Source organism: Chironomus tepperi, unplaced genomic scaffold, assembly GCF_022539635.2.
Source record: "Chironomus tepperi strain 1889 unplaced genomic scaffold, CSIRO-AGI_Ctep_v1 contig_7, whole genome shotgun sequence".
In the NCBI taxonomy this organism is placed as follows: Eukaryota; Metazoa; Arthropoda; class Insecta; order Diptera; family Chironomidae; genus Chironomus; species Chironomus tepperi.
This window is the reverse complement of record NW_027226129.1, coordinates 1,108,366-1,236,736: the sequence shown is the minus strand read 5'-3', so window position 1 is coordinate 1,236,736 and position 128,371 is coordinate 1,108,366. Positions and strand designations below refer to the sequence as shown.

The window sequence follows — 128,371 nt, the reverse complement described above, 5'->3', positions numbered from 1 at the left end:
CACATCGTAAGACACGTCGCAAGACACGTCACAAGACACGTCGTAAGACACATCGTAAGACACGTCACTTAGATATGTGATTAGATATTCAGCTATTTCTACGTCGTGTACCTACCCGAAATCCATAAAATTCATCCATAATCTCTTAAATACTTTAAAACGTAAACAAACAACTTGAAATTAGCTTTAATCATCGTATTAAGCAATTAATCTTATCAAAAATACTCAAAATTGTCACACAATGTCATTCATTATTGCCTTAAATTCAGCAACTGTTGGACGTGCTTTACATCATCAGCATGAAAATAATTTGTGAATTAAGTGACTTTACATTCAATCACGGTGAAAAGTCATACGGATGTTGGATAAAAAATCAAAAAATACCAGAAAATCAACAGCTTCAAATAGCAACAAGTCATGAGACTGTAATGTCCAATAATGATGTACATCATGTAAAGTTTGACAAATGTTTTGTGACAAAAGTGCCAAAAGGATTGACAAAAATTTTTCCAAATCTTAAAATTTTAGACATTTATGACTCGGGATTGAAGACAATCAGCAGGTCTGACATGATTGAGTACGAAAATTTAGAGAAGTTCCTTTGCGAGAGGAACGACCTTGAATTCCTGCCGGGTGACTTGTTTGAAAATTTTAAACAATTAAATTGGATTGATTTTTATGGAAATCAATTAAAAGTCATTGAATTAAACATTTTGGACAGTCTGGATGGTATTGTGCATGTCATATTCAGCAGTAATCCAAATTATGATAAATGCTACTCAATATACCCAATTTATAATCCAAATTCGACACTTGAGGATGTAAAATGTCAAATTTTTGAGAAATTTTTCACGTCCAATCCGCAAAAAATTCAAAAATTTTTGGACAAATTTGACAATCCGATGGATATGCTTAAGATTTATGACTCGAGGGTCAAAAATGTCGTTGCCAAGTCAAACATTTTGGACATAAAATTCCGACTGTTGGAGGAAAAGTTGGAAAAATTATCGCAAGAATTGGAAAATGAGAAAATTAAGAAAATTGACATGGCGAAAAATTTTCAGGAACAAATTGACTATTTGGCATTAAAAGTGCAGTCGGGACTGTTTGTGGACTTTAAGACTTTCATCCTCAATGAATCCACAAAGGACTTTCGCATCCAAATTGCCGACCGTGACTTTCAAGTCCATAAATTCCTACTTGCAGCTCGAAGTCCAACTCTGGCTGAATTCCTTAAAAACAACCCTGATGCTGAACATTTCAAGCTGTTGGACGTGCCAGTTGAGATTTTTGAGGTTATTTTGAAATTTCTCTACACTGATGAACTTCCAGGTGGTGATGGAATTGACTTTTTGGATCTATTCTCAGCCGCAGCTAAGCTAAAGATCCAAGAACTGACAAACTATGCAGCAACAAAGCTTCTTGACCAAATCACAAACCAAAATGCACTTAATGTCCTCCACGAAGCTGAAAAGTACGGACACAATGAGTTAAGTCAAGCAGCATTTAATAAAATCAGAAGCAACTATCCCAGGATGGAATTTAAGGATAAATGGATGAAACAGCCAGAAAAGCTACAAAAATTCATTGATGTGATTCACAAGAAAGCCGATGCAATGAAGGAAATTGAAACTGTTTTTCATCATTTAAATAAAAAGTGAATTTATTGACTTTTTTGGTACAAAATAAAATTGATTTTTGCAGTAAATGTGCAGCTGTGAGTTTGTATTTAATTGATGAAGGGTAATTAAGATCTGTTGGGGACTTTTGGGAGCTGTTGGGAGCTATTGGGAGGCATGTGGAAGCTGGTGAGAGTTAGTAGGAGCTGGTAGGAGCTGGTAGGAGCTGGTAGGAGCTGTTAAGAGCTGGCAGGAGCTGTTAAGAGCTGGTAGGAGCTGTTAAGAGCTGGCAGGAGCTGTTAAGAGCTGGCAGGAGCTGTTAAGAGCTGGCAGGAGCTGTTAAGTGCTGGTAGGAGCTGTTAAGAGCTGGTAGGAGCTGTTAAGAGCTGGCAGGAGCTGTTAAGAGCTGGAAGGAGCTGTTAAGAGCTGTTAAGAGCTGGTAGGAGCTGGTAGGAGCTGTTAAGAGCTGGTTGGAGCTGATAGGAGCTGGTAGGAGCTGTTAAGAGCTGATAGGAGCTGGTAGGAGCTGTTAAGAGCTGGTTGGAGCTGATAGGAGCTGGTAGGAGCTGTTAAGAGCTGATAGGAGCTGGTAGGAGCTGGTAGGAGCTTGTGAGAGCCGGCAAAACCTTAAATGGCTATATCTTACTGTTCAAGCTATCAAATCATAAAATAAAAGCATCATTAAATATGATTCATACTTTGTGGTCGCTACTACAAACTCTATGATGATTAAATTCCCCAATATGGTTCATATGCTATCAGAAACTGAACAGCTGTTCTACAATCTCATTTAATTATTCATATTTTTCATGATCTAACTACACACTGAGCTGTCATATTCACTAATTCATTAGCATTTGAAGTTGTTTCTCTAAAATATCCAACAAAAATCCTTAAAATGGCTGTTTTGTGTGAATTTTCTAAGCTGTCCTTGCCACACGGTGATCAGTTCTACTGCTGTGAGGTCAAAAATCAAATAATACCAAACAATAAGGAAGTAAAGCTCATCGAAAGCTTCCAAAATGTCAAAATTAATAATGACGTCATCGGCGTTAAGTTCAGCAACTGCACAATCACTAAAATTCCATCTGGACCGACCAAAACATTTCCAAATTTAAAGATTCTCATCATGACAGGCTCAAAAATCAAAAAAATCACCAAAACTGACTTGGCTGAGTACAAAAATTTGGAAATAATCATCTGTGATGAAAATGACATTGAATCCTTGCCTGGTGACTTGTTTGAAGGTTTTTGGAACTTAAAATTCATTTCCTTTGCCATGAACAAGTTGAATGACATTGAGCCTAACTTACTTGATGGATTATCGGACCTAAAGCATGTCAATTTTAAAAATAATCCAAAATTTAATAAAATTTACTCAATTTATGCTGTATATAATCCTAATGCGACTCTTGATGACGTCAGGAATCAAATTTTTGAAAAATATTACGGAAATATTGAAAATGTCAAGAAAATGATGGAAAATTATGAACAGCATATCCAAAATTTAGGACATAATTCAACAATATCTGATGCTGATTACTACAAACTCATTAATAAGCTACAAACTGGAATATTTGGTGACTTGGAAGCTTACATCCTCAACGAGTCCACAAAAGACTTTAATGTCATCATCAATGACCGTGTATATCCAGTCCATAAGTTTCTGCTTGCTGCCCGAAGTCCAACTCTGGCTGAGGTCCTTAAAGCCAACCCTAAAGTTGAGAATTTAAAGCTTTTGGACATTCCAGCTGTGATTTTTGAGGTTATCCTTAAATTTCTCTACACTGATGAACTTCCAGGTGGCAATGGGATTGACTTTTTGGATCTATTCTCAACTGCTGTCAAGTTGAAGATCCAAGAACTGAAGAATTATGCTGCAGAGAGGATATCCAGCCAACTCAATGAAGACAATGCTTTTGAGATTTTAAATCAAAGTATTAAGCATAAGATGCATGACATAAAAGATAAAGCATATAAGATGATTAAGAAAAAGTATCCAAATTTTGTGGTTAAGGATGACTTGTCATTAGATCCTGAAAAGCTGTATAAATTCATCCAAAATTTTAAAATGAAGGAGGAAGCAAAGCGAAAGTACGAAGACGAAATACGAAAGCTTGATGAACAATTTGGAAGTTCCACCATGACTGACTAGTTGTGTGTCATGTAGTAAGGAATTGACATCTCCTAACAGGCAAAGAGACTGCTTTTAGGTACCGTAGGAGTCTTTCTGTGCCAGGAATGCATGCTCTATGTCTGTTAAGGAATCAAGTCAACCTGTCTATTTCCTATAATTTTTCAAAAATTGCTTGCCTTAATCAGAGTGTGGCTGTGTCAAAAATGACCGTTAATTTTTTTTCAAATTTTAAAAATTCAAATTTTTTTTGACCGTTATTTTTAGTTTTTTTTTTTTTGTAACGTAAATTTTTATTTTAAAATAAATCGAGTTCGAATTTTCGAATGTCGAAAAACTCGAATTTGAGACGGCCACGCTCTGGTATTAATTAATCAATTTTAAATGGCACATGATACTAAAAATGTCAAGGATGAGGCTGGTCTCGAAAAGCATATGGCTTAAAAGTGGTTCGACTTGACAGTGAATTGAGGCTGGATATCATAGAATCTTGAATAGGACCAGATTCATGCTGACTTGAGGATGGATTTTTGGTCATTTTTACGTCATGAGTCTGATTCCACTCATTGACTCCAAAAACGTGGAATTTCCAAAAACCACTCGGATTTTCGACCATGTCACCTTCGTATGCCTTCTTTGGTCACACTCCCTAGCAGGCAACGGACCTGCTGTCAAAATCAGAGCTTATCTAGTATATTTAAGGTAGCCAAGCTCTCGACAGCATGTCATTTGCCTTTTAGGGACTGTCAGACCCAAATCAAGCCTAGTCAACTCATTTGACACATTTTTGATGCCAAGTGCCACATCACTGCTTGCTGTACCCTTCATCCCTTTGGTGTTTTTATCAAGTCATTCAAGCATACTCATTATAAATAATAAAAATTGACTTCACAATGACTAAATTGTTGTTAATCATGCCATAAGTCATCAGTTACAGTTGTTTTTTGAGTAATTCATGTCAAACTGAGACTTAAGTTTGAACAGATTGGATTAAAATTGACAAAATTAAAGATTATTTAGTGTCCAAGTCAAAATATACAGAACAGTAAGTGCCAATTTAGGAATAATATGAGAATTGACCCGAATAGACAAGGAGCTGCTCATAGGGATGTTGATACTCAATTATATTGATTGAGTTAGAGTGTGGCTTTCTCAAAAGCGACCGTTAAATTTTTTCAAAAAAAAAATAATATTTAAATTTTTTTTGACCGTTATTTTAAATTTTCTTCGTAACGTAAATTTATATTTTAAAATATGTTGAGTTCGAATTTTGTCGACAATCTAATGTCGAAAGACTCGAATTTGAGACAGCCACACTCTGGATTGAAATTACTCATAAACACGCTGATCTCGCTGAGCATGCTTATTGCCTGTTGGGGATGAGTAGGATAAGTCGGTTAATTGGTCCGGAATCTGACAATAGGTTGGAATAGAGGTTAGAATCAGGGATGTAGCTCAGACTGTGGAAATGACGAATTTAGTCATTATTTTTTATTTCAAAAAATGACCGTTTATTTTTGAATATAGAATGACCGTTATAAAATTTCCAAAATTTTTTATTGTTAAGGAAATCCAAAAATCAGAGTGTGGCTGTCTCTAAAACGACCGTTAATTTCTTTCAAAATTCAAATTTTTTTTGACCGTTACTTTTATTTTTCAACGTAAATTTTTATTTTAAAGTAAGTTGAGTTTTGAAATGTTCGAATTTTTTGACAATCGAATGTTCGAAAAAGTCGAATTTGAAACGGCCACACTCTGATTGAACCAAATCCAACTCCAAGTCCGAGTCACACCAGCCTGGTTTCAAATTATGGACCGATTAACTTACTGAAGCTGCTTAGTGACGCTACAACCTTAATAATCCCCAGAAATGACAACAACATGTGAATTTACAAATTTTCATCTCCAACACGACGAAGTCCTTTACGGATGTGAGATTAAAAATCAAGTAATAATTGAGAATAAGGAACTGCGACTACGTGCAAAGCTTCTCACCGGTAAAGCAAGTCATGATGTCAATACCGTAAAGATTGACAGCTGCATGATCACCAAAGTTCCACAAGGACTCACAAATTATTTCATTAATTTAAAGGTCCTGAACATTAGTGACTCAAAATTGAAAAAAATCACTAAAAATGACTTAATTGAGTATAAGAACCTGGAAAAGTTCATTTGTATTGACAATGAGGTCGAATATCTGCCATATGACTTATTTGAGGATGTCCAAAATTTAGAATTTATTGATTTTAGTGGAAATAAATTAAAAGTCATTGAACCAAACATTTTTGATGGACATGATAAGATTAATCATGTCAATTTACGTCGTAATCCAAATTATAGCAAGTGCTACTCAATTTATTCCGTCTACGTCCCGAACGCGACTCTTGATGATGTCAAGACTCAACTTTATGATAAATTTTTGTTAAATTCTCAACAATTGAAGGCATTAATCAGTAAATTGCAGAAGAATGTCCAAAGACCAACAGCATCCAAGTCAAGTCAGGATCTTAAATCCATTGTCTTAAGGCTCAAAGTTGAGAATCAGCAACTTAAAGACACAAATGCCAAAATTAAAGCTGATTTTGAGGCTGAAAAGCTTAAAAATGAAAAAATGACTTTGAACCTTGAAAATGGAATTTTTGGTGAACTTGCAATTTTTATTCAAGATGAGACCTTTAAGGACTTCCGCATTAATATCGACGACCAGGAATTTCCAGTCCACAAGTTCCTGCTTGCTGCACGATGTCCAACTCTGGCTGAATTACTGAAAAACAACCCTGAAGTTGAAAACCTTAAATTAATCGACATTCCAGTGGACATTTTTGAGGTTATTTTGAAATTTCTGTACACTGATGAACTTCCAGGTGGAGATGGGATCAACTTTTTGCATCTTTTTGCTGCTGCTGGTAAGCTCAAGATCCACAAATTGAAGGACTATGCAGCAACAAAGATTACTGACCAAATTAACGCGGATACAGCATATGAAGCCTTTAAACATGGATACAAGTACGACCATAAAAGATTAAGGGAGCGTGCATTTATAGAAATTAAGAAAAAATATCCAAAAATTGAGTTTAAGGATGAATGGTCAATTGACTTGGACAAGATGACAAAGATCCTTAATGGATTTAGAAGGAAAGAGGATGAAATTCAGAAATTGGAAGAGGAAATTCAGAGAATTAAGGATGAATTTAGTTATTTGACAATGGATTGAGGTAGGACATGAGGATGTGAAGCTGTATACTCAACATATTATTGGATTTAGTCATTTTATGCAATTTTGTCGCTTGACATTCTGAAAATTGTTAATAAAATTTGAATAAAATCATCGGAAATTATTGTCATTGGCTGGTTGGCAGAGATACATCTAACAGGGATACATCAACATCAACAGCTGTTTCCATGCAACTTTTTAGGGATTTTACAAGCAGATTTAACAGGATTTTGGAGTCCGGACTTCACATTGGAGGACATTGGAGTCTTGCCAACTCTGTGCCATACTCAGCACACTCAGATTCAGGATATTGAGAAAAAAAACAGCTGTTTATTTGTCCCAAGCACCAATTTTTATTAATCTACAATCTTTACACAGATTACTACGTTATTTAACCCCAAATTTGATTAATTATTGAACATTTCTTCCATTATCCTGTCAGCGTCTTCCTTGCGTTTAATTTGGAACATAAAAGCATCAAGCTGATCCATATCGACAGCCAATTCAAGTCGGAAATTTACATTTGGATATTTCTTCTGCAGAGCTTCATATGCTTGATATCTCATCTCATCGTGATTGTATTTGTTGCTTAATTTTAGAATTTTTAATGCATTTTCAGCATTAATCAACTTTATAATTTTTAATGCTGCAAAGTTCTTCAGTTCCTCAATCTTTAACTTCTCAGCAGCAGCAAAAAGATGAAAAAAATTGATCCCATCGACACCTGGAAGTTCATCAGTGTAGAGAAATTTTAAAATAACCTCAAAAATGCCGACTGGAATGTCAATTAATTTAAGGTTTTCAAGTCCAGGGTTGTTTTTCAGCAATTCAGCCAAAGTTGGACTTCGTGCAGCAATCAGGAACTTGTGGACTGGGAAGTTGTGGTCATCAATTTGGATGTGGAAGTCCTTAAAGGTTTCATCAGCTAGGAAGTTTTTGATGTCTGATTTTTTAAGTTTATGAATTTCAGACTGCAACTTTTGATTTTGTGCATTGACGTCATCAACTGCATCCTTAAGGTTCTTAACCTCAGCATTAAGTTCAGCATTTTTGTCCTTCAAATTCTTGTTTTCCTCCTTAACTTTGAGTAAATCTTTAGTAGTTTTGGTTAATTCTTTACAAAATTTAACCATAAGCTCGTCCTTAACTTCTTCTAGTGTCGCATTTGGATTCCAATCACTAAATTGTGAATAAAATTTTGTATAATTTGGATTACCCCTAAAATTCACATGTTTAAGGTTATCAAGTCCATCCAAAATGTTTGGTTCGATGAGTTCTAATTTGTTGTAACTAAACACAATAGCTTCCAGGTTCTTAAATCCATCAAACAGGTCACCTGGCAGGAACTTAATATCGTTATAGGTGATGTTAATCCTTTCAAGATTTTTGTACTCAGCCAAGTCAGACTTGGTTATTGTTGTTAGTCCTGAGTACTGAATGTATAAGACTTTCAAATTTGGAAAAATTCTTGTTAATCCTTGCGGTACTTTTGTAAGCTTGCAATTACTTAAATCGACACTCTCAACATGTTCATTTCGTCTATCAGACTTATGTGTTCCATCGGGTATTATTGTTGTATTTTCAGGAATTGTTTGATCATAAAATCGACATTCATAAACTTTTTTATTACCATAATATGTAAAGCCATAGTAGCTACACTTAACTTTAATTTCTGATCCCATTTTTAATTAGAATTGGTCTAAAAAATATCAAAATTTGTTGAAACTATGCTTTCTCGATATCGGAACCGGGACCGAGATATCCCGGGAAAGTCCCGTCTTGGATACAGTAAGATCCAATAAAATCCAGGTCACTTCCAGGTCACTTCCAGGTCACTTCCAGGCCCAAAAAACAAGATCCAGTAAGATCCAGGTCACTTCCATACCCAAAAAACAAGATCCAGTAAGATCCAGGTCACTTCCAGACCCAAAAAACAAGATCCAGTAAGATCCAGGTCACTTCCAGACCCAAAAAACAAGATCCAGTAAGATCCAGGTCACTTCCAGACCCAAATAACAAGATCCAGTAAGATCCAGGTCACTTCCAGACCCAAATAACAAGATCCAGTAAGATCCAGGTCACTTCCAGACCCAAAAAACAAGATCCAGTAAGATCCAGGTCACTTCCATACCCAAAAACAAGATCCAGTAAGATCCAGGTCACTTCCATACCCAAAAAACAAGATCCAGTAAGATCCAGGTCACTTCCAGACCCAAAAAACAAGATCCAGTAAGATCCAGGTCACTTCCAGACCCAAATAACAAGATCCAGTAAGATCCAGGTCACTTCCATACCCAAAAAACAAGATCCAGTAAGATCCAGGTCACTTCCAGACCCAAAAAACAAGATCCAGTAAGATCCAGGTCACTTCCAGACCCAAAAACAAGATCCAGTAAGATCCAGGTCACTTCCAGACCCAAATAACAAGATCCAGTAAGATCCAGGTCACTTCCAGACCCAAATAACAAGATCCAGTAAGATCCAGGTCACTTCCAGACCCAAAAAACAAGATCCAGTAAGATCCAGGTCACTTCCATACCCAAAAAACAAGATCCAGTAAGATCCAGGTCACTTCCATACCCAAAAAACAAGATCCAGTAAGATCCAGGTCACTTCCAGACCCAAATAACAAGGTCCCGTCTCGATCCCATCCCGGTTCCAATTACAGCATTAATTAAATTAAATTAAATTACTCACAATAATTGCGTATTTACTTCCTTTCCACACCAGATATGAACTTAGAATGAGTCAAAATTTAGCAAGTAACCGATAAGATAAGACTTAAGCCACAATCCACAGATAGTATGGATAACATTAAGTTACTGTACAAAAAAATGTTGAACTGATAAGAGAGGAATTGACAGTAAGTATGACTCAATGCTGTCCTTTTGTATGTGCTGTATATCCATCGGGAGTACAATTCAATAAAACAGACCCTGACAGGCACAGAAGGCAGGACAGGCATCAGCACATGGAGTCACCTCCACATTGAAGTCCTTCCAACTCTGTCCAACAGTCTCGATTTTCGAGATCGACACTTAGACCGGAACCGATAAGTTCCGATTGACTAGACAACGACAGGTCAGCTTTAGGTATCATCAGCAATAAAATAGCATCAGTGCCAAATATCCTGGATTCAATCTCAGGTCATGTCAAGTTATCTAAGGACCCACCTCTCAACTACCCCAATTGCATGCTCATCTGCAGTCATGCTCCATGACTCAGCACTTCTGGTCGGATGAGTGTCTTGGTCATGATTAATTTGGCTGTCTAGTCTCCAATGACTTACTACATCTTCAATGTCACCAGAGTGTGACTTTCTCTAAAGCGACCGTTAAATTTTTTCAAAAAAAAATATTTAAATTTTTTTTTGACCGTTATTTTTAAATTTTTTTGTAACGGAAATTTTTATTTTAAAATAAGTTGAGTTCGAATTTTTTCGAAAATCAAATGTCGAAAAATTTGAATTTGAGACAGCCACACTATGACTTGATGTCCAACTGTAAAAATTCACCACAAGCCACATAGCTGCTCAATTCACACATTTTAACTTCTTTTTCTCTTTGAATTGAGTCATTTTGGACACTCAGCTGATCATCTGCCTGTTATTGGATGTTTGCAGTGTCAATTAACATTTATTAATATTGACTCTTTTTTTTAAAAGCTAAAATTGAGTCTTTTTGTGCTCATTTTCTCAGTTTATAGTTGATGTGTTGATGTGAATGGAAGTAATTGATTTGTTGGACATTTTTTTGATGTGATTTAAGGTAAGGAACTGATTAAGATGATCAAGTGTTGTTAGATTGGGCATATTGGGTCATTAAAATGTGGTTCTGGCACACTTTAAACTGGCAAAATTCATGGTACAGAACGATCACCTTAAAGTGGTCTGTTTGCCTGTTAAGGTACTTGACTGACTGTCAATTCTGGCACGAAATGGTTAATCGATCAAAAATATAAGTGAGATGCGAAGTGACTCTGAGTTGGGAACGAGCGGAACAAGCAGAACCAGGTGATTGATCGGAACCAGGAAATTGAGCGGGACGAGCGGACTCACGTGAACGAGCGGAACCATGGGATTGAGCGGAACCAGCTGATTGAGCGGAACCAGGAGATTGATCGGAACCAGGAGATTGAGCGAAACCAAGAGATTTAGCGGAACCAGAAAATTGAGCGGAACCAGAAAATTGAGCGGAACCTGAAGATTGATCGGAACCAAAGGATTGAGCGGAACCATGGGATTGAGCGGAACCAAAGGATTGAGCGGAACCAGGAGATTGAGCGGAACCAGGAGATTGAGCGGAACCAAGAGATTGAGCGGAACCAGGAAATTGAGCGGAACCAGAAGATTGAGCGGAACCAGAAAATTGAGCGGAACCAGAAAATTGAGCGGAACCTGAAGATTGAGCGGAACCAGGGGATTGAGCGGTGTTAGTTCTGTACCATGAAAGCATGTCCTTTGCCTGTTAGAACCATATATCTTAAATATCCTCAATTTTAATCTATTTTACCCAAATTTGACTACTTCCTTCACTTTTAGTCGTTAAATCCCATCAAAACCTCAATAATGGAACTCCGCTGTCGCTTCATTGACTTCACATTTGCCCACGGTGAGAAATTTTACGGCTGTAAAGTTGAAAATCAGCAAATCATCGACCAACATTGTCTAAAATTCATCGGTAAGCACGAGAAAGGCAAGACAGATGATGATGTGCTGTATGTCATGTTCTATAACTGCAACATAGCCAAAATACCGCAAGGAATCACCAAACATTTTTGGAATATGAAAATATTGGACATAGATCGATCAAAATTGAGGACAATATGTAGACATGACTTAAATGAATATCGGAAGTTGGAGCGACTGATTTGCTATAAAAATGAGCTTGAATATCTGCCGGGTGACTTGTTTATGGACATTAAGTTGCTGGACTTTATTGACTTTTGTGGCAATAAATTGAGAATTATTGAACCAAACATTTTGGACTGCCTGGATAGACTTAAGAATGTCAATTTTGGTATGAATCTTAATTATGATAAATTTTACTCGGTATATCCAATATACAGCACAAAAGACTCACTTAATGACGTCAAGTCACAGCTTGTTGACAAATTCTTCCAATTGGAACCAAAAATTATTGAAAATTTCCTCAAAAAATGTCAAAATCCAGTCAAAATGTTGAAAATGTTCAGCACAAGATCCACAAATTCAGCCATAAAGTCAACAATTTTGGAATTTCGACTTGATTTTTTGGAGAAAAATGTCGAAAAATTGACAGAAAATTTAGAAGCTGAAAAAGTCCAAAAAATGGAAATTTTAACAAATTTTCAGCATCAAATTGACAGCTTGACATCGCAGCTGACGACCGGCATCTTTGGTGACCTTAAAAGATTCCTTCAAAATGACAACATTAAGGACTTTACAGTCAAGGTCAATGACCGGAACTTCCGCGTCCACAAGTTCCTGCTTGAAGCTCGAAGTCCAACTCTGGCTGAGGTCCTTAATGCCAACCCTGATGCTGACAATTTAAAGCTTTTGGACGTGTCCGATGACATTTTTGAGGTTATTTTGAAATTTTTCTACACTGATGAACTTCCAGGTGGTGATGGGATTGACTTTTTGGATCTTTTTATTGCTGCTGGGCGGTTGAAGGTTGAGGAACTGAAGAATTATGCTGGAATGAAGCTTGTTGGTCAAGTTGATGGACATAATGCACTGGAATTATTCAAATTAAGCAGCAAGTTTAAGCATAAAGTGCTGAAAATGAAGTCATTTGAGGAATTGAAGGTAAAATACCCAAAATTGAATCTTAGGGATGAATGGATTGAGGATGCTGAGAAAGTTATGAGAATTATTGACAGATATGAGAGGAAGGAGGAAGCTATGAGGAAAATTGAGATGGAATTTGAGGATTTAAAAGTTAAAATTTAATAAATTATTAATTTTTGTGGTGAATTTTGTGGTGAATTTTTTTGGTGAATTTTGTGGAATTTGTGACTTTTTTTTTGTACTTTTCAGCATGTAGCACATGGAAGTGGACATTCCTTGTCTTATGCCTTGTTAGATTCTTATGTCTGACATCTTAACCACTAATCCATAGCTGAATAATTCTCAATGAAAATTGTACATTTTTTTGCGGTCAAATTTGCATAAATTCTTGAGTATTTCTGTCATTTCCGTCAATTCTGAGAGTCTTCCTAAGATTTCATTCAGTAAATTGATGTGTATATTAGGCTATCAGTAAGATTTACAGCTATAGATTCTACATTAATTTCTCAGAAGCTCAGAATTTCAAGATCGATCATTCTGTGTTAAGCAACAATTTGGAAAAGGTATGAGCATTTTGGATAATGCTTAGGATTGTGTCATCTTGGGTGGAGCTGAAGATTTTGTCTTCTTGGGTCGAACTGAAAATTTAATCATCTAGCTGAAGATTTGGTCATCTTGGGTCGAGCTAAGGATTTGGTCATCTTGGTTTTGAATCAGGATTTGGTTATCTCGGGTCGAGTTATAATTAAGTCATATTTTATTCTAATTTAATGATCACAAATCATCTAAAATTCAATCATATACATAGCTAGTTCTAAAATTGTACCTCTAAATTTGATCATGTGTAGTCAATCATGAATGTCCATATCTCGAGAAATAAAAAAAAATAAAAAAAATTTAATTTTCATTCAAAACCATCACAAAATGAGCGTAAAAAATCAATTCTTCATCATCATCATCTAATGTCTCACTTATTTCTATAAAATTATTTAATTTTCTTCATCTTTTCATTCTCGACATCCAAAAATCATCCAAAAAAGACTAAAAAAATGGAAAGGAATCTCAACAATAAATCAGAATTAAAAGAATAAAGGTCTTCAATTTCTTTGAGATCTTCATCAATTTTTATTACATTTTTTTTACAATAATCGAGCACATTTCATGTCCATTTGAGATTCTTATACCTGGAAATTGGAAATAAAAGGCGTGGATACTCAAAAAATGGATATTTATGACCCAAAAAAATGGTGTGGCTTGATAGACTGTTGGAAATGATGAGCTTAAATGCTTTATTCTTAACTAAGCGTTGATGGCTATTTGATTCCATTTAAAGCTTATGAGATTAATATGAGAATTGGAACTGCTGCGATAAGCTTTGAATTACCAAGTGGGTTTTAATGACTAAATTATTGACGCGATATTCTATTTGCCAATTTTTCAGACATTCTTTCTATTTGTTCATATGTGATGGAATTAATTGAGTTATCGACCCCAGGAGATCAAAATGCAGATCCAGTTCAGATGATCGAATTATTTAGCTCGACTCTAGATGACCAGATTCTAGCTCGACCTGAGATGACCAAACTCTGACTAATGACAAAATGACCAAATCTTCAGCTCGACCCGAGATGACAAAATCCTAGCTCGACCCAAGATGACAAAGTTTTCAGTTCAATCTGAGATGACAAAATCCGAGATGGCAAAATATTAGCTCGACCCAAGATGACAAAATTTTCAGCTCGACCCTAGATGACTAAATTTTAAGCTCGACCCGAGATGACAAAATCTTTAGCTCATCCCGAGATGACAAAATCTTCAGCTAAATTCTAGCTCAATCCGAGATGGCAAAATATTAGCTCGACCCAAGATGACAAATTTTTCAGCTCGACCCAAGATGACTAAATTCTAGCTTGACCCAATATGACAAATTTTTCAGCTCGACCCTAGATGACTAAATTTTAAGCTAGACCCTAGATGACCAAATTTTCAGCTCGACCCGAGATGACAAAATCAATCCTAAACTTCAACTTTCAAAATCAAATCCACAATTAAAGTCTCATTAATTAATGTCAAAATAAACAGCAAATCTTGCTCTGTTCCTACACACAAGAAATGTATTCACCTTTTGCATATCGCAGCTGTCATTGCCGTTAATACATTTCATCTAATCTCATTTTCGTTTTTTTTTTTCGGACGAGTTAAGCAGCCAAAAGACATAATTTTTTAATTTCACTTTTCATATTTTTTTTTTGTTGCCATTTTCATCGCCATCAACAACAACAAAATTTATTCGTCGTCGTCGTTGTCTCATTTCGCATCATCGCGTAAAATGTCATTAAAATTTAGGTGAACCATCTGGCAAGTGTGTCGCACAGAAAGACAGGCTGCTTCTTGTTCTTAACTTCTTAACTTATGTGTCGTAGGAAAAAAAAAGTAAACAATGTGTGAAATTTAATTATAATTTTATTTTTTGTGTCATCCACTCATTTGTGCTGTTCTGTTCTGAATCGCTATCTCCTTCTCTGTCTCTCTGCTTGTCATATGGATGTGCTGTCGATTTTCTTCTTTTTCTTGCTAATTTGATTAATTTGCGCAATTATCTAGATTTTAACAAATTTGTAGAAAAAATTTAATTTTTTTCCGAGATGATCGAATTTTTTGCCGAGATGATCAAACTTTTTGCCGAGATGATCGAACTTTTTACCGAGATGATCGAATTTTGCCAAGATGTTAAAAAATTTACCTAAAAGATTGAATTTTTTGGCGAGATTGTCAAATTTTTACCGAGAAGATCAAATTTTTTACCGAGATGATCAATATTTTACTGAGAAAATCAAAACTTTTTGATATTTTTTACCAAGAAGATCAAACTAATTGTATAAAAAATTACCGAGAGTATCAAACTACCGAGATGATCAAGCTTTTACTGAGAAGATCAAATTTTTCTGAGATGATCAAATTTTTAACCGAGATTATATATTTTTTTGCCAAGAAAATCAAACTAATTGCATAAAAATTACCGAGAATATCAAACTATTTGCCGAGATGATCAAATTTTTTACCGAGATGATCAATTTTTTTACCAATAAGATCCAATTTTTCACCAAAAATTCAATATCAGCCAATCCGTCGATCAATCTCATCACCAATCCTCTTTACCACACAGAACTGCGCCCAAAATATCTCATCATCATCAACTTCCACTTCCACAATTCTTTTTATATTATTCTGATCGAGTTTTTTTTTTACGATTTAATTTAATGTAATATTATTTTTTTCGGGAATCTCTCTCTCTATCTTTGCGCGCACATATGTGTCTCATTGTGGGTGGTCTCGAGAGCTCTACGAGCTCATTTTCTTCTTCTTCATCATTTCTTACTTCTCATTTCATTTCAATTTTTTTTTTTTTATTTTATTTTATCTCAATCTCTCATGCCTTATGTCTCTTATAATATATATTAATGAGTATGGTGAATGGTTTGGGTTGGGTTTGTGAATAAAGCGCATTTTTTGGAATTTTACTTGAACCAGCTTGTGATTCTATACAGCTTGACTCAAAAGAACCAAATTTAGCAAGACCGAAAGGATATAACTCAGCTCGACCCAAGAGGATCTAATTTTAACTCGACCCGAGAGGATCAAATCTTAGCTCGACCCGAAAGGATCAAATCTCACCTCATTCCGAGAGGATCAAATCTCAGCTTGACCCGAGAAGATCAAATCTCAGCTCGACCCAAAAGGATTTAATCCAGTTCGACCCGAGAGGATGTAATCTTAGCTCGACCCGAGAGGATGTAATCTTAGCTCGACCCTAGAGGATCTAATACAGCTCGACCCAAGAGGATTTAACTCAGCTCGACTCGAAAAAATCAAATCTCAGCTCGACCCGAGAGGATCAAATCTCAGCTCGATCCAAGAGGATTAAATCTGATTTCAACCCGAGAGGATAAAATCTCAGCTCGACCCGAGATGACAAAATTCAGCTCGACCCGAGATGACAAAATGCCACTAAATCAGCACTCACAGGGCATTCTGAAATTCCCGCATTAATCCATACGAATCATGTGTCTCTATATATGTACATCTGTGCCTGTTTACGATCCCGGGTCATCATAATTCTCAATTCAATTTTTCTTTTAATTTTTTTTCTCCATGTTCTTCTCCGTACTGAGAAAGACGTTTAAATTAATGAAAAGATTGAGGAACAACAATGAAATTGACTTGATTGACATGATGAACATACAAAATGCAATAAAGGAACGAAGTTCTTTATTGTGACGTCATTTAATTGACTCGTTTCTGGTGAATCCAAAATGAGATTCTTTCCTGTTAATTGTAGCAATTCTTACAAAAATTAATCGATGTACGATGTCAATGCTCAAGAGCTGTTTCACAGATGTTTTGCCTTTTTTTTCTTGCCATTTTTTTTGTGATAAATGTGGACGATTTGTTGAATGATTAATGTGAATTATTTGTTTTATGTAGGTGATGTTGAGTTATTGGATATACTTGATCTTTAACTTATTTGAACAATATTTTGCTTTTTATAAAAAAGGTGGTGAGTTTGGTGAGTTTGGTGGATTTGGTGAATTTGGTGAATATGGTGAATATTGTGAGTTTGATTTAAAAACATAAATTAAACATTTGGTCATCACATGGTGAATTTTTGATTTGGTCATTTCAGATTTTAATTTAAAAACTTGGTGAGTTTGGTGAATTTTAGATTCAGTCATCTTAGATTTCTATCCAACAAAATTTTTATTCGATAATTTCTAATTTTTATTCAATAATTTGATAAATTTAATAGTGTTCATTTTTGAATTTTTTAAATAAGGTGAGTTAGGTAAGTTTGGTAAAATTGGTGAGATTGGTGAATTTGTTTAAAAAAATTGTTCAGTCATTTCTGATTTTTGTTCAATAATTTAGAAATCTTGAACTAATTAGATGATTTGGAGAAATTGGTGGGTATGGTGAATTTGGTGAGAAAGGTGAGTAAGGTGAATTTGGTGAGAAAGGTAAGTTTGGTGAATTTGGTGAATAATAAAATTCGATCACCTCAAATTGTCCTAAACAATTCATCCACACACTCCTACTCCACTCATCATTCTCACCAAAATTCAATCTGAATGAATGGACATTAAAATGCTAAAATATGCAAAAAAAAAAATCTAGTAAATGGAGAGTAAAAGTAGATAAAAGTGACGTATCAATTAACGCCTGCGGTTTCATTCGGATCATTTTTTTAACGACCACTAAAAGCGATTGAAAATTTCCTTAAATTAGCAAAAAATAATTCAAACGGGAATTGAAAGAAAGAGACAAGAGAAATGAGATAAAAAAGCAGATGTTTCTGATGAAATTTGATGTGAAATTTTTTATTATTCAGTCACATATAAAAAAATATAATAATAAGAATTAATGCTATTGGAATGGGAAATGAATTGGAAGATTGATTGAGTCAAATAAATTTCTAAATTGATTGTGAATTTTTGTGTATCGAATGGACAGTTTGGATATTGTTGGTGACTTTTTAGGTTTTGAGATTATTTTCTGAGAGGATCAAATTTTGATTGATCCTAGAGGACCTAATTTGGCTCAATCCAACAAGACTGAATCTTGCTGACCCAAGAAGACTTAATTTGACTCGATCCGAGAAGACCGAATTTTGCTCGACCCAAGAAGACCTAATCTTGGTAAACAAGATCAAGTTTCACTCAACCCGAGATGACAGAGCTTAACTCGATCCAAAATGACAGTTTTTAATCGACCTAAAATGATCAAATTTTGCTTAATCCGAGATGACAGAATTTCGCTCGACCCAATATGATCAAATTTTGCTCGACCCGAGATAACCAAATTTTGCTTGATCCAAAATGACAAAATTTCGGTCGACTCAAGATGACAAAATTTCACTCGACCCTAGATGACAAAATTTTTCTCCACCCGAGGTGAACAATTTTCGCTCGATCCGAGATGACTAAATTTCAATCGACCTGAGAAGATAGAATTTCGCTCGACTCGAGATTAGAGAGCTTCACTCGACCAAAAATCATCAAATTTTGCTTGACAAAAAAAAGATGAATTTCTATCTTGGCCCAAGAAGACCGAATCTTAATCAACCCGAGATGATCAATTTTCCAGCTCGACCCAAGATGACCAAATCTTCAACTCATTCCAAGAAGACAGAGTTTCATTCTATCTAAGATGACCGAGTTAGCTCAACCAGAGATGTCAAAATATTCAGTACGATCTAAGATGAAAAAATCGTCAGTTTGACTCGAGATGATTAAATTTATATCAAACTGAATTTTGCTCGACCCGAGATGATTAGACTTTTTTGAACCCAAGATAACCAAATTTTACTCAAACAAAAATGACAAAATTTCGCTCGACCCAAGATGACAAAATTTTACTCGACCCAAGATGGCAGAATTTCGCTCGACCCGAGATGACCAATTTTTTTTTTACAACCCAAGATGACCAAATTTTACTTTTTTATAAAATTGAATTAAAAAATTACGACAATCTCCCTTATAGATCAGTAGCAACAATAAACCCATTCACATTCACATTAAATAATAAAAAAAAAAAAGTCAGCAATAAAATTAAAACCGACATAAACACAAAAAAAAAGTCACTGGGCAACCACCAAGCCAGCCAGCCATGCCAAGCCAGTAAAGTAAAATAATTTTTACGTAAGTGATCCCATCCAACAACAACAACAACAAGTCAGGCAACAAGCAATAAAGAAGAAATAAAGACATAAGGTAAAATGGCAAGTAAGCGACCCAATATATAGTTGTGGACGGGGATGGAGGACCACACACGTCGTCTATATGAAAAATTTTTTTGTTGAGGCCACACACATACTGAACATTATACAATTCATATCCGAATATCTCCATCTCACTCACACATATATACATGCATGCATGTGCTCGATCTCTGTTCCTCTATATCCATTTGGACTTGACTTCTACTGTGTGCAAAAATATGTGTGTGATTATCGACTGCTGTCTTCATTTGTTTTGTTGTTCCTTTAATTTGTAATTCCTTAACATTTTTTGTTTTGTGCTGCTTGCTGCCATTTGTGCCTGCATTTCGTTTATGAATTATTGCATATGATGACTTTTTCGGTTCTGGTGAATAATTTGGGATGGACGGGCTTGTAAAATGGAAGGAATAAATTAAAGGCACACAAATACAGAGGAGATTATGAGGGACTGAATGTGTTTCAAGGTTGAATTGTGAGATTTGTGGTGGATTTTTATTGAGGAACAGAAATTGAAGGATTGGAACTTTTTTTGGGTGAAATTTGATGAATTTTGGTGAATTTGGTGAATTATTGAGCGTCTGGAGTAGCTCTGGGTGGCATCCTAATCCAGAGGTGGACAACCTGTGTGTCATGGTACTCTAGTGATTAACATGAATACCAAGCGGTCAGACACTCCAGTCAATACAGTCAGTACAGTCAGTACCTGGGACCAGATTAACAATCAACTAACCTAGTCGTAGACAACCTTTGTGCCACGGCACACGTCATTAATAATTCTCAATCCAAAGCCTAACACATCATCCAATTCATAGCATTTACAGAAATATTTGCAAACACACTAGTGTATCGCGACACACAGGTTGTCCATCACTGAGTTAGTCAATCTAAAATGTCAGTCTCAATGATAGAAGTGACTCAGATCTGATGTATTATTTAGTTGAATTCTTTTATTCTGTCCTTATCTAATCTGGACTGTAGTATTTGTGGTAATCAGGTTGTCCACACACATCTCACATTTCGTAAATGGGGTAGATTTAGGGCAGTTGCGGACAACCTGTGTGTCGTGGCACTTTAGTATATTGTCAAAAGGTTTCAAAACTGTCATGAACCATGTCCAGTTTTGATCATTTTTACAACCAAATTGTGTCATGTCACAAAGGTTGTCCACCACTGCCATAAATAAACCAAGCATCCAAGTCTAGAATTGATCATCAAATTTAACTTGCACTTTCCATAAGGCACTACTTGTCTTTGCTGTAAAAAAATCAATCAGTGCCAATAAATTAGCTTATTTGCACTTCAATAATCAGCTACAGTCAGTTGGTCGATGACAAAAAAATCTGTTAAAAAATTTATTTTTCATGTAATTTGAGAAGATTTAAAGTAAAAAAAATTGTGCAGAACGTCTTCATGTGCTGGCCATTTTAACACACAATTAGAGACTTTATCCTTAAATTTACTGGACTGTGTACGTGCGGTCGGTCAAGTGTAAAAAAGGCATTGACTCAAAATCGGGTAAAAATTTGAAGCAACGACTCAAATTTGAGGCATTGAATATTGATTTGGGGATTGTTCGGAAATTACGTAACTTTGCTCTTTAGTGACAGGAACAGGGACGGGTTGTCCAAATTAGGAATTTATCCTCAAGATCTTCAAGTGCTGTACTCAACTTGCTGGTTATGTTCTTTAAATTGCTAACCTCAATTTGGAGTTGCTCATTTTTGTCCTTTAATTTGTTAATTTCATCCTGCATTTCAGCATTTGATTCCTCAAGCTGGCAAACTCGATCGATTAGATTTTCGTCAGAGCAACTTGGGGATTCAGGTGTAGTTGAGTCAGAAGTTGTGGCAGGCATCGTTGTTGTTGTTGCTGATGTTGTAGGCACTGTTGTTGATGCTGATGTTGATGGTGTTGTTGTGGTAGTTGTTGTTGTAGTGGTCGTTGTTGTGTCTGAATTATGAAAAACAATAGAAAATTAAAATTTTAAAAAAATCGTTGCTTTAATTATGAATCATTGCTTTAAATATGAGTCGTTGCTCCAAAAATTCTGCCTCAATTCTGAGTCATTGCTTCAAATTTTTACTTTCATTTTTGAATCGTTGCTTTAAAATGTCTAATTTTAAGTCATTGCTTCAATTTTGAGTCATTGCTTTAAAGTTTTGCCTCAATTTTGAGTCAATGATTTGAAGTTTTGCCTCAATTTTGAGTCATTGCTTCAAAAAAAAAATTTACTCAATTTTGAATCGTTGCCTCAAAGCATTCCCTCAATTTTGAGTCCCCGCTTTGAAGCATTGCCTCAATTATGAGTCCCCGCTTTAAAGCATTGCCTCAATATTAAGTCACCACTTCAAAGCATTGCCTCAACATTAAGTCGCCACTTCAAAGCATTGCCTTAATTTACTTATAACCCATAAAAACCTTAAATTAATCAAAAATCTGACTCACCAGTCACCAAAATTTTATAATTCTCAAAGCACTGCCTTAGTTGATTCCTCATGTACTCTTTAGTCATCGACTCATCAACAATATCAGCATTAACACATTTATTAAACTTGATATCTAATCTCTGTACACCAGTATTATCAATAAATGTCTCATCAATTGCGTCAATTTGATTGTTGTGTACAATCACTTCCTTTAATGCCTGCAATGATCCAAATGAGTCAGCCTGAATGACTTTAAGCTTATTGCCGTGCAGATACAGTTGAGTTAAATTTGTTAATGACTTAAAGACATCCACTGGCAATTCCTCAATTTGATTTGATATCAGGAACAGCGTCTTAAGTGACGTCAGTTCCTCAAACCATTCAACTTTTAAGTCCTTAATTCCGTTAAATTGTAAATTTAAAATATTTAAATTAATTAAATTTTTAAAAATATTTCCCGGTAAATTTGTAATTTTATTATTCATCAGGTTCAGTTCCAGCAGGTTCCTTAATTTTGAAAATATTTTTTCCGGCCATTCCGGCAACGTGTTGGCACCCAATGCCAAGTATTTAAGCTCCAAATTCTCAACAAATGAATTTTCGTCAATTTTTAAAATTTTATTATTATTTAATGTCAAAATTTCAAGCTTTTTGCAGTCTGTGAAGGAACTGACGTCAATTGATGCAATCCGATTCGACCAGCTGTCAATTTTTAAGGTGTTCCTGAATGTCGCACAGACAATTGACGGCATATTTGTGGAATTGGCACCGGTAATAAAGACTCGACGGATATCGTCGTTGCCAAAGCCTTGCATGTGATTCCCACGAATGGAACTGAAGCTGTAAAGTCCATCTGGATTTGTCATATACAGTTGACATCGATAGACTGATTCCGGGTCAGTTCCGTAGCTGCATGACAATTCTTGACCGAAAATTGACGAAAAGGCACAAATTAAAATAAACAGCTTTACTTCCATTTTATATGAAGCTTCACTTAAGACTGTGGACATGCCCGTGCAATTTTATCGGATTTTATTATCAGCATGCAGTCATTACACCACAAATGTTGTTGACTGATTTTTTGAAATTTTGATAATAATTTTATTGCGATAATTGTCATTGTGATGGATTTTATGGAACTAAAGGTTGTGGAACTGATTAAAATGTTATTTATTAGGTCTGTACTGTTAATGGCGATTTTGTAGGTGACATGGCATGTCCTCTAGGTGAAATGGACATATTCCAGAGACTGAGACAGAAACCGAGACTCTCCGGGAAGTATCAGTCTGTGTCTCGACATGGAGCATATTCAGTGGGGGAGGGGTAAGGTTGGAAGGTCGAAGGGTCAAATCCCGACCATTTTGGAACAACTTCTTCAATTCTCCAGGTCCAAACTGCATCAAAATTCAAAAAATGTAAGACCATGCCCCTGAAGCACACCCAGAAGATGCTGATGAATATTTTACCCCGGGGCGCTCGACATCCTCGACTAGAATTTGCCTTCAAGCTCTCCAATCATCTCCAGTCACGTGACATCAAGCAATAATTTTGATTTAAATTTTTAATTAAATTTTTCAACATTTTTTCTTCATCTTTTTTAATTCCATCAAAGCAAGGCACAGCCTGAGCCTCAAAAAGAAACGGTAGCTGCGTCTCTTGTTCCTTCATTCTTCATTTAACATTTTAATATAAAAAAAAAAAGTCAAAAAAGTCAGTTGTGCCTGTTTAAAGCCTTGCCTTATAACATGTTATAATAATTTACGGACCACACACAGCCTGACTGCCTCATTATAAGCACAAAAGAGTAAAGAAGATTATGTTGGAGTTAAAGTCAAATCGAATTAAGTTAAGTCAAGTGATAAACAGCACAGAAATTGAGTGAGTGAGATGGAGATAGAGTCAGTCTTTTTTTGACCTAATCGGGGCTGTTCTGACATATTTATTATTGGAACTGAAAATAAAATGTTTAAAATTTAATATGTGTGTATTTGGAATATTAAGTCACATACTGTGCGCTGTGTGCCTTTCTGTATGCTTGATGGATTCATTATTTTTTTTTTTTTTTTTTTTTTTGGGGTAAAATTAATTTTTTGTGAGAATTTTTTAAGATTTTTTTTTTTTTTTTTTTTTGAGGATTTATTGTTGTTGAATAGAAAATTGATTAATTAAGAATATTTAAATTTTTGGAAATATTTTGAAGCGGTGACTTAAAATTGAGGCAATGCTTTGAATTAATGACTTAAAATTAAGGCCATGCTTTAGATCAATAACTTAATTCAAAAGCAACGATTTGAATTAAAAGCAATTTTTTGAAGCAATGATTTAAAATTAAGACAATGATTTAAAGCAACGGCTTAACAAAAAGTCAATTTTAATTAACAACTCAAAATTAAAGCATTGCTTCAGATCGGCGACTAAAACTTGAAGCAATCAGCGACTCAAAATTCAAACAACAATTTAAAACAATTTTAAACTAAAACAACGTCTGAAAACCATGAATCAATGATTCAAAGTCAGTGCTTTGAAGCAATGACTCGAAATTGAGTTAATGACTTGAAGCATCGACTTAAAATTTAAATAGTATTATAAATAGATAATTCAAATTTGAAGTAATGATTTAAAGAAACGACTCGAAATGAAGGTAATGATTTGGAGCAATGATTTAAAATTGAGGTAAAGCTTTACAGTAGTGACTCAAAATGGAAAAAATGTTCTAAATATTACTCACAATTGAAGCAGTACTTTGAAGCGAAGACTTAAAATTAAAGCAGTGCTTTGAAATTGAAGCAATGCTTTGAAATTTTATTAATTTAAAATATTTAAAATTCTAGTTATTCAAACTAGTCTTAATGTTATTCAAGGAACTGTTTCAGCTAATTAACTCAATTCTAATTAAAATCTCACATCGCAGCCTCAAATCTATTTCCCTAATTAAGCGTAAAAGAAGCCCCACAAAATTCCACGGATTCAAAATTCTCAGAAATTTTCCAACTTCGATCTTCATCACCTTCATCGGTTCCCGCATCACATTCCATCCATTTTTAATAAATTCTTAATATTTTTTTTGGGTCCTCTTATTTTGGGATCCATTTTCAGTCATCCGTAAGAAACTTAAAAATTATAAGCCAACAGCCAGTAGCAGAAATGAATATCAAAAGTGGCAACTAAAAAAAAAAGGCACGCATCGATGGCTGTTTATTGGCGGTAAAACATCAAAGGAAATCCCGCATGAGACTTTTTTGCTGTGCTGTGTTTGTGATTTAAATTGTTGCCGTTTTGATTTACATTTCTTGGTTTTTTGGGTTTTGTTGCTCTGATTTGCTGCTTTTTTGGAGTTGTGATATTTATTGTTAGTTTAACCGAATTTTGGAGGCTTTATTGGACTTGAAATTGACGCAAGATATAAATGAGCAATTTTGTTTAAATTCAGCTGATTCAGCAAGTTCAGCAAGTTCAGCAAGTTCAGCAAATTCTGCAAATTCAGCAAATTCAACAATTCCAGCAAAATCAGCAAATTCATCAAATTCAGCTAATTCAGAAAATTTAGAAAATTCAGCAAATTCAGCAAGTTCAGAAAATTCAGCAAATTCAACAAATTCAGCAAGTTCAGCAAGTTCAGCAAATTCAGAAAATTCAGCAAATTCAGCAAGTTCAGAAAATTCAGCAAATTCAACAAAATCAGCAAGTTCAGCAAATTCAGCTAATTCAGCAAGTTCAGAAAATTCAGCAAATTCAACAAAATCAGCAAGTTCAGCAAATTCAGCTAATTCAGCAAGTTCAGCAAGTTCATCAAATTTATCAAATTCAGCAAATTCAACAAAATCAACAAAATTAGCAAGTTCAGCAAATTCAGCTAATTCAGCAAGTTCAGCAAGTTCATCAAATTTATCAAATTCAGCAAATTCAACAAAATCAACAAAATCAGCAAGTTCAGCAAATTCAGCATGTTCAACTAATTCAGCTAATTCAGCAAGTTCAGCAAGTTCAGCAAGTTCAGCAAGATCAGCAATTCAGCAACACAATAACTCAACAATCCAGCAACAAAGCCAATCACGGAAGTTCCAAATTACGAAACAGGAAAAAAACAAAAAAACAAACAAAAAATTTGAACCCTTAAAAGCAGTTCCGTCCGTCCATAAAGAAACACATCAATAAAAAAAATGACGTGTAAAATGCAAACATCAAAGAAGAATCAGTAGCAAGCACAAGAGTAGCATTTTATCGCCTCACAAAAACATCTCACATTACAGACAGCATCACAAATCTCAATGGTCACGTTCAATTGAGTATAAAGTAGCTATGAAGCTACTGCCGGTCCGCAAAGACAAATACAGAATAAAATATAAAAAAAAAAATGAGTCAAAAGTGCCGCTTCCGATCGTCTTACATCAATTAGCTGGTCATTTAGCGTCGATGAGATAAGTGAATGGGTAAATGTGAAAATTGAGTGGATTTAAGGCTGGAATAAGGAAGGCTGAAACAAAGGAATTGAATTGAGTTAATTTATTTGAGGATGTAGACTGTCTGGGGGTTGATTTGATAAGATATGGCAGGTAATTTAGGCAATTTTAGACGATGAATTTTGAATTTTGAAAGAAAAAAATTTAACGATCAAAAGAAATTTGAATTTTTATGTAAAAATAATTTGAATTTTTAGTACAAATTTTTGAAATTAATTTCGAATTTAAAAAAAAAATCAACAGCCAAATAACATTCGAAATTAATTTTGAATATCGAAATAAAATTAACGATCAAATATAATTTGAATTTTTCGAAATACACGTTCAAATTTTCAAAGTTAATTTCGAATTTTCGAAATTTTAAATTTTAATTTTTAACGGTCAAAAATAATTTGAATTTTTTTTTGAACTTTCGAAATTTATTTCGAATTTTTAAATAAAAAAAATTTAACAGTCAAAAACAAATTTAATTTTTTTGTTTTAATTTTCGAAATTATTTTGAATTTTTAAATAAAAATTTTAACGGTCGAAAAAAATTTGAATGTTTTTATTCGAATTTTCGAAATAAAAAATTAACGGTCAAAATTGTTTTGAATTTTTTTGTTCGAAATTTCGAATTTTTTCAAAAACTAAGAAGAAAATTTTTAACGGTCAAAAGAAATTTGAATTTTCGAAATTAATTTCGAATTTTTAAATAAAAAATTTACGGTCAAAAATAAATTAAATTTTAACGTTCGAATTTTCAAAATTAATTTCGAAATTTCAAAATGTAAATTTAACGATCAAAAAAATTTGAATTTTTATGTTCGAATTTTCGAAATTATTTTCGAATTTTTCGAAATTTAAATTGTACAACATCCAGTCCTTCAAATCCCATCCAACAAGTTCCCATCAACATCCACAAAACTCAATCTGACTTGTCATTTTCCCATGAAATCTTTATTTATTCTACAACTTACTTAAATGAGCAAATTAATGCTTAACTAACTTCATCCATTATTGTACAATAGAAAATCAACACCTAACATTAAGGAACAAAAGATTTTGCCGAACAATTCAACATTTTTTTTTTTTTTTGTAATAATTTTCATCTAATTATGGAACAACTTTTTGTGGATTTACAAGAATGCGGAGAATTTGTTGGCATTTTATAATAGAGATGTTGAGGTTAGGTGTGGACACTCGATTGGAATTGAGAAATTTTGAGGTTATGTTGACAAATTTTTAGGTTAGCTTGTCAAATTTTGAGGTTATGTTGTCAAATTTTGAGGTTAAAATGCCAAATATTGAGGTTATGTTGCCAAATTTTGAGGTTATGTTGCCAAATTTTGAGGTTAAGCTGCCAATTTTGAGGTTAAGTTTACAAATTTTAAGGTTATGTTGCAAAATTTTGAGGTTAGACTGCCAAAATTTGAGGTTAGGTTGCCAAATTTTGATGCTTTGTTGCCAAATTTTGAGGCTATGTTCCGAAATTTGAGGTTAGAATGCCAAATTTTGAGGTTAAGTTGCTCAATTTTGAGGTTAAGTTGCCAAATTTTGAGGTTAAATTGCTCAATTTTGAGGTTAAATTGCTCAATTTTGAGGTTAGATTGCCAAATTTTGAGGCTATGTTGCCAAATTTTGAGGTTAGATTGCCAAATTTTGAGGTTATGTTTCCAAATTTTGAGGCTATGATGCCAAATTTGAGGTTAAGTTGCCAGATTTTGAGGCTAAGTTGCCAAATTTTGAGGTTAAGTTGCCAATTTTGAGGTTATGTTGCCAAATTTTGAGGTTATGTTGCCAAATTTTGAGGCTATGTGGCCAAATTTTTAGGTTAGATTGCCAAATTTTGAGGTTAGATTGCCAAATTTTGAGGTTAGGTTGACAAATTTTGAGGTTAAATTGCTAAATTTAAGGTTATTTTTCTCAAAACCCCTCCAATAGCTTCCCAACCTTGCTCACATTTCTACAAAAAAAAGAAAGAAATTCTTCCATAAAATCGCAATCAACCGGAACGAAATGTTTACATTCTGTGCTTCCAATTTTATTTTTTCTGTTCCTTCTTTCAAAATTACCGACTTTTTTTTTGTTCCTCATCTTATTCCATTCACCTGATGATGATGACGATTGTCGAAATGGATGCTGATGATGATGATTCGTCACACATGTATTAAAATGGTTGCAAAAAAGAAGAAGGAAAGTGAAGGTGCTGATGAAAGGTTCATTAATTGCCATTACCTACCATGAAATGACATAATACAAGGGTAGATGAAAGGTATGGAACGATATTATTGAGACATTATTTATTGCAACTTTATGTACTGGACAAATGCTTTGTAATTAATTCCGGACGAAACATCAAAAGGAACTTTGCCGACTTCTTTTGGTCTCTTTTTTGGAATGTAGATGTTAAGGGAGGTATTGAGTAGTGTGAATTGAAAGAAAGTGAATTGCTAGGAATTTTGAGGTTATGTCTACAGATTTTGAGGTTAGGTTGCTCAATTTTAAGGTTAGATTGCCAAATTTTGAGATTAAATTGCTCAATTTTGAAGTTAAGTTGCTCAAATTTGAGGTTAAGTTGCTCAATTTTGAGGTTAAGTTGCTCAATTTTGAGGTTAAGTTACCTAATTTTGAGGTTAAGTTGCTCAGTTTTGAGGTTAAGTTGCTCAATTTTGAGGTTAAGTTGCTCAGTTTTGAGGTTAAGTTATTTAATTTTGAGGTTAAGTTGCTCCATTTCGGAGTTAAATTGCTCAATTTTGAGGTTAAGTTGCTCAATTTCGAGGTTAATTTGCTCAATTTTGAGGTTAAGTTGCTCAGTTCTAAGGTTAATTTGCTAAATTTTGAAATTAAGTTGCTCAATTTTGAAATTAAGTGGCTCAGTTTCGAGGTTATGTTGCTCAATTTTGAGGTTAAGTTGCTCAGTTTTGAGGATACGTTGCTCAATATTGGGGCTAAGTTGCTCAATTTTAAGGTTATGTTGCCAAATTTTGAGGTTAAATTAAGCAATTTTGAGGTTAGGTTACTCAATTTGAAGGTTAAGTTGCTCAATTTTGAGGTTAAATTGCTCAATTTTTAGGTTATGTTGCTAAATTTTAAAGTTAAGTTGCTCTAATTTGAGGTTAAGTTGATCACTTTTGAGGTTATGTTGCCAAAATTTTGAGGTTAGATTCCCAAATTTTAAGGTTATGTTGTCCAAACTCAGTCTAAAGCTCTGTATGACAAGAATCATTCAAATAAATAATTAAATACAGCCACATTGATAAACAAATATTGATAAAAATAAAAACAATAAATACACTAACGGCTATCTACATCTGTACATGTACAACACATCAACACTACCGGTAACAAAACATTGATTCAGTAAATAAAAATTTCAGACTTTTGTGTTTGAATTAGAAAAATAGTTTGTTTCCATTTGTTCTGCATATTAAGCTAGACTCAATTTTTAAGTAAATTTTTGATGAATTTTATTAATTTTTGTGGATTGAAAGCAATGCGGACGTCAAGATTTGTTACTTTTAGTGTCATTGCAGTTCTTCTGTTACTGTGGATTGTTTTGATTAAGAGTACTCAAAAGTATGTGGACGATGTGGCACTGCTGAACTGCAAATTTATCAAAGAATATTCGTGAGTATTGAGATTGCATGGATTAGGGTGGAATTTAAGGGGAAATATTGAGAAAAATATGGTCGGATTTTTGACAGAAATTTTAAAAATTTCTATTCGAATTAGGAAGAATTCTAGCCAAATTAGGAATGTTTCTAAAAAAGTGCCTTATTTTGGTCAGAATTCGGAAGATTTTTTAACAGAAGTTGGTGGGTTTTGGTCAAAATTTACATGATTTCTGTCCGAATTCGGAAATTATCTGGTCAAACTAGGAAGATTTCTGAAAAAATGCAGGATTTTTGCCAAAAATTGATAGATTTTGTTCAGAATTTCTGTCAAAAATTGGCAGATTTTGGTCAGAATTTGGAAGATTTTTGTCCGAAATTGGAGCATTTTGATCAGAATTTGGATGATTTCTGTCAGAAATTGGAGAAATTCGGTCAAAATTTGGCAGATTTCTGTCTGAAATTGAAAGATTTCGGTCAGTATTTGGAAAATTTCTGCCAGAAATCGGAGGATTTTGGTCAGAATTTGAAAGATTTCTGCCAGAAATTGGAGGAATTGTGGTCAGAATTTAGAAGATTTTTGTCAGAATTTGGAAGATTTATGCCAGAAATTGGAAAGTTTTGCTAGTAATTGGAGGATTTTGGTTAGAAATTGGAAGATTTCTATCAGATTTTGTAGGGTTTTGGTCAGAATTTAAAGATTTCTGCAGAAATTGGTGGATTTTGGTCCGACATTAAAATTTTTTTGTCAGAATTTGTAAGATTTTGGTCAGAATTCGGACAAAATTTCTAAATTTTTTTAACATTTCAGCCAATACACGTGCCTCGTCCGCAACCTCACAATAAGATACAATCCACCCCTAAAAACCACAGTCACCGGTGACCATTACAACTCCTTTCAAAACCAAGACACAACCGAACTTTACATCTACAAATGCACAACAGTCTACCTGCCATACTTCATCTCAAATCATTTCCCAAAACTCACAAATTATGAAGTTATGCATTCACATCTGCAATTTATAGACCGTAAAAATTTCATTGGATTGACTGACTTGACAGATTTGCGACTTGATCACAATGACATTGAAGTTGTGCCTTATAACGTCTTTTATGATCTTAAAAATGTCGTCTTTTTGTCATTGAGTGACAATAAAATTTTGGAACTGCCTGGAAAGTTGTTGGAACCGCTTGACAAGCTCAGCTGGCTCACTGCTGACCGGAACCGACTCAAAAGCCTCAACGAGGATTTATTGACGTCAAATTTAAGGGAACTAGAAGCTATAAACTTTAATAATAATCAATTGACTGAAATTCTTGTGGATTTTTCAAAAATTGAGCAGCTCAAGTATGTGGACTTGCTGGATAATGTCTGCATTAATGTCTTGATCAAGAAAGACTTTCAGAATCGTGACGGATTTGTGGATGAAATTCAGAAAAAATTGACAAATTGTACCCGAAAAAATCAATAAAAAAATGAACAATTTTTGAGAGTTTTTTTAGTCAAGTCAACTTGCAAGCTTTTAAGTCAAGTCAACTTGCAAGCTTTTAAGTCAAGTCAACTTGAAAATTGATCATTCAAGTCAATTAAAGACACAATTGTGTTTCATATTCCATGTTGATTCTAAGTCATGCAGAATGAATGTTACAGGTCAAGAATCCAGTAAAAGAAAGGAGGTATTTCCAAAAGCAACAACAATTCAGTGTCTAAACTTGATTTCCTTAAATATTCATTTTTGTGGTGTTTTGTAGAACAAACAGCTTTTTAGTCTCAGTTTTGCGGATGCTTTTCAATTTGCAAGATTTTAAAGGTATTAAGGCTTAATAAGTTTGAGTCAAATTTTCGGTAGTTTTTTGGACTGTTTTAGTGAATATTGATCAGTTTGGGTCAGAATTTGGATTAAAAATCATAAAATTGACCAAAAAAATTAATTCCTTCACATTTGCTGTTGCGGATTGACATTTAAATTGTAACAGAAGTGATTCGTGTGTAAAAATAGCTAAAATTGAGAAAAATACAGTCTTAAGTCTGTGAATTGATAATTTGGGCAATCATGAGTTATTCATCCTACATCCTTGTATTCATCTTCACAATCTTCATGTCCATCAACCATCAATCTACAGCTGCAACAACTACATGTGGAAAATCATTGTCTGGACACGTAAATGTGTTTGGTGGAGCAATTGCCGAACGTGGTGATCATCCATGGTAAGTATGAGTTCAGTAGATGGAATAATTAATAAAATTCAGCATTTATGCACGACTATCACCGATTGGACATTCAAATCTAGTATACGACCTTACGACGAGCGAATCTTGCTCTTCGTCTGGCCCAATATTAGCTGGGGCATATCCATTAATGAGTGATAAGTTAAAGAATCTTCCTATAACTCACAAGACACATAGCCTAAAGCTCACAGGCTTTCTATTAATCACTCCAAATGGGGTCCACAATAAAATCCGTGCATCTAACCTTCTGCTTTGCGTTGCTTCTCGCAAATGACCTGAAGCTGCTGTCATCACTGACAAAATTTCTTATCTTGTCTCTTGAAATGCTGTACGGTATGCACCGCGAAGAGATGGATGTAGGTACTTGGGTAGGATAGGCTGAAGGGGAATTAACACCTGTATTGCACATCACCATCCTTTACAAACTCTAGCTTGTCCTGAGAATATGTCAAGTTACATATGTATATGGAACGTTCTAAATATGTCATTAGTCGCTCCTATGTCAGGTTCTAGAGACTAGTAAATTTCCAGTATTTAATTAGCTACATGTCCAGTATACCAAATGCACGTGGACTCATTACCACGTGGAGATGACGTCTAGTATTTGAGTATCAACATGCCTGATAAGGAACAGTTCTTATTTAAAAATTCAATGAAAATTTCTATTTTTCCAGGAAAGTTGCCTTAGTTAAATCAGATGGAAATTATTTATGTGGTGCGACGCTTTTTAGTACCCGGAAGGTCATCACATGTAAGACTATAAGGAAGGGTCCGGATCATCTGGCAGAAACTATGGATTCCATTGAATCCATCGATGGATAAATTTACGGAATTAATCCATAATTTCCACGATTTCCATAAATGTATCCATCGATTCCACAAAATGCACGAATTCAATGGAATCCATAGTTTCTGCCTGATGATCCACTTCCTATAAGGAACAATTCTTGCATTTTAATGTCCATTCCTATCCCCAACAGCTGCCAATTGCATGCAGGATAAAGAAGAATCAAAACCAAGACTACCAAGTTCATTTATTGCTGTTCTTGGAATCTATGACTTGAATGATAAATTTGAAATTGGTCGGACATCCAATGCCATCCGAAGTGTTCATGTCCATCCTGAATGGAACATAAAATCAGATGACTATGATGCTGATATTGCAGTTTTGGTACTTGCCGACAGTGCTGTGTTCACAAAATACATTCAGCCAGCATGTATTGTTCATCCAGACACAAATGAAGCAGCTATAGCTAAAGGCGTCATTATTGGATATGGAAAAAGTGAAGACACGACGAAAATCCATGAAAATATTCCGAGACTCCTTGAAATGCCAATTCATACCAATCAGGACTGCTTCATTAAGTTTCCATTACTAGAAGAACTGTCAAGTAAGCGAACATTCTGTGCCGGTTCCGCTAATGGTGCTGGTCCCTGCAATGGTGACAGTGGCGGCGGATTATTTGTGTATGCAAATGGAAAATTTTATCTTCGCGGAATAGTCTCATCGGTATTAATTGGTGGACAATATGGATGTGATATTGATGCTTATGCTGTATTTACGGATGTGACTAAGTATGTCGACTGGATTAATGGAGTGTCATTAAGTCGGTATAATTAAATAGGTGGCCATAAATCTGTGATCTGCTGAATATGCTCTTTTGGATGTTAAGGAATATTATATTAAGGATCAGTTAATAAAATTAAGTTTTAATGCTTAAACTACTCAAATTATGAGTTTTTCTTAAGGTTGTCCAATTGATTGACAGTCTTGACCAACTTGACCAAGTTAAGTAGCCAAGCCAATTAATTCTAAAGCCATACTCACCTAAATCAGCATCCTCATTGGCATATTCAATCAATAAAAATGAACATATTCAGTATGGTGAGCGTCATCAATGTCTGTTGGGGTCACTTGCTCTATTAGGATTTGAGTCATGATAAATGACTGCTTCGGATGAGAACGCGGTGTTTTTCGGAATTTTTAGTGCTATGGCATTAACACAAACTTCAGTTTGAGATGCGCTATTGTCCTCACTTTGTCCGTACTGTTCCACTATCTACTTTTACAGAGAAGACAGGTCCTTTAGGCTTGAAATTTAGCATACTGTGTAGCGAATGGCTGATCAACGTACTGTCTGGATGATCTCTTAAAGATACCGATTGATTGATTAATTATGATTCCAATTGATGTCGATACCGCGTCGACCAAACAATGAGTGCCGAACTAAGAAAAATGTCCACGTTTAAATAACTAATGGAAGTTCCAGTCTTACGACATGCTATTTCGCCATAGCATGAAATGTGGTTGAGCACCCTATTTACATATCGACTGTCTATGCTACACCACTCGACTGTCTATGCTTACCATCGACTGTCTATATTTAGGAGCTGACAGAAGAAATGATTTTAGAATTGGTCAATTCCTATCCGAGCTCTTAATCAAACATGCTGAATTTTGGTGAACAGATTAAAAAGCAACAAGCCGATTCCATGATTTATTTTGGGGGACATGAAACTAAGCCTGAGAATTTGTTGCAAAATTATTAATAATTATAAGATGTTCCTTTGCTAAAAATGACATTTTAGTCCCATCAATCTAAAATGCGCTCCTGTTCATCATTTATGCTGATATTTTTTTACTTATTTGATTTATTCTCGATCTAAAAAAGAAAGGTGGTTTTTCCAAAGCAACAACAATGCAGTGTCCACTCGTGATATTCTCACATTCTGTTGCTCTTTTATCAAAAAATAAACAGGTTTCAAATTTGCTTTTTGTTCTCAGTTATCTGCTCACGTTTGAATTAGCAAGATCATAAAAGGGAACTGCTGAATATTTTGAATTTAAATCTGCTAATTTTTACCAAATTTTGGCAGTTTTTGGAGTATTTTAGTGGATTTAAATCAGAGTTTGGATTAAAAATCATAAAATAGGACATTTAAAGTGTAGTAGACGAGATTCTTGAGTTAAAAATAGAGCAATCATGAGCTATTCAGCCTACATCCTCGTAATAATCTTCACAATCCTCACGCCCATCATTAGCCAATCTACAGCTTCAACTAGTACATGTGGGAAATCAATGCCTGAAAAAGGAACTATGATTAATAGAAAGTTCGCTAGACGTGGTGAATATCCATGGTAAGTATGAGATATAATAGAATGCAGTCAGAGTTGACATCTATCGATTTGCTACCAATTTCACTTTTAGGAATGTTGCATTAGTTGACTCTACCGATGGACATTATGTATGTGGTGGGACGCTTGTTACCAGCCGCAAGATCATCACAAGTAAGACTATAAGGAACAATCCTTGCATTTTAATGTCCATTTATATCTCCAACAGCCGCTGGTTGCATACAGGATAAACATGAATCAAAACCAAAGCTCCCAAGCATGTTTAGTGCCCTTATTGGAGCCCACGACTTGAATAACTCGTTAGAAATTGGACGAACAGCTAATTCCATCCAAAGTGTTCATGTTCATCCTGATTGGAACATTAAATCAGATGACTATGATGCTGATATTGCAGTTTTGGTGCTTGAAACTGAAGTCTTGTTCAATAAATACATTCAGCCTGCCTGCATTGTTCAACCAGACACAAATGAAGCAGCTATAGCTAAAGGCGTCATCATTGGATATGGAAAAAGTGAAGACACGACAAAAATCCATGAAAATATCCCAAAAGTTCTCGAGATGCCAATTCATACTAATCTTAACTGCTTTCTGAAGTTTCTTCCACTTGTACAACTGTCAAGTAGCAGAACATTCTGTGCCGGTTCCGCTAATGGTTCTGGTGCCTGCCATGGTGACAATGGAAATGGATTATTTGTGTATGCAAATGGTCTCTTTTATCTTCGTGGAATTATCTCAGCGGGATTATTTAATAAAGGAAAATGTGATGTTTATGCTTATTCTATATTTACTGATGTGACTAAGTATGTCGACTGGATTAATGGAGTGTCAGTTGAATGATCACCGATCAGTCTTCGATGCTACTGAACATGCTGTTTCCAATTCACTAAGATTTCTAAATTTAAAAGTTCGATCAATAAAAACAATTTTGAAAATGGAACTGCCAATTTTGAGTTTTTTTTTTTTACTTTTTAGTCAAGTCAACTTGCGAACTATTAAGTCAAGTCAACTTGAAAATTGATCAGTCAATTCAATTAAAGACACAATGTCTGACTTGCGTTTCACATTCCATGCTGATTCAATCCTGATCAATGAGATTCCTTATCATTCCAAAGAGCATGTGCTAAAGATCGGAATTGCCGCAATTCTGCGAACGTCAAGGATATAAAAAATGAATTATTTAAGTCATTTAGAAAGTCGCTTACTGTGTGTTATTAAGCATGAATGGACAATCATGATGTCATGGTATAGAAATATCAGAATGGCACATAAAGGTGATGTCATAGCCTGATCAAAGCCTGATTGGGGTTGAATGTTGAAGCTTTAAATTTAGAATCAGTAAATAGCTATACTTTCTCAATACCGGGATCGGGAAGTCCCGTCCCGAGTCCCAGAAAAGTTTCAGAACCGGCATTTTTGGAAAGCATATTAATAGCCATTAAAATTGATTTATAGGATATGAAATAGCCTTAAAATGCTAAAATTCCAGTTTTAAAAATAGAAAATGATGAACAATTTTTAGATTTCTGTAGAATTTGTCAATCTTTGACATTATTACTTGGTTTGATGCTTCAAACCAGAGTTGGAAGGACTTTAGAGTCCGGACACCAGTTAAGGCGCCCCCAGACTACCAAATCTAGTTCAAAACATAATTAACTAACGGAACCAAATGAAATAATCACAGAAAAAGCATGAATTGTTGTTGGAACTTGACAAGCTGTTGTTCAAGGTCAGTAAATTAATTAAATTAGCAAGAATCTTCGTCATATCCAACAATATTGTCTCTTGATGCTCAAAAATCTCATTTTTTTGTGCTCTTTTGTAGCTTTTTCTTCTCAGTTTATCGTGTGCTGTTCAATTTGTCAGACCATAATGGCATAAAGGCTTGGTATTTTGAGTCAAATTTTTGTCAAATTTTGAAGATTTTTTTGGTGAATTTTTGTGTCAAAATTTGATCAGTTTTTGGACCAAAAAAATCATAAAATTCAATAATTTGTTGCTGTAAATTGACAATAAATTAGAATCAGAAGTGACATTTGAGTGACGTGAGCTGAAAATTCTTAAATGTGTCTTAAATGTGTTAATTAATAATTTGAAGGAATTCTGCCAAAAATTTAGTTCCAAAAGAAATTTGAGTGACTAAAATAATTATATTAATTAATTGGGGTCCATTTACTCATTACGTAGCCTTAAAAAAATTGACTTTTTTTTGCAATCATGAGCTATTCAGCCTACATCCTCGTATTCGTCTTGACAATCCTCATGTCCATCAACGAACAATCTACAGCTGCAACTCCTACATGTGGAAAATCAATGTCTGGACGTGGAAATGTGGTTGGTGGAAAATTTGCCAGTCGTGGTGAACATCCATGGTAAGTATGAGGTCAATAGATAGTTCCCTGGCCGGACAGGTCAATTATGATCAATGACCTAACTCCGATAGTGCCTAAAGCAGGCTCCACCTCTAGCCTCTATTGTAGATGTCCTCTATTGTAGATGTTCCTCCTATTGTAGATGTCCATGACTTAATAATCCATAATTTAAATTTTTCAGGAACGTTGCCTTAGTTAGCCCATCCGGAGAATATTTTTGTGGTGCGACGCTTGTTAGTACCCGCAAGGTCATCACAAGTAAGACTATATGGAACAATCCTTGCATTTTAATGTCCATTTCTATCTCCAACAGCTGCTCATTGCATACAGGATAAATTTGAATCAAAACCAAGGCTACCAAGCTCGTTTATTGCCCTTCTTGGAGTCTACAACTTGAATAATTCGTTAGAAATCGGAAGAACAGCTAATGCCATCCAAAGTGTTACTGTTCATCCTGATTGGGACACTATATCCTCAAGTTTTGATGCTGACATAGCAGTTTTGGTGCTTGAAACTGAAGTTGTGTTCAACGAATTCATTCAGCCAGCCTGTATTATTATTCCAGGCACAGATGTTGTAGCAGTAACCACAGGCATTATCATTGGATATGGACATAGTGAAGACACGACAAAAATCCAGGAAAATATCCCAAAAGTCCTCGAGATGCCCATTCATACCAACGAGGACTGCTTCATGAAGTTTCCTTCACTAGAACGACAGTCAAGTGAGAGAACATTCTGTGCCGGTTTTGATAATGGTGTTGGTGCTTGCAGAGGTGACAATGGAAATGGATTATTTGTGACTGATGGTAATGCTTACTATCTTCGTGGTATTCTCTCAGTGGTAATAATTAATGGATATAATGGATGTGATGTTATTGATTTTTCTATACTTACTGATGTGACTAAGTATATTGACTGGATAGTACGAGTATCAGTTGAGTGATCAGCCTTACGTCTTCGATGCTACTGAACATGCTGTTTCCAATTCAATAAGATTCCTAAAATTATTCGATAAATAAAAACAATTTTGAAAGTGGAACTGCCAGTTTTGAGTTTTTTTTTACTTTTTAGTCAAGTCAACTTGCAAACTATTAAGTCAAGTCAACTTGAAAGTTGATCAGTCAAGTCAATTAAAGACACAATTGTGTTTCATATTCCATGTTGATTCAGTGCGAAGGAACAATGAGATTTGTTCCTGAAAATTGACTAAAGCTATATAAATTGATTTATTGGACATGAATTGTGCCTGTAAATGCTGAAAACTTTAATGCTAAAATGAGTAAAAATTCAGAAATATTTTTTAAATTTTTTTATTCAAATTTTAACCTTAAATTCTAGTCTAATTAACAATTAATTGTCGTCAGTTCCTTAACCCTAAGCTTGTTCCTGCTTATTTCGTCAATTCCTTAATCCTAAGCTTCATGCTGCTTATTTCGTCACTTCCTCATACCCAGATGTCCATCCTCAAACTCCAATTCCATTCACAACATTCTCAACATTTGCTGTAAAATTGTCCATCAATTTCCTCAAGTTGCTGCCATGTCCATCACTTCCGTTATCAAATGTTATCTTCCTGAACTTCATTTTTAGACTCGATCTTTGTAAATTGTCCTTTTTTGGCGGTGTCATCAAGAAACTGTTCTCAATTGTGTACCAAGTGTTGCTGATTTCTGACTTTGTTGTCATTAAGTCCATTGGATGTTCATCAATTGGTGCCACAAGTTCCGGTATTCTGTAGAATTTATCAAGTTTAGCCATTACTGCTGCATCCTCAATGTCTTTTAATTCTGATACTGTTGGTGATGGAACTTTGACTTGATTACATTTTTTGATGGTTGACTTGATTGCGTTCCTGCTCATCATTCGTCTTTCAAATGCATTTGGTTCCTTTTTTGGAATGGATGGTGCTTTGAATGATTCTTTGGGTTCAATGGCCTTGGCTGGTTGATGTCTGTATGGATTTATTCTTGGTCCAAATGATTTTGGATTGTGTCTGTTGAATTGGAAGTTGTCTGGCTTTGTGACTGAATTGTTAGGTTGTACACTCTGTCTTTCTGGTGCTGGATATTTTAGTTGTGCGCTGAGTCGTTCTGGTAAGGGATACTTTGAATGTATACTGTGTCTCTCAGGTACTGAACCTGATTGTTGGGAGTAGTGTCCTCGTACTGGATATTCTGACTGTGTATTGTGTCTTCGTGGCTCTGAACGCTGAGTGCTGTGGCTTTGGGACATGACATTTGAGTATCTCTCCTGATGTCTGTACTGATTAGATGATCTATGAACTGGCTGCGGATGTTCTGGCTTTAGATTCATGTCCTGCGAGTGGTCGGGCCTTTGATTTGGGCTTTGTGGATGTTCGGGCCTTGAAGCGATGCTAGGCTGATGTCCAGTCTTTGGCTTGATGTTTGTCGGATTTTCTGGTCGTGGATTGATGACATACTGCTGATTTTCTTGTTTAATAACTTCGACTGGTCTTGTTGTAATAACCTGCTGTACCCTCGGTTGACTAACTTCAAGGAACTCTGGTGAAGTTTGTAAATATCCAAAGATATTCTTAAGCCTTTCGTCCAATTCTCTGTCCTCATCACTGCCCTTGACTCTCTTAGGAACACTGAATGTTGGCTGTGGCTTCTTAACGATGTCCTTATTGACCTCAGCATGTCTAATCCTCTTTGAACTTTCCTTCAAATCTTCATCTGATCTTCTCTTGTTGTTAAGTCTAGGCTGGAATTCAGACATGTTGTTACCACCTATTTGGATTGTGGCTGTTGATCTCCTGGTGAGTTCTGAGTAAATTTTGTCCATAATCATTTTTGAATGTTTTTGGTGCTTTTAATGTTTTCGTCTTCAGGTTTTGAATTAGAATGTTGAATTGTTCGAATTTTTATGTCCTTTTATACTAAAACTGAGATTTTTGTTTTGAATCTCAGAGTCAAAATTGTGAAACTTTTAGGTATGAGATTATTTGTAAACAAACCGAATCTGTTATTGAGATTTGAGATTTTATGGACGGAATTTTGGTAAATGTCACTAAAATTAGGTTCATGTCTTACTAGGTATAATCATGAATTCAGCTTTAGAATGAAGTAAAAGGCTTTAATTTTAGTTCAGTCATTCAGTTCATACAAGCCTAAAAACGACCGTTAATTTTTTCAAAAAAATATTTTTTGTCGTTAATTTTCAAATTTTTTTTGACCGTTACTTTAACTTTTCTTCGTAACGAAAATTTGTATTTTAAAACAAGTTGAGTACGAAATATTCGAATTTTTCGACAATCTGATGTCGAAAAACTCGAATTTGAGACGGCCACACTCTGACTCGAACCATGATCCGGCTTGGAGCCTATGTTGCCTAGGTTGCTTACTTTGCAGATTAATTGTGATCCAAGACCTTCCTTCAGATGTCCTCTAAAACTAGCTGTACTGCTTGCCAATTTCCAGATGTTAGTTCATCCACCCTAACAGACAGTGAGCATACCCATCTAAATGACCGTCCTCATTGGCATACACAAACATGCACAAACATGTACAAGCATGTACATACATGTCAGCATGCTCATTATCCGGTGGGATTGCTCTGTACGGATCTAAGTCGTAAAAAATGACTGTTAAGGATGTGAATGCAATTGAATTAATGTCTCAAACCGATAAATAGATCAACGAATGATTTGATGAACTAAAGGGGGGTTTGGAGGGTTACTCAGGTGGTCACAAAATTGACAGAAATGACCACAATTGCCAAAATGATGAAAATGACCATTATTGACGAAAATAACCCAAAAATGAACAAATTTGACCAAAAAATGATCAAGAATTGTCCAATAAATCATCAAAATCTCATCAAATTTGACTAAAAGGCACTGCGATCTGTTGTACCATCCCTTACTTCTTGGGCTGTATTATCTCTACTCTCCCTTCGGGCTTGATCGGTCTGAGGCCCATTGCCTCATTTAGAGAATGTCTGTAGACAGCTCTATCTTTCAGTAACCTCTACTGACTTCTGTTAATATTGAGGCTTCAAACATTCTTATCAGCACATCCAATTCAGGAACTTTTCAGCCTTACTATCGATATTTTGCCGTCCACAAAGTCTGTAAATATTACTAGAGTATCAAGAGCTCCCGTGGCGCCCATATTCATCACATTACATCCCCCATTCCCCCTGATACCCTTCAGTTTTCAGCTTCACACGGCTTCCGTTCTTCACACGGCTTAATGGTTCATAATTCATGGTTCGAAACAGAGTTCGAAGGGCTTTGTAGTCCGGACACCAGTGGAGGCCCCTCCACACTACCATGATCTAGTTCAAAACATAATTAACTAACGGACCCAAAAGAAATAATCACAGAAAAAGCATGAATTGTTGTTGGAACTTGACAAGCTGTTGTTCAAGGTCAGTAAATTAATTAAATTAGCAAGAATCTTCGTCATATCCAACAATATTGTCTCTTGATGCTCAAAAATCTCATTTTTTTTGTGCTCTTTTTGCAGCTTTTTCTTCTCAGTTTATCGTGTGCTGTTCAATTTGTCAGACCATAAAGGCATAAAGGCTTGGTGTTTTGAGTCAAATTTGTCAAATTTTGAAGATTTTTTTGGTGAATTTTTTGTGCATTTTTTGTAAATTTAGTGAATTTTTGGTGAATTTCTGGTGAATTTTAGTGAATTTTGATCAGTTTTTGGACCAAAAAAATCATAAAATTGGACAATTAATTCGTTCCACATTTGTTGCTGTAAATTAGCATCAAAATAGAAACAGAAGTGACTCTTGATTTTTACAGTTGCCTTCCTAAGTGTACTAATTTATATTTCGCGGAAATTCTGCGCCAGATTTGTACTGAATTTGCTATGCCTCCATATAAAATCGTGTCAGCACCTGGACATAACGAAGCATAATTTCAACAACAATGAACAGTTCAGCCTACATCCTCATAATCATCATCACAAGCCTCCTGTCCATCAACCAATCACATTCCCAAGCTGCTCAATGTGACTTTTACTTCCAAATCTACAGCACATATAGCTCTAAAATTACATATTATTCCTGTGTCTTGCTCATTGAATCCAGTTCAAACTCCAACTCAAAATTGACAGCAATCAATGGACATCATGCATCAGGCTTCAACGACAATGACGTCAAGTACATCGTCAGCCACGCCAACATTAAATTCCAAAAATTTTCATCGATTTTTAGCCAAAAATTTCCAAATTTGGAAGCAATTTTGATGCTTAATGCTGGAATTGAGTCAGTTGATGCCGATGCAGTCACAAATTGCAAGAACTTGATGTACCTGCAGCTAATTGGCAATAAAATTCAGTCACTTCCGGATAATGTCTTCCAATCCATGCTGAACCTTCGAGAACTGATTCTACAGAACAACAGCATCAAGTCAGTCAATCCAAAAACTTTTGAGAACATGCCAAGCTTGACACTTTTGAGCTTGAGTGGAAATGACATCGCTGAGGTTCCTCCAAAGGCTTTTGTGTCGCTCAGTAGTTTGGAGTCTTTACAGCTGAACAGCAACAGCATCAATAAGTTACATCCTGACAGCTTTGAAGGACTTGGGAACATAAAGACATTAATGCTGCATGCAAATCAAATTACGGACCTTCCAGCTGCCGTTTTTGTGCCATTAAGAAGCCTGACAGAACTTGTGTTATGGAACAATAGGCTAACCACACTTAATTCCGATTCATTTGGTAATCATCCACAGCTAAAGAACCTTTATATCGCAGGCAATCCAATAATGTCAATTGATGAAAGAATTTTGGACAAAACAAGCCTTTTGTTCCTGGACATGACTAATGTCATCTGCTACAATGGAATAATCAAGTCTAGGGATGAATTAAGGGTGAATGCTAGGAAGTGCTTTGATGATTATATGCCAAGGAATCAAGTGCCCAATGAAAGGAACCAAAAATTCCATCAAAAATTGGACCCAAGGAACCAACAATCCACAGAAAAGCCTCAATCAAGTACAGCTGCAACTCCTACCTGTGGAAAATCAATGGCTGGACAAGGAAATGTAATTGGTGGAGCATTTGCCAGTCGTGGTGAACATCCATGGTAAGTATGAGGTCAATATATACTTCCCTGACCATACAGGTCAATGATCTCACTCCGATAGTGCCTAAAGCAGGCTCCACCGCTATCTTCCTCCTATTGTAGATGTCCATGACTTAATAATACATAATTTGAATTTTTCAGGAACGTTGCCTTAATTGATTCTAATTCAGGATACTTCTGTGGTGGAACGATTGTTACTAGCCGCAAGATCATCACCGGTAAGACTTTAAGGAACAATCCTTGCATTTTAATGTCCATTTCTATTCCCTACAGCTGCTCATTGTATGCAGGATAAAGGAATTATAAAGCCAAAACTACCAAGCATGTTTATTGCCCTTGTTGGAGTCTACAACTTGAATAATCCTTTTGAAATTGGACGAACTCCTTATGCTGTCCAAAATGTTCATGTACATCCTGAATGGAACTATAATGCAGAAAATTATGATGCTGATATTGCAGTTTTGGTGCTTGAAGCTGAAGTCTGGCTCAGCAAGTACATTCAGCCAGCCTGCATTGCTCATCCAGACACAAATGTTGTAGCTATAGCCACAGGTGTTGTCGTTGGATATGGAAAAAGTGAAGACACGACGAAAATCCATGAAAATATCCCAAAAGTCCTTGAGATGCCAATTCATACCAACGAGGACTGCTTCCTTAATTTTACATCACTTATACGACTGTCAAGCAAGAGAACATTCTGTGCTGGTTCCGGTCATGGTGTTGGTGTCTGCAGAGGTGACAGCGGAAGTGGATTATTTGTGGTTAAGGACAGCACTTACTACCTTCGTGGTATTGTCTCATCATCAATACTTAATGGACCATATGGATGTGATGTTAATGTTTATGCGCGGCGGTGAAATGGCATCAGTGGCCTAAATGGTAGAGCGTTGGCCTTACGTGCCAAAGGTCCTGGGTTCAATCCCAGCCCATGTCTAATTTTCGAAGCTCTTTTTCCATTTTCACCGTTCTAGTTATGAAGCTCGGTTCGTGTGTTGGGTGGAGTTTTGAGGTCTTTGGCACACAATGTGTCTCCACTGCTAGGTATACAAGGATATACTAGTATTTGGATGACTTTCATTACGAAATCTTGCGCACACGAATTGTAACTAGGTACATTGCAGGGTACATCAGGTCTTATGACGTACTCGTGTCTTTGCAATGTGCAGAGCTTGCAAGTGGTTCGGATCCCACTATAAACTGTAGGTCTAAAGGGTGTGGTACAACAGATTTAAAATCGCAGTGCCTCCAGCTCATAAGGCTGGGCCCTTCAGTCATTATATATATAATGTTTATGCTGTATTTACTGATGTCACTAAGTATGTAGACTGGATTAATGGAGTGACAGTTAGTCGATTTGATTAGAATCAACAATTTCTTTAATTAAACATGTTATTTTTTATTATTGTATACTTTTTAAAGGTTCAATAAATAGGAAGTGACTTAATGTCCATTAATTCTTAAATGAAACAGCTTTCTTTACAGGTTCTCGCTTATAAATGACAGTTTCCTGATTTTCTGAAACATTTATGTACAAAGCGTATGCACAAATGTAAAAATATAGCAAAAATCCAACAATGATGTACAGCAAAGGCACTAGGATGCCGACAGCAGCTATGAAAATTATTTCAAATATTCCAAATATTAAGTACGGTGTCATGATTTTTGCGTTGTTCTAAAAGGATATGGATACAAATTGTAATGTTATAAATTGGAAGTGATCCTCTCTCTTCTCTCTCTTCTCTCTCTTCTCTCTCTTCTCTCTCTTCTCTCTCTCTTCTCTCTCTCTCTCTCTCTCTCTCTCTCTCTCTCTCTCTCTCTCTCTCTCTTCTCTCTCTTCTCTCTCTCTCTCTCTCTCTCTCTCTCTCTCTCTCTCTCTCTCTCTCTCTCTCTCTTTCTTTTCTCTCTCTCTCTCTCTCTCTCTCTCTTCTCTCTCTCTCTCTCTTCTCTCTCTTCTCTCTCTCTCTCTCTCTTCTCTCTCTCTCTCTCTCTCTCTCTCTTCTCTCTCTTGTCTCTCTTCTCTCTCTTCTCTCTCTCTCTTCTCTCTCTCTTCTCTCTCTTCTCCCTCTTCTCTCTTCTCTCTCTTCTCTCTCTTCTCTCTCTTCTCTCTCTCTCTCTCTCTTCTCTCTCTTCTCTCTCTTCTCTCTCTTCTCTCTCTTCTCTCTCTTCTCTCTCTTCTCTCTCTCTCTCTCCTCTCTCTCTCTCTCTCTCTCTCTCTCTCTCTCTTCTCTCTCTTCTCTCTTCTCTCTCTTCTCTCTCTCTCTCTCTCTCTCTCTCTCTCTCTCTCTCTCTCTCTCTCTCTCTCTCTCTCTCTCTCTCTCTCTCTCTCTCTCTCTCTCTCTCTCTCTCTCTCTCTCTCTCTCTCTCTCTCTCTCTCTCTCTCTCTCTCTCTCTCTCACCTCTTCCTCTAGTCGACTACCATACCAAAAGAGATGTATACTCACCGTCAATGTGCCATGAATGAAGTGAAAGCAGATATTGCCAATAATCATGCACATTCCAAGGAATAGGAAGCAAATTACTGAAATTTATTGAATATTATTTATATGAATATACATTGTGGATCTCAAGGATGACTAATATAAAGGCTATAACATCCCAAATACCACAAGTCGGCTAGTTGATCCAAAATTTGGTGGTAAGACAGCTTGACTGTGATTTGAACCGTCAGCAAGTCAGAGTCCCAACAACCTGTGGCGTACAATTTGGTCAATTTACCGACTTGTGATATTCAAGCATCCTTAAAAAGTCAGCCTTAACATCACCAAATACAACAAAATTCATCAACTTACTCTTAAATGTTATCAAGTCCATTTCCAAAAATATAGTTTTATGTCCTAAAAGAAGTACAATCATCAAAATTGCAAATGATATGCAAGATAGAAGTTGAATCCAGGCAAAGATGAGATTTCCTTTGGTCAAGTCATAACAGAAACAAAATTTTCCAAATAGTTCTTTTAACATTTTGTGGTCGGGGTGCTTTATGTCTGCAAATATTGAGGAATTATTGGATGTAAATTCAGTTTTTTAAGGATTAATTTGATTTTGGATAGAATTAGGCACTCGGATGTGGCACTCGGATGTGGCACTCGGATGTGGCACTCGGATATGGCACTCGGATATGGCCGTCGGATGTGGCACTCGGATATGGCCGTCGGACGTGGCCGTCGTATGTGGCACTCGGATGTGACTTCTTAATAGTTTATAAAAGTGGAATATATCCAGCCAGAATGACAAGCCTCCATGTACCCCGAAAGCCACAATAAAGAATGGAAGTCTGGCAACTCTGTATACTTACCAATGACTTGTATTGTCTTTAATGTCCCTTCCTTCAACTCAAATATCCTTAAATGCTTGAAGCAAAATGAATCAACACGCGCTGTTTACAACGAATAGAACAAGAATGACAGAATAGATTCAGTCAATTTACTAACTTTGGTGCCGGCATGTCTGAAAAACATTTAGAATATTGCCATGCGCATGTATATTATTTCCGAGACTGTTTCAGACATGAGAGGAGACAAAGTCATTGTCAAGGACATTTATGATGGTCAGTACAGTCCAGTACAGTCCAGTACAGTCCAGTACAGTCCAGTACAGTCCAGTACAGTCCAGTACAGTCCAGTACAGTCCAGTACAGTCCAGTACAGTCCAGTACAGTCCAGTACAGTCCAGTACAGTCCAGTACAGTCCAGTACAGTCCAGTACAGTCCAGTACAGTCCAGTACAGTCCAGTACAGTCCAGTACAGTCCAGTACAGTCCAGTACAGTCCAGTACAGTCCAGTACAGTCCAGTACAGTCCAGTACAGTCCAGTACAGTCCAGTACAGTCCAGTACAGTCCAGTACAGTCCAGTACAGTCCAGTACAGTCCAGTACAGTCCAGTACAGTCCAGTACAGTCCAGTACAGTCCAGTACAGTCCAGTCAGTGCAGGAACAGCTTTAATTCTCTTAAATACTTAACTTTATTTACGTATTTTGGTTTACAATTAATACAATCATGTTTAGGTATATCCAGAGCACCAAGTCGACTCGGATGTTGTATGGATAGGTCGACTCAAGTCCACATGATGTCCGAGTCGACATGGAGCTCTGGTTGGATCTGGCTGACCACAAATTATGCCAATTATCAAGATATTCATGGATTTGCTTAATGCTGCATCATTATGGCATTGCCAACAGCATCAACAAGTCCAAAAATTAGTAACAGATAGGATATGTAGCAAATTCAGTGATTCCACAATGATTATCACGGTTCCTTGCCAACTTCATATATCCATTAATGCCCCAAGTCTGTCCATAAGTATTCTTAATTATCCAATAGTCCTCATTAGTTCTCCTGTCGGTTCCATAACCTAAAATATATCCATAAAGTTAACATCCTCAAGCATGTGGAACTAATCATCTTACCAACAAGCAGCACAGCATGATTAACCTGATCCGTACATCTTTCATCATAATAAATACCCGACTTGTATGTCTGAAATGTCTTTAAACTGGCATCAATAGCAACAGCAATTGGTCCATGCTGAATAAGCATGTCAAGCAACAAGTCCTCATCACCCGGATCCAACAGCACATGATCAACAACTTCTATATCCGGTGATACATATTTACAGCTATATGTGTCATTTCCTTTATATGGATATCGGGAACTTAGCGAAATTCCGCCATTTTGTTGGACATACTCAAAGGCATTTGCCATATTTCCACCATCACATCCATCATTATCCTCATTACGATTACAGTCAATTAATTGCTGTTCGGATAATTTAACAATTTCACCTGTACGAATGAACCATGCAGCTTCAATTGCTGCTGCTGCTGAAAAACTCCAACATGATCCACAAAGACCTTGATTTAATACTTTTGTGTCAAATCCATTGGTTACGTAGTTGAGATGATCATGATTGGAATGAATTGATAAATATTTTAGGTCTGATTCTAGTTCATTAAAGAAGTCATTGACTGGAAGTTCTGGGTATTGGTACTCGTCGGGATAGTCGGGGTAGTTGGGGTCTGGGTATTCAGGTAGTGCTGTATCGTCAGGGTATTCTGGGTATGTGTAGTCATATGAGATTGGTTTGTTGTTGACTTGAATTCTTGGGTTGGTGTCTTGGCTATTTGGGTTGGTGTCTTGGCTATTTGGGTTGGTGTCTTGGCTATTTTGATTAATTGCTTGATTTCTTGTGTTAATGACTTGACTTCTTGGGTTGGTGTCTTGGCTATTTGGGTTTATGTCTTGACTCCTTGGGTTGATGACTTGACTTCTTGGATTGAGTTTGGCATTCGACTGTTTTGGACCTAAAAGCTCATTTGACTTTAAAATTGGAACTGTTGTCTTTGACTTAGATTGGGCAACATTAAGGTTTGTGTCCTTGCTATTGGCTTTGGCTCCAAATAGGATATTAGTCAATGGTTGTAGAGCATCATTAATAATGTTAGGCTGTTCCTCAATTTCCGCATTTTGAGGCTCATTTCCCGCCATTTCCTCAATTTTCAATTCAGTTCCCGCCAAATTGTCATTATTGACCCGATTTCCCGCCAAATTGAGCTGATTTCCAGCCAAATTGTCATTTTTAACCTCAGTTCCCTCCAAATTGAGCTGATTTCCCGCCAAATTGTTATTATTGACCTGATTTCCCGCCATTTTTTCATCACTTCCACTCAAAAATTTCACTTTTTTCTTTCTCCTATTTCGTTTAATTTTAGGCATTTGAAATCTATTGACATACTTATTCATATCCTCGGTAGACATGTCTGAATATTCACAAACGGCACGACGATATGACACCTGACCGACTTTATATTTCTCATTGTGCTGATTTACGTCTCGTTGATTTAAAAGGAAATTTAAAAGTGCAATATTTTCAAGATCAAGTGTGTCGTAGACTTTATGGAATAAGGACTTGAATGATTTAAAGTTGAGGATTTCGTTGAGGGTGAATTGGGCTAGGTCGGTGACGAGACCGGTTGCTGACTTTAGGACGGGCTGGAATGGGAATTGATGGTGTAATTTGTGGAATTTAAGATGAAATGTTTTAAAAATTGGGATTTTTTGAAAATTTTATATTTAATTTTTTAAACTTAAAATTTTTTTTTTCAAATAATTTAAATAAAAAAAAAAACAATTAAAAAATGTAAAAAATTCAAAAAATAATAAAAAGAAATAAAAATATCATAATATAAAAGATTTATTTAAAATTAAAAAAGAAATTAAATATTTTAAAAAATCAGAAGCAAAATGTTAAAAATTAAAAAAAAAAACACATTAAAAAATAAAAATTTTAAAAAATTGTTTAAAATTCAATTTTAAATAAGTTACATGAAAAATAAATTTTTCGATTTATGAATAAAACTTGTAAAGAAAATGTAAAAATTTTGTATTTAAAAAAATAAAAAAAAAATTTAAAAATCTTTTAAAATATTTTTCAAGTTTTAAATTGAAAAAATAATTTAAAAATTTAAAAAATTTATAAAAATTAATTAAAATTTGAAAAAAACCTTCAAAAGTTTAAAATTTATTTTAATTCTAATTTTCAGTAAAAATTTAAATTTTCTTCAAATAAAATTTCATGTTATTTACATTTGAAAAATAAAAATTGTTATTTTTTATCAAAATTTTAAGAATAGTTTGAAAATCCAATAAAAATAATTTTTTTTAATTTTAAAAAAAATTTAAAAAAAAATATTCAAAAAAATTTAAAAATTTAAAAAAAAATTAAATTAAAAAATTTTAAAATGGTTTTAAAATCCGTAAAAGTTTAATTTATTTTCAATTTTTCAAAACCAAAATATTATTTTTTTTTCAAATTTAAAAATTTTTCTAAACAATTCCAAAAAAGGCCCACCTTCAAATCAATATTGAGTATATCCAACAATCCATCCGCATTTTTAAATTCAATAACAAATAAAATTAAAACAAAAACCAAAAATTTTCTCCCCATTTTTTCACTTTGACAGCACTTTAATGACTGAAACTTAAAATATTTTCCCACAATATTAAGCCTGCCTTGCTGCTTTTTAACAAGTCCAGTAATTTAAAGTCATTAAATTTAAATGAAATCCGTGACAAAAATATTATGAAAATAACACGTGTCATTTGTTAAAGGAATCACGACTTTATGTACGTAAAGTGGATAAAAAGGAGGTAAATTTATGGGATTTTTGGATATACTTAATAGGTTAGGTCACTTGGATGTGCTTAATTGAGGCTGAAATGTTTAGAAAATTAAGTTAAAAAAATTCAATTTTTTTTTTAAATTTTTACCGTTTTTTTATTATTCAAATTTAGTCAAATTTACAACTAATTGTCGTCAGTTCCTTAATCCTAAGCTTCATGCTGCTTATGTCGTCACTTCCCCATACCCAAATGTCCATCCTCAAACTCCAATTCCATTCACAACATTCTCAACATTTGCTGCAAAATTGTCCATCAATTTCCTCAAGTTACTGCCATGTCCAGCACTTCCGCTGTCAAATGTTATCTTCCTGAACTTCATTTTTAGACTCGATCTTTGTAAATTGTCCTTTTTTGGCGGTGTCATCAAGAAACTGTTCTCAATTGTGTACCAAGTGTTGCTGATTTCTGACTTTGTTGTCATTAAGTCCATTGGATGTTCATCAATTGGTGCCACAAGTTCAGGAATTCGGTAGAATTTGTCAAGTTTAGCCATAACTGCTGCATCCTCAATGTCTTTTGACTCTGATTCTGTTGGTGATGGAACTTTGACTTGATTGCATTTTTTGATGGATGACTTGATTGCGTTCCTGCTCATCATTCGCCGTTCAAATGCATTTGGTTCCTTTTTTGGGATGGATGGAGCTTCGAATGGTTCAGCCTTTGCTTGTTGCTGTCTGTATGGATTTATTCTTGGTCCAAATGATTTTGGATTGTGTCTGTTGAATTGGAAGTTGTCTGGCTTTGTGACTGAATATTCCCCTGAATAGTTAGGCTGTGTGCTGTGTCGTTCTGGTGCTGGATGGATTGGTTCTGTGCGTAGCCGTTCTGGTAAGGGATACTTTGACTGTATGCTGTTCCGCTCTGAATTTGTGAACTGTATGTTGTGTCTTTGTGGCTCTGAACGCGTTGGTTGTGTGCTATGGCTTTGAGACATGACATTTGAGTATCTCTCCTGATGTCTGTACTGATTAGCTGACCTTTGCTGTGGATGTCCTTGTGTTGGTCTGTTTTGAGTTGTTATTCTTTGAACGGATGATGGATGTTCAGGGTTCGATCTGATGTTTCGTTGATTTTCTGACCTTGATTCCATGCTCTGGAAATGTCCTAGTCCTGGTCTGACGCTTCGTGGCTGTCCTTGATTGATAACATGCTGTTGATGTTCTGGTTTAGAGTTATTGACATGATCTGACTTAATGACCTTCTGTGCCCTCGGTTGACTGACTTCAAGGAACTCCGTTGAAGTTTGGAAATATCCATAAAGATTCTTAAGCCTTTCGCCCAATACTTTGTCTTCATTACTGCTGTTGACTCTTTGAGGTGGGTTGAATGTAGGCTGTGGCTTCTTAACTAACTGCTCGATCTTTTGTGGAAGTGGAAAGTTGTCTTTGTGTCTATCATCACGTCTTGTCCTTTTAGAACTTTCCTTTGTTAGGTCGTCATCAGATCTTCTCTTGTTGGTGCGTTTATGATGGAATTCTGGTCTTACTGAGTGTTGGGATGGTTCGATGTTGTTGCTGGTGGTCTCATCATTTTGTACCTTGATGATTACGCTTTTAACTTTGACCTCCGTCTTCTTTGGACTGTCTTCGATGTCTGACAATGAAGATCCGAAAAGTTCGTTGCACATTTTGTCCATATTTGATGATATTTATTATCCTTTTTGACTGAATATTTTGTAATTTAGAAGTTTTTGGGTTCTCTTCGATGTTATCGTTGTGAAGTCTCGATTAGAACTGATGAAAATTTCTGAAAATTTGACTCTATTTATACCTAAATTTGCAAAACTTTTGAGATTTTTGGACCTAGAAATTGTAAACATAAACAGAGATTCTGAGATTGAGATTGAAATGTCAATAATGATCAAGATTTGTTGAATTTTTTATTAAATTTAAGTCCAAAAACAGCTTAGAATTTAATTTCAAAAAATACAGAAAAAGTCAAAAAAAAAAAAAAAATCAAAAATTCCCCAAAAAAAAAAGACGTTAAATTTAAAAATTCAAATTACAAAGGGACCCAAATGATGCAATGAACTGACCCGAACAGCACAATTCAGTTAATCGATCCAAAACCCGGGACTAGACTATCATGATCCTTACATCAATCCGAATCCTCCAACAAATAGTCAGAATCACTCCAATACTAGGACCAAGTTTTGGATTAATTAAGGGACTGTTCACTTATTATGGTCTTTAGGGGGGTCTTGGGGGTGTCCCCAGAGTGGGACAGCCAGTCTTAAATTAAAAAAACTCAAACTTTTCGAACCAAACATATTTTAAAATAAAAATTTACGTTACGAGGAAAAAATAGAAATAACGGTCAAAAAAAATTTGAATTTTAACCACAAAAAATTTTTATTTGAAAAAAAATTAACGGTCGTTTTTGATTCATTAATTCAAAAAATTCATTATTTTATAACGTAATAAGTGATCGACCCCAAACCAATTATTTATGCTACTCAGCCCAACCTCCAGCCACACTATACACCCCTTTAAAAATAGTTAAGTTCCGTTGCTTTAGCAACCATTCCCATAATAGACTCCAAAATCTCCTCAGCATTTGGTATAATTTGTTCTGGTGGAAGTACAAATCGACTTCCTGAATTGGCATGTCTCATCTCATAAGTATAAGCTAATGATGTATTATAGACACCATAAACATGATCTGGTGTTGTTCCTGATGCAACATAAAGTATTTCAACTGTATTTCCATATACATAATCGGTTCCATGACGTGCTGTAAGGGATTTGATAGCAGCTTCAGCAATTGCTTGCTAAAAAATGGAAATTAAGTCAAAATTGAGGTTATGTCATGTCCTGCATTTATTACCATATCATCAGTATTTGGTGCACGTGGTCTCAAGTCACCCCATGGATACAACAGTGCCTGTGTTGCTGAGTGGAATGACAAGAAAATTTTTATATTTTCATAAATTGTAGCATAAAAGTCAATCAATGCTTTTGTTTCTGGTTCCGAGAATGGTCTGACACCACCGTATGTGTCGGTACAGGCAACAGCTGAGGCACCGCCATCTGAAATATTGTTTTTTTAATTGAAGAATATTTTATGACATTTTTGTTATGCTTACTCATCCAGTTAAAGCCAAAGTTTCTGTTTGGATCGGCACCATAACATAAAATTGATCCATAAGTTGAGCGCGTCTTTCTCCATAAACGGTCAACATTGTAGGAATATTCATAGCCTGTAATATATGAATTGGCAAATTAATACAGTCACACTGGGTTTAACACCACGCCACAGTCACACAGTTGGTAACACAATGCCACAGTCAAACAGTTGGCTACACCATGCAACAATCACACATGGGGTAACACCATGCCACAGTCACACAGGGGATAACACCATGCCACAGTCACACAGGGGCAACACCATGCCACAGTCACACAGGTGATAACACCATGACACAGTCACACAGGTGATAACACCATGACACAGTCAAACAGGTGGTAACACCATGACACAGTCACACTGGGCTAGCAACATGCCAGATACCTAATCAACCAACTCACCATCAGCATTCAATACAGGAATAATATACCAAGTTTTTCCATCAACAAAGCTACGGACAGTCTCATTTGTTGACCTTAAAAATTGATCAATTAGCCACACAGATGTAGCTGATGTAATCCATTCTCTAGCATGAATATTAGACTCAATAAAAATAGCTGGATTTTGGATATTCTTTGTGATTCTGATTCCTTTAATTGGACGTCCTTCAAATGTGTTACCGATCGTGAAGATTTGTGATGTTTGAGGAAATTCAGACTGAATTTGGTTCAGGAACTCAACAATTTGATCGTAGGTGTTGTAGCGATCGAAGGCAAATGAATCGTCTTTTGTGCGCTTTGGTGGACGTTCAGCACTGAACCAACTGTAAAATTTATTAAATATTAAATTGATTGCTGTTGACTCCAATGTTGTCCGACTAGTCCGACTCAAATGTTGTCCGACTCAAATGTAGTCCGACTCTAATGTTGTCCGACTCCAATGTTGTCCGACTCTAATGTTGTCCGACTCAAATGTAGTCCGACTCAAATGTAGTCCGACTCCAATGCAGTCCGACTAAAATGTTGTCTGACTCCAAAATTGTCCGACTCCACTATAGTCCGACTAGTCCGACTACTCCCTCTTCCACCCCAATCACAACACTATCAACTCACCTGTCAAGATCATCAGTCAATATTTCATATTTAATTCCACTTTTATCAGCAATTTCAATAAATTCGTTAAACATTTGAGGATGAATGATGAGTTCCGTTTTCATATTTGTTTGTACAGGTGATTCCCAATATTTGAACTTGAAGTGATTAAAAATATAGATAAGATTAATCTTGATTCGAATTAGAAGTATAATGTGATGTATGTCATATCTAGTCGGGTCTAGTCGGCTCTATTCGGTTCTTTTTCGGGTTTAGTCGTGTCTAGTCGTGTCTAGTCGGGTCTAGTCGGGTCTAGTCGGGTCTAGTCGGGTCTAGTCGTGTCTAGTCGTGTCTAGTCGGGTTAAGTCGGATTAAGTCGGGTTAAGTCGGGTTAAGTCGGGTCTAGTCGGGTCTAGTCGGGTCTAATCGGGTCTAGTCGGGTCTAATCGGGTCTAGTCGGGTCTAGTCGTGTCAAGTCTGGTCTAGTCTGGTTCATTCGGATGAAGTCGGATCTAGTCGTGTCTAGTCGGGTCTGGTCGGGTCTAGTCGTGTCTAGTCGGATCCAGTCGTGTCTAGTCGGATCCAGTCGTGTCTAGTCGTGTCTAGTCGTGTCTAGTCGTGTCTAGTCGGGTCCAGTCGTGTCTAGTCGTGTCTAGTCGGGTCTAGTCGGGTTTAATCGGGTTTAGTCGGGTTTTTTCGGATCTAGTCGGGTCAAGTCGGGTCTAGTCGTGTCCAGGGTCAACTCCTAAGGCTGAAACTTACCCCAGTCATCATTTCCATCCTCTTAGCGACTCTCAATTGATCCTCATTTTCAATATTAAACTCAACAACTTTATAGTTCTTATAGCTGATCGGCTCAGTTGCCCATGCTATTGGACAAATTACCAAAATTAACCACAAAATCTTCATTTTTTCCAGAATATTCTCAGATACCAAATCTTAACAATCCAGACGCTAACTTAAGACTGAATTATAAAGTCTTAATCTCTAAAAAAAAAAACAGTAAGTCATTGAATTGACTTAAAAATTAGATAAGATAAGTGGATTTAATTAGCTTTTTATTAGTCTGTAATTGACACTTGAGTTATTATGAAATATATTGTGGATTATGGGATACAATTGGGACATTATTGAGCAGCATAAATGTAGAAATCTGGTTCGGGATGAGGTTGACTTGATGATGTTTGCTTTGGGCATGGTGGGGTCATGCTGGAGTCATGTCAGACAGGTGCCGGATGCTGGATTGATTAACCGACTTGTGCTGTTCAAATTAGTTCCTATTCAACAGTTGTGGACAACCTTTTATCTTCCACGGGGACACCTTGGTGGTTAACCTTGAACAAAACCGCACACGGCATACGGTTCGTGGTGTTTTGGAGTACCGCAGCACCCAGCTTGCCCAACACTGCTTTACAACATACTTATTGAGTCAGACAGGACAAGACAGGCTTTAATCAACAACAGCCATACCCCTTTCCCACCTGGAAGTTAGTGATCAATTTGAAACGTCAGCGACACCCATAAAGCCATAAAGTCATTGTCATTCATGATATGAAATGTAAATCGGAATGTTCCAGGTGGAATCATGAATAAAATGCTGTCATAAAGTGACAGTTCCTTGATTTCAATTAGACCAACAAAAGGACAGTTTTTGGATAGTGGTAAGTATTTGTTGATGATTTTCATGATGATCTTGATGAATGGGTTTGGTGACTTGCGGTCAAATGTTAAAAGGCATCCGCCAAATTCGGGTAATTTGAATATTTCTTTGAAATTTCCTTGTTCTTGGCGGTAGATTTTGAAAATTTGCTGAAATTAGTAATAAATTTAAAAAAAATTGAACATTTAAAAAAATTTTTGAAAAAAAAATTAAAAATTTTAAAAAAATTATAAACAATTTAAAAAAGAAAAATTAAAAATAAAAAAAAAATTAACAAATTTAAAAAAATTGAAAATTAAAAAAAACATTAAAAATTTAAAAAAAAAATTGAAAATTCAAAAAAAAATTGAAAATTCAAAAATAAAATTGAAAATTTAAAAAAAAATTGAAAATTTAAAAAAAAAAATTAAAATTTAAAAAAAAAAATTGAAAATTTTAAAAAAAAATTGAAAATTTAAAAAAAAATTGAAAGTTCAAAAAAAATTTAAATATTTAAAAAAAATTTGAAAATTTAAAACAAATTTGAAAATTTAAAACAAATTTGAAAATTTAAAACAAATTTGAAAATTTAAAACAAATTTTTAAATTTAAAACAAATTTGATAATTTAAAAAGAAATTTGAAAATTTAAAATAAATTGAAAATTATTAAAATATATCTAAAAACTATATAAAAATTTTAAAAAGTTTGAAAAAAATTAAAAAAAATTTAAACTATAAGAAAATTTTTTTAAAAAATAATTAAAATAAAATTTAAGAATTATAAAAAAATAAAAATTATTAAAACAAAGTTAAAATTTGTTAATAAAATTTAAAATTATTAAAAATTACCAACCCGAATATTAGTATTATTCTTATTTGAAGCCAGAACATTAATTCTAACATTAACTTTATTATCTCTAATTTCACATTCGTCAATCACCATCGTCTTGGCTGTCGATGTGCAGTTTTCAATTTTTAAAAATTTCCTATCATATCCATGACAAAAGTTTGAAATAAATTGCAATAAAATTATAAAAGTTGACATTTTGAGCTTCATTTTTGAAATTTTTGACTTGATTTTGTGGACGTTTTTGATGAATTAGCAAATTTTGAAAAAATTGACAATTTTTAATAGATAATTGAGGTTAATTTCGTTAGATTATCACTACAAAAAAAAACAATTATTGACAAATTTCAAACAAAATTTTGTATTTTTTCTATTTATTAGAATTTATTATTTTTTTTTAAATTTCTAAAATTTCTTTAGATTTTTTAAAAATTTTTTTATAATTTTTAAATTTTTCAAAATTTTTATTTTTACATTTCTTGAATTTTTTTAAAATTTTTAAAATTTTTTTAGATTTTTTAAAAAATTTTTTATAATTTTTAAATTTTTCAAAATTTTTATTTTTACATTTCTTGAATTTTTTTAAATTTTTTAAAATTTTTATTTTCAAATTTTTTAAAATTTTCTAAAATTTTTATTTTCAAATTTTTTAAAATTTTCTAAAATTTTTATCTCCAAATTTTTTAAAACTATTTAAAATTTATATCTTAAAATTTTTAAAATATTTTTTTGTTAAATTTATTAAAAATTTTTTTGAATTTTTTCGAATTTTTTAACGTTTTTAAAATTTATTAAAAGTTGCTTAAGTAGGTCATAGGACACATCAGCATCTAGTCTTCGACCTGAAGCAACAACGAGATATACAAGTACAAATTATCAAGTTCCGTCGTTCCAAAACACGTGTATCGAATGATTCCTTTCGGCAGCAAGAACAATATCGGGTCATTTAAAGATAAATCTTTAATTCCAAGTGTGCCTTCATATGGACATTCCTTGATTGTAGAGTAAAATTGTTTTAAAATTCCTAAAAAAGCATTTACAACAGGATTTTGGCGATTCCGTTTTGATAAAAATTCGCAAGCATCCAATTTGACTGGTTTTGTGCTGAAAAGGCGCCTTGAAATGTTTTTTTCTATTTTGTAAAGGTTCAACTCGAACTAAAATAAAAGTTTAAAAAAATGTGAAAATTTAAAAAAAAATTAGAAATTAAAACTAAAAAAAATAAAAAATCTAAATTTAAATTTAAAAAAATTTGAGCAAAAAATTTCAAAAATTTTCAATTCTTTTTTGTTAAAAAATTTTCTTTTAAATTTTTCAAATTTAATTCTAATTTGCTTAAATTTTTTTAAATTTAAATTTAGATTTTTTATTTTTTTTAGTTTTAATTTCTAATTAATGTTTTAAAAATTTGAAAAAATTTTAAAAAAATTGAAAAAAAAAATTTGAAAATAAAAAATTTTAAAAAAATTTGAAAATAAAAATTTTAAACTAAAAATTGAAATTTAAAAAAAAATTCAAAAATTAAAAAAATATTTAAAAATTAAAAAAAATTCAAAAATTAAAAAAAAATTTAAAAATTAAAAAAAAATTCAAAAATTTAAAAAAATTCAAAAATTTAAAATTTGATTTTTGATTTTCTTTTAACTTTAATTTTTTTCTTCTTTTTTTAAGTTTTTAAATTTTTTTTAATTTTTCAATTTTTTCTATTAAATATATTAAAAATTCTCACATTAGCAGTTTTAGTTCCTTTTAATATCCGAATTGAAAAGTTAAGTCGACTGTCCTTAAACTGACATTCCTCAATAACAGAAGTCAATCCAGATGACGTGCAATTCTCAATCTTCAAAAACCTTCTTTGGTAACCATTAACACAGTTTAATCCAAATAAAATCAGCACAAAAATCCTCAAAATATTCAAATTCATTGTTTGAGCATGAACCGTGAAATGTGAGTCCAATAACGTTCTAAGTCTGTACTTGATAAAGCACAAAAATGTCAATTTTTGCAATTTAATTTTTTTTTAAATTATCGTCAGCAATTATTGAACAATTTTAGGAAATTAATGTCTGTTTGCAGTTATTACGCTGATCGCTGTTTAGGGAGTAGAAGGTAAAAGAGAAGAGGAGGTTAAGGAAGGGAAGGACTGGATGTAGGGGTAGGAGTGGTAGGAGGGGCAGGAAGGGGATTAAGGGGTGAAGGGCCAGACACTACTCAGTGGTCAAGTACTGTACTTTTGGAGTGTCTGACCCTTTGGATGGATAGGGGGGGGGGGGAAGATGCAAAATGAGGGGATACAAGAGGACAATAGGAGGGGTACACGAGGACAAAAGGGGGTACACAGGGACAATAGGGGGGACAATAGGAGGGTACAAGGGGACAATAGGGGTACAAGGGGACAATAGTGAGTACAAGGGGTAAACGTGATTAGGAAGGAAGTAAGAGGAAATGAGAAGGGGTAGAAAGGGAGTAAGATTGGGCAGGAGGTTGTAAGAGTGAATGGGAGGGGGTACAAGCGGACAAGAGTGGTTTAAGAGAGTAGGAAGTGATGGGAGGAGATGGGAAGTGGGTACAACGGAGTAAGAAGAAGTATTAGTGGGTATGAGTGGGTATAATGATGATAGGAGGAGGTAGGAGGGTGTAGGAGGGAAAGGGAGGGGGTATAAGGGAATATAAGAGATTATGAAGGGGTAGGAGTGGATATGAGATGAAAGAATGAGATGGTAGGAGGTAGAAGGGGTTAAAAGAGAGTAGGGGGTATGCAGGGTACGAAATAGGAGTGGCAGGAGGTAATTGGGACAGAGGGTAGGAAGTCGCAAGGTGTAGGAGGTCCAAACATCCATTATATTGAGTACCGTAATAAGCCAACGACTTTTTATTCAAATTTATTATAATTTATAGAATCCAGACCCCATCCACAATGAAGCCCTCCACAACTCAGCATCTAGTCATCAATCTGAAGCAACAACGAGACATAAATGAACAAATTATCAAGTTCAGTCACTACCAAGCACGTGTATCGAATGATTCCTTTCGGCAGCATGAACAATGTCTTGTCATTTAATGATAAATTCTTAAGACCCAATGTGCCTACATATGGACATTCCTTGATTGAAGCGTAAAACTGTTTCAAAACGGATATAATTGCATTCATTATTGGATTTTGTCGATTCCTTTTTGATAAATATTGACATCCATCGAATTTTATTGGTTTTATTAAACGTCTTGAAATGTTTTTTTCGATCCTGTAAAGGTTGAACTCGAACTAAAGGGAAATTTTAAAGGAAAATTGTGGAAAAATTTAAAAAAATAAAAAAAAAAAATAAAATCTAAAAAAAAATTAAAATTTAGAAAAAAATAAAATTTAAAAAAAATAAAATTTAAAACAAATAAAATTTAAAAAAAATAAAATTAAAAAAAAAAATTTAATTATGAATAAATTTAAAAATTTAAAAATTTTACAAGAAAATTGTGGAAAAATTAAAAAAAAACTAAACAAATTTAAAAAAAATTGAAAGAAAAATTTAAAAAACCTGAAAATGTTAAAAAAATTCAACATTTAAAAAAGTTTAAAAATAAATTTAAAAGAATTAAATAAAATGTTTAGAAAATTTAAATTAATTTAAAAAAAATAAAAACTTTTTTAAAAATTTAAACAAAAGCCCCAGAAAATTTAAAAACTAAAAAATTTAAAAAAACTCAAAAGAATTGAAAAAAATTAAAAATTAAAATTTAGAAAATTTTAGAAAAATTAAAAAAAAAATAAAAATATTTTTAAAAATTTAATAAATTTAAAAAAATTCAAAAAATTTAAAGAATTTTTATATTCAATTTTAAAAATTTAAATAATTAAAAAACAATAAAAAAAAATTTAAAAATATTTAAAAAAAATTTAAAAACATTTAAAAAAATATAAAAAAAAATTAAAAAATTTGGGAAAATAAATTAAAAAATAAACTGAAAAAAATTAAAAAAAAATCTAAAAAATTTAAAAAATTTTTAAAAATCAAAAAAACCTATTTTTTAAATTAAAATCTATTAAAAATTCTCACAACAGCTGTTTCACTTCCATTTAATATTTTAAGTGTAAAGTTAAATCGACTGTCTTTAAATTGACATTCCTCAATAACAGAAGTCAATCCAGATGATGTACAATTTTCAATCTTCAAAAACTTTCTATGGTAAGCATCAACACAGCTCAAAACAAAAAGAATCAGAACAAAATTCTTCAATAAATTTAAAATCATCTTTCAAGTACAAAGCTGAATTTTTGAATACTTTTGAATTTTAACTTTGTGAAATAAAAACGATAAAGCGATTGAAAAATGTTAAATTTTGAATAATTTGGAATTTAATTCTTTTAATGGACTAGATTTAGCAATTATTGAACAATTTCAGCAACAGCAACAGTTCATTTATTATGTTCGCATTTTAGAGAGTAGGAGGGTATAATAGGATAAAGGTAGGATGAAGGAAGGGTAGAGGGGGTAAGTGGTAGGCGAAAGTATGGGCATAGGACGGGCATTGGACGGGATAGGACGGAATAGGACGGATAGGAAGTGGGTGAGGATAAGAGATAGGATGACTGAAGGGCAGTAGGTACAAGTTGGGAGTGGGTAAGAGGTGACATGGGGTACAAGGTCTCAGGGTGGGGCAGGGTGAACTAAGTGTCAAGGGGTTCGAGATGACAGGGGTACAAAATAGCAAGGGGTACGAAGTGGCAAGGGGTAAGAAGTGGCAAGGGGTACGAAGTGGCAAGGGGTACGAAGTGGCAAGGGGTACGAAGTGGCAGGGGGTAGGAAGTGGGTGGGGATAGAAGGTATAGAGTGGGTAACGTAATAAGCGGACAACCTTAAATGGTCGTTAAAACTTAATTATTTTAATTTCAAATAATAGCAGTAATTTATTGAAATTTATTATAATTTATGAAGTCGTCTAGTCGAGAGTTTGACGGACTTTGATCATCAAAAAGTCCAAAAAATCCCCTCAATTAGAGTCCAGACCAAAGCAGACCCCTCGAAAACAAAGTCCATCCCAAATCAAGACCTAATCATCAACCTGAAACAGTAATGACACATACATGACATTCTCATCAATTAAAGTTGTTCCTAAGCACGTGTATCGAAGGATTCCTTGCGGCAGCATGAACAATGTCTTGTCATTTAATGAGAAATTCTTTACTTCCAAATTGCCTAGAAATGGACACTTCTGAACAACATTGTAAAATTCTTTCAAAACTTTGATGAAGGCATTCATGATTGGATTTTGTCGGTTCTTATTGGATAAAAATTTACAGACGTCGATTTTTTGGGTTCTAATAATCAGTTTTGGGACGTTCTTTTCGATTTTGTAGAGGTTAAATTGGAACTGAAATGGAAAAATTTGAATTTTAGGTTTGAAAACCGTTGAAATTCGAAAATTTTGAATTTTGAGGTTAAAAAAAAAACGTTAAATTTTTAGAACAGAGATTTTTGAACTCAAATTATTATTTTAAAATAAAAATTTCCGTTACGAAGAAAAATAAAAGTAACGGTCAAAAAAAATTTGAATATTAACGGTCAAAAAAAAAAATTTGAATATTAACGGTCAAAAAAATTTAAATATTAAAGGTCAAAAAAATTTGAATATTAACGGTTAAAAAAAATTTGAATATTAACGGTTAAAAAAAAATTGACTATTAACGGTCAAAAAAAATTTGAATATTAGCGGTCAAAAAATTTGAATATTAACGGTTGAAAAAATTTGACTATTAACGGTCAAAAAAAATTTGAATATTAACGGTCAAAAAAAATTTGAATATTAACGGTTAAAAAAAATTTGAATATTACCGTTCAAAAAAAATTTGAATTTGAAAAAAAATTAACGGTCATTTTTGAAAATGAAATTTGAAAATTCTTACAATTGCCGTATTATTAACGGCTCCTTTAAATACTCGAAGTGAATAGTTAAATCGACTGTCCTTAAATTGGCATTCCTCAACAACGGATGTCTTTCCAGATGACGTGCAATTCTCGATTTTCAAAAATCGTCTATTATATGCATTAACATAACTTAAAACTGATAAAATCAGAACTAAATTCCTCAAAATATTCAAATTCATTGTCTGACTTTTCACCGCAGATTGATATCGGAACTGCACATAAACTTTTTGTCAGACAACTTCTAGTGAACTTTTTTCGGACGGAAGCAATTTTCTCAAAATTACCAAAGTATCTGAGGGATCGTTCGTAAATTACGTAACGTTTAGTCCAACAGGCAATGATTGGGAGATTGAGGGAATTGGGAGATTGCGGGAAATGGGGAAATGGGGAAATTGGGGAAATGGGAAAATGGGGAAATGGTTAAATGAGGGAAATGGGTAATTGGAGAAATGGGGAATTCCAGCGTAAACGGATCGAGAATTCATTTTAGCATTCAAGAATTCGTTTTAGCACTTATGTTTGAAATTTAGAAAACCGTTATAAATTATTGCAAAAATATATCTTTTTCTTGAATTTAAAACATAAATTTTAAATTTTACTGTTAATTAGTTGATAATTTGCTGAAATTAAACAGTATACATGGTTAATTCAGTAAATATCAATTGATATTAACAGTAAAAATTTCGTGTTTTTACCGTTAAATTTTTATTCAAATTTTTGGTGCTAAAAACCTTACAAATTCGTGCAAAACCGTACAAAATTAACGGTCAGTTTTTCTATTCGTTTACGCTGGGGGGAATTGAGAGGAATTAGGGAAATTTATTGGAAATTGGAGACAAATGAGGGAAATGGGGAATTGGAGGATTAGAGAATTGAAGAATTAGGGGATTGGGGAAATAAGGAAATTGGGGAATTAGGGGAAATGAGGGAATGGGGAAAAATGGGGAAAATGGGGAAATGTGGAATTGAAGAATTTGGGGGATTGGGGCTTAAGGGTATTGGTATTGCAGAAAAAAAAAACACACAAATTTATGAAATTAAATATATTTGAACTTAATACAAGCTTAATTCCACTAATTTCACCATCAATAATTATATTCAGCCATAAAAAGTCAAATTAATTCTCAATTTCAAATAACAATGAGACATAAACAAGAAGTTTATCAACATTTGTAGTTCCATGGACGGTAAATCTTATGATTCCTTGCGGTAAAATGAACAAATTCTTGTCAGTCAATGAAAAATCGCGCATTTCAAGCTTGCCAACGAATGGACATTTGACACTTGTGACAAACATACTGCTGAATAGGTCAATTAGGACCTTTAGGATTGGATTGAGTTTTGTCTTTTTTGATAAGAAACTGCAAAAGTCAATTTTGGGCATTTTAAGAAGCTGCTTGGTGACTCCATTTTCAATTCGGAACAGGCTGAACTGATACTGTTGGAAATGATGAAAGGAAATTGAAAAATTTGAGGTTAGAGGTAAATTTTGAGGTTATGGACTAAATTTTTAGGTTAAATTGTCTGAATTTTAAGGTTATGGACCAATTGTGAGGTTATGTTGTCTGAATTTTGTGGTTATGGACAAAATATTGAGGTTATGTTGTCTAAATTTTGAGGTTATGGACCAAATTTTGAGGTTATGGATCAAACTTTGAGGTTATATTGTCTAAATTTTAAGGTTATGAACCAAATTTTGAGGTTATGTTGTCTAAATTTTGACGTTATGAACCAAATTTTGAGGTTATATTGACTGAATTTTGAGGTTATGTTGTCTAAATTTCGACGTTATGAACCAAATTTTGAGGTTATATTGACAGAATTTTGAGGTTATATTGTCTAAATTTTGAGGTTATGGACCAAATTTTGAGGTTATGGATCAAACTTTGAGGTAATATTGTCTAAATTTTAAGGTTATGAACCAAATTTTGAGGTTATGTTGTCCAAATTTTGAGGTTATGGACCAAATTTTGAGGTTATGAACCAAATTTTGAGGTTATGTTCTAATTTTTCAAACTCACAATAGCAACATTAGTTCCATTAACAAAGCGAAATACAAAATTAAATTTGTTGTCTTTCAAGAAGCATTCCTCAACAATTGTGTGCCGTCCAGACGACGTGCAGTTTTCAATCTTCAAAAACTTCCTGCTGTAAGCTTCAACTTTAATATTGACAAGGAACACGAGTAGATATGCCAAGAATAAAATTAGCTGCTTCATTTTGATTCAAACTTTATTTAAACAATGTTAATAATTGAGTATTTTTAGGCCAATTTTGCCATCTAAAAAGTAATCACAAAACTAAATTTTCATTGATAAATTTACGGATGGAACTAATTTTTTAGTGGATTATCAATTTTCAATCTCCATTAGAACTAAAACCCAAATATTACTGACTTTATTGTCATCAAACGCAATTTTTTTGGCGGGAAACTGTTTAGTGCAGTGCTGGACAACCTTTTTTGTGTCACGGCACACCTTAAATCAAAACCGCACGCAGCATACGATTCATGGTAGTTCCAAAAACTTCCAGGTGTAAACGGGTGTTGCGGTTTGCAATTTTGGTCCAAATGTGCCGCAGCACACAGGTTGTCCATCACTGATTTAGTTAATATTTATCAACATTTCAAGCTACAAACATTAATTTTCAATTTCAAACAGCACAGACACAAATGCCAATAGATTATCAGTTTTTGTACTTCCATGGACCGTAAACCGAATGATACCTTGGGGTAAAATGAACAAATTCTTGTCAGTCAATGACAAATCCTTGATTTCAAGTCGACCAATAAATGGACATTTTACATTTGTCTTTAATACACCACTCAAAATGTCAAGCAGAACCTTCAAGACTGGATTAATTTTTGACTTTTTTGATAATTTACAAAAGTCAATTTTTGGTACTTTTATTAAGGTCTTGGCGATGCTGTTTTCAATTTTGAAGAGGGTAAATTCGAACTGAAATTAGAAAAACTTTTAACATTTCGAACTCAACTTATTTTGAAATAAAAATTTACGTTACGAAGAAAATTAAAAATAACGGTCAAAAAAAATTTGAATATTAACAGTCAAAAAAAATTTGAATATTAACGGTCAAAAAAAAATTTGAAAATTAACGGTCAAAAAAAATTTGAATATTAACGGTCAAAAAAAATTTGAATATTAACGGTCAAAAAAATTTGAATATTAACGGTCAAAAAAAATTTGAATATTAACGGTCAAAGAAAATTTGAATATTAACGGTCAAAAAAAATTTGAATATTAACGACAATTTTTTTTTGATTTTGAATTTTTTTTTTGAAAAAAAAAAAATTAACGGTCATTTTTGAAAAAGCCACACTCTGATTATAGCTTACAACTCACATTAGCCACATTTGTTGCATTAACATAACGGAATATAAGATTAAATTTATTGTCCTTAATCGTGCATTCATCAATTATTGTATAAATTCCAGATGTTGTGCAATTTTCAATTTTTAAAAATTTTCTACTATAAGCATTAATTTTATAGGAAAATATGAGCAAAATGAGCACTGACTTCATTTCTAACTTGATGTCACCGATCAAATATTTTTGTCTTTTTTAGAATTTTTTTATTGCGAATTTTTTACTTTTTTTAATTATTTAATTGTTTTGATATTTTTACAGTTCCTGTGTTATCTTTAAATCAGATGTGATTCTGATGGAATTAGTCATTTTTGAAGATTATTAGTTTTTGCTAAAATTAAGACTCGGCTCTCTCGGCTCTCTCTGCTCTCTCTGCTCTCCCGGTTCTCTCGGCTCTCTCGGCTCTCTCGGCTCTCTCGGCTCTCTTGGCTCTCTCGACTCTCCCTGCTCTCTCTGCTCTCTATGCATCCATCCAAAGCAACCAAACAAGACAACAAATCAATCCACGTGTAATTACCAATTCCACATCTACTATGTCCTGCGCACTCTATTTGTTTCCTTAGTAATCATCAATAATTCACAACATTTTTTATTTTTTTTCACAATTTTTTTTAGTTGTGACTTTATAAAGGACATCATGAAAGAATTAATTATTGCATTTTTAATTTTACTTCTCATTGGAATTGGATTTCATTTAATTATTTTATACAGTTTAATGGAATTAGCAAAAGAGTCATCATATTCATCAATTGATGATAATTTATGGTTAAAGGATGGCATACAAAAGTGTAGTGGAAGTTCATGTTCAGCAGTTCCATAAAAAAGATGTGAATTTGGATGTAAAAATGTTAAATTTAAGGATTTATTGTGGACGATGATTAGTGACTGAAGCTGATTGATTCTGGAGCTCAATAGCAAGGCTTGGGAATGTATGTTGAATATCAAATATGAAGATTTAGTTAGGGACCGTTCGGAAGTTACGTAATGTCATGAATTGTGATTTAAGTGCCTTGTTGATCAAGCTGGTTGACGCAAATTTGATATAATTACTCGATAGTCGTGCGTTCGAATCCTATTCTCAGATCAGTTGTGATCCATGACCTCCCATAGGTCATTCCACCTGAAGCTGGCTCTACCGCTGACTTCCACTTGACAATATCCGATACCAAGTGCAATATTACCTCTATTTTCTACGACTGTAAGCCTAAGCATTTATATCCTGATTTGTGAGGATGTCAAGCTTCAGGTAGGGTTTGGTTAGGGATTCTTTAATCGATCCTTGTCATGTGCGTATCCCGATACAGGACTCGGTCGTTAGTGGTTATCAGAGTTGCAAAACAGGTGCCTATTAAAGGCGAAAACCGTACAAATTCTTGATAATTTATATGGTTTTTTCTTACAATTCCATACAAAACCGTACAAATTCTTAATAATTTGCAAAAACCATACAAATTATCAAGAATTTGTACGGTTTTCGCCTGTCACAGACACCTGTTTTGCAACTCTGGTGGTTATATTAGAAAGTAGACAACTGCTGGGGGAAAGACATAAGCATGCAGTTGCTACTATTGCATCAATGGGTCTTCCGGATACATGACTTGAGCATGTTAAGCACGTAGCACTTAGAACTGTCATCTAGAGACAGAGTTGCAAAGCAGGCACCTGTGACAGGCAAAAACCGTACAAATTTTTCATAATTTTAAATTTTTAAGAATTTGTACGGTTTTGAATGAATTTATAAGAAAATAATAATTTATCAAGAATTTGTATGGTTTTTTTATTGAATTGTAATAAAACCATACAAATTAATAAGAATTTGTACGGTTTTGTATCGATTTGTAAAAAAACATACAAATTATTAAGAATTTGTAAGGTTTTTGTATGACTTTATAGAAAAAACCATAAAAATTATCTAGAATTTGTACGGTTTTTGCCTATCACAGGTGCCTGTTTTACAACTCTGTCTGCAGCTATCAAGTCAACACGTCCGAGAAACAGAATGTCCAAAAAAATTAAGATCATCAGCACATGCAACATCCAACGCCATCTATTGTCCGGACATAACCTCAAAATTAAATTACAAAAAACTCATCCCAACCGGCAATTTCTTTTTTTTTTTTCATTTCATTTACAGCACATCCAAAAATCAGCAAAAAAAAATGCTCACTCTCAGTTTACGTTCAGCTCTTCAAGCGATCATGTGTGTTGTGTTGGACATCGCGATCGAGTTTTGTTGATATTTTATTATTAATTCACGTAAATATTGCATTAAATATTGGAATTGAATGTAAGACAAAGAAAATTGTAAATCAGGTTCTGAGTCAGCAGCAGAACAAAGAAAATGTAAAAAAAAATGATTTAAAAATAAGAAAAAATTGTTGTTGTTGTTGTTTTTTGGCATTTCTAACGAAAGAAAGTGAAATTTTTTGTGTTAAGTCACATTTACGTGATTGTGGACGGAATGGATGAGTCAGCTTTTTATCACATAAGGACATGATGTTGAATTATTGAGATAAATTGGAGCAAGTTGTTTAATTGTATTATGTCCAATGACATTGATGCCTTTGGGGTCAATTATGAAAAAAAAATTGCAAAATTTTAAAATGTCAAATAAATTAATTGAATGGAAAATTTAAGTTAAAAAATTAAATTTAATTGTGAAATAAAATATTGGAAAGTTAAATAAAAGATTTAAAAAAATTTTAAAACAATTTAAAAAAAATAAAAAACAATTTAAAAAAAATAAAAACAATTTTTTAAAAACAAAAATAAAAAAATTTAAAAAAAAATAAAAAAAAATTTTTAAAAATTAAGAAACGATTTTTTTTAAAAAAAATAAAAAAAAATTTTAAAAAAAATAAAAAACAACTTTAAGAAAACAATAAAAACAATTTTAAAAAAAATTTAAATCAATTTTTTTTAAAAAAAAATTCAAAAATATTAAAATAGTTTAAAAAAGGTAAAATATATTGATTTAAAAAAAATGTGAAATAAAAAATTTAAAATATAAAAAAACACAAATTAAAGTGTGATCTTTATATATATATATCTTTAGAGTGAGAAATTCATTTTTCAAACAATTCAAAATTTTTAAAAAAAGTTAAAAAATTATTAAAAATGTAAAAGAAAAAAATAATAATAAATTCTGCAATTTTGAAAATTGTTGATTTTTTACTATTTTAAAAAATTAAACATTTAAAAATTTAATAAAAGCATTTAATACTAAAATTTTGAATTTTTTGAAATTTTATATATTTGTGAAATTAAATTAAAATTTAAATTAAAAAAACCTTTAAAATTTCAAAATTAAAAAATGAATTTAATAAAAAATTAAATTTTTTAAACTTCAATTTTTAAAAAAATTAATTTTTTGAATTTTAAATTTTTAAAATTTTTATTTTTTAAATTTTTAAGTTAAAATTTGAGTATTCAAAAATTAAAAAATAAGTTTTTATAATTTAATTATCAAAAAATGTCAAACCATCAAAAACTGTTCAATTAACTCAATTAATTAATTAACAAACAAAAAAAAAAAAAACAAATATGCAAAAAAAAATGCTGAGAAATTTAAAAAGAAGCAAAATTTAATTAAAATTGACTCACTTTTTTGTTGACAATTTCACGCTCAACTGACAATGTGTCAGTTTTTTGATATGTTTTTGCTGATTTGACTTGAACAGTAATTGATGTGCTGAATATTTTGAATTTTTAATTCAAATTTTAAAAATAATTAAATTAGTTTAATTAAAAGGCCAAAAATTGGTGCAAATTGCTGATTTATGAGCTCAACATTGACCTCCTTGCCGGTGTAATTAGTTAGTTAATTAGTGCAACTACAAAGTGAATAAGTGAAATAAAAACAAATAATTTAAATTCAAATTTTATAATTTAATTAAAAAAAATTTAAAAAAAAAATTAAAATTTTTAAATAAAAATTGAATTAATTATTTAAAAACTATAAACAAATAATTTAGAAAATGTTAAAAAAAATGTGAAAATTTTAAATCATTTTAAATAAAATCAAACATTTTTGAACAACAAATTTCATCTTTTTCAACTTTTGGTGAGTTTAAAAAATTAAAAAAAAAATTATTAAATTTATCAATAGTTTGAGCCAAAGCCTTACTAATAAAGTTAACAACAGTCAGCTCTGAACAAACTTGACAAGCCTAAAAAAAAAATAAATGAATTTTTCAATTTTTAATGTTGAAATTCAAAAAATCCATTTTATTTTATTTACATTTTGAAGTTAAAATTCAAAAAAAAATTCAAAAAAAATAAAAATATTCAAAAGTTTGCTAAAATTAGATGCGCAATCATGCGCATTATGCTGCGCAAGTTTGCGCATTTGGATGCGCAAGCTTGCGCACAAGGATGTGCATCTAACACAAAATAAACTGCAGGTCTTTGTATCTTGACGAGCCATTCAATATTCTTAACGAATTCTGTCTAGTTTATTAAAAATCTCAAAACTGCGGTCAACGACACAACACATCCATTAGATCACATGATCTCATCTTGTTAATCATTTACATCATATGTGCTGTAATAATCATCTCTTATTTACTTCTCTATTTAATATTTATGAGATTACATTCCATAATGTGAGTAAATGCATGACTGATTGCATGTAATGCTCGATAATCTTTGCTGCTTTTTCTCTCATTTTTAGTTTTTTTGAGATTATTGTTGGTTATAGCTCAATTACTCATGTCTTAATCATATAATTGATGGAATTTTGAGATGATTTGTAAGACAGAACTGAGTCTCGATAACACACCCAGAGTATGGCTGTCTCAAAAACGACCGTTAAATTCTTCAAAAATTCAAATTTTTTTTGACCGTTATTTTTAATTTTTTTCGTAACGTAAATTTTTATTTTAAAATTAGATGAGTTCGAATTTTTCGACAATCTAATGTTCGAAAAACTCGAATTCGAGACGACCACACTCTGATTTGACCAATTCCTGAATTTTTGTATCAATTTGACTCAAATCTTCATCTAAACCATACTCAGATGCCGACTAATAGTCGAGTCTTGATCATATGGATCTGATTTTGCATTAATTGTACTACTCGGAATTGATTATTCATTTTTATTTGCATTTTAAGTCAATCGTCCTTAATAACACTGATCTAGTCAAGTCACAGACATCAAAACACGCAAAACCTTGACAAAATTCGTCTGAATTTTGCACATTTTATCGTTCATCCTTCAAATAACACAAAGGTTCCAAAAAATATTAATTCCTGTTTACGAAAATTTTGACAAAACCTGAATAGATTCGTGCCTGCAACTATGTGATGATCAATACCAAAAAATTTACATTTTTTAATATGAAATTTTTATAATTTTTGGCATAAAATTTTCAAAACTTTCATAATCATAGTTTATTGACTTTTATGGAAGAGATGTAACTTGATAGCATGTGAGTTGGCTAAGGTAGGACGGCCATTTGCTGTATGGTCATTTGGAAAATGAAGCTTGAGATAAATTAGAATTAGGCCGGCACCTGGTTGGTGTCAAGCTGGATTGAGGTTAGATCTAACATTAGGGAAGTGACTGTTGATTATTTGGGGTGCAACAGAATCTATCTATCGACATTAAATTGTCGAAAACTTCAAACTCAACTTATTTTAAAATAAAAATTTACGTTACAAAGAAAAATTAGAGTAACGGTCAAAAAAAATTTGAATTTTAACGACAAATTTTTTTTTTTTGAATAAAAATTACCGGTCGTTTTTGAGACATCCACACTCTGATTCCACTCAATATTAAGAATCTCATAAATGATAATTCCACTCAAATAATACTTAAATCCACACAAATAAGCCAAACTTAATGACTTAAAGCACTTAACGACTTATCATCATTAACGACAATTTAAACATTAAACGACAGACGTGTTGATTGTCACAAAGACCAATAATTACTGTACATGAAGCTTAATAAAGGCAATCAAGCATTTATGGACTGTATGTCTGTTTGCAAATATTGTTGCAAAATAATCCGACATTGAATATTGAATATTTAGAATTTAGTGGTTTAGTGGATCATAATCGGTGATTACGACCGTGCTCGAATGACCAAAATTCCGACTGTCTACCCCCAAACCCCTCACAAACCCTAATCGCCTCCCGTTTACCAATTTTCAATCTCAAAACCCTTCAATCCTTAACAATTTAAAGTGCATTAGAATATCCACTTCAATACCTAATACCGGCCTCTTTGCCTGTTATGGACATACACAAAAATAATGTGAATGACCACCCAAAACCTCAATAATAACTGTAACACATTTCAACATAATTGACACGCCGTCTGAATACGTCTGAGTCTTGTGATAATTAAGTTGTCGCGATGTGTGTCCATCACAGTCATTTACACACAAAAGACGACTCAAAAAATGTAATCGACTGCATGTCGATGCTTGTTGTTGTCTAAAGCAGACTAGCGTCATTTCATTTCGAAAGAATTCGAAATTGATTTCGAAAGGATTCGAAATTGTATTCGAAAATTCAAAAAATATTGAATTTTTATTTGTAACGTATTTTTTGATTTCAAAAAAATTCAACGGTCATTTATTTTTTAAAAACATAGTTTTCATCCCCGTTTTTTCATTCAAATAGTAACGGTCAATATTTGAAATGACGCTAATCTGACCAAATGACCATTAAGGCATCCCAAACCACACCATAGTCACTAAATGCTCAAAAATTAGACAAAATCCAAAAAATTCCCACAAAATTGACAAATCTGACCACAGCTAATAATTAAGTCATTTACAGCACTAACTAATGTCTCAAAATATTTTGACATCAAGTCACTAATGCACAACATTTACTGTTTTTTATTGTCATTTATGACATAATGTCTTTCATCGACACAAAACTGTTTTGTTGTCACTTTCAGCTTTACATTTTTTTTTTTTTGGTGTCGTGTTGTTAGCTATGCTGAGCATGGCACGCGTTAATGTTCATACTTGAACTTGATATACCCAAAAAAATATGTATTAAAATGAGAAATTTTGGATTCGTTTTGACTTATTAGTTTGATACTGAGTGTGGCTTCCTAAAAATGACCGTTAATTTTTTCAAAAAAAAAAATTATTTTTCGTTAAAATTCAAATTTTTTTGACCGTTATTTTTATTTTTCTTCGTAACGTAAATTTTTATTTTAAAATAAGTTGAGTTCGAATTTTTCGACAATCTAATGTCGAAAAACTCGAATTTGATACAGCCACACTCTGGTTTGATACAAGCGTATTTCGGGAACGGTCGTGGTGTTCATCTTCAGAATATTAAGCTTAACATTACAAGAATATCCATCTATGCCTTTAAATGATGATTTTATGCTAATTATGCTGTAAATGTCCAAAAACCTTTTTGATAATCAATTAAATTAATGTAGACACGGAAGTGATATTTTAGTTCCGCATTTTACTATTTACAAGACTTTAATTGACTTGAGAGCTTTTGAAGCTTCTTGACAGATTTGCTGGGGTTCATTCCTAAATTTTGTCTCATTTTTTGAGGGACTTTTTGTCTAATTTTTTAGTTTTGTTGGAAGGTTTTGGTCCTCAACATCGCAGACTAACGCCATTTCATTTCGAAAGATTCGAAATTGTATGCGAAAATTCAAAAAATATTGTTTTTTTTGTAACGTATTTTTTTATTTCAAAAAAATTTAACGGTCATTTATTTTTTAAAAACATAGTTTTCATCCCCGTTTTTTTCATTCAAATATTAACGGTCAATATTTGAAATGGCACTAATCTGCATTATCGTACCTTTCGTATATGCCCATGACATCCAGTATGCCTTATTGATGTCTGCATTTCTTGGTCAAGAATATCTCATGGCTTTATCAAGTTTGTCATCAACATTCAAGGCAATTAATTCAAAATTCTTTAAAATTATTCTTTTTTTAATCCACAGCCAAAAAAACTACGTCTTAACTAATTAATTATCGCATCCAAAATATTCATATTTATTCATATCCATACAAGTCTCTGAAATGACAATGATAATAAAGTTACGTTTTTGGATATACGATTAAGCTTAGTGGGGTTCGTTCAGTTATTATGTGACGGTCTTAGAAGACCACTTGCCCCAATCCCCTGCTTCCTTTCGTCCTAATAGACCGTTTTGCTTTATAAAAACGACCGTTAATTTTTTTTCAAAAAAAAAACTGTCGTTAAAATTCAAATTTTTTTTGACCGTTACTCTAACTTTTCTTTGTAACGTAAATTTTTATTTTAAAATATGTTGAGTTCGAAATGTTCGACAATCGAATGTCGAAAAACTCGAATTTGAGACAGCCACACTCTGCTGGTACCTTTGAGTCAATTGACTGACTTCCTAACAAAATTGATCATTGTCGCTTTTTCGCTGTTTGTTGAGATTTTGTGACTGCTTCATGTGATGCCAATGGATCAGAGGGATGGAATCATCCAGGGACGTAGCTAAGGGAGGACCAATAGAGACACAGACACCCCTTCCTAAAATTTATTTTGTAACGGTTTTTTAATTTTTAAAATTTTTTTTCTGTTTTTTTACACACAAATCCCCCTTGGGGGAGGGGTCATCTCCAATAAAAGTCAATTCATCACGTTACATAACAACTGAACATTCCCCACATTATCGACTATAAATATTTAAATTTAATTTATATGTTATTTTCCTGTTCCGATTCATGGCTAGAAATTTTACTAAATTTCACCAATAATTAACACAATTTCAAAGCCACGTTCAAGATCATAGTAACCTATATTTTTTTTTAGAAAATTAAAATAAGCCTCAATTCACGATTTGTGTATCTAATCTCATTTTGCTACATCTTCTTCGTTTTGTATCTGTTTACTTTCAAATATGTCACTGACCTACGGCAACTGTTGGTGATGTCAGAGTGTGGCCGTCTCAAATTTGAGTTTTTCGAACATTAGATTGTCGAAAAATTCGAACTCAACTTATTTTAAAATAAAAATTTCCGTTACAAAGAAAAATAAAAGTAACGGTCAAAAAATATTTGAATTTTGAAAAAAATTAACGGTCATTTTAAGAGATATTTTGAGCTTAATGTTCGATTGATGATTAAAAAGATTGAGAATTGGCAAGTATTGACCAGCAATTGAGCAAGCTTCAGACGTCATCTGCCGAAGGTCACGGTTCACAATCGACGATTAAGGCCATAAGCTGGCAAATTACAGTAATTTTTGAATATTTGCAATTAAATCAATAATTTATGGACTGTATCAAGGTTGAATTGGCAATTTGTAATCATTTGTGTCATCTTTAAAGCATGTTTCTTAATTCGCCAGACATACTGCAGACATACAACCTTGATCAATGGCTAGACAATTGCGAATATTTTGTAATTTTTCAAATTAAAAGCCGTTAAAATTTTGGGTCAAAAATTTGGAGTTTTTTGGGATTTTTGAATTTAAAAAAATCGTTAAAAAAATCGTTAAAATCAAAATTTTTACGTCTCTAACCCCAAAACTGACTAAAATGAGCAGCAATCAACAGCTCACAAATTGCTCAATTTTATTAGCCAATTCATTGCATTTATGCAACTCAATTATCAAGCATATTACTGCTGCACATTCAATGACTTGTTAAGTTGATTTACTTGAACTAGAAAAAAAAATTCTCTTTTTTTCTCTCATTTTTTTTTCTGCGGACGGCGCTCAATTGTTGACTCCAGAGTGTGACTGTCTCAAAAACGACCGTTAATTTCTCTTTCAAAATTCAATTTTTTTTTACCGTTACTTTTATTTTTCTGCGGAACGTAAATTTTTATTTTAAAATTTGTTGAGTTTTGAAATGTTCGAAATTTTTCGACAATCTAATGTTCGAAAAATTCGAATTTGAGACGGCCACACTCTGATTGTTGACTTATTGGCTAGCTTATTGACATCAATTTTTATGCCTTAAGTTGCTTTCTTTGTACAAGTTGATGTCGGTTGCAAGCCTTTACCATCTCTAGCCTGATTGTGGAGCTGTCATCCTTCAATTTTTTAGGTTACGTAATAATTGAATGACCCCCTTTAAAAATTTATTTTCCCTTTTAATTGGACTGAATGCACAACAAGTGAGATTGATGGACAGAAGACGTAACATTCTGATGAAGGACGTAGTTGTGTTAATAAGACACAGAACATGTGCAAATAGTTGCAATTTTATACAATTTTTTGAGTATCCAAAACCGTCCAAAACCTTGAGAAACAAAAAAATTATAAAGTTCAAGTCCAAAACTCACATGGAAGCAATAAAAATGAAAATTTCTCTTTCCGACTGTAATTTTTGATGTTTTTTGATGTTTTTGTGGATGTGTTGATGCACTGATGCAGTTGTGGATTGTTACATAATTCTCAGCTGTAAAGTCTGTTGACTTTTTAACGCATGACTCGTGCATCTTATAGTAAAAAAAAGTGAAATTTTATTATGGGGTCGTTCATTAATTACGTATGAAATTTAGGGGTAATCAGTAGAGTTTGACTAACTTTAATTACCCCTCAGTACCCTCCATAAATCAACAGCGAATCGAATAGTAAAAAAGTATAAAAATTCAACAATTGAAAGCATTGAAATGCCAGCAAAAAGTCCCAAAAGTCCACCGACATAAGAAACAACATCCGAGAATGTAAATTGCTGATATCTTCGGAACAAAACGATGTCGTCCATGTTCATTCTCACATAAATCTGTGATTGTACAAAATCATTACGTGAATTTCTATTGTAATTAATTCTATAATTAATTGAGTTGCACAGTGGCAGGCACGAGCAGTTCCGTTCAATTGTGAATGTTTCATTTTCAAGAAGATTATAATATGAGTCTAAATAGCAATTAATTGTATTTGATGTTCCATTAAGGCAGACATCATCAAATGACTTATAAGGTTGTAAAATGTCAGCACATCCGCATCTGTCCATTGTTATATTTGCGATGCACTCAACTTCGCAGTTCTTCTGTGAATATTTTTTGAAGAATTTTAATGACTTTTCAGCATCAAAGTAGCATTCACGTTCGGATGGCTTAAGATGCTCAAGACCTTCTGTTATGACAATTTCTGGTGTTACAGTCACATCAACGGTCATTCCAAATGGAATATTTGCAAAATCTCGTCGTGAACTAAATGTTGGCAGATAGTCAGACTCATGAATTAGAAATGATTGCATTAAGCATGGCCATTTTCGATTTATTGCTAATGTTAAAATGATTTTAAAGTCAAGTCGATCATATTTGTTGATACTCATTGGATATTTTATTAATTTTGGTAGTTCCACTGAATATCTTTTGAGCATCGTGACATTTCTGGTGTATTTGAAGTCTGTGCTGATCCTGTGGAATGCCTGAGTTAGTCAAAGTAGTCTAAAGACCTTAAAGATACTCACTGATCAAAGTTGAACATCTCATCAGCATCAATCATGTTAAATGTGAATCCCATGCCTCGATCTGTACGAATTTCAGCAAATTCTGGCTGATATTTGTCATTTAAAAATGAAAATTGTGTCCGGAACCATTCAATTGATGTTCCATTCTTTACATGATCAATTGTATGTCGTACAAGACTTAGATTACCATATCGACGTAAACCATCGCAAAAATGAAATTCCGCCAAGTCCCTAGAATGAGAAAATTTAGGTTTAGGTGACTGTTGAAGCTCAATCTTAAATACAATACAACCTTATAAATTGATCACGTTGTTCTGGATCATTTAAATATTCTTCTCCAAGTTCTGTAATCATAGCTTCAGCTACAAAATCACTTCTTGTCATAAGCCGTCCAGCAATTTCATAATTCGGTACGAAAGTGATTGCAGGAAACGGAATCTATAAATTCAAATTAAATTAAGCATTTTTGTCAAATTTAGACTAGCGCCATTTCAAATATTGGCCGTTATTATTTAAATGAAAAAAAAATGGGGATAAAAACTATGTTTTTTAAAAAATAAATGACCGTTGAAAATTTTTAAATTCAAACTAGTGTATCGGGTAGAAACCCAATGCGGATATATTCACACCGTCTATAAAAAGTCTCGCGGGTAGGCCAAGCTTCGCTTGGCGAATGTTTGAGGGTTCAAGCTCCAGCGGGTAGGCCAAGCTTCGCTTGGCAAATGTTTGAGGGATCAAGCTCCAGCGGGTAGGCCAAGCTTCGCTTGGCGAATGTTTGAGGGTTCAAGCTCCAGCGGGTAGGCCAAGCTTCGCTTGGCAAATGTTTGAGGGATCAAGCTCCAGCGGGTAGGCCAAGCTTCGCTTGGCAAATGTTTGAGGGATCAAGCTCCAGCGGGTAGGCCAAGCTTCGCTTGGCGAATGTTTGAGGGATCAAGCTCCAGTGAGTAGGCCAAGCTTCGCTTGGCGAATGTTTGAGGGTTCAAGCTCCAGCGGGTAGGCCAAGCTTCGCTTGGCAAATGTTTGAGGGATCAGGCTCCAGCGGGTAGGCCAAGCTTCGCTTGGCGAATGTTTGAGGGTTCAAGCTCCAGCGGGTAGGCCAAGCTTCGCTTGGCAAATGTTTGAGGGATCAGGCTCCAGCGGGTAGGCCAAGCTTCGCTTGGCAAATGTTTGAGGGATCAAGCTCCAGTGAGTAGGCCAAGCTTCGCTTGGCGAATGTTTGAGGGTTCAAGCTCCAGCGGGTAGGCCAAGCTTCGCTTGGCAAATGTTTGAGGGATCAGGCTCCAGCGGGTAGGCCAAGCTTCGCTTGGCAAATGTTTGAGGAATCAAGCTCCAGCGGGTAGGCCAAGCTTCGCTTGGCAAATGTTTGAGGGATCAAGCTCCAGTGAGTAGGCCAAGCTTCGCTTGGCGAATGTTTGAGGGTTCAAGCTCCAGCGGGTAGGCCAAGCTTCGCTTGGCAAATGTTTGAGGGATCAGGCTCCAGCGGGTAGGCCAAGCTTCGCTTGGCAAATGTTTGAGGAATCAAGCTCCAGCGGGTAGGCCAAGCTTCGCTTGGCAAATGTTTGAGGGATCAAGCTCCAGTGAGTAGGCCAAGCTTCGCTTGGCGAATGTTTGAGGGTTCAAGCTCCAGCGGGTAGGCCAAGCTTCGCTTGGCGAATGTTTGAGGGATCAAGCTCCAGCGGGTAGGCCAAGCTTCGCTTGGCAAATGTTTGAGGGATCAAGCTCCAGTGGGTAGGCCAAGCTTCGCTTGGCAAATGTTTGAGGGATCAAGCTCCAGCGGGTAGGCCAAGCTTCGCTTGGCGAATGTTTGAGGGATCAAGCTCCAGGGGGTAGGCCAAGCTTCGCTTGGCGAATGTTTGAGGAATCAGGCTCCAGCGGGTAGGCTGCTTCGCTTGGCAAATGTTTGAGGAATCAGGCTCCAGCGGGTAGGCCAAGCTTCGCTTGGCAAATGTTTGAGGGATCAGGCTCCAGCGGGTAGGCCAAGCTTCGCTTGGCAAATGTTTGAGGGATCAAGCTCCAGCGGGTTTGCCAAGCTTCGCTTGGCAAATGTTTGAGGAATCAGGCTCCAGCGGGTAGGCCAAGCTTCGCTTGGCAAATGTTTGAGGGATCAGGCTCCAGCGGGTAGGCCAAGCTTCGCTTGGCAAATGTTTGAGGGTTCAAGCTCCAGCGGGTAGGCCAAGCTTCGCTTGGCAAATGTTTGAGGGATCAAGCTCCAGCGGGTAGGCCAAGCTTCGCTTGGCGAATGTTTGAGGGATCAAGCTCCAGCGGGTAGACCAAGCTTCGCTTGGCAAATGTTTGAGGGATCAAGCTCCAGGGGGTAGGCCAAGCTTCGCTTGGCGAATGTTTGAGGAATCAGGCTCCAGCGGGTAGGCCAAGCTTCGCTTGGCAAATGTTTGAGGAATCAGGCTCCAGCGGGTAGACCAAGCTTCGCTTGGCAAATGTTTGAGGGATCAAGCTCCAGCGGGTAGGCCAAGCTTCGCTTGGCGAATGTTTGAGGGATCAAGCTCCAGCGGGTAGGCCAAGCTTCGCTTGGCAAATGTTTGAGGGATCAAGCTCCAGGGGTAGGCCAAGCTTCGCTTGGCGAATGTTTGAGGAATCAGGCTCCAGCGGGTAGGCCAAGCTTCGCTTGGCAAATGTTTGAGGAATCAGGCTCCAGCGGGTAGGCCAAGCTTCGCTTGGCAAATATTTGAGGGATCAAGCTCCAGCGGGTAGGCCAAGCTTCGCTTGGCAAATGTTTGAGGGATCAGGCTCCAGCGGGTAGGCCAAGCTTCGCTTGGCAAATGTTTGAGGGTTCAAGCTCCAGCGGGTAGGCCAAGCTTCGCTTGGCGAATGTTTGAGGAATCAGGCTCCAGCGGGTAGGCCAAGCTTCGCTTGGCAAATGTTTGAGGAATCAGGCTCCAGCGGGTAGGCCAAGCTTCGCTTGGCAAATATTTGAGGGATCAAGCTCCAGGGGGTAGGCCAAGCTTCGCTTGGCGAATGTTTGAGGAATCAGGCTCCAGCGGGTAGGCCAAGCTTCGCTTGGCGAATGTTTGAGGGATCAAGCTCCAGCGGGTAGGCCAAGCTTCGCTTGGCAAATGTTTGAGGGATCAAGCTCCAGGGGGTAGGCCAAGCTTCGCTTGGCGAATGTTTGAGGAATCAGGCTCCAGCGGGTAGGCCAAGCTTCGCTTGGCAAATGTTTGAGGAATCAGGCTCCAGCGGGTAGGCCAAGCTTCGCTTGGCAAATATTTGAGGGATCAAGCTCCAGCGGGTAGGCCAAGCTTCGCTTGGCAAATGTTTGAGGAATCAGGCTCCAGCGGGTAGGCCAAGCTTCGCTTGGCAAATGTTTGAGGAATCAGGCTCCAGTGGGTAGGCCAAGCTTCGCTTGGCGAATGTTTGAGGGATCAAGCTCCAGCGGGTAGGCCAAGCTTCGCTTGGCAAATATTTGAGGGATCAAGCTCCAGGGGGTAGGCCAAGCTTCGCTTGGCGAATGTTTGAGGAATCAGGCTCCAGCGGGTAGGCCAAGCTTCGCTTGGCGAATGTTTGAGGGATCAAGCTCCAGCGGGTAGGCCAAGCTTCGCTTGGCAAATGTTTGAGGATCAAGCTCCAGGGGTAGGCCAAGCTTCGCTTGGCGAATGTTTGAGGAATCAGGCTCCAGCGGGTAGGCCAAGCTTCGCTTGGCAAATGTTTGAGGAATCAGGCTCCAGCGGGTAGGCCAAGCTTCGCTTGGCAAATATTTGAGGGATCAAGCTCCAGCGGGTAGGCCAAGCTTCGCTTGGCAAATGTTTGAGGAATCAGGCTCCAGCGGGTAGGCCAAGCTTCGCTTGGCAAATGTTTGAGGAATCAGGCTCCAGTGGGTAGGCCAAGCTTCGCTTGGCAAATGTTTGAGGGATCAAGCTCCAGCGGGTAGGCCAAGCTTCGCTTGGCGAATGTTTGAGGGATCAAGCTCCAGCCCTACCCGCCCTACCAAGCTACGCTTGACACATGTTTGATAATTTTCATACAATGTTCAAAGTTTCAGAAAATCATAGAAAACATTGATTTTGAAATTTTGTATGAAAACGAAAGTTTTTTGCATTTTTTGAAGCAACGGCTGTACCTGCCATGCCCAAAATCTAATCAGCTCTTCTATAGAAAAATACGGATCGATTGCAAAAAACTAGAAGTCTCTACGATATCTCGTTATTGAGATTTCTTGCTGATTAACTTGTTTGCTTGTTTGCTTGTTTGCTTGTTTGCTTGTTTGCTTGTTTGCTTGCTTACAGAAAGCGAATTTTTCGATTTTCTCAGCAATGCCTCAACCAATTTCAAATCTGTTTTTTGATTATGATGTGGAATTCCAGGCACAAACTTTTTGAGATAGAACATAACTTGCCATTATGCTTAGTTTGGCTGTAAAGTCCAAAAAACTGGTTTTCAAATCTGAACAAATTCAATACATTCACACGTGAAAACGGTGTGAATATAAAAATACGTTACAAACAAAAAAATCAATATTTATTTAAATTCTGCTGTATGTAACTGTTTTTTTTCAAATGAGCAATAATCACTTGAGTCTTAATTTCATGAAATTTCATGAAAAGAACTGATAATTTTCATAAAATAATTTAACAGTAAAATATTTTTTGAATTTTCGCATTCAATTTCGAATTTTTTTTTGAGTAATTTCGAATTTTTTCGAAATGAAATGACGCAAGTCTGGTCAAAATAATCAACAGCATCGACCCTAAAATGGATTAATCAATCCCATAAAATTAAATCCCAGAATTGACAACCCTATGCAGCGTCTCATTGACTATTCAATGCCATTCAAGTATCTTACATCTCCAGTAAACTTAAAGTCATCATCATAAGCAATCACTCGACTATCTGGAACTTTTTCTTTTGCATCCATGATTAAGTGAAGGCAGATTGTCATTAGAGATAGAATTGAGATGATCCAGATGAGTCTGTGGATTGAGATTTAAAAGAAATTGATTAATTTTGATAAATTTAATTAAAAACATTAGGATTGGGCTTATTGATGAGGTTGAAAGCAGGAACGGATACTATCTAGACCCCAAAAATCAACCCCATCCCCTCCCAGGTATGATTGTAATCTTTACATACCCATTAATCCATGAAAATCCAAAAATGTAAGTCAATCCATGAATTGATGATTCAGTAAAATATGACATGAATGAATTCCAGATCTTCATAATTTTGGAATCATTTTGTGATATTTCCGGATGTACTTTTATGTCATTTTTCTTATAAATATTTAACACAACACGAATTGTGAACCAATAAATGAACTCGACAAATGAAAGTGCTGAAAATCCAGCAAAAAGTCCCAAAATTCCGCCAACAAATGACAGAAAGTCAAGCTCATTGAACTGCTTCTTGCTGATATGCTCATTGAAAGAATTTGACTTAAATCGCATTCTGAAGCCATGCTCTATATACTGTCGTACACTTTGTAATCTACAAATACAGTTTTTAACAAGTTTTTAACATTAAAATATTGAACTAACTCTCCATAGCCATATTCAATCTTATCAAATACATATTTGACTTGATCGCATGGATCAAAACATCCACAAGCACTTTTCAGTTCCTCAAAGTCATTTTCAGCCTTTTTGTAGCAATTTTGCTCATTTGCCGAACAAATTCGAGTTGAAGAATTTCGAATCATGAAGAATTCAACGCAGCCACAACGACTGAGCATGAAATCAGTCAGACATTCATTCTCGCAGTTGTTTTTCGTGTAGACTTTGAAGAATTTTAGAATTTTCTCATTTTCCAAGTAGCAGTTGCGTCTGAAATGATGAAAATTTGGAGGATTTTGAGGTTAGAATTCAGATTTTGGGATTTTTTGAGGTTAGAATTCAATATTTTTTGAGGTTAAGTCATCAACTTACTCAGCAGGTTCATAGTCAACAAGTGACTCATCAACCGTCTTAATCACCGGATCAATTAGGATGTCATTTTGTATCATATGATTGAGATTTAATATCTTTGAATTTTTTGATGGCAATTCGTAAGGATCATGAAGAATAACTTTATATCCAAAAAAATTGACATGTTTATCATCAAAAATTCCATCACCACCAATACCAACCCATAATCCAGCACTTGATGTTGAAATTCTTTTTGGAAAATTTGGTAAATAAGTTCGTATAATATCGGATATAAAATAGAGTCTATAAAAATATTGATAATGAAAGTCATCAGATGTTGTGTTAATGTTCAATACATCATGACTATATCCAATATTATATGTAAAGCATAATCCCCATTCTGTTAATATTTCCGTCATGTACGATTGATATTGATTAATCCACTCAAAATATAGTGATTTATCATGATAAAATTCCTTTTTAAATTCATTAATAACATCCAGAAAGTCATCAGCTGGAATTGAGTAATTAAGTTTATGAAATGTTCCATGATTTGTGATTATATCAATAACTTGGAGACGTTTAAGACTGAAAAAAATAATTAAATTTCTGGTTAGATTTGAAGGTGAAATTGTGGATTAACCCTGAACTCACTCCCTACATTCCAACCCCTTCCTACTCTCCCAACTCCCACTCTTTAACACCTCCGTTCTCCCATTCCTCCTAGTCCACATCTCCCCATCTCCCCATCTCCCCATCTCTCCATCTCCCCATCTCCCCATCTCCCCATCTCCCCATCTCCCCATCTCACCATTTCCCCATCTCCCCATCTCCCCATCTCCCCATCTCCTAATCTCCCCATCTCCTTGAACTCCCCATCTCCCCATCTCCCCATCTCCCCATCTCCCCATCTCCCCATCTCCTAATCTCCCAATCTCCCCATCTCCTTGAACTCCCCATCTCCCAATCTCCACATCTCCCCAACTCCCTCATCTCCCCAATTTTCCCCCATTTCTCCTTATGTTCTCTATCTCTATTGCCTATCTCATCCTTTTTCAGCTCCTTCATGCTCTGTGACTGAAAATTCACGTCCTACATCCCAAGATTGAGTTGAAGGGGTTAGGAATGTTGACTTCCAAACCCCTCTTATCCCCTAAACACACCCATGTCGAGATAAGGGGCCGTTCACTTATTACGTTACGCAAAAAAAAAAACGAATTTCTAGACCCTCCCCTCCCTCTGGTTACAAAATGTCCAAAAATTTTTTGGTCTAGGCTGTTACAAAATCCAATTTTTAGGGAGAGGAGGCCTTCTAAAAAACGACCGTAATAAATGAACGGCCCCTAACATAAAATACAGTCCATAGATACCCATACTTACAATTTAATTCCATAATCATCAGGCGATAGAGTTCCATTGTCCATATCTGCTAAATAACTTTTAAAGTTTCTTTTATTTTTAGGTCTACTTTTGACTAATTTCTTTTCATCACGAATTTCCTCCTCAAATTCCTTATATTCATACAAATACAACTCAAATGTATGCTTTTCATATCGATAATATCGTGTTGTGCTGGCACCTTTACGATAATCTGTACCAAAATTGGGTATAAATTGTGGACAAACAGTTACGGCTGGAAATTTTATCTAAATGATTAAGAATTAGAATATATTTAAGTAAGAATAAATCCAGAGTGTGGCTTTCTCAAAAACGACTGTTAATTTTTTTCGATAAAATTCAAATTTTTTTTGACCGTTACTCATACTTTTCATCGTAACGTAAATTTTCATTTTAAAATAAGTTGAGTTCGAATTGTTCGAATTTCTTCGACATTCAAATGTCAAAGAATTCGAATTTGAGACGGCCACACTCTGAATAAATCATTTGGAATTGAGTCAATGTAAACAGGCTCTGATGTGCTAGACGTGCTATTAGCTAAGACCTGTAAAAGTACTTCTAAATAAGGTCTTTAAATTAGACCAGAGTTGCAATCTGTGACAGATCAACAGAAACAGTCCAACTGTCACAGGTCGTTACCTGTTGACAGGCAGACACATTTGACCTGTCACAGCTGTCACATGTTATGACCTGTCGACAGGTCAAATCTATCAACCTGGAAGGAAGCTGTCGATAGAGACAGTATTGCATTTGGTATTGGCAATTGGCAATTGGCAGGTGGTAGCCGGCGATAGAGCCCGTTATAGGCGACATCTGAGGGATGTCATGGATCACAGTTGATCTGTAAGGCCATCAAAGTCAGTAAGTAAGTAAGTATTTAGAATTGAATTAAAAGGTAGGGTGGCCATCTGCTGTATTTTCGCCGGGACGTTGCTGTACTTTTTTTACCTTGCTGCTGTGTCGCGACAAAGCCTCAAAATTGTCCCGATATTTTGCAAAAATTCTCTGGCCACCCTAAGTAGAGTCTGCACTTAAGTGATTGTTTTAAGGAAAGGGGATTGACTCCCAAACTACACCACACGCACTTGCTGTTGACATTCACTACCTGAGGTGTAATTGCTTGACGTGGGTCATATAAAAGCCTATCAAACTGATGAATTTGCACCCAAAACCCATCTCCCTTAGATACACGCCTAAGCTTATAGAATCCAAGCCTGAATTTAATCTCTTGAGCATTTTTGACAGCACATAGATTGCCAACCACTGCAACACACAATCTTACCTGCGACACAGAAATCAAATCATCCGAAAGATATGTAACAATTGGAAAGTTCTTAATCTTTGTGATAAGCTCAATTATCAGCATGAGAGCAAAAATGGCTGATAATATCAACGATATGATCCAAAATATTCTGAAAAATTCATGAAAAAATTTTGCTTAATTTTTGCAAAAAATGAATCATTTTGGTGTTTAAAGTTGAGATTTAGAACCCAAATTTTGAGGCAATTCTACGAGTAACATAAGCAACATAAGCAACACAAGCAACACAAGCAACATAAGCAACACAAGCAACACAAACAACACGAGCAACATAAGCAACACAAGCTTGTATAGACAAAATTAAGTAATATTTAGATGATGGCAAGTAAGAGACCAGTTGATGTCTAGTTGTAACGTATGTGTGTCTACTCGGGTAGTTGATAAATCGATCCAAAATCCAGCATTACCAAAACAGACAAAGACATCGCTGTTAGGTTCCGTAGTGGTTTCTTTGCACCATGAAAGCATGCTCTTTGTCTGTTAAGGTATGCCGGTGACACTCTGACTTGTTGTCGTATCTGGCACAAAAACTGGTTTAAGACTGGATTCTTGACTCTCAACTTAATTCAAAATAAAAATTTCCGTTACGAAGAAAAGTTAGAGTAACGGTCAAAATAAAATTTGAATTTTAACGACAATTTATTTTTTTGAAAAAAATTAACGGTCGTTTTTGAGAAAGCCACACTCTGGATCGATTAATCAATTGAATCTAATGGATTTAGGGTCTGTTCATTAAATTTTTCAATCATACCTTTCAATCCAATGAGATTTTTTAGATATGTAAGCAAATCCATGAATTGTTGAGCTTTCAAAATACTTTTGTACATCAAACTTCATAATTTCTGTTGGTCAGAACTAAGAAATAGTCGAAAATAACCTCTGTGGATGTAGCAATGCTCAATACTCAACTGTATTATGAGCCTTAATACTAATTTAAGTTGTTAAGTCATGCAAATAAAACAAATTTATTTTTTATATCGATATTTATAATCTGTGCATGTAAAAAGTCCCATAACATGCAAAGAGACTACATTTAGGTACTGCTGTAGTGGTCTATCTGTAACATGAAAGCATGCTCAATTGCCAATAATTTTAATCTATATTATAAACATCCAATTCCTTTGCTGAAGCCATGTGAAGCCATTTTGTGAAGCCATGCAAAGTCATGTGAATTGAGGGGTATCAGGGGGAATGGATGGTGTAATGTGAAGTTATTTGAAGCCTAAAATTCTGAAGATGAGCGCCACGGGTGCTCCCAATACTCTAGTTATTAATAAGGACATACTTAACTGATTGTACACTTTAACGACATGCGTATATGGTGTGCCTTTAAGTTAGTATCTGGAAATATACAGCCTGTTCTTCTTAAAACTTAGGAACCCCTTAGTTCCACCTCATAATCCTCCACAAATCAACAGCGAATCGAATAGTAAAAAAGTATAAAAATTCAACAATTGAAAGCATTGAAATGCCAGCAAAAAGTCCCAAAAGTCCACCGACATAAGAAACAACATCCGAGAATGTAAATTGCTGATATCTTCGGAACAAAACGATGTCGTCCATGTTCATTCTCACATTTATTCTTGTCTCATTTCCTCCTGTCTCATGCTTTGTATAATATTTGATATTATACCTCATTGAGTTACACAATGGCAGGCATGAACAGTTCCGTTCCGGTGAAAAATCTTCAAATTCATAAAGACTGTGTTGCAAGTAATTGATGCAAAATTTTGGTAATGTTGAAATGTTGTGACAAATGTCATTTTCGGTACGAAACGGATGTGTCAGGTCGATGCATTTACAGACTTTCATGCTGATATTGGCGATGCATTCAATTTCACAGTTCCTTTGTGAATATTTCTTGAAGAATTTCAATGACTTTTCACCATCAAAGTAACATTCACGTTCGAATGGCTTTAAGTGCTTAAGCCCTTCAGTTCTGATAATTTCTGGTGTTACAGTCACATCAACGGAAGTGCCGTACTCAAAAATAGCAAAATCATATCTTGAACTAAATGTTGGCAGAAAGTCAGGATCATGAATTAGAAATGATTGCATTAAGCATGAAAATGTCTGATCTTTTCTGAACTTTAGTGTCAGTGTGGCTTGATCTTCCTTATTGAATGATATTGGAACTTCACGTGCTTTTGAGAATTTTTTGAGGTTATAATTTATCATTGTGATGTTTCTGGTGTATTTGAAGTCACTGCTAATCCTGTGGAGTGCCTGAGTCAGTCAAAGTAGTCTAAAGACCTTAAAGATACTCACTGATCAAAGTTGAACATCTCATCAGCATCAATCATGTTAAATGTGAATCCCATGCCACGAGATGTTCGAATTTCAGTAAATTCTGGCTGATATTTGTCATTAAATGATGAAAATTGTGTCCGGAACCAAATTTGCTTCGAGTTCTTTTTGATGACATCGAACAGAAATGGAACAAAGCTGAAATTGTATCCGAACTTGTATCCTTCATATCTTTCCATGCAGTAATGAAATTTGGTCAGAGCTCTAAAATAATTGAGTATTAAAAAATCAGTCTGAGGCTTGATTTAAGCAGACTAGCGCCATTTCAAATATTGACCGTTATTATATGAATGAAAAAATGGGCATAAAAATTAAATTTTTTAAAAAATAAATGACCGTTGAAAATTTTTAAATTCAAAAAATACGTTACAAACAAAAAAATCAATATTTATTTAAATTCTGCTGTATGTAACTGTTTTCTTTCAAATGAGCAATGATATCAGTGATCATTTGAGTCTTAAATTCATGGTATCTTATGAAAAGAACTGATAATTTTTATAAAATAATTTAACGGTAAAATATTTTTTCAATTTCGAATTTTTTTTTTGAGTAATTTCGAATATTGTTCGAAATGAAATGACACAAGTCTAGTTTACATTTATACTAACGGTAAAATAATTTTTGAATTTTCGATATCGATTTGAATATCAATTTCGAATTTTTTTCGAAATGAAATAACGCAAGTCTGGATTTAAACTGCATACCTTTTAAACAGTTCCTTTGTTGAATTATTGTTCATCAGATTACGTCCATAAGGCTCATAATGAGCAACAATTGTCCATTTTGGATTGACCAACCAGTCCCTAGGAATGACAAATGATGGAACAATTGTGACTGCTGGAAATGTGATCTAAAAAATTTAAAATTTAAAGGTTCAGTTCCTTTATAAAAATCCACAGAAATTTCCTTACATTCTCAATTGACTTGAAATTGTCATCAAAAGCAATAATTCGACTGTCTGGAACTTTCTCACGTGCAGTCATGATTAAATGTAAGCAAAATGTCATTGCAAGTGTTGTAAAGAATGTCCAAAATAGACTCGATTTATATCCAATTTTAGACAATTCAAAAATGTGATTAAGTCCATGAACTGACGATTCATTAAAATATGACAGCATGCAGTCACGAATTTTTGTCATTTTTGTGTCATTTTGAACATTTTCAATTTCTGTGTGAATTTTTGTGATGTTAATTTTAAAGTTTTTAATCACAACACGAATTGTGAACCAGTAAATGAACTCGACAAATGACAGTGCTGAAAATCCAGCAAAAAGACCCAAAATTCCACCAACAAATGACAAAAAATCGAGTTCATTGAATTGCTTCTTGTGGATAAGCTGATTGAAGACATTGTTCTTGTAATGCATCCGAAAACCGAGCTGTAAATCACTTGCAAATGTCACTTTTCTGAAAATTAAATTTTGAATTTTAAAAAACCGTTGAAATTTTGTCATTAAAATCTTACTCAGCTACTCCAATTCTGTTGAATTCGAAGTCATATTTGACATATTCACATGGATCAAAACATCCACAAGTGCCTTTCTGTTCCTCAAAGTCATTTTCAGCCTTTTTGTAGCAATTTTGCTCATTTGCCGAACAAATTCGAGTTGAAGAATTTCGAATCATGAAGAATTCAACGCAGCCACAACGACTGAGCATGAAATCAGTCAGACATTCATTCTCGCAGTTGTTTTTCGTGTAGACTTTGAAGAATTTTAGAATTTTCTCATTTTCCAAGTAGCAGTTGCGTCTGAAATGATGGAAATTTGAAGGATTTTGAGGTTAAAATTCTGAATTTTTGGGATTTTTGAGGTTAGAATTTAAATTTAGGAATTTTTTTGAGGTTAGAATCCAAATTTAGAAAGTTTTTGAGGTTAGAATCCAAATTTAGGATTTTTGAGGTTAGAATTTAAATTTTGGATACTTTTGAGGTTAGAATCTAAATTTAGGGATTTTTTTGAGGTTAGAATCTAAAGTTGGGGACTTTTTGAGGTTAGAATTCAAATTTATGGATTTTTTGAGATTAGATTCCGAATTTATGGATTCTTTGAGGTTAATTTCCAAATTTATGGGGTTTTTGAAGTTATGATCTAAATTCTTGAAATTTTTGAGGTTAGAATCCAAATTTTTTTGAGGTTAGAATCTAAATTTTTTTGAGGTTATAATTGTGACACCAACTCACTCATCAGGTTCATATCCATAAAGTGCTTCATCAATTGTATTAACTTGTGCATCAACTAAAATTTCACTTTGAAATTTATGATTAAAATCTAAATTTTTTGATTTTTTTGACGGTAAATCAAGTGAATTATGAAGTAAAACTTTATATCCAGCAAAGTCATTAAAAATATTTTCCAGTTTAATTAATTTCCATGAAAATCCAATCCATAAACCCAAATTTGATGTGGAAATTGTTTTTGGAAATTTTCCAGAAAGTGGAAATTTTTTTAATTCATAATTTCCTTTCCTGATAAAATGTTGATAATGAAAGTCATTGGATGTTGTGTTAAGGTGCAGTAAGTCATGACTGTATGCTGCATTGTATGTAAAGCATAAGCCCCATGGTGTAATGACTTCAGACATGATAAATTGAAGCTGATTAATCCAATAAAAAACTAACGAAATTACATCTTTAAATTGCTTTCCAAATTCATTGAGGACGTCCAGGAAGTCATCAGTTGGAACTGATATATTGAGTTTATTGAATATTCCAGTATTTGTGACTAAATCGATGACTTGAAGGCGTTTAAGGCTGAAAAAATATTAAAATTTCAAAGTCCATTTGATTTTTTGAGGTTAGAATCCAAAATTAGGGATTTTTGAGGTTAGAATCTAAATTTAGAGACTTTTTGAGGTTAAAATCATTTGAGGTTAGAATCCAAATTTATGGATTTTTTAAGGTTAGAATTTAAGATTAGGGATTCTTTGAGGTTAGAATTCAATTTTTTTTTTGAGGTTAGAATCCAAATTTTTGTGATTTTTTGAGGTTAGAATCCAAATTTTGTGATTTTTTGAGGTTAAAATCCAAATTTGGTGATTTTTTGAGGTTAAAATCCCAAATTGCGGATTTTTGAAATTAAATTTGAAATTTAGAAATTTTTTGAGGTTAGAATTCAAAATTTTTTTTAGGTTAGAATCCCAATTTTGTGATTTTTTGAGGTTAAAATTCGTGACATTTGATCAACTTACAGTTTAATTCCTAATTGTGCAGGATGAAGGCTTCCATTGTCAATTCTTTTCAAAAATTCAAAATACGTTAAATTTCCAAATTTTCTTTCATCTTCAATTTCTTGAAGATATTCTTCATTTTCCAATAAAATCATATCCAATGTGTGCTTATCAAATTTATAAAATTTTTCACTTTTACTGTCTTTGCTGATAAATGGCTGAATTTGTGGACATACTGTAACTGCTGGAAAATTAATCTGAAATATTTGACATTATTTTAAGCTATAAAGTCACAAGCTGTGCTCAATTCTCACCTCAGACAAAGGAACTGACTGATCTGACAGGTACGCAACAATTGGAAAATTTAAAATTTTAACGACAACTTTTCCAATCAGAATGGATGTACATGTGACTGAAAAGATCAACGCAATTATCCAAAAAAGTCTGAAAAATTCCACAAATTTTATTTAAATTTTCACTAAAAATTCCAAATTTTTTCACCTTTCAATTAAATGAAATCTTTTGGAAATGTAAAAAAATCCATCAATTGTGGAAATTTCTAAATATTTTTGTACATCAAACTTCATACTTGCAACAATTTTCATACAAAATGACTTAAAATGTTCAAATTGCGTCAAATTTTTTATTAATCTGATTAAAAATTACACAAATTTACATCATGCAAGCACACAATCGCATGCTGACTGTTCCTGAATAGTCCCTAACCTCCTCAATGACCCCTCAGTGACCCTCCACAAATCAACAGCGAATCGAATAGTAAAAAAGTATAAAAATTCAACAATTGAAAGCATTGAAATGCCAGCAAAAAGTCCCAAAAGTCCACCGACATAAGAAACAACATCCGAGAATGTAAATTGCTGATATCTTCGGAACAAAACGATGTCGTCCATGTTCATTCTCACATTTATTCTTGTCTCATTTCCTCCTGTCTCATGCTTTGTATAATATTTGATATTATACCTCATTGAGTTACACAATGGCAGGCATGAGCAGTTCCGTTCCGGTGAAAATGTATCGTACTCAAATGCAAATAGGTCATGTAGAAGCTTATCTGGACAGTAATGCATGAAACCTTTTGTGATGTTTAAACAAACGTCATTTACGGACTTAAAAGGATGATTAAAGTCAGCACATCCACAAGTGTCCATTGTTATGTTAGCAAAGCACTCAATTTCGCAGTTCCGCTGTGAATATTTTTTGAAGAATTTCAATGACTTTTCGTCATCAAAGTAGCATTCGCGTTCAAAGGGATTAAGGTGCTTGATTCCTTCAGATCTGATGATTTCTGGTGTTACTGTAATTTGAATACTCGTGCCTGAATCAAAAGATGCAAAGGCTTGCTTTGATGTAAATGTTTGTAAATCATCAGATTGATGAACAATGAAGGATTGCTTGACGCAATTCATAAAAAAACCTTGAATTTTAGTCAGTTTAATAGTAAATGATGTCATGCTGTGCCTGTCTACTTCTATTGGATACTTAAGTAGTCTTTTGATCGAATTTTCTGACTTTGTTGTGACATTTCTTGTGTATTTGAATTCTGAGCTGATCCTGTGGAGTGCCTGAGTCAGTCAAAGTAGTCTAAAGACCTTAAAGATACTCACTGATCAAAGTTGAACATCTCATCAGCATCAATCATGTTAAATGTGAATCCCATGCCACGAGATGTTCGAATTTCAGCAAATTCTGGCTGAAACTGGCCATTAAATGATGTAAATTGGTCGCGGAACCAGCCAATTGGTGAATCTTCTTTTAAAATTCTAAAAATGCCCGGAACAAAGCTGAACTTGTACATTGCATAATATCCAGTATAAATTTCATTACAAAAATTGAATTTCGTCAAGTTCCTGTAAATTAAAGGATTAATTCTTCAAAATAAATTGGACAAATTGTCAAATTCAACCTTATAAATGCCTCCCGTGTTGTCTCATTATTCAGGAATTTAGCACCTATTGGAGGTGATAAGGCATAAATCCAAAAATCTCCCATGACCCACTCAGCATCATTTGTAACTTCTGGTATTATTGTGATGGCTGGAAATGGAACCTGAAATTTTAAAAATTGAATATTTTACTGCTGGCAGAAGCTGGATCGGTAGAACCAGCTTCAGGCACTGACTAAGGGAGGTCATGGATCAAATTTGATCTGTACGGCCAGTACTGGAAGTAAGTTGGGTAGCATTGCAATCCAGATTAGCGCCATTTAAAATATTGACCGTTACTATTTGAATGAAAAATCGGGGATAAAACTATGTTTTTAAAAAATAAATGATTTTTTTGAAATTAAAAAATACGTTACAAACAAAAAAATCATTATTTTCGAATATAATGTCGAATCCTTTCGAAATGAAATGGCGCTAGTCTGGTGCAATCTTTACCTTCTCATCAAATTTAAGATTGTCATCATAAGCAATGACTCGACTGTCTGGAACCTTCTCACGTGCTGTTGCAATCATGTAATAGCAAAAGTTCATTGTGAACAAGATGAAAATTATCCAAATTAAGCTGTAAATATATTCAATATTAATCCTGTGTTCAGGGGCATATCCAAGGGGTTGAAGGTGTTTGGGGTCAACCCACCTACCCTCCATGTTTGGGGTTAATCTCCCCTACCCTCTGTTTTGGACAAAACTCTTCAATTTGCTGGACATGAATCTCATAACTAGCACTTAAATGTTTGCAATTTTGACTACCCATCATCCCCCCCATCCCCTACATCCCCTACATATCCACCAATTTCTGAAAACCCCTCCTTCTCCTTACCTTCCAATCCTCGAAAATTCAAAAACATCATTAAATCCATGAATTGATGACTCATTAAAATACGACATAAATGAATCTAAAATTTTGACAAGTTTTGAGTCTTTTTGTGCTGCGACATTGACTGGATAAATTTTTGTGTCTAATTTCTTGCAATTTCCAATTGCAGCACGAACTGTGAACCAATAAATCAACTCAACAAATGAAAGTGCTGAAAATCCAGCAAAAAGTCCCAAAATTCCGCCAACAAATGACAAAAAGTCAAGCTTATTGAACTGCTGCTTTCGAATGAGATGTGTAAAGGAACTGGTCTTGTAATGGATGTGCCCACCAATATGAAATCTTGCGATGCGTCCATTTTTGCTAGAAATAACAGCATTTAATGTCACGAAAATTCAAAATATGGCCGTTAATTCAATTAACTCACTTAGCCATTCCATATTCGTTAATTTCGTAGTTGAACTTAACAAAGTCACACGGATCAAAGCATCCACAAGTGCTTTTCTGTTCCTCAAAGTCATTTTCAGCCTTTTTGTAGCAATTTTGCTCATTTGCCGAACAAATTCGAGTTGAAGAATTTCGAATCATGAAGAATTCAACGCAGCCACAACGACTGAGCATGAAATCAGTCAGACATTCATTCTCGCAGTTGTTTTTCGTGTAGACTTTGAAGAATTTTAGAATTTTCTCATTTTCCAAGTAGCAGTTGCGTCTGAAATGATGGAAATTTGGAGGATTTTGAGGTTAGAATTCTGAATTTTTGGATTTTTTTGAGGTTAGAATCTAAATTTAGGGATTTTTTCAGGTAAGGATCCAAATTTTTGGGATTTTTTTTGAGGTTAAAATTCAAATTTAGGCAATTTTTGAGGTTATAATCTCATGTTAATAATAATTTGAGGTTAGGCACCAACTCACTCAGCAGGTTCATAATCATATAGTGACTCATCAATAGTAATTAGCTGTGGATCTAAGTAAATTCTCGTTTCATAATCCAAATTTAATTTAATAATTTTGGATCTTGTTGATGGGAGCTCAAATGGATCATGTATAATTACAGTATATCCACTAAGGCTATTATCCTCAATAAGATCAAAATCTGAAAGATATTTTTGACTAAATCCAATCCATAAACCAGCTGTGGATGTTGATGTTCTCTTCAATTCCATTGGTGGACTTAAATGCTTCCAATTTCCTCGTTCAATTGCTTTAAGTGTATTAAAATAATGAAAATCATCAGAAGTTGAATTTATGTCCATTAAGTCGTCAGCTGGTGCTATATTAAAGGTAAAACAAAGTCCAAAAGTTGTTAAAATTTCCGAAACATATTGTTGTTCCTCATTAAACCATCGGTACGTGAGTGCAAAGAAGTCAATAAGAAAGTCTTTTTTAAATTCATTAAGGACGTCCAGGAAGTCATCAGCTGGTATTGAAAAGTTGACTTTTTGGAATGTTCCGCGTTTTAATACTAAATCGATGACTTGAAGTCGTTTAAGGCTGAAATTAATTGGAATCAGAGTGTGGCTGTCTCAAAAACGACCGTTAAATTTTTTCAAAAAAAAAAATCATTTTTTGGTAAAATTCAAATTCTTTTTGACCGTTATTTTAATTTTTCTTCGTAACGTAAATTTTTATTTTAAAATTAGTTGAATTCGAATTTTTCGACAGTTGAGTGTCGAAGAATTCGAATTTGAGGCCACACTCTGATTGGAATATTTAAGATTAAATTCATTTCGAACTCAACTTATTTTAAAATAAAAATTTACGTTACGAAGAAAATTTAGATTAACGGTCAAAAAAAAATTGAATTTTAACGATCGTTTTTGAGACAGCCACACTCTGATTAAATTGATCATTTTATAGTCATGCTTGGAATTTTCGAGTCTCTGGACAGTATTTGGCATGAAACACGTTTATAGTCATTAAATGGACATAAAGGAGACTCAATAAATTGGATAACAGCTTCAGACATTGTCTACACCCCTCAAAATTCCAAGACATCAGCACATAATGACGCAATTTTCATACTTACATCTTAATTCCCAAATCACCCGGGTTGATGGTTCCATTTTCAATATCCATTAATGTTTGAATATAGCTAAAATCTCCAACTTTAATTTCGTCCATAAATTCAAGATTTGATTCCTCAAATTCATAATAATAAGAGTTATGTGTTAGCTGTAAATAAGGCTGAAAATATAAGCTTAAGACTTAATTATATTGCCGAAAATAAAAGGCGACCAGCTATTTCAATTGTAAATCAAAGACTCTTTACTTTATTAATTATTTCAATTACATTCGAAACGAAGCGAGCGTGAGAGTGAGCGAGTTGGTAGACTGAGAGAATTGACGATATTTAATCCCTCCCCTCCTAGTTTGAACCATGTCCTCATGGTTTGCATCTTTATGGGTTGGTTGATGCTATTGCTTTCTCATATACGACTTTTTTCAGCTTCTTCTTGTAGGCATTAAAACCTTTTAGCAGTAAGTCCAGAATTCTTAATACAATCAATATGATTAATGCTATCAAAATCTCATTTGAAGAGACCGGGAGAATTTCTCTGTTTATATAGTTATTATTTGTAAGTTGGGATGACATATTTTCCGTTGTAGCGGTGTCACCTTTATTATTCAATCCCAGATTCATCTTATAGAATTTTTGAAAATGATGTGTTGGAGGCTCAAGTTCTGGTGGTTTCATCTACTGTGGAGTAAAGACTGTGCTCGTTTTGTTCTCTTACTCGCTTTATATGTTAAATTTTTGAGGAAGTTTTTACTTCATATGATACGTAAATATTTTCTTTATCAATTTATAAAATAGTACAATTAAAATTTGCTTATTTTGTGTTGATATAATCAGAAAAGAAACAAAATCAAGAAAAATTTAAAAATATTAAAATTGTGACAGAATGCCACTGTTTACATTAACTTATAGTTCTTTTTTTTTTTTTTTTTTTATAATGCTTATGAAATAATGACAAAGTGTCATTCTTGAATTATTTAACTTAATTACTAATTTTTTTTTCTTTTATTTTTTTCAAAAGAAAAATGAAAGATAGAAAAAACAATTTGAATATAAAAATTTACTTTAAAATTCTTTTAATATTAGTTTTATGGATTTTTCTGTCTTTTTGATCAATGAAGGTGTTTTGGTTATCGGTTTTTACTAAGATTGGTCGGAATTTGTTTTCCGTCTTCTTCTTAATACCAGGAACCTTCTCAAAAACAACTTCATTTTCCGATAATTTAGGTGGACAGTCACCTCTGTTTATTGCATTCTTCTTGCTTTCTTGTAATTTTAGAATTATGTCGTCATAAAATTTGTTTTTAGCAAGAAGAATATTTTCAATATTTTGGTCTCGTCCGTCTGTTATAGCCAGAAAAATTTTTTTAGGGGTCGTTTTTGTGACACTATGTATGGTGTCATTATACATAGCCGTAGAGATATAGAAAATCTCTTTTTGTGTGAGATCTTTATATTTATCTCTAATACATCTAAAAATTTCACTGATTGTCGAGTGAAATCTTTCGACGATTCCGTTGGCTTTACTGAAATTAGAGGGAGTGTAATGGGTTTTTATGCCAAGTTCCTCTAAAAATCCTCGAATTTCTGCTGACTTAAGAGCCGGCTCGTTATCAGAGACGATTTCGGAAGGAATACCGTATCTAGTAAAGAGCTTGACTAAAGCGTTCTTTACGTCAGCGATTGTACGCGATTGTATGTGGATAAGTATACCAAATTTGGAAAACTTATCAACAGCCGAAAGAAAGTTATCGGACTTCGAGATAAAAATATCGATATGAAGGATGTGTAAGGGATATTTTGGATCGGGGGTATTTGGGGTTTGGATATTATAAGGTTTCCGGTCATACTTTTGTGTATTGCAAGTCTTACACAGTGAAATGAACTTTTGAACTTTCTTTCTAAGTGCTGGTATGTGAAACTTAGAAGAAATCTCTGCGACATTTTCCAAAATTCCGCGATGTTTCAAATTATGCGTAGAAGCGATAATTTGCTCTTGATCGTCCAATTTTGTGACGTCAATCAACATCTTTTGGGATATTTTAACTTTTATTTTACTATTCGAAAAATATTTCTTGTAAGTTTCTTGTATCATACCGAGAAGTTCGGTTTTTGCAAAAATACAGTTACTATGCCTGTAGTGAAGAGATTTTTCCAAAATTTCTTTAAAAATTTTGATTGAAAAAAATTTTCTGCGAAAAGTATGTCTGAAAATTTTTGGAGAAATTTCTTCGGAGGTGTCAGAGTCTGAGTCGGATTTTTCTAAAATAATTTGGTTTGAAAATTGGTTTACTGGTGCTTCAGTCATGGGGATAAAATGAGAATCGTCTTCATCACCGGAGTGAATCGTCATTATGTCGTCGTCTGCATGATTTAACATGGAAAAGTTTTGTGATATGTCACCAGTATTTCTAAGTCTTGAGAGAGCGTCAGCGACTACATTTTCTCGGCCCTCTTTGTAACGAATTTCGTACTGAAATTCTTCGAGTTTTAACCGCCATCTAACAAGGCGAGAACTCGCGTCCTTTACGTTAAATACGTAAGTAAGAGGTTTATGATCTGTATAGAGAACAAATTTATTGCCATATAAATATGGACGAAAATATTTGCAAGCCCAGACGATGGCGAGCAATTCCTTTTCGATTGTACTGTAATTTTCCTCAGACTTGTTGAGGGTACGGCTTGCGAAAGCTACGGGTCTCTCCTGATTAGGTGGACCCTGTGAAATGAAAGCGCCAATTGCTGAATTGCTGGCATCACAAGTCAGCACGAAAGGCTTTGAAAAATCTGGGTACACCAAAATTGTCGAGTCTGTCAAACAGTCTCGAAGTTTTTCGAAGGCTTTTATATAGTCTTCAGATAAGATGATTTGGGCACCTTTACGAAGAGAGTTTGTAAGGGGTTTAGCAATTTTTGCAAAATTTGGGATGAAACGTCGATAAAAACTAACGGTTCCCAGAAATTGTCTAATTTCTGACTCAGTTTTAGGGATTGGCCAATTTTTTACGGCACTAATCTTGTCGGGATTCGGTTTGACACCCTCGCTAGTCACGAGATGTCCTAAGAATTTTGCTTCCTTACACAGGAATTTACATTTGTCTAGTCTGACTTTTAAGTTATAGTCAGAGAATCTTTGAAGAATTTTCTCAAGAATTACCATGTGTTCTTGGAGAGAGGTTGAAAAAACGATTACGTCATCCATATAAACGAGACAATTTTTGCCAATTAAATCTTTAAGGACTAAGTCCATGATGCGGCAAAATGAAGATGGAGCGTTTTTTAAGCCAAAAGGCATTCGTAAAAATTCGAAATGACCATTTTCTATGGTAAATGCGGTTTTTTCTCGATCGCTTTCAATAATTTCTATTTGGTGGAAACCAGAGAAAAGATCTAAAGTCGAGAAATAGTTTGAGCGGCCTAACTTGTCTAAAATATCCGTGATATTTGGGATCGGATATTTGTCATCGACTGTTTTCTGATTCAGGCGTCGGAAATCGACGACCATTCTCCATTTAGGATTATCAGGGGAATCAGACTTTTTTGGAACTAGGAAAACTGGGGATTGATATGGAGAATTTGATGGTTGGATGATGTTTCTACGTAGAAGATCATCCACCTGTTTTTTCAATTCTTTCTTATGCACCTCAGGGCATCTGAAAGATTTTGTGTAGACGGGGACGTCGTCAATGGTGCGGATAGAATGCTTCAAGGCACTCGTAAAGGTAAGAACGTCATCGTCATTGTAAAAACAATTTTTATGGTTTAGGATTACTGTCCGTAAACTTTTTATTTCCTCTGCATTTAAGTTTTCATAATTAATTTGCGATAAAATATCACATTTCTTGGGTTGAACGGAAATTGCTTGTGGAGTCAGCGAATTTATTTCAGTGGAATTGTTTTGGAAATTATTTGCTATTGAAGTATTTTTGTTAAGTTTCGAGTTTGAATTTGTGTCAACGTTATTTTCAGTAGAAATATGAATAACAGGAAATGCTTGTGAAGCGTTTTTATTTTGAATACGTGGAACGTTGTTGAAACTCTTGTGCTGACGTGCATGTGCATTTTTATTTAGGACACCTGAGAAGTTTTGATTTTGCAAGCTTGTGTCGCTGGATATAGTGACTTTTGCATTTTCATGACCGATTGGACTTTGTGTGGAAAAATAGCGATGTTGCTGATTTGTGTTACTTTTGCATTCACAAATTTCATTGTTGGACATAGGAATTTTTCTTTTCATCTGAATGGAAAAATCTCCAAGTATTAAAATGTTGGGAACTGTGAGGATTTTTGCGTGCAAAATCTGAAGAGTTTCATATCCTATGAGGATATCGAAAAAGTCGCTGAAGTTATGTATGAAAAATGGGAAAATCCTTGATGATTTTAATTTGGGAAACGGATTAAATCTAGCAAATTTGTCGATATGCACGATTCCAAGCATAGAGGCAATTTTGAATTTTCTTGGTAACTGATGTGCTTGTCGGACATGTTTGGGATTAATGTAGTTTTTGTTGCTGCCGGTATCGATTAGCGCAAAAAGTACGCCAGAGGTGGAATTAAGGGTGATGTAAGGAACACAATTTAAGTCCCTTGATTTTCTTCCAGACCCAACTGAAAATTTAGGTCATCGATAACCGTGTCGTCTTCTTCAGCCTCGTAATCGGGCTGGAAATCTTCTTCCTCAGCGCATTCGGCATTATTCATGTGGGAACGGTATGAAATGCCACTCATCGGCTGCATAGACCTACGAGAGCGCATTGAAATATCCTCATCAATGTTCTGATTACGAGGATTCATGGCGTTTCCGGCATTATTTCCAGGGTTTGGTCTCTGATTAATTGGATTGGGATTTCTGTTTTGCCACGAAAAATTTTGGGGCTGATTTTGTTGAAAATTTTGTTGTAGGGCTCGTTGAAAATTTTGTTGTGGATTTTGGAATGAGCGGTTTTGAAGTGGTTGAGACTTTTGATTATTATTTCTTTGGATTTTGGGGAAATTTTGGTAATTTCCTATCTGAAGATTTCTACTCATGCGGGCTCTTTCTCTTTGACGGTCTTGTGCCTCGCTTTGAGCAAGTGCGGCTCTATATGCTTCAAGCATGTCAGTGGGCTTTTGTGTACGCACTAATTCGGGTAAATTTCCTCTCAAGCCGTCGACGAAACCCGTAACGACAAGTGGAGTCATAACTCGCATGATTGCCGGTACGTGACCATCGTTCTCTGGGTCAAGACTCAATTTTTGGGAGATCTGTGCAAGAAGCTCACTTGTCTCTTGATAATATTCATCCAGAGATTTGTTTGCTTGGGAAAGGTAGGGGATTTTTTGAGTAATCGTGGCGATATCGCGCTTATCACCGAAATTTTCGATTAAAACTCGTTTAATCGCGGGCCAATCTACAGCATTGTGTGTAACAAGAGCTTTATCTGCGTCACCTATAATTTTATTTCGAATGACCTGTCCCCAAAGACGGTAAATTGGAAGATGGGCAATCTGTTGGTAGGTTTCCATGACGGATTCCACCGTGCTGATCCAAGTAAACAAGGATGTTTTATCACCTGCATACTTCTCGATTTGCTTGATTGGATCAGGGATTTTGGTATTATTAATCGCCGCTGCGACTAAAGCATCTTCATTTGGGACCACTAGGGGGTCGATCTGATTATCAACATGGGCCATATTTTGAATATTAGGGCGACGAATGGGACGGCGGGGTGAAAATCTTTCAGCGTATGGATTAATTTTGAGAATTGAGATTTAGAACACTTGTAATATTTTTATATGAGATCGCGAATGCACAGAATAACACACGCGTAAAATAAATAAAAGGCTATACTTACCCAGCAATTTGGGTGCTGCGCTCTAATCTTTTCTTCTGTTAAGGATTTGTTGCTTATTTTTGGGTGCGACTATCTTGTCGAATGAAACTTAGTATTGATGAAAAAGAAATGTTTTTCTTTATTTTTGCTTAGAAATTTCAATAATTTCTGTTTAAATTATATATATTTTTTGCTTTAATATTTTCTTTACAGCGTAATTTTTGCTGATTTTTTTATTTTTATATCACTTTGGATTTTTTTATATCACTTTGGATTTTTTTATATTACTTTGGATTTTTTTAAATCACTTTGGATTTTTTTGCAAATAATTATGTTTTCACTATTTCACTAACTTAATTTCTAACTAATAAATATGAGCTTTATTAGGTTCTTTGAGACTTTTACGCGAATGATTTATATTAACTAAACCACGGTAGTTTAACTTAACCGGTAAAAGACACTACTCTGAAAACTGCGCCAGTTATGTGTTAGCTGTAAATAAGGCTGAAAATATAAGCTTAAGACTTAATTATATTGCCGAAAATAAAAGGCGACCAGCTATTTCAATTGTAAATCAAAGACTCTTTACTTTATTAATTATTTCAATTACATTCGAAACGAAGCGAGCGTGAGAGTGAGCGAGTTGGTAGACTGAGAGAATTGACGATATTTAATCTAAGCTCTTAATGTATGCTTTTCATAACGAATAATCGAATGTCCAACACCAAATCGACGCAAGCTATTAACTTGTGGTATAAGTCGTGGACAGACAGTTATGGCTGGAAAATTTATCTGAAAAATTATTTTGACTGTATTTGATTGATTTAAGGCTCAAATTGGGGTTGACAACTCAAATGACAAATTTTGGCACTTTTGCCTCAATTTTGTGACTTTATCAACTAAGTTGTTGGATGATCTGGCATAATCCAGGCATGTAATTGGCAATAATCCAACACAACACATGACAATGCCCTACATGACTTACTTCAGCCACTGAAACTGATTGATCTGATAAATATGAGACAATTGGAGTACTTTGAACTTTAATGACAAGCTCAACAATCAGCAATGAAGTGCAAATGATCGAAAGTATTAATGCCAAAATCCAAAAAATTCTGAAAAATTCCAAAAAATTTTAATTGAAATTTTCATTAAAAAAATTCCAAATTTTTCACCTTTCGAACAAATTAAACCTTTTTGAGGTGTAAGCAAGTCCATGAATTGTCGAAATTTCCAAATATTTTTGCACATCAAACTTCATACTTGCAACAATTTTCATACAAAATGACTTAAAATGTTCAAATTGCGTCAAATTTTTTATTAATCTGATTAAAAATTACACAAATTTACATCATGCAAGCACACAATCGCATGCTGACTGTTCCTGAATAGTCTCTAACCTCATCAATGACCCCTCAGTACCCTCCACAAATCAACAGCGAATCGAATAGTAAAAAAGTATAAAAATTCAACAATTGAAAGCATTGAAATGCCAGCAAAAAGTCCCAAAAGTCCACCGACATAAGAAACAACATCCGAGAATGTAAATTGCTGATATCTTCGGAACAAAACGATGTCGTCCATGTTCATTCTCACATTTATTCTTGTCTCATTTCCTCCTGTCTCATGCTTTGTATAATATTTGATATTATACCTCATTGAGTTACACAATGGCAGGCATGAGCAGTTCCGTTCCGGTGAAAAATCAAGTGATCCATAAAGATAATGCTTAACATCACTAATGCACATTCGTTCAAATCTTGTTATGTTTAAGCATATCTCATTTGGATCTGCAAATGGCTGATCAAAGTCAACACATCCACATCTATCCATTGTTATGTTGGTGACGCATTCAAGTTCGCAGTTATTTTGAGAATATTTTTTAAAATATTTTAATGACTTTTCACCATCAAAGTAACATTCACGAGCAGATGGCTTAAGATGCTCTAGTCCCTCAGTTGTGATGATTTCTGGAGTTACGATGACGTCAACAATGACTCCATAGTCAAGTGTTATAAAATCCTTTCTTGGATTAAATGTTTTTAAATCGTCAGATTGATGCACAATAAAAGATTGCTTTAAGCAGTCGATCAGGTCTGTATTTGGGTCTTTTAGAGTTATTGAGAACTCAGCTTGGTCCAATTTGTTGAATTTTAGAGGATATTTGATGGATTTTGGGAATTTTTGAAGATTTTCTGACTTCATTGTGATGTTGGTTGTGTATTTGAAGTCTGTGCTGATCCTGTGGAGTGCCTGAGTCAGTCAAAGTAGTCTAAAGACCTTAAAGATACTCACTGATCAAAGTTGAACATCTCATCAGCATCAATCATGTTAAATGTGAATCCCATGCCACGAGATGTTCGAATTTCAGCAAATTCTGGTTGGTATTTTCCATTAAATGATGAAAATTGGTCGCGGAACATGTCAAGTTGTGTATTTTCCCTCAAAACAGGAATGACATAAGGAACGAAACTAAAGTTAAAGTCATAAAAATAATTGTCGTACAAATCATGACAAAAGAAGTGCTTCGTCATTATTCTGAAAGGACATAAAGCTTTAAATTATTTTTTGTTGGATATTTGGATATGCTTCCGTACTTCTTAGTGTCCTCAGCTGCTGTATCATTTACCAATTCAAAGTATGACTGACCATAAATATTTAAATCAGACACAAAATCCTCAAGCTGTTTTGATATTGAATATTGAGGAACAATTGTGACTGCTGGAAATGGAACCTAAAATTCTTAATTGTTAAAATAAGCACAAAAGTTTAAATCTTGTTGGAACCAGAGTGTAGCTGTCTCAAATTCGAATTTTTCGACATTAAATTGTCGAAAAATTCGAACTCAACTAATTTTAAAATAAAAATTTACGTTACAAAGAAAAATAAAAGTAACGGTCAAAAAAAATTTGAATTTTTGAAAATTTTTGAAAAAATTTAACGGTCGTTTTTGAGAAAGCCACACTCTTGTTGGAACTAACATCTTTGACCATTTTAAAGTTGTCATCATAAGCAATTACACGACTTTCTGGGACACTTTCTTTGGTGCTTAAAATAAGATGAAAGCACAAGCTTAAGGATGTGAGGATGAAGAATATCCAAATTATGCTGAAAATGCTCAAAATTATTGTATGAAATTCATTGAACTGCTTAGCTTGCCTGTTAGTCCATGACAGGTCCACAATGTATCCAAATCCATGTATTGACGATTCCTTAAAGTAAGACTTGAAATGTTCCTTAAATTTGTCAATTTTTCTAATTTCCACATCAACTTCCTCAAATGGATATACTTTAATGTCTACTTTAGTGATTTTCTCAACAAAAATTCGAATTGTGAACCAATAAATCAGCTCAATAAATGACAGTGCTGAAAATCCAGCAAAAAGTCCCAAAATTCCGCCAATATAGGACATAAAGTCAAGCTCATTGAACTGCTTCTTGCGGACTAGCTGATCAAAGACATTTTTCTTGTATTGAAGACGAAATCCAATGCTTACAACTGAGAGTGAATAGCTTACGCTGCAAAAATAAGAAAATCTATAAAAATTGTTAATTTCCAAATTTTTTCTTACTCAAGACTTCCGTAACTTTGCTGTTCATAGTTGTACTGCACATATTCACATGGATCAAAGCATCCACAAGTGCCTTTCTGTTCCTCAAAGTCATTTTCAGCCTTTTTGTAGCAATTTTGCTCATTTGCCGAACAAATTCGAGTTGAAGAATTTCGAATCATGAAGAATTCAACGCAGCCACAACGACTGAGCATGAAATCAGTCAGACATTCATTCTCGCAGTTGTTTTTCGTGTAGACTTTGAAGAATTTTAGAATTTTCTCATTTTCCAAGTAGCAGTTGCGTCTGAAATGATGGAAATTTGGAGGATTTTGAGGTTATAATTCAGGTTTTGGGACTTTTTGAGGTTAGAATCCAAAATTAGGGATTTTTTTGAGGTTAGAATCCAAGTTTTAAGATTTTTTGAGGTTAGAATCCAAATTTAAGCATTTTTTTGGAGGTTAGAATCTAAATTTGAGGTTAGGCACCAACTCACTCAGTAGGATCATATCCAGTAAGTGACTCATCAATTGAATGTTGTTGTGGATCAATCAAAATTGTTGTTTGAAGCTTTAGATTTAAATATAAAGTTTTAGCATTTGCAGTCGGCAATTCAAGTGGATCATGAAGAATTACAGTATATCCATCAAATGTATTATTCATAATTCTATCCACACTCCTTTTACCAAGATTAAATCCAACCCATAATCCAGCTTTTGATGTTGATAGTCTCTGTGGCATCACCTTTGGTTCCAGTTCATGTTCAATTCTATTTTCGTATTCATCAAAAAAATGTAAAATTCTGGCTGTTTTGTAATGAAAATCATCAGATGTTGAGTTGATGTGCAGCAAGCCATGACTAAATCCAATATTGTATGTGATGCACAAGCCCCATTGTGTCATAACCTCAAAAGCATATTCCTTGGATTCATCAACCCAATAGAAGTAAATCATTCCGTCAAAGAATTCCTTTTCAAATTCATTCATGACATCCACAAAATCGTCGGTTGGAACTGAAATATTGAGTTTGGCAAAAATGTTGCGATTTTTGAGCATGTCAAGCACTTGAAGACGTTTTAAGCTGGAAAATTTGAAGATTAATTTAGTGAAAATATCAAAAAATGACAAATTTTTAGGGTTCGACAAATATGCGCATATGCATGCATACATGCGCATACAGGATGCGCAAACAGGATGCGCAAACAGTATGCGCATACAAGATGCGCAAACAGTATGCGTATATACGCATATGCGCATACAGTTTTGTCGAACCCTACAAATTTTACAGTTTTAATCCAAGCTGATCATGATTAATGCTTCCATTTTCAATTCTGTCCAAAAATTCAGCATAACTTATGTTGCCAAATTTAATTTCATCGCTAAATTCTTGCACATCCTCTTCAACTTCATAAATAGTATAAATCATTGTGTGCTTTTGGAACCGATAATGCTTGCCATCTGATAAATATGCCGATTTAGGAATTTTAAACATTAGTCGTGGACAGACTGTGACTGCTGGAAAATTAATCTGAAATAATTTTTATGGATTTAAACTATTTTGTGATTAGAAATAGGCAATGAACTCACCTCAGACACAGGAATCGACTGATCAGACAAATAAGACACAATTGGAACCTTTTGGACCTTGATGACAAGTTCCGTGATTAAAATTGTAGTGTAAGTGACTGAAACAATCAGGGAAATGATCCAGAAAATTCTAGAAAAATTCAAAATTGAATTTTGAGCATTTTTGGACTAATTTTGACAACTTTTTTACCTTTCAACAACATGAAACCTTTTTGAGATGTAAGCAAGTCCATGAATTGTCGAAATTTCCAAATATTTTTGCACATCAAACTTCATACTTGCAACAATTTTCATACAAAATGACTTAAAATGTTCAAATTGCGTCAAATTTTTATTAATCTGATTAAAAATTACACAAATTTACATCATGCAAGCACACAATCGCATGCTGACTGTTCCTGAATAGTCCCTAACCTCCTCAATGACCCCTCAGTACCCTCCACAAATCAACAGCGAATCGAATAGTAAAAAAGTATAAAAATTCAACAATTGAAAGCATTGAAATGCCAGCAAAAAGTCCCAAAAGTCCACCGACATAAGAAACAACATCCGAGAATGTAAATTGCTGATATCTTCGGAACAAAACGATGTCGTCCATGTTCATTCTCACATTTATTCTTGTCTCATTTCCTCCTGTCTCATGCTTTGTATAATATTTGATATTATACCTCATTGAGTTACACAATGGCAGGCATGAGCAGTTCCGTTCCGGTGAAAAATCAAGTGATCCATAAAGATAATGCTTAACATCACTAATGCACATTCGTTCAAATCTGGTTATGTTTAAGCATATCTCATTTGGATCTGCAAATGGCTGATCAAAGTCAACACATCCACATCTATCCATTGTTATGTTGGTGACGCATTCAAGTTCGCAGTTATTTTGAGAATATTTTTTAAAATATTTTAATGACTTTTCACCATCAAAGTAACATTCACGAGCAGATGGCTTAAGATGCTCTAGTCCCTCAGTTGTGATGATTTCTGGAGTTACGATGACGTCAACAATGACTCCATAGTCAAGTGTTATAAAATCCTTTCTTGGATTAAATGTTTTTAAGTCATCAGATTGATGCACAATAAAAGATTGCTTTAAGCAGTCAATTAGATGCGTATTTGGGTCTTTTAGAGTTATTGAGAACTCAGCTTGGTCCAATTTGTTGAATTTTATTGGATATTTTAGTAATTTTGGGAATTTTTGAAGATTTTCTGACTTTGTTGTGATGTTTCTTGTGTAATTGAACTCTGTGCTGATCCTGTGGAAGTGCCTGAGTCAGTCAAAGTAGTCTAAAGACCTTAAAGATACTCACTGATCAAAGTTGAACATCTCATCAGCATCAATCATGTTAAATGTGAATCCCATGCCACGAGATGTTCGAATTTCGGCAAATTCTGGCTGATATTTGTCATTAAATGATGAAAATTGCATCCGGAACATGTCAAGCTGTGTATTTTCCCTCAAAACAGGAATGACATAAGGAACGAAGCTAAAGTTAAAGTCATAAAAATAATTGTCGTACAAATCATGACAAAAGAAGTGCTTCGTCATTAATCTGAAAGGACATAAAGTTTTAATTTATTTTTTGTTGGATATTTGGATATGCTTTCGTACTTCTTGGTGTCCTCAGCTGCTGTATCATTTACCAATTCAAAGTATGATTGACCATAAATATTTAAATCAGACACAAAATCCTCAAGCTGTTTTGATATTGAATATTGTGGAACAATTGTTACGGCCGGAAATGGAACCTAAAATTGACAATTGTAGCACAGAAGTTCAAATCTTGTTGGAACCAGAGTGTGGCCGTCTCCAATTCGACATTCAATTGTCGAAAAATTCGAACTCAACTAATTTTAAAATAAAAATTTACGTTACAAAGAAAAATAAAAATAACGGTAAAAAAAAAATTTGAATTTTTAAAAATTTTTGAAAAAAATGAACGGTCATATTTGAGACAGCCACACTCTGGTTGGAACTAACATCTTTGATCATTTTAAAGTTGTCATCATAAGCAATTACACGACTTTCTGGGACACTTTCTTTGGTGCTTAAAATAAGATGAAAGCATAAGCTTAAGGATGTGAGGATGAAGAATATCCAAATTATGCTGAAAATATTCAAAATTATTGTATGAAAATCATTGAACTGCTTAGCTTGCCTGTTAGTCCATGACAGGTCCACAATGTAACCAAATCCATGTATTGACGATTCCTTAAAGTAAGACTTGAAATGTTCCTTAAATTTGTCAATTTTTCCATTTTCCACATCAACTTCCTCAAATGGATATACTTTAATGTCTACTTTAGTGATTTTCTCAACAAAAATTCGAATTGTGAACCAATAAATCAGCTCAATAAATGACAGTGCTGAAAATCCAGCAAAAAGTCCCAAAATTCCACCAATATATGACATAAAATCAAGCTCATTGAACTGCTTCTTGCGGACTAGCTGATCAAAGACATTTTTCTTGTATTGAAGACGAAATCCAATGCTTACAACTGAGAGTGAATAGCTTACGCTGCAAAAATAAGAAAATCTATAAAAATTGTTAATTTCCAAATTTTTTCTTACTCAAGACTTCCGTAACTTTGCTGTTCATAGTTGTACTGCACATATTCACATGGATCAAAGCATCCACAAGTGCCTTTCTGTTCCTCAAAGTCATTTTCAGCCTTTTTGTAGCAATTTTGCTCATTTGCCGAACAAATTCGAGTTGAAGAATTTCGAATCATGAAGAATTCAACGCAGCCACAACGACTGAGCATGAAATCAGTCAGACATTCATTCTCGCAGTTGTTTTTCGTGTAGACTTTGAAGAATTTTAGAATTTTCTCATTTTCCAAGTAGCAGTTGCGTCTGAAATGATGGAAATTTGGAGAATTTTGAGGTTAGAATTCTGAATTTTTGGTGTTTTTTGAGGTTAGAATACAAATTTTGGAATTTTTGAGGTTAGAATCTTAATTTTTAAAAAAGTTTTAGATTAAAATCCAAAATTAGGGATTTTTGAGGTTAGAATCTCAATTTGAGGTTAGAATAAACTCACTCATTAGGATCATATCCAGCAAGTGACTCATCAATTGAATGCTGTTGTGGATCAATTAAAATTGTTGTTTGAAGCTTAAGATTTAAATATAAAGTTTTAGCATTTGCAGACGGCAATTCAAGTGGATCATGAAGAATTACAGTATATCCATCAAATGTATTATTCATAATTCTATCCACACTCCTTTTACCAAGATTAAATCCAACCCATAATCCAGCTTTTGATGTCGATAATCTCTGTGGCATCACCTTCGGTTCCAGTTCATGTTCAATTCTATTTTCATATTCGTCAAAAAAATGTAAAATTCTTGCAGTTTTGTAATGAAAATCATCAGATGTTGAGTTGATGTGCAGCAAGTCATGACTAAATCCAATATTGTAAGTGATGCACAAGCCCCATTGTGTCATAACCTCAAAAGCATATTCCTTGGATTCATCAACCCAATAGAAGTAAATCATTCCGTCAAAGAATTCTTTTTCAAATTCATTCATGACATCCACAAAATCGTCGGTTGGAACTGAAATATTGAGTTTGGCAAAAATGTTGCGATTTTTGAGCATGTCAAGCACTTGAAGACGTTTTAAGCTGGAAAATTTAATGATTAATTTAATGAAAATATCAAAAAATGACAAATTTTTAGGGTTTGACAAATATGCGCATATGCATGCATACATGCGCATACAGGATGCGCAAACAGGATGCGCAAACAGGATGCGCAAACAGGATGCGCATACAGGATGCGCAAACAGTATGCGTATGCACGCATATGCGCATACAGTTTTGTCGAACCCTACAAATTTTACAGTTTTAATCCAAGCTGTTCATGCTTAATGCTTCCATTTTCAATTCTGTCCAAAAATTCAGCATAACTTATGTTGCCAAATTTAATTTCATCGCTAAATTCTTGCACATCCTCTTCAACTTCATAAATAGTATAAATCATTGTGTGCTTTTGGAACCGATAATGCTTGCCATCTGATAAATATGCAGACTTAGGAATTTTAAACATTAGTCGTGGACAGACTGTGACTGCTGGAAAATTAATCTGAAATGATTTTTATGGATTTAAGCTATTTTGTGATTAGAAATAGGCAAAGAACTCACTTCAGACACAGGAATCGACTGATCAGACAAATAAGACACAATTGGAACCTTTTGGACTTTAATGACAAGTTCCGTGATTAAAATTGTAGTGTAAGTGACTGAAACAATCAAGGAAATGATCCAGAAAATTCTAGAAAAATTCAAAATTGAAATTTAAGCATTTTTAACTAATTTTGACAACTTTTTTACCTTTCAACAACATGAAACCTTTTAGAGATGTAAGCAAGTCCATGAATTGTCGAAATTTCCAAATATTTTTGCACATCAAACTTCATACTTGCAACAATTTTCATACAAAATGACTTAAAATGTTCAAATTGCGTCAAATTTTTTATTAATCTGATTAAAAATTACACGAATTTACATCATGCAAACACACAATCGCATGCTGACTGTTCCTGAATAGTCTCTAACCTCCTCAATGACCCCTCAATACCCTCCACAAATCAACAGCCAATCGAATAGTAAAAAAGTATAAAAATTCAACAATTGAAAGCATTGAAATGCCAGCAAAAAGTCCCAAAAGTCCACCGACATAAGAAACAACATCCGAGAATGTAAATTGCTGATATCTTCGGAACAAAACGATGTCGTCCATGTTCATTCTCACATTTATTCTTGTCTCATTTCCTCCTGTCTCATGCTTTGTATAATATTTGATATTATACCTCATTGAGTTACACAATGGCAGGCATACGACAGTTTGGTCAGTTGTTGGATCAGACTTGGACATATTTAAGCAAATATTATCGGAATCTCTAAACGGCTGATCAATGTTCACACATCCATATTCATTTGACATTGCTATTGTCTGTGACTCAATTTCGCAATTTATTTGTGAATATTTTTTGAAGTATTTCAATGACTTTTCACCAATAAAGTAACAACCTCGTTGTTCTGGTGTCATTTTTCTAAGATTTTCATCAGTTCTGATTATTTCCGGTGTTACAATCACATCCATGGATGTGCCATACACAAATGATGTGAAATCTTTTCTTGATGAGAATGTCGGTAAGAAGTCAGACTGATGAATCATAAAAGATTGATCAATGCATTCCTTGTAGTCGCCTAAAGGCTTCTTAAGCTTGATAGTAAAAGTTGCATGATCCAATTTGTTGAATTTTAGAGGATATTTGAGTAATTTTGGGAATTTTTGAAGATTTTCTGACTTTGTTGTGACGTTTCTTGTGTATTTGAAGTCACTGCTGATCCTGTGGAGTGCCTGAGTCAGTCAAAGTAGTCTAAAGACCTTAAAGATACTCACTGATCAAAGTTGAACATCTCATCAGCATCAATCATGTTAAATGTGAATCCCATGCCACGAGATGTTCGAATTTCGGCAAATTCTGGTTGATATTTGTCATTAAATGATGAAAATTGCTCGCGGAACCAATCATAATGCACATGTGACTTAAATAGGAAGTAAATGTAAGGCACAAAACTAAAGTTATAGCCCAAATGATATGCATCATATTTTTCTATACAAAGAAAGTGTCGAGCTACTTTTCTGGTGAATTAAATTGGTAAAAAAATGATTTTTAGTCTTGGAATTGACAATTTTTGACATTTGGTTCTTTCAGAGGCGTAGCTAGACATGGGGTACAGTAATGGGGGAGGGTTAAGGGGTATTTTTTGACATTTTTGAAAGAAGCAAACCAAAAATTTAAAAAAATGTTACAAAATAGACAGCTTGTCAATTCTCGGAGGTGGGGGAAACCCCCTCACTCTTCCTGACCCCCCTGGCTACGCCCCTGCCTTCCCAACATCATCCAAAAGTATCTCAATACAAACCTTTTATATGTTTCATGTTGCTCACGTGTCCTATAAAATATATGCAATCGATTTGACCAAATGTACAGCTCTTCCGCAACATTCTTAACATAAGTGATTTGTGGCACAATTGTGATTGCTGGAAATGAAATCTAAACAAATTTCAGGCTTAATAAAATTTAGATTTTATATCCAAAATTAACTTACATTTTCAATCAGTTTAAAACTATCATCATAGGTAGTAACACTGATATTAGGAACATTATCGTCTGTACTGAGTATCAAGTGAAAACTGAAAGTGATTGAGGTTAAGATGAAGATGGTCCACATTATGCTGCATATGAGAAATACACAATTTGATCAGGGAGGGTTAAAAAATTATCAAAATTTACAAAATCAGAATTTAAAAATAAACTAATGAGTTTTAATCTTGTGGGTAATAAGGGGTAATGGGGGAGGGGTTCCTTGGTCACCACACCAATTCTTCTTATCAAGGTACGATCCATATCCAATATAATGTTAATAAAGAATGTTAATCATTGAGATCCAGAGTTGAGTTGTGTGTGGGGGGGTCAGTTGCTGAGTCTACATGTCACACTCAGCATCGGGAACTCTCATAAGAGTATGTCGTGGCAACTGATTGTCAAATGAGTGAGGATCCGTCAGACCAGTTTGTAAAGGAATCAAAACTACTCCTTTAATGACTCTTTTGTCAACTTATTGACTTTAGCCAACAAAAGGAGGCTATGAGCTGAGTTTCCACTGCCGGGACTCGAACCCATGACCGTTTGGTTGCTGTAGATGCCGAAGTATGAATCTATTCCATCACTGAGCCACCTAGACTCACTAAAACCCCAAAAAACCCCCTCAAATTCCAATCAAAAATTAAAGCTTACAAACTAATTTGTGAGAATTCAAAAATAAAGCTGAGTCCATGAATTGATGACTCATTGAAGTATGACTTGATGAATTTTTTGACATGTGATTCAGTTTGACTTTCATTTAATGGATTTATTTTGGATACTGTTTCACAATTTCCAATAAAAACACGAATTGTGAACCAATAAATCAACTCAATAAATGAAAGTGCTGAAAATCCAGCAAAAAGACCCAAAATTCCACCAACAAATGATAAAAAATTAAAAATTGTAAATTGCTTTTTTCGAGCTAGTTTGATGACTTGATTGCTTCTATACTTGACATGAAAACCGACTTCGTTGTATGATGTTATAGGATAGAAACTAAAAAGAAAAGAATTTTTAACAGAAGTTGAAGCTGACCAGCTTTAATCGACTTTAGACTGACTATGGCCGATTAAATTGTAATAAAAAATGTATAATTTACTTTACAAGACCAGATGATTCAATATCAATATCATACTTGACATATTCACATGGATCAAAACAACCACAAGTGCCTTTCAGTTCCTCAAAGTCATCCTCAGCCTTTTTGTAGCAATTTTGCTCATTTGCCGAACAAATTCGAGTTGAAGAATTTCGAATCATGAAGAATTCAACGCAGCCACAACGACTGAGCATGAAATCAGTCAGACATTCATTCTCGCAGTTGTTTTTCGTGTAGACTTTGAAGAATTTTAGAATTTTCTCATTTTCCAAGTAGCAGTTGCGTCTGAAATGATGGAATTTTGGAGGATTTTGAGGTTAAAATTCTGAATTTTAGGATTTTTTTAGGTTAAAATCCAAATTTAGGGAATTTTGAGGTTAGAATTTAAATTTCAGAATTTTTTGAGGTTAGAATCCAAATTTATGGAATTTTTGAGGTTAGAATCCAAATTTAGGGAATTTTTGAGGTTAGAATCCAAATTTAGGGAATTTTTGAGGTTAGGATCCAAATTTTGGGATTTTTTGAGGTTAAGATTCAAATATGAACTTACTCAACAGGCTCATTATGATACAATGATTCATCAATTGTATTAATTTGTGCATTAATCAAAACATTTGTTCGTAATTTCTGATTATAATTCATTAAAATTGATTTTTTCGATGGCAATTCAAATGGATCATGAAACAGCACGACATAACCATTAAAATCATTATCAATTGGCTTAATTGTTAAGTCCTTAAATTTTGAATTACCAAATCCAACCCATAAACCATTTTTTGATGTTGAAATCTTTTGTGGCTTATTGCTGGACATTACGACAATTTTTTCATGTTCATAAATTTTAAATTCATAATGAAAGTCATCAGATGTTGAGTTTAGATGCAGTACATCATGACTGAATCCAATATTATGTGTAAAGCACAATCCCCATGGTGTAATTATCTCAGAAATAAAATGTTGCTTCTCATTAATTAAAATAAATACAATTGCGTGCCAGACTGACAAGAATTCCTTTAGAAATTCATTAATAACATCCAGGAAGTCATCAGTTGAGATTGTAAAGTTAAGCTTGTTGAAAACATTTCGTTTAGTGATCAAATCGACGACTTGAAGACGTCTTAAACTGTAAAATGATGGGGGAATTAGGGCACATGGGTCAGATACGCCAATGGACAGTGCTGTACTTGTATTTAACAGAGTGTGGCCGTCTCAAATTCGAGTTTTTCGACATTAGATTGTCGAAAAATTCGAACATTTCAAAACTCAACTTATTTTAAAATAAAAATTTACGTTACGAAGAAATAATAAAAGTAACGGTCAAAAAAAATTTGAATTTTAAAAGAAATTAACGGTCGTTTTTGAGACGGCCACACTCTGTCAAAAATTTAATCATTACATTTTATCTCCTAATTCTTGAGGCTTAATTGATCCAGTTTCAATATTTCTTAAAAATTCAGCATAACTGATATTGCCAAACTTAATTTCATCTTTATATTCCTGTTTATATTCTTCGTTTTCATAAAAATAAGGTTCAAGTGTGTGTCTATCAAATCGGTATGGTCGTTCAATTTCATAAGTTGATATAAAATAGCTTAGTGAGAATCGTGGACACACCGTAACTGCCGGAAAGTTTATCTAAAAAGTTAAAATACGAAAATTTTATTAAAAAAATAATGAGAAATTTTGTAAAAAATTCAACCTCAGATACAGGAACAGACTGATCTGATAAATAGGTGACAATCGGATAGTTCTGAACCTTTATGACAACCTTTGTGATTAATATTGATGTAAGAATCAATGAAATTAGCAGAGCAATGATCCAAAAAAGTCTAAAAAAATTACAATAATTAGTTTTTTTGAGGTTATTCAGAGTGCGGCTGTCCTAAATTCGACATTAGATTGTCGAAAAATTCAAACTCAACATATTTTAAAATAAAAATTTACGTTAAAAAGAAAAGTAAAAATAACGGTCAAAAAAATTTTGAATTTTAACGACAATTTTTTTTTTGAAAAAAAATTAACGGTCGTTTTTGAGAAAGCCACACTCTGAGGTTATTAAGGCGGAATGGTTTTGTTTTCTGGTACCAAATCAATATGATACCAACCAGGCAGTCATGAGTTCGACTACTAGGGTCTTGCTTGTTTAAAAATAATTTTTAAGGTTAAAAAAATGATCAAAAATGATAAAATTTGGACAAAAATTGATTGACTTAAACAGAGTTGGCGGATGTCTGGGAATCAGACATTATTGGACTCTAAAGTGGAGTTTTGTCAACTCTTGACCAGAGTTTGAAGTCCAGTCGACAAGCATATTGACTTCGGGTCCAGCCTCACAACCTAGATCCACTGCGATCAACAATCGGTTATCCCACACCCTTTACATCCACAATTTACATTGAAATCCGAACTACTTGCAAGCTTTACACATTCCAAAGACACAAGTACCTGATGCACCCTGACTCATACCTTTCTATTCGACTTGATCGCTTGGATATATAACAAACTCCATGAATTGTTGAGATTTTGAAATAATTTTGTAAATCAAACATCATTTGATGGATATAAAGTTATACTGCTTCATATTCATGACATGTACACTAATGTGATTGTATTTAATCATAAAACTATAAATCTGACCTATTTGTTGCACTTTACAGATATATAAATCAGAGTGTGACTGTCTCAAAAACGACCGTTAATTTAAAAAAAAATTATTTTTCGTTAAAATTCAAATTTTTTTTTGACCGTTACTTTTATTTTTCTTCTTAACGTAAATTTTTATTTTAAAATTAGTTGAGTTCGAATTTTTCGATAATCTAATATCGAAGAATTCGAATGCGGGACAACCACACTCTGATATAAATGTCAATTTGTCATGCTTTTGGTTCTTATCTGACATTATTTGCGTGTGAGCTTCTAGATTGTGTATTTTTGAGTCGTTAATGTCTCGAATCTGCAGATGTAAAATGTCAAAATGAAGCTGAATTCAGTTCTTATTTGAGACCATTCCTTCTAAGTCCATGTCTATTGAAATGTGATCCTGATGAGAACTTAATGCAGCTTTATTTTGACATCTGCAGGTTCAACAGCTATCCATAGCAGTCATAGATACAGCTTTTAAGTATTACAGTACCATCAATGCATCATCTTTGCCTGTTAGCTACTGGAAACTGCACAACATGCTGTATCTATTCAATACCTTTCAACATAGTTGCAAAACAGGCAAAAACCGTACAATTGTTTTTGATAATTTGTACGGTTTTGTAATAAAAACAATACAAATTATACGAAAACGTGTGGAAGACAATAACCTTACAAATTCTAGAATAATTTGTATGGTTTTCTTACAAAACCGTACAAATTATCAAAAAAATTGTACGGTTTTTGCCTGTCACAGGTGCCTGTTTTGCATCTCTGCCTTACAATATGCACTAACATGCATGAGTATCTGTTTTGCATACATCTTAGGCGACTGCCTGTGCTATACATCATCAATATAATGAATCATTGTTTACTAATCATCATCATGTGTGCCTGCAATCTGATTGCAATTAATCAAAGTTTGTGCTTATGTGTCACAACATGTCCAATTAGTTAATGAAAAACAATTTTTAGCACTTCCGATAAATTTTGATGGCAAAAAATTGAAAATTTTCAAATATTTTTGAAACTGTCAATCAGATTGCTGCTGTTGTGCTGACTGTCAAGTTGTAAAATTTTCACTCAAAAAAATCTCAATTTTCATTACAGATCCAACAAGTAAGAGTCATCATGTGGACCACATCTGTTGTTGTCCTTGCATTATTCTGCATTGGAACTGCTACATCATATCAAATTGGACTTGGTCGTGCTGATGTGACTGGACCAAGTGTCGAAATTGCTTTTGTAAGTTGACAAATTTGACACAGAGTGTGGCTGACTCAAAAATGACTGTTAATTTTTTTCAAAATTCAAATTTTTTTTGACCGTTATTTTTAATTTTTTTCGTAACGAAAATTTTAATTTTAAAATAAGTTGAGTTCGGAATGTTCGAATTTTTCGACAATCTAATGTCGAAAAACTCGATTTTGAGACGTCCACACCCTAATTTGACATTTTTTGGATCATTTTATTAAACTTTTTAATCCACAGATGGGATATGCTCAACTCAATCAACGTGGTCATGGAATACATACACGACTTTATGCCAGAACATTCATTGTTGAGGATGAATTAAAAAATCGTGTCTGTTTTGTTAGTGTCGATGCTGGTATGATAAGTCATGCTGTTAAAAGGAATGTAATTCGTGAATTACAGAAGAAATTTGGAACAATTTATCGTTATGATAATGTGATGATATCTGGAACTCGTGAGTATGACTTGATACATGTCTAGGTGCCATATCGAAGTGGGTTTGAAGCATCTGCATCGTTCTGAATGCATTTGAAACTCTATAACAGGGGTGGGGAACCTTAAGCTCTATAGCAGGGCACACCTTAGTGGTGAGCCTCGATCGAAACTACACAGGGCCAAACTGCATGGTGCAAAACTGCACACTAAGGTGCCGCGGCACACAGGTTGCCCACATCTGCCCCAAAAGCTTATCTAAATAAATTAAAATCTTATTTACAATGGCATAGCTTGAAGCTGATTATCAGTTTGGATGAAAAATTCAGCTGGAATTTAGGAAACGTTCGTAAATTACGTAACACTATCGATTTTAGACCTTTCTACCCTCATTTTAATGCTTTATTACTAAAACATGAAGTATGATTTATATTAACGTTCCCTATAAGAACCATTCACTTATTAGTTAATGCACTAAGTTTTGTAAAGTTCGGTAAACTTCGGAATAATTCGGCAAAGTTCGGAATAATTTGGTAAACTTCGGAATAATTCGGTAAGCTTCGGTATATTTCGGCAAGCTTCGGAATATTTCGGCAAGCTTCGGTACGTTTCGATTAATAGTTCGACAAACTTCGGAATAATTGCACAAACTTCGGTATAATTCGGCAAAGTTTGGAATAATTCGGTAAATTTCAGAATAATTCGGTAAGTTTCGGAATAATTCGGCAAACTTCGGCACATTTCGACTAAAAGTTCGTCGAAGTTTGGAATAATTCGGCATGGTTCGGCAAACTTCGTAATAATTCGGCATTGTTCGGAAAAATTCGGCAAATTTCGTAATAATTCTGCAAGCTTCGGCACGTTTTGGCTTAACGAGTACCAAACACCCAAACAGTCGATTTTTCACGTTACGCAATTAGTGAACGTTCCCTTCCTTCAAGCATCCACACGACTTTAAACTGAGCAGTCATTAATTTCCTAAATCTTTGCATTATTTTCCATCCTTACTTCCAACAGACACACACAGCGGACCAGCCGGCTTTCATATGTTTGTATTGTATGACTTGACAGCTCTAGGCTTTGTTCCTGAAACATTTTATGCCTTAGTTAAAGGCATAACACAATCAATCATAAATGCACACAATAATATGAATGAAGGTCGAATATTCTTATCAGAAACGGACATTTATGATGCAAACATTAATCGATCGCCAATGTCATATAATAATAATCCAGAACAGGAAAAGGCACAGTACAAGGATAATACAGATAAGAAATTGATACAATTGAGGTTCATGGATAAGCTTAATAAGAATGTTATGGGTGCATTTAATTGGTTTGCAGGTAGACTTAATGACTTTAACTGATTTAATCTCAATTATTGACTTCATTATGAACATTTTTACAGTACATCCAACATCAATGAACAATACAAACAAGTTCATTTCATCAGATAATGTTGGATATGCCTCAATATTATTGGAACAAGAGTACAATAAGGACAGTTTGGTGGGAAAAGGAAGCTTTGTTGGTGCTTTTTGTTCAGCTAATTTGGGTGATGTCTCACCAAATATTATGGGACCTAAATGTGCTGTAAGTTTGATTTATTGATTTGATTTTGTATTTGAAAATTCGCAAAAAGTTTTGTAAAGTTCGGAAAAGTTCGGCAAACTTCGGAATAATTCGGGATAGTTCGGAATAAGTTCGGAATAATTCGACAAACTTCGGACAACTTCGGTAAGGTTCGGCACAATTAGGAATTAAGTCGACAAGGTTCGGCATAGTTCGGCAAAGCTCGGCAAACTTCGGAATAATTCGGGATAGTTCAGCAAAGTTCGGAATAATTCGGCAAACTTCGGACAACTTCGGTAAGGCTCGGCACAATTAGGCTAAAAATTGGGCAAAGTTCGGAATAATTCGAATCATTTCTGTAAAAGCTCGCCAAACTTCGGAATAATTCGGCAAAGCTCGGTACATTTCGTCTAAAAATTCGGCAAGGTTCGTCACATCAAAACGATCAAAACTTCGGCAAACTTCGGGTAAAAATTCGGCTGAAAACTCGCTAGACTTCGGAAAAATTCGGAACATTCATCCTCAATCTCTAAATTCTCAATTTAATCCACAGATCTCGGGTCTTCCATGCGATCCCCTCACATCAGCATGTCCCAACAAAGACATTTGTTTTGCATCCGGTCCCGGACGTGATATGATGGAAAGTACCAAAATTATCGGTACCAGAATCTATCGTGGTGCATCAAAGCTTCTATCAACCAGAGTTGGTCGTGAAATAATTGGACCTGTAAAGTTTATTCATCAATTTGTTGACATGCCAAAGCAGGCAGGCGTTTACTTTAATCCAAAATTAAAACGTGCTGAAAATTACACTGGATGCCTACCAGCTATGGGATATTCATTTGCTGCTGGAACTACAGGTATGTTGAATGAGCATTATTAGGCCATTTAATTTCGAAAGTATTCGACATTGATTTCGAAAGAATTCGAAATTATATTCGAAAATTCAAAAAATATTGATCTTTTATTTGTAACGTATTTTTTGATTTCAAAAAAAATTCAACAGTCATTTATTTTATAAAAACATAGTTTCTATCCCCGTTTTATCATTCAAATATTAACGGTGTGGCCGTCTCAAATTCGAATTCTTCGACATTCAATTGTCGAAAAACTCGAACTTAACTAATTTTAAAATAAAAATTTACGTTACGAAGAGAAATTAAAGTAACGGTCAAAAAAAATTTGAATTTTAAAATTTGAAAAAAATTAACTGTCATTTTTGAGAAAGCCATACTAATTCCAAACTTCCATTTTTCCAGACGGACCCGGTGCATTTGACTTCCAACAAGGTACCGTCAGTGACAATGACTTTTGGAATACAGTTCGTGACTTTATAGCCGAACCAACCCAATGGGATAAACAATGTCATGGTACAAAACCAATATTATTAGCAACAGGACGTGCTGTATATCCATATCATTGGCAACCAACAGTCGTACCATTACAATTATTATCAATTGGTGATGTCTTAATGTTTGGACTTCCAGGTGAATTTACAACAATGGCTGGACGTCGTCTTCGAAGTGAAATTCAATTATTTAGTAAAAGTAGGAACAATGAGTTCCAATCAATACTTTGTGGATTATCAAATATTTACACAAGTTATGTAACAACACCAGAAGAGTATGATATACAGCGATATGAGGGTGCATCCACAATATTTGGTCCACATACCTTAACTATATATATTAATAGATTTATTAAGTTACTTGATGCTATGATGCGTGATAAGACAATTGATCCAGGTCCAATGCCAATTAATCAAGATACAAAACAAATATCATTAGTCACAAAAGTATATTATGATGGATATGCCATTGGAAGTGGATTTGGTTATGTTATAAATCAACCAAAAAGGTCCTATAGACGTGGTGACTTAGTGTCTGTGTCATTTGTGGCTGGTAATCCACGAAATAATTTAATGACTGATTCAAGTTATTTTTATGTGGAACGGATTGTTAATGATGAGTGGATGATTGTGGCTACAGATGCTAATTGGGAGACAAAATTTAAATGGACGAGAATTTCAATGATTTTAGGACGTAGTGAAATTGAATTTTTATGGGATATACCTGAGACAGCATTAAGTGGTGAATATCGTATTAGACATCGGGGTTATTATGCTTATATATTGGGTGGGGTATATCCATATCAGGGATCAACAAATCATTTTATTATTCAGTAAATTAGTTGTTTTGAGGTTAGGGTTAGGGGGGTAAAGGAGCCGGGGGTAGTTGAGCATGGGGTAAAGGAGCCGGGGGCAATTTAGCATGGGGTAAAGGAGCTTGGGGCAATTTTGCATGGGGTAAAGGAGCCTGGGGTAAAGGAGCCTGGGGCAATTTAGCATGGGGTAAAGGAACTGGGGGCAATTAAGCATGGGGTAAAGTAGCATGGGGTAAAGGAGCCGGGGGCAATTTTGCATGGGGTAAAGTAGCATGGGGTAAAGGAGCCGGGGGCAATTTTGCATGGGGTAAAGTAGCATGGGGTAAAGGAGCCGGGGGCAATTTTGCATGGGGTAAAGTAGCATGGGGTAAAGGAGCCGGGGGCAATTTTGCATGGGGTAAAGTAGCATGGGGTAAAGGAGCCGGGGGCAATTTTGCATGGGGTAAAGTAGCATGGGGTAAAGGAGCCGGGGGCAATTTTGCATGGGATAAAGGAGCCTGGGGTAAAAGAACATGGGGTAAAGGAACATGGGGTAAAGGAGCAGGGGGCAATACAAGATGGGGTAAATAAGAAGGGGTAAAAAAGCAAGTGGGGACAAAATGGTGGAAATTTTACCTTTTGTTACGTAATTTATGAACGTACCCCATTGAGTTTGTAAGTCAGCAGATGCTGTACTTTTGACTACATGTAAATTAAGCTACAAAATATCCAAATAATTTATTTTAAGGTTAAGATTTTTTAATAGATTTTAAGGTTAAATTAAGCATATTTTATACCAGGACATGAGCATCAAACATATGAGCAACAATTAGGTTAAGAACTTAATAATCAAGTCAGACTGCATTAAATTTAAATTTTTAACGGTTTTTTTTTGTAGAAAATAAAATAAAATTTTATTAAAAATAAATTCGAATTTTTTTTTAAGTTTTATTTTTTCAGAAGTCGTCCTCAAGTCGTCCCCCAAGTCGTCCCCAAGTCGTCCCCCAAGTCGTCCCCAAGTTGTCCCCCAAGTCGTCCCCAAGTTGTCCCCCAAGTCGTCCCCAAGTCGTCCCCCAAGTCGTCCCCAATTCGTCCCCAAGTCGTCCCCAAGTTGTCCTCAAGTTGTCCCCAGAGAACCCCATAGCCTAACCCTCCTGACCCCTAAAAATCATCAATTAATCTTGAGTGACGTCATCAAAGTAAGTGCTGCATTTGTTGCTGTTGATTGACAGTTCATGACTGCTGCATTGTCAAGTTCAGACTGTAAATAAGATTGTGAGATTTGTGTCTATTGATCAGTGCTGATTGCATGTGCATGTGCATCACATTATAGCTTCAAGTGGAACTGAAAAGACGTTTGGAAATTTTATAAGAATTTTAAAAAAAAAGTTAAAAAAATTGAAAAAATTTAAAAAAAAAATAAAAAATTTTGATAATAAAATTTAAAAAAAAGTTTAAAAAAATTTTAAAAAAAATTAAACAAATTCAAATTTAAAAAAAATTAAGTTAAAAATAAAAGATTTTTTTTTTTAAATTTAAAATTAAAAAAAGTTAAATAAATAATTAAAAAAAATAGAAAATTGTTAAAAAAATTTTGAAAAAAACTTAAAAAGATAAAAAAAGCAAAACAAGTTAAAAAAAAATTGAAAAAATTTACAAAAAATACAAAAATGGGAAAAAAGTTTAAAAAATATTAAAAAAAAATAAAAAATAAAAATTAAAAAAGTTTTATTAAAAAAATTTTGAAAAAAACATAAAAAGTTAAAAAAGGCAAAAATTAAAAAAAGTTAAAAAAAAAATTTAAAAAGTTAAAAAATTTAAAAAATTTTAATAAAATTTTAAAAAATAGAAAAATTTGGAAAAAATTCAAATTTAAAATAAAATTTAAAAATAAAAGATTTTTTTTAAAAAAATTTGAAATTTAAACAAGTTAAAAAAAATAATAAAATTTTCATAAGAAAAATTTTTGAAAAAAAATTAAAAAATAAATAAAAAATTTACCAAAATTAAAAAAAGTTGAAAGTTAACAAATATAAAAAATTAAAAATTTTTATTTTAAAATTTAATGTTAAAAAAGTTAAAAAAATTAAATTAAAAAAATATTAAAAAGCTAATTAATTTATAAAAAAAATTAAAAATTTTAAATTTTAAAATAAAAATTTCATTTAAAAAAAAAGTTTAATAAGTTTTAAAAAATTTAGAATAATTAAAATTGAGAAATAAAAAAAAATTTAAAAAATCAAAATTTAGAAATTTTTTTAATAATTTAAAAAAAACTACAAAATTTTAAAAAGTTAAAAAATTAAAAAAATAAAAAATTGAAAAACTTAAAAATACCAAAAAATTAAAAAAAAAGTTCGAAAAATTTTAAGAATTTTTTAAAAAGTTTAAAAAAGTCAAAAAAAAATTATTAAAAAAATGCCAAAAAATGTCTAAAATTGCAACATTTTTAACTGCTTTGCTGCTCATCATTATTAGTCATGGATCTGCAGCATCACCATTGCCATCAATTCCAACCTCAACATCCGCACCAAATTCAACCACAATTTCACCAAACTCACCACAAAATCAAGACTTTTCACAATTCTTCGCCGACTTAATGAACAAATTTTCAATTCCGTCATCAAAACAGTCCGAAATTGAGGACTTTATCAGGTCGTCCATGTTCGCACCGGCTGCAATAAATCTCAAAAGTTTTTCCCAAAAAGTCGCTGAAATTCAAAAAAATTCACCAAATTCAACGGTTTTTATTGATTGCGATTTGAATTTTAAGAAGGCTTTGAAAAATGCCAAAGTTTTCGCATTTAAAAATTGCAATCCGGAAAAAGTTTTGAAAAGTGAAAATTTTACGAAAATTTTTGATAAATTTCCATCGGCATTTTTGGTGAGTTTTGAAATTCAAACGAGTGTGGTGAATAAAAATGGAGATTTTATGGTGAATTTTGAGGCGAATTTGAGTCAAATTGAGAAAATTTTTGACAATTTTCATCGAAGCTTCTTAATTTTGATTTACGAGAGCATCAGTGACGCGGCAAATTCAACGAAATCCATGACAAGTTCATCCAAATTTTCAGCAAATTTGACGGCAAAATCAGCTAAATCCTTAGCGAATTCGAAGACAAAATCAGTAAAATCCAAAGCAAATTTGAAAGCAAATTCAGAAAATTTGAAAGCAAATTCAGTCAAATCCACGGCAAATTTGAAGACAAATTCTGTCAAATCCACGGCAAATTTGAAAGCAAAATCAGTCAAATCCACGGCAAATTTGATGACAAAATCAACAAAATCCACAGCAAATTTAAAAGCAAAATCAGTAAAATCCACAGCAAATTCAACAAAATCCACAGCAAATTTGAAAGCAAATTCAACAAAATCCACAGCAAATTCATTAAAATCCCCTCAATACTCAGCATTTCTATTCGAAAATTCGCACTTAACTCACCTGGACATCTCCATCAGCTCCAAATTTTCCATGGGAAGTTTCATAGCATCCTTAGACAGCAAACTCACCAACACATCAATCATCCCATACTCAAACAACATCCAAGAATCATTAATTAACAATTGTCCAATTTGCCTTCGTTTACTTCAACTTTTCAGCCTAAAATCTTATTTAATAAATTTGGAAATACCGAACGGAAGTCAATTGAGGCAGTTCCATTGTGACATTGACTGCTTTCGTGCCTTGCTAATTACCCCAACTGACTTTAATTTTACTAAAATTCCCGACCACATTCGGATTTTGCTGCATGAAAAGTTCATCAATTTATTGAGGTTAAGGACGTCTGACGTCATCAGCATGGCTGACAATACGACAGTCAATGACTTTATGGACAGTCACACAACAACAATGGAACTTGAGGGACTTACAACTTTTGCATTTTTACAACAACAATTTAAAGTTTTTGAATTTTTAATACGTGCTGATTGTCCATATCCTGTGGATTTTATGGATGTTAAAGGACATGACCGGATGTATCCAATAAGGAATCGATATGTCCAAAAAATTGAAGGACATAAGAATAAAATTATGAAATTTCATGAGGATATTAAAAGTGGCAATATTGATGCTGTTCAGCAGTTCCTTAATGACAATAAGCATGTCCGATTTGGACGAAATGAGCAGAACAAGTCAGCATTAAAAGTGGCAATTGAGAATAATCAACTTGAGATTTATGCGATGCTTAAAGGACATGGAATGATGATGAGCAGCTTGGACGAAATTGTACAGAAATATGAAAAGGTTTGTGCCTTAATCTGGTACTTCACTTAATCTAGTACTTCACTGCCTTAATCTAGTACTTCATTGGTTTAATCTAGTACCTCATGGACTTAATCTAGTACTTCATTGATTTAATCTAGTACTTCACTGACCTAATCTAGTACTTCACTAACTTAATCTAGTACTTCACTGCCTTAATCTAGTACTTCTCTTAATCTAGTACTTCATTGACTAATCTAGTACTTCACTGACCTAATCTAGTACTTCACTTAATCTAGTACTTCATTGTCCTAATCTAGTACTTCATTGACTTAATCTAGTACTTCACTTAATCTAGTACTTCATTGACCTAATCTAGTACTTCATTGACTTAATCTAGTACTTCACTTAATCTAGTACTTCATTGTCCTAATCTAGTACTTCATTGACTTAATCTAGTACTTCACTTAATCTAGTACTTCAATAGCTTAATCTAGTACTTCATTGACTTAATCTAGTACCTCATTGACTCAATCTAGTACTTCATTGACTTAATCTAGTACTTCACTGACTAATCTAGTACTTCACTGACTTAATCTAGTACTTCACTGACTTAATCTAGTACTTCATTGTCCTAATCTAGTACTTCACTGACTAATCTAGTACTTCACTGACTTAATCTAGTACTTCATTGTCCTAATCTAGTACTTCATTGACTTAATCTAGTACTTCACTTAATCTAGTACTTCATTGAC

The 128,371-nt window shown here is 34.2% G+C and overlaps 13 protein-coding genes across 17 annotated transcripts; 8 read left to right on the top strand and 5 right to left on the bottom strand.

Moving 5' to 3' along the window:
• The first annotated feature begins 268 nt into the window (after positions 1 to 268).
• On the top strand, positions 269 to 1,708 carry LOC139096436 (rabankyrin-5-like). Of its 2 annotated transcripts, XM_070648261.1 has the most exons (2): positions 315 to 452; positions 529 to 1,708. In XM_070648261.1, exon 2 carries the CDS (start codon positions 570 to 572, stop codon positions 1,659 to 1,661), a length of 1,092 nt encoding a protein of 363 aa, XP_070504362.1. In that variant the 5' UTR covers positions 315 to 452; positions 529 to 569; the 3' UTR covers positions 1,662 to 1,708. The 2 variants fall into 2 exon arrangements, with proteins under 2 accessions (XP_070504282.1, XP_070504362.1); XM_070648181.1 differs by having other exon boundaries at positions 269 to 1,708.
• A 440-nt stretch (positions 1,709 to 2,148) lies between these two features.
• Positions 2,149 to 4,525, top strand: LOC139097265 (leucine-rich repeat-containing protein 70-like). The gene is made up of 2 exons (XM_070649097.1): positions 2,149 to 3,788; positions 4,494 to 4,525. The coding sequence occupies exon 1, from the start codon at positions 2,518 to 2,520 to the stop codon at positions 3,772 to 3,774; it is 1,257 nt and encodes a 418-aa protein (XP_070505198.1). The 5' UTR covers positions 2,149 to 2,517; the 3' UTR covers positions 3,775 to 3,788; positions 4,494 to 4,525.
• Positions 4,526 to 5,959: 1,434 nt separating this feature from the next.
• Positions 5,960 to 9,705, bottom strand: LOC139096969 (uncharacterized). Its single transcript, XM_070648766.1, has 2 exons — positions 9,665 to 9,705; positions 5,960 to 8,666 (listed from the first exon to the last, which is right to left on the bottom strand). The coding sequence occupies exon 2, from the start codon at positions 8,647 to 8,649 to the stop codon at positions 7,375 to 7,377; it is 1,275 nt and encodes a 424-aa protein (XP_070504867.1). The 5' UTR covers positions 8,650 to 8,666; positions 9,665 to 9,705; the 3' UTR covers positions 5,960 to 7,374.
• A 744-nt stretch (positions 9,706 to 10,449) lies between these two features.
• Positions 10,450 to 11,421, bottom strand: LOC139085618 (sericin-1-like). The gene is made up of 2 exons (XM_070633752.1): positions 10,963 to 11,421; positions 10,450 to 10,569 (listed from the first exon to the last, which is right to left on the bottom strand). Exons 1-2 carry the CDS (start codon positions 11,419 to 11,421, stop codon positions 10,450 to 10,452), a joined length of 579 nt encoding a protein of 192 aa, XP_070489853.1.
• On the top strand, positions 10,678 to 12,923 carry LOC139096340 (uncharacterized). The gene is made up of 2 exons (XM_070648075.1): positions 10,678 to 10,734; positions 11,508 to 12,923. Exon 2 carries the CDS (start codon positions 11,535 to 11,537, stop codon positions 12,897 to 12,899), a length of 1,365 nt encoding a protein of 454 aa, XP_070504176.1. The 5' UTR covers positions 10,678 to 10,734; positions 11,508 to 11,534; the 3' UTR covers positions 12,900 to 12,923.
• A 7,909-nt stretch (positions 12,924 to 20,832) lies between these two features.
• LOC139096865 (carboxypeptidase N subunit 2-like) lies at positions 20,833 to 22,931 on the bottom strand. The gene is made up of 2 exons (XM_070648654.1): positions 21,958 to 22,931; positions 20,833 to 21,462 (listed from the first exon to the last, which is right to left on the bottom strand). Exons 1-2 carry the CDS (start codon positions 22,913 to 22,915, stop codon positions 21,110 to 21,112), a joined length of 1,311 nt encoding a protein of 436 aa, XP_070504755.1. The 5' UTR covers positions 22,916 to 22,931; the 3' UTR covers positions 20,833 to 21,109.
• Positions 22,932 to 31,780: 8,849 nt separating this feature from the next.
• LOC139098273 (serine protease gd-like) lies at positions 31,781 to 33,952 on the top strand. The gene is made up of 3 exons (XM_070650446.1): positions 31,781 to 32,200; positions 32,896 to 32,972; positions 33,202 to 33,952. Exons 1-3 carry the CDS (start codon positions 32,046 to 32,048, stop codon positions 33,840 to 33,842), a joined length of 873 nt encoding a protein of 290 aa, XP_070506547.1. The 5' UTR covers positions 31,781 to 32,045; the 3' UTR covers positions 33,843 to 33,952.
• Positions 33,953 to 35,021: 1,069 nt separating this feature from the next.
• Positions 35,022 to 36,301, top strand: LOC139098520 (serine protease gd-like). Its single transcript, XM_070650779.1, has 3 exons — positions 35,022 to 35,360; positions 35,431 to 35,510; positions 35,566 to 36,301. Exons 1-3 carry the CDS (start codon positions 35,206 to 35,208, stop codon positions 36,192 to 36,194), a joined length of 864 nt encoding a protein of 287 aa, XP_070506880.1. The 5' UTR covers positions 35,022 to 35,205; the 3' UTR covers positions 36,195 to 36,301.
• Positions 36,302 to 37,207: 906 nt separating this feature from the next.
• LOC139098436 (serine protease gd-like) lies at positions 37,208 to 38,767 on the top strand. Its single transcript, XM_070650681.1, has 3 exons — positions 37,208 to 37,726; positions 37,908 to 37,984; positions 38,040 to 38,767. The coding sequence occupies exons 1-3, from the start codon at positions 37,572 to 37,574 to the stop codon at positions 38,669 to 38,671; spliced, it is 864 nt and encodes a 287-aa protein (XP_070506782.1). The 5' UTR covers positions 37,208 to 37,571; the 3' UTR covers positions 38,672 to 38,767.
• A 297-nt stretch (positions 38,768 to 39,064) lies between these two features.
• LOC139096598 (uncharacterized) lies at positions 39,065 to 47,182 on the bottom strand. Its single transcript, XM_070648368.1, has 4 exons — positions 47,087 to 47,182; positions 46,581 to 46,775; positions 46,233 to 46,309; positions 39,065 to 45,463 (listed from the first exon to the last, which is right to left on the bottom strand). Exon 4 carries the CDS (start codon positions 40,537 to 40,539, stop codon positions 39,193 to 39,195), a length of 1,347 nt encoding a protein of 448 aa, XP_070504469.1. The 5' UTR covers positions 40,540 to 45,463; positions 46,233 to 46,309; positions 46,581 to 46,775; positions 47,087 to 47,182; the 3' UTR covers positions 39,065 to 39,192.
• On the top strand, positions 42,257 to 45,235 carry LOC139095286 (uncharacterized). The gene is made up of 3 exons (XM_070646634.1): positions 42,257 to 43,791; positions 43,933 to 44,009; positions 44,065 to 45,235. The coding sequence occupies exons 1-3, from the start codon at positions 42,632 to 42,634 to the stop codon at positions 44,646 to 44,648; spliced, it is 1,821 nt and encodes a 606-aa protein (XP_070502735.1). The 5' UTR covers positions 42,257 to 42,631; the 3' UTR covers positions 44,649 to 45,235.
• A 5,649-nt stretch (positions 47,183 to 52,831) lies between the features above and the next one.
• Positions 52,832 to 56,081, bottom strand: LOC139097362 (zinc carboxypeptidase-like). The gene is made up of 6 exons (XM_070649211.1): positions 55,891 to 56,081; positions 55,150 to 55,286; positions 54,499 to 54,860; positions 54,057 to 54,170; positions 53,798 to 54,000; positions 52,832 to 53,741 (listed from the first exon to the last, which is right to left on the bottom strand). The coding sequence occupies exons 1-6, from the start codon at positions 56,035 to 56,037 to the stop codon at positions 53,460 to 53,462; spliced, it is 1,245 nt and encodes a 414-aa protein (XP_070505312.1). The 5' UTR covers positions 56,038 to 56,081; the 3' UTR covers positions 52,832 to 53,459.
• A 13,036-nt stretch (positions 56,082 to 69,117) lies between these two features.
• Positions 69,118 to 124,295, top strand: CDase (neutral ceramidase). Of its 4 annotated transcripts, none has more exons than XM_070645787.1 (8): positions 69,118 to 69,175; positions 70,659 to 70,982; positions 119,126 to 119,260; positions 119,507 to 119,723; positions 120,719 to 121,045; positions 121,110 to 121,294; positions 121,827 to 122,133; positions 122,533 to 124,295. In XM_070645787.1, exons 3-8 carry the CDS (start codon positions 119,147 to 119,149, stop codon positions 123,456 to 123,458), a joined length of 2,076 nt encoding a protein of 691 aa, XP_070501888.1. In that variant the 5' UTR covers positions 69,118 to 69,175; positions 70,659 to 70,982; positions 119,126 to 119,146; the 3' UTR covers positions 123,459 to 124,295. The 4 variants fall into 4 exon arrangements, with proteins under 4 accessions (XP_070501888.1, XP_070501967.1, XP_070501722.1 ...); XM_070645866.1 differs by having other exon boundaries at positions 69,118 to 69,206; positions 70,671 to 70,982; XM_070645621.1 differs by lacking the exon at positions 69,118 to 69,175 and adding an exon at positions 69,749 to 69,878.
• Positions 124,296 to 128,371: the final 4,076 nt, after the last annotated feature.

Excerpts from the sequence above, each read along its gene's own strand:
- LOC139096436 (XM_070648181.1), top strand. The coding sequence starts at position 300 with ATGAAAATAATTTGTGAATTAAGTGACTTTACATTCAATCACGGTGAA.
- LOC139097265 (XM_070649097.1), top strand. The coding sequence starts at position 2,518 with ATGGCTGTTTTGTGTGAATTTTCTAAGCTGTCCTTGCCACACGGTGAT.
- LOC139096969 (XM_070648766.1), bottom strand. The coding sequence starts at position 8,649 with ATGGGATCAGAAATTAAAGTTAAGTGTAGCTACTATGGCTTTACATAT.
- LOC139085618 (XM_070633752.1), bottom strand. The coding sequence starts at position 11,421 with ATGCTTTCATGGTACAGAACTAACACCGCTCAATCCCCTGGTTCCGCT. Across the intron at positions 10,570-10,962 it reads CACCTGGTTCTGCTTGTTCC|GCAGATGATCAGCTGAGTGT; the intron begins GCTCGTTCCCAA and ends ATCCAATAACAG.
- LOC139096340 (XM_070648075.1), top strand. The coding sequence starts at position 11,535 with ATGGAACTCCGCTGTCGCTTCATTGACTTCACATTTGCCCACGGTGAG.
- LOC139096865 (XM_070648654.1), bottom strand. The coding sequence starts at position 22,915 with ATGGAAGTAAAGCTGTTTATTTTAATTTGTGCCTTTTCGTCAATTTTC. Across the intron at positions 21,463-21,957 it reads TTATAAAATTTTGGTGACTG|ACACAACAACGACCACTACA; the intron begins GTGAGTCAGATT and ends TTCATAATTCAG.
- LOC139098273 (XM_070650446.1), top strand. The coding sequence starts at position 32,046 with ATGAGTTATTCATCCTACATCCTTGTATTCATCTTCACAATCTTCATG. Across the intron at positions 32,201-32,895 it reads GAACGTGGTGATCATCCATG|GAAAGTTGCCTTAGTTAAAT; the intron begins GTAAGTATGAGT and ends CTATTTTTCCAG. Across the intron at positions 32,973-33,201 it reads TACCCGGAAGGTCATCACAT|CTGCCAATTGCATGCAGGAT; the intron begins GTAAGACTATAA and ends TATCCCCAACAG.
- LOC139098520 (XM_070650779.1), top strand. The coding sequence starts at position 35,206 with ATGAGCTATTCAGCCTACATCCTCGTAATAATCTTCACAATCCTCACG. Across the intron at positions 35,361-35,430 it reads AGACGTGGTGAATATCCATG|GAATGTTGCATTAGTTGACT; the intron begins GTAAGTATGAGA and ends TTTCACTTTTAG. Across the intron at positions 35,511-35,565 it reads CAGCCGCAAGATCATCACAA|CCGCTGGTTGCATACAGGAT; the intron begins GTAAGACTATAA and ends TATCTCCAACAG.
- LOC139098436 (XM_070650681.1), top strand. The coding sequence starts at position 37,572 with ATGAGCTATTCAGCCTACATCCTCGTATTCGTCTTGACAATCCTCATG. Across the intron at positions 37,727-37,907 it reads AGTCGTGGTGAACATCCATG|GAACGTTGCCTTAGTTAGCC; the intron begins GTAAGTATGAGG and ends TAAATTTTTCAG. Across the intron at positions 37,985-38,039 it reads TACCCGCAAGGTCATCACAA|CTGCTCATTGCATACAGGAT; the intron begins GTAAGACTATAT and ends TATCTCCAACAG.
- LOC139096598 (XM_070648368.1), bottom strand. The coding sequence starts at position 40,539 with ATGATTATGGACAAAATTTACTCAGAACTCACCAGGAGATCAACAGCC.
- LOC139095286 (XM_070646634.1), top strand. The coding sequence starts at position 42,632 with ATGAACAGTTCAGCCTACATCCTCATAATCATCATCACAAGCCTCCTG. Across the intron at positions 43,792-43,932 it reads AGTCGTGGTGAACATCCATG|GAACGTTGCCTTAATTGATT; the intron begins GTAAGTATGAGG and ends TGAATTTTTCAG. Across the intron at positions 44,010-44,064 it reads TAGCCGCAAGATCATCACCG|CTGCTCATTGTATGCAGGAT; the intron begins GTAAGACTTTAA and ends TATTCCCTACAG.
- LOC139097362 (XM_070649211.1), bottom strand. The coding sequence starts at position 56,037 with ATGAAGATTTTGTGGTTAATTTTGGTAATTTGTCCAATAGCATGGGCA. Across the intron at positions 54,171-54,498 it reads TCCTGTATTGAATGCTGATG|GCTATGAATATTCCTACAAT; the intron begins GTGAGTTGGTTG and ends CATATATTACAG. Across the intron at positions 53,742-53,797 it reads CACCAAATACTGATGATATG|CAAGCAATTGCTGAAGCTGC; the intron begins GTAATAAATGCA and ends TCCATTTTTTAG.
- CDase (XM_070645787.1), top strand. The coding sequence starts at position 119,147 with ATGTGGACCACATCTGTTGTTGTCCTTGCATTATTCTGCATTGGAACT. Across the intron at positions 119,724-120,718 it reads TGTGATGATATCTGGAACTC|ACACACACAGCGGACCAGCC; the intron begins GTGAGTATGACT and ends TACTTCCAACAG. Across the intron at positions 122,134-122,532 it reads ATTTGCTGCTGGAACTACAG|ACGGACCCGGTGCATTTGAC; the intron begins GTATGTTGAATG and ends CCATTTTTCCAG.